General features: G+C 49.0%; 4 protein-coding genes and 1 long non-coding RNA gene across 19 annotated transcripts; 2 read left to right on the forward strand and 3 right to left on the reverse strand.

Moving 5' to 3' along the window:
- Positions 1-529: 529 nt before the first annotated feature.
- Positions 530-26,819, reverse strand: LOC116453505 (T-cell antigen CD7-like). Of its 4 annotated transcripts, none has more exons than XM_032129043.1 (15): positions 26,733-26,819; positions 25,695-25,804; positions 25,335-25,465; positions 19,998-20,158; positions 18,990-19,307; positions 17,010-17,153; positions 16,214-16,336; positions 14,653-15,028; positions 9,560-11,271; positions 9,356-9,465; positions 8,233-8,356; positions 7,101-7,439; positions 5,245-5,586; positions 3,780-3,886; positions 1,827-2,111 (listed from the first exon to the last, which is right to left on the reverse strand). In XM_032129043.1, the coding sequence occupies exons 11-15, from the start codon at positions 8,303-8,305 to the stop codon at positions 2,001-2,003; spliced, it is 972 nt and encodes a 323-aa protein (XP_031984934.1). In that variant the 5' UTR covers positions 8,306-8,356; positions 9,356-9,465; positions 9,560-11,271; positions 14,653-15,028; positions 16,214-16,336; positions 17,010-17,153; positions 18,990-19,307; positions 19,998-20,158; positions 25,335-25,465; positions 25,695-25,804; positions 26,733-26,819; the 3' UTR covers positions 1,827-2,000. The 4 variants fall into 4 exon arrangements, with proteins under 4 accessions (XP_031984930.1, XP_031984934.1, XP_031984932.1 ...); XM_032129041.1 differs by lacking the exon at positions 26,733-26,819 and having other exon boundaries at positions 9,560-9,892; positions 10,908-11,271; positions 25,695-26,498; XM_032129039.1 differs by lacking the exon at positions 26,733-26,819 and having other exon boundaries at positions 530-2,111; positions 25,695-26,498.
- LOC116453506 lies at positions 25,753-31,297 on the forward strand. 2 transcript variants are annotated; one of them, XR_004243840.1, is made up of 2 exons: positions 25,753-25,838; positions 26,751-31,297. It is a non-coding gene; the product is annotated as an uncharacterized LOC116453506 (long non-coding RNA). The 2 variants fall into 2 exon arrangements; XR_004243841.1 differs by having other exon boundaries at positions 25,756-25,838; positions 26,621-31,297.
- An 11,659-nt stretch (positions 31,298-42,956) lies between these two features.
- LOC116453613 lies at positions 42,957-57,388 on the reverse strand. Of its 7 annotated transcripts, XM_032129263.1 has the most exons (20): positions 57,071-57,388; positions 53,520-55,553; positions 53,279-53,399; positions 52,032-52,122; positions 50,095-50,174; positions 49,795-49,917; positions 49,573-49,652; positions 49,354-49,474; positions 48,515-48,619; positions 48,132-48,297; positions 47,588-47,682; positions 46,997-47,146; positions 46,651-46,805; positions 46,193-46,328; positions 45,981-46,115; positions 45,599-45,775; positions 45,218-45,373; positions 44,647-44,748; positions 44,255-44,357; positions 42,957-43,969 (listed from the first exon to the last, which is right to left on the reverse strand). In XM_032129263.1, the coding sequence occupies exons 3-20, from the start codon at positions 53,309-53,311 to the stop codon at positions 43,653-43,655; spliced, it is 2,325 nt and encodes a 774-aa protein (XP_031985154.1). In that variant the 5' UTR covers positions 53,312-53,399; positions 53,520-55,553; positions 57,071-57,388; the 3' UTR covers positions 42,957-43,652. The 7 variants fall into 7 exon arrangements, with proteins under 7 accessions (XP_031985154.1, XP_031985153.1, XP_031985152.1 ...); XM_032129262.1 differs by lacking the exon at positions 53,520-55,553; XM_032129261.1 differs by lacking the exon at positions 57,071-57,388 and having other exon boundaries at positions 53,520-56,409.
- Positions 42,957-73,522, reverse strand: LOC116453612. Of its 5 annotated transcripts, XM_032129256.1 has the most exons (23): positions 73,389-73,522; positions 73,197-73,298; positions 72,522-72,612; positions 70,585-70,664; positions 70,285-70,407; positions 70,063-70,142; positions 69,844-69,964; positions 69,464-69,553; positions 69,005-69,109; positions 68,622-68,787; positions 68,078-68,172; positions 67,487-67,636; positions 67,141-67,295; positions 66,683-66,818; positions 66,471-66,605; positions 66,089-66,265; positions 65,708-65,863; positions 65,137-65,238; positions 64,745-64,847; positions 64,400-64,459; positions 63,523-64,322; positions 58,871-58,876; positions 42,957-43,668 (listed from the first exon to the last, which is right to left on the reverse strand). In XM_032129256.1, the coding sequence occupies exons 1-21, from the start codon at positions 73,464-73,466 to the stop codon at positions 64,186-64,188; spliced, it is 2,442 nt and encodes an 813-aa protein (XP_031985147.1). In that variant the 5' UTR covers positions 73,467-73,522; the 3' UTR covers positions 42,957-43,668; positions 58,871-58,876; positions 63,523-64,185. The 5 variants fall into 5 exon arrangements, with proteins under 5 accessions (XP_031985147.1, XP_031985145.1, XP_031985146.1 ...); XM_032129254.1 differs by having other exon boundaries at positions 63,523-64,459; XM_032129255.1 differs by lacking the exon at positions 69,464-69,553 and having other exon boundaries at positions 63,523-64,459.
- Positions 73,523-98,730: 25,208 nt separating this feature from the next.
- UTS2R (urotensin 2 receptor) lies at positions 98,731-105,063 on the forward strand. The gene is made up of 2 exons (XM_032129402.1): positions 98,731-100,961; positions 103,342-105,063. Exon 2 carries the CDS (start codon positions 103,483-103,485, stop codon positions 104,629-104,631), a length of 1,149 nt encoding a protein of 382 aa, XP_031985293.1. The 5' UTR covers positions 98,731-100,961; positions 103,342-103,482; the 3' UTR covers positions 104,632-105,063.
- Positions 105,064-140,540: the final 35,477 nt, after the last annotated feature.

A 140,540-nucleotide genomic window follows, 5' to 3' on the forward strand; every position in this document is an offset into this window, starting at 1 on the left:
TTTTCTTTTTTCCTTCATTGTGGTCGTGTTTGCACAGCAGTGTTGCTTCAGAAAGCTGATCTCAAATGCCACTTTGCTCATTGTGAACCTCCCAGTGCCAGCTCTCAGGGGTTTTGCCGCTTTTTGACTAAACCTGCACCTTGTTCCAAAAATGAAAATGTGATGAAAGGTGATTGATTATGGGCACCTCAGTTTCTAGATAGGTACCTAATTTATTGGTTCTTCCCTAGCTCTTCACCCACCCCTGAGCTGGGCTTTCCCAGGGACAAAGTCAGAACTGGTCCCAGCACCAAGCCTAGCAGAGTTCAAGAAAAGTCTGGGCAATGAGACATGGAATACTCAAGGTCTGAACTGTTCTTTTCTATTTTCTGATTGGTTTTAAAAAGAAAAACCTCACTTGCAGATTATATAATTAAAGTGGAAAACAGCTATTATGTTGTCTACTGGGATGCTGTTAGGAGCAGTTTATACAGCATTTTGCAAAAAGCTTTGAATCACTATTCAGAAAAAAGCCAAACACAACAAACCATTAAAAGAAACATCCATTTATTTGCAAGATATATGAAACAGGTTTTAATATATGTATGAAAATATCAAGGAACTGTACAAAGCCCCATCACAAACACAATTTATTCAGGTCTGGCCGTGTGAGGACAGCACCTCTTTGCTCACAGGGTGAACCTGCACCAGCCACCCCCCAGTGAGGGGATTTTTCCCTCAGGTCTGGTGCACAGCATTTCATGAGGGATATTCGGAAGGAAATGGGCTATCCTGAGGGGCAGGAGTGTCCTGGCAAGCTGGGATCTTGTCAGAGCATTGTCAGAGAATTTTCCTCTGTGCCTGGCTCTGCTCCAGCTATGCACTCATCAAAGATAAACTGACCCTAATCCCTCAAAAAAATAAACAATTACATCAATAGAGAGAAACTGTCGTCAGCAGCCACAAGTCACCCCCATCAATCCTGCCCTGTATCAAGGCAATCCAGCATTCCTTTGTGGAACATTATTGACTTTCCACAGTGGCCCCAACACTACAAAACCAAAACACCCCTGGAGGAGGCCGAACCCTTCCTCAGCCCAGCTCCCACAGCCACCTGTTCTATAAACTGTTACTAAACCAAATTTAGCCTCTTCTTGCCTGATGTGAGTTTTGATAAATCCCTTTGGTAAGAAGGGGTTTTAGATCAGCCCCACCCGTGCCCAGGTTGGAATGCAGGCATTGGCTTTACCCCAGATGATTTCATCTTGTGTTGTACAGTGTGGAGTCACTGACCTGGAGAAACACATCCTGCTGAGACAGCACATCACAAACATTTTTGCTGTCCCAAGAAGCCACCAGGACTCAGTTTTAGTCATCAGTCATGCCAGTAGCTCTGACAGAGGCAGTAAATTAAAATCTACACTTGATTGTGTTTTTGTGGGACTGTCATGACCTCGGAGCAAGTGAGCCCACACGGATCCAGCACTACACTCATGATGCACCCTGCCACGTTTCTGAAGTTTCTTCAAAACAGATTTCCCTGCTGTAACTCTTGAGTAGTTTTAGCTGCCTGAGCTCTTGGGCAGGCCCCGAGGATCCATGAGAGAGCTGGAATCCAGGCCTGTGTGGATCCATTGCAAACTATTGAACAGACCTGTGTGGTCTTCCTGAGCACTTACCAAAGCTCAGAACCAGACCTCCCCATCCATCCCACTTGCCCAGAAAGGGTTATTGGTCAAAGAAACAAGCCCATATGTTTCATTTAGCCCCAAAATGCTGCTTTTTCACACTGAACTGCACACACATGTCCAGGGTACCTGCATTTCGCTACATTTTCTGTACATCACAAAAAAAAAAATCAAAAAAAGTAGAAAGAGCCTTGGAAATGAGGTTTTTCTTCGCACTGAAGAAGGTAGGTGATAGCAATTTCAGTTCAGCTACTACATCAGCTGGTGAAAGCAGCTCTCAGAGCCGCCTGTAAGGGAAAGGTCAATGTACATATGGTCCCAGCTGGCAGAAGTTTATTCACCTCTGCTGTAGGTGTTGGTTCTGACCAGTGTGCTACGTCTGGAATTGTAGGACATGTCTTCATATACCACATTGGGCTTTTTCTTCTGGAAATATTTCTTCACCTGCAAAACAAAGAAAACAGCCATTCAAAACAGAGCCTGGAAAGACCTCAACTGAGGAGTTGTTTTCCATCTCAGGAGTCCATCTACATCATCTATTGGAAGAGGAAATGTACTTTAAAATTCCTCTCACGACCCTGTGAGGTCTTAGAGGACCAAGTGGAAATTATCAGCTTATTTATTTAACTTTCTTTTAAGTCAGCATCTGCCTATCTCAACGCAGGTGCTTTTGCTCACAAGTACAAGTTGAACGCTCTACCCCCCATGCCTTCATGAAATTACAATGGGTGCTCTGATATATCATAGCTTCACAGCAGATTTTCAGCTTTAAGCATCTCCTCTTTCTTTCCCCTCAGGTTTTCAGCTCTTCACAGCACTAAAAGGGTTAATCTCACCCAGGCCTTGCAGCTGGAATGAAGCTTATCGCTGTTGCTCACATGATCTTTGCTGGACAGCAGGGCAGCTTCAGCTGAATCTTGGCTGCACTGGAGAGGGGGAGCCGAGCTGCTCCGGCTGCCCACAGCAGGGATAAGGGGGAGTTCCACGGATGGAACAGGGCCCATTGGCTCCAGGATGGCCGTGGCCCAGCCTGGCCTGGCCCGAGCAGGGCCTGGGCCGGGCCCGCTGCCCCCCACACGGGGCCTGCAGCCACCTGTCCCAGCGCCGGAAACGAGACAGAGAGGCTCTGCCTCGGGGTTTCCTATTCTTAAGTGTGGATCACAGAGGCGGTCACAACTTTAAGTGGCTTAAAGAATTGTCCATATTCAAACTGGCCAGCTGATAGGTTCTGTCAGGTCCCAGATGAAGCTGTAAGCACCCCTTAGCAAGGACATCACTTCTGGGACTATGCTTGCTAACCCATGACAGAGTCTGATGCAATTTCACTAAAAGTTCCCTCAAGAGTTGGATGGAGCTCTAGCTCTGACATAAATAAGGCTCATTCTTAGACTGGTAGCACAAGACACCAGTTCCCACTGGGCTTTGACAGAATTATGTTGCACTACTGGTTTTTAGCAGTGCTGGATCCACACGTGGAGGGATGAGACAGGAGCCTGTGAACCATACACTTCATTTTCAGTAATCTTTATGGAACAGAAGGATTTATCAGAGACAATTTCTGGGCACTTTCTGCAGTATATGAATAGAAATAATCCCAGTAAAGGAAAAAAAATGTAAGAAAGGTTTTTTTCTAGAACGGGGCAATTTTTTTTTCTCCTAGTGCTACTTTCAGACATCAGGCTATTTTACGAGTTTTTGTTGCCCTTGTGTCCCCCTCCAAGTGTTCTCTTACATCTCTTACAAGCTTGCTATGTACAGCTCCAGTCCCAATTCACATAAAAAAAATTTAAAAAGCAAGCAAAACAGAACAGCGAGGGGCTTTGTTCCAAGAGACACACACAACACATGGCTGTGTCAACCACACAGCTCACGTGAGGTTTGTTATCAAAAGATAAACAATACCTCATTGACAAAGGGTTACAGAAATACAAGATACCATGTTAGCTGCCAACAGTTTACAGCTGGAAGATATTAAACAAGGGAAAATAGGAGAGCAATAGGAAGCCACAATTGCTTAGGTTTTTCAGATATTTGCTTGACTCAGTCACTATTTAAAAATAACATCGGTTTGCTCCACCAGGCACAGTTTTGCTGTGGTGACAGTGTACTTACATCCACACGGTACAAGGTGCAGCACACCAGGGCACAGAACAGCAGTGCCACCACGGCAATAAGGGCATACAAACCCCAGGAGCTCTTCTTGCATGCCTGCTCCACTTCTGCATGTAAAATTACAGCAGTATTATTATAAATACAAAGAGGCAGAATTTTATTTTTATTCTGAAAAAAAAAATTTTACAGGTTAATCAAAATTTTGGATATCAACAGCTACAGAGCCATGTTTGTCATCCCATTAATATTCTCACTGCCATTTCCTGTGCTCTTCCAGAGGCTGGGGATGGCTGCAGGTGGCATCTGCAGCACTTTACAAAGATGTAGCTTCCCCACCACTGAGCAGAAGTGGACCACACACTCCTAATGGGAGCAGAAAATGTTTTCCTGCAGTGTCGCTGCAACCCTAAGGGCTCTGAATTATCCAAGAGCCAGGTTGGTGAGAGGTACAGACAGAAGCAGGAGGATGCTGTGGTATGAAGCACGCTGAGCAGAATAATGCTGGTGGAAAGGGTTTCAACTCTCTAAAACCTCAATTATTCCATATCTGAATAACACACTAATTAATAATCACCCCCCTGCTTTTTTGTGCTGTCATTTCCCCCACCTCACTTTACTGAGTTGTTGCCCCAGCTGTGGGTGGTGGCACAGAATGGGACCACAGTTGCCTTTGCAGACTGCAGGAAAATCCTTTGCAACTCTCTGGGGCTTTGTAAACCTTATTTTAGAAAAGCATCAGCAAAGCCCAATGCACAGGGTTAAATTGCACCAGTAACATCAAAATCAAGCACTATGTTGCTGGTTCAGACTTCAGCTTAGCAAATGGGTACAGCACCATCCTGCAGGAAAATAAAAAAACCTCTTTGGAGCACAGAAAAGTAAAACCCCATCTTTGGTGCACATAAAAATCAACTCCCCTCTTGGGAACACAAAAAAAACCCAAACCCCCTCTTTGCAGCACGTGCTCACAGAGTGCTCAGTGTGTGACAAGGGTACATGAGAACACCTCTGCTGTGGTCTGTAGTGCTTGAAGCAAGTGCCTGAGGACTTGTTTTGTGGTCCCTGATGTGATCTATTTTTAAACACAAGACTTGCTAGAGGGAATGGTTTCTAAAAGTCATTTATGTCATGTTAAGGTCAAGGAATTGTTGCTAAAAATACTTATTCATATCCTAAAACTGACAGATTTCACACAGTGAAGTGTTTGTTATCTTATTTTGGCCTTTTTTTCTTTTTCTAAGATGCAGGATTATGGCAAGGTCTGAATACCCCTCTGGTTGTACGAGGCAGGTAGAAACACAGAGTGTTTCTGTGTCCAAGCTCAACAGGGCACAAAGGAGCTTGAGCCCACTCTCCAAATTTACCCAGGTTTGCCTGTCCTGACTGAAGTTCAGAAAGCTTTCTGTCCACTTTTTGCACTACAACACAATAGTTATTTATGATTAAATAAGCAAAAGGGCCATACCTTTAACCAACACCATGGTGCCACTCGATGAGAGCAGAGGGGAATTTGTCACCTCCTCAGCACAGACATAGTTATCACTGTCATCCTCCTGCAGGTCATGTAGAGTTATCACCGTTCTATTTCCTACCTGTGAATACTCCAAGCGACTCATAAAGGCAGGAGAAACCCTTGATCTGTTGAGCTTTGACCCATGCAGAACTATGGCAGGTTGCACGTGAGTCCTGAGCAAGTAGAACCCCTCAGCTTCAGGTGAGCTTTTCAACACACAGGTGATCCTGACAGACTGGCCTTGCTCAGGGTTGGCATAAAGTGGTGACTGCTCCAGAGCCCTGCTGGATTTAGCTAAAACCAGAGAGATTAGTGGCTATCACATGCTTAACATGGTGCATTTTAACTGGGGAGCAAGGGCAGAGGTCACAGACAGAAAGAACAGAGCATAGAAGTTTAGATAAAATGAATTTTTAAACATGCTTTGAGAAGAACGATATATTTTAGTACACCCTGGCATATCTTCCTGCCTCAGGATCTGAAAGTAGGACTGACCAACAGGTTTGGCTGTTTGCAAAGGGTCTGCATCTACCTAAAAAATGACCTATACTGACCTCCTCTAAGGGAATACAGCCTGATCAGCATGTCCTTGAGCCATGCATCATTGTTTGCTTTCTCAAGTGAGATGAAGCCATAGAGGGACCTGGGGGCTACTGGTCTGGATCAAATCATACAGTGTGTGTCCCATCCATGATGAAAACGGTCTATGAGAATGGAGTGGTTATTAATGACTCACTGTCCAGCTGGAAAGACATTCCACTGAGCTCCTCTGAGGACAGGACTTGTTCCTTTTAACATTATCATTAAAGTGGATAAGGGAGTGAGGACAGAATTTATCAAGTTTGTAAAGGGAAGATTGTAAGCATTTCAGAGAAGAGGATCAGAGTCAAAAAGACATATAAAGCAATTTAGTAAAATAATTTGGAGAGACAATACACAATAAAGAAGATGTGATTCATTTGAGAAAACACAGCCAAGAAGTTCGGAAGGAGAAGCCTAAGGGAGGAGATGATAATCCTTCATGGATATAAATTACTATTGCTGATCAGCAATCAATTAGATTTCACATATCTAGGGGACAGGAAAGGAAGAAAGCCCTGTAAGCTTTGGGAAAGATGTTTCAGGTTAGAAGGTCTCATTGGAAGGACGGGTACAAAGAGGAATAAACTGCCCACTGAATAGTGTGGGCTCAACTCTCATCTAATGGGAAAAAAAAAAAAGACAAAAAAATTGTTCCCCCAAGCAGAAATATCTGCCAAAAGGAGTGCTTCTGCCCATTCATCAACTCCTCACTAACAAGAGAAAAAACCCTTTACCCACTCATGCCCAGCTTGCAGACCCTGCATAGCACCAGCTTCCCAATTATTACCAATTTGTCATTTAAGACGAATTAGTAAAAACAAAAGAGACTTGCGAAAACCACTACCAAAAAAAAAAGCCCCTCTTTGCTCTGCTGGTTGTTTATAAAGGTTTGACAGGTTGTTTTAGAAAGAGCTGTGGGACCTCACTGCTTCCAAACTGCTGCAGCAACCTATGACTCATATGAAAATCTGTAGCTGTGATTAAAAAGTCACAAATTAATGTTCTAGGGTGGTTTGGGGTTTTTTTAGTACCATACTATCTAATGTGTTTTCTTCATTGTTTCAAGAAGAAACACCCACACTTTCCTTCAAATCTGTACATGACCTGAGCAGACATGGAAAAAGTTCTGCCAGACTTGCCCTCCCATTGTGTTTTCTTCCAATCTTTGATTTAAAATATAGATCTGCATTTACTAATTCATGACATAAAAGGTGGAATTGCAATACCTTTGAGCACCACTATGGTTGTCTTCCCATATAGGTCTTTGTGACGGTCATTGATTTTAACCATCTCAGAGCATACATAGATTTTGGGATCAGATTCCTGTAACCTCTGCAGAGTTATCCTGAAATTCTCCCCTTCCTTTGAATACTCGGTGCGATTAGCAAAGGCAGGATTGACTTTTGGAGATTCGTCCTTGGGAACATATATCACATTGAGATTCTGTCTGATAGCTCTCAAGTACATTCCCACTTGATTTTGTGAATCATTCATTGGACAAGTTACGCTGATGGAGTCTCCTTCCCAAGCACTGATAACATCTGCTGACTGTTCATTTCCTCCTCCTAAAAATAAGAAATGCAATTGAAATTGTAATATCTGAGTTCCTCTTGGTCTGTTCATACCAAAGCAGGTTTCAAAATCAACACCTCCGTCCACAGAACCTCTCTGTAAGAGTGGGCCTCAGTTTCCCTGTGCTGGACATGTCATTTCTGGGCTGCCCTGGCACCTGTAGTGCCCTTCATGCCCATTGACCTGAGCAACTCAGCACCTTCCCAAGCTTCAGAGGCCTTGGCAAAAAAGGGGCTGCTGTCCCTCACTCAGAAAATGTAGTTCTCTCTTAGATTCCCAGCATGATCCTATTGGTTCTCAAAATACAAACTTCGCTAAACTCAGCCTGATACTTGGAGCTGGTTTCACATCTAACTCAGGAATTTAAAAGTAAGAGAAAGTGGCAGAAAATGGAAGAAAATACATTTTTCTCTTGTCTTTTAAAAGAAGCATTTAAATAACATCAGGGAACTGGATAATACAGAATCTCAGCAAGAGGGCTGCAGAAGGTGTAAGCCCAATCTATTCTAAGAAACAAAGATATATAAATATATAATGAGATCCTTGGAGTTCTCCATTGTCCCCAATATCCAAAGAAACTGAACAGTGAGTACTTGTGCAATGAACAGTGAGAAATAGAGAGATCAGATGGGAAACACCTAAAAGAAGCTACATCATAAACAAGGGAAGAAAAATTAAATAGAGAGCATTGCATGTCTAAGACAAACATAGCTTAGAGAAGGTTGGAAAAAAAGAAAAGAAAATACTGAAATGTAAGAAATATAAGAGCATCGATGTTGTACGTACTGTCCTGGGCAGGGAAGCACGGGAGAAGCAGAAGAAAGAGGGAGGCACTTGGGAGACACGACATCCACAGCATCTCCAAAGTTCTTTTTAGTTGTTCCCTCAGTCTGACCGATGAGTTAAAGTCCTGAGGAGAGAGTCGTAAGCCCCAGGTTGGGCTGCTGTCTTCCAGCTACATGAGCTGTCTACTGAAAAAAGTCAGCAGAGTTTTGCTTTTGCCTTTGTATCACAGTGATTGTGATAGAGGGGGAAAAGCTATGGCTCTGGGAGGTGCATCTGGGGTTCTTCACACTTAAACCACCCCTGGTTTCCTGCTTCTGAGCAACCCCCAGCCCACAGGGCTGCAGTAGAAAGTTGTCTATGGGGAGCACCTACCTCCCCTTGGAAGGCAACTGAGAAAGGGGAGGCTCAAATTTGCTCTTCACAGTGACAAAGTCATGCAGTTTTCCCCCGGTTGTGGCCTCCCTGAAATGCAGGGGCTTGGTACAATCAGTTCAGTTTGTCAGGGCTCCCATGGGCTTAGATTGGTGGGTGCAGATGCAAAAGTCTTGGCTTTGTAAGGAGCAAGATGAGAGGTGCTCCACTGCTTCAGGAAAACACTCAATTCTTACACAAGCCCTGCACACAAAGCAGCAGATTTGATCTGCATCTTGGCAATGACAATGTGATTAATTCTCAAGCAGGAGGAGCTGGAGTTCCTTCAGCAAACACCAGCCACTCACACCCAGCTTCCCCCCAGATCACACTCGACTCACAAACCAGCCCACCTGAGATCACCGGCAGGAGAAAGAGGATTTGACAGGAAATCTGTAGAGCCCTAACAAGGCCTTTTGATCCTGTTGCTAAAAGGATCTATTTGAGGAAACATCACTACCTGAAACTCTCAGGCTTTTCCTTCTCCCTTAACTTCATTGCAATGCCAAGACAATAAATAATTCCAATCTTTACCAAGACAATAAAGCCTTTTCCACCATAGCAATGTACTCTCTCAAAGTGAAAATTAAACTTGCAGCCCAGAAAGCCAACTGTATTCTACAGATCTACTTAACAAGTAGAAGGAGCAACAATTTCTAAGAGAACAGATTGTCTCTAAGACAGGAGCACTTAAAGAAGACAGAGTGAGTACCTCACACGTTGTTTGTGTCCAAGGAAGCCTTCAGGCCTCTCCCATTCCCTTCTCCAAGTGCCTGCACAGCCTTTCCCCACCCCAGCTCGTTCAGCTCCTCTTCCAGAGCCCTGAGCAAGAGATGAGAAAGTCACTTGGATCCTGGAGAAAAAGCAGGATACTGGCTCCTTCCTTCTTTAAGATGTAATTAGATGTAATTAGAACCTAATTACATGCATTTGGACTTTAAATTTAGCGTGCAGGTCAGCAATGTCACTGAATGTTGGACACCAGGCAAGTCCATGCTGCTGTGTGGCACACTGCAGTGAGAAAACATGGAAAAAACCAATCGCACTCCCAAAAACTTGCCAGGAACCTGCTCAGAAGTACCTGGGCAGTCACCCTGTCCCTCTAGGTACTCCAGCAGCCATGTGAACCGACGGGATTTGAGATCTGCTCCGCAGTCTGGCACTGCCTGGCCCTGCAAGGGCTCCCAGGCTCTGTAAGATCAGGTCCTGTCAGCACAGGGTACAGGTAAGATCTGCTGCTTTCTTCTCCCTGTTTTGGGTGGGGTGTTTTGGGGTGGCAAGGAGGCAGATCAAACTGTCCAAGTAGATTTTAACTCTCAGCAAATGCAGCACGAAGTTACAACAGGAGGGTGACCTGGAGAGCGCCTGACCCTCTCCTTTCCCCTCTTCCTACAATCCTAGATCTCTCCACAGAGCCATAAGATCTTTGCCTCCACTTGGCCACTGCCTTTGACACACAGAACAACCTTTGTTTTTTCTTTACCACCCTGGGCAAGCTGTCCCCCAGCCAGTCACAAGCAGCAGTCCCAGCCCTGGGCTGCCATAGACTGGAGATGGATCTGAGAGCAGCAATGCTTCCCCCCAGCCCACCCTTTCACCAAGCTGCTCTCTCCCCCCCCGGCTCTCAGCACAGTCTTTTTAACAAGGGCTTCACAGGGAGCTTCTGTTCCAAACAAACCTGTGCCAGTCACAGCCACTCGGGATCGCTGCACATTCACAGGGACTAAAAGCAGCCCCTGGGAGCAGACATCTCATAGGCTGCTGCTGGCTGGGCTGAGCTGCCCAGCTCACCCCGAGCTGACCCACCACCCATTGCACCCTTCCCTGCCATCTGAAACAACCTGGGATTCCTCCTGGAAAATTAACCTGCTGTTTTGAAAGAAAATCATGTCGGACTTCTGATCAATCAGTTCATAAAGAAACCAAAAGAAGCCCAGTGCATGATGTCATCTCTGAGTGCATGGCACCAGATATCCTCTGATGTGCAGATAAGGGAGCAAATATTAGTGCCACTCCCCTGCCTGGAGGCACAGAGGGCTGTGACAGTGACAGCAGTCACTCGACCCCAGCCCAAGGTACCTCAGCACACAGCATCTGCCTTAGGAGACAGCAGCCCTTTGCCCCCCGTGAATCCACACCTACCCTTTTTCTCTGGGGCATCATCTGCTGATCCTGGTTCTTCACTGCAAGTGGTCTCAAAGAACAGCCAGAAACTGGGGAAAAGGAAATGCACTGCACTCCCTGTCTGTGAGCTGAATCCTTACCTGTGCAGAACAAGCAGGCAGCCCTGTGCACGCACTGTTGCACTCCAGCACCCATCTCAGAGACCTCCTTACAGAAACTGGAAGGGCCTGTGCCGGTGCTGTCGGAGCTTTCTGCATCTCTGGCTGCTCTGAGCCCTTGGCACCCCTCAGCTGTGAGATATTCAGCAGAAACCCTTGAACTTACTAGACAAGAATCTAAGTATTTCAGGGAATGGTTATTTACTAACGCCACATCTTTGTCAAATGGACCACTGTGAGAAAGAGCTGCCCAGCAATTAAATGTTCATTTTCTGAAGCATTCATTGAGCAAGTTATGCTGATGGAGTCTCCTTCCCAAGCACTGATAACTGTTCTCTTGCTTCACCTAAAAAAAAGAAATGCATTGAAATTGTAATATCTGAGTTCCTCTTGGTCTGTTCATACCAAAGCAGGTTTCAAAATCAACACCTCCGTCCACAGAACCTCTCTGTAAGAGTGGGCCTCAGTTTCCCTGTGCTGGACATGTCATTTCTGGGCTGCCCCGGCACCTGTAGTGCCCTTCATGCCCATTGACCTGAGCAACTCAGCACCTTCCCAAGCTTCAGAGGCCTTGGCAAAAAAGGGGCTGCTGTCCCTCACTCAGAAAATGTAGTTCTCTCTTAGATTCCCAGCATGATCCTATTGGTTCCCAAAATACAAACTTCGCTAAACTCAGCCTGATACTTGGAGCTGGTTTCACATCTAACTCAGGAATTTAAAAGTAAGAGAAAGTGGCAGAAAATGGAAGAAAATATATTTTTCTCTTGTCTTTTTAAAGAAAGGAGCATTTAATAACATCAGGGAACTGTGTAACGGAGCCTCTCGGGAAAAGGTCTGCAGAAAGTGTAAGTCCAGTCTATCCTAAGAAACAAAGGTAGAGAAATGTATAAGGAGACCCTTGGAGTTCTCCAATGACCCCAACAGCCAAAAAAACTGAACAAGAAGTACTTGCGTAATGAACAGTGAGGAACAGAGGGATCAAATGGGAAATGCATGTTCAGAGCTAATGTTTGAGATTTCTTAAAATATCCCTGGCAAGGGGATCAACAAGCATCAGATTTGTTATTAAGCGACAGCACGACAAGGTTCATTGGCAAGGTTCACTCTACTATTTACAAGATGTTTAAGGCAAACAAAATCCAGTTAATCAAAACAGAAATTAACTGACTAGTCTTGTGTGCATGTGTGTTCAGGTACGTGTGACAAAAGGACAGTGAGGGCACTCACTAAAACCTTAACAGCACTCAACAGTACTGAAATTATACCTTAAATGTAACAATTTAGCAAAGGAATAACAGTTAACAGCATTTAAAACTTTATAACTTATATTAAAGTTACTGACAGGCCTAACTTACTTATCTATCTAAGGTACTTAAACATCAAAGAGAGCAGCATTTCTCCCATATTTGCCAGAGCATCTGCACACAGATATAAAGAGTCAGTGCAAGGAACCTGTCAGAAATTCCCCTCAGAGGCAGAGAAATGCTCACTCCAGATCCTTTTGCATCTCCCCAAGGGGTGACAGTTGGGCCTTGACGAGTGGCAGGATCGGCCCAGGATCCGTCGTTGTTTGGGATCCCCCGAGAGCAGCAAACGGGAGAGATCCCGGCTCAGAGAGGCCCCACTCCGAGGGAGGTTCTGGTGGAGCTGCTGCAGCCCAGCAGAGCTCCAAGGGTCTCGTTTTGCACCGCTGTTTGTAGGGCCACAAGAGATGGACTTTAGTCACAACAACCTTTCATCCGGGCCCCGCTTCAGACTGGCACAACTCCTTTGGAAGTGGGAGAAGAGGGACGTTGTGCCATTCAGGCAAGAAAAATCATTTCCAAGGCTGTTCCTAAAGAAACCAGGAGCTCCTTGGACAGCAGCAGTGCCTGGAGCAGCTAGTGTTTCTGATAAACTCCAGAGGAGCAGAGCCAGGGGCTGCTCATCAAGGCCAAGGCCTAACCAGCATCTCTCAGATCGAAGCATGGCCTGGAAAAGGAGGGGTTCACCACCACACAACGAGTAGCCAGTGCTTAAGACAGTTTTATTGTGATTATGATGACACCTCAAATGAAACAACAGCTACCAAATGATGGCTTTTGGTGAGGCAGTCCCCTTAGTATCATCTGTCATTTTTTTTTATTTTGTAAGACAAAAGAAGATGATCTTTAAGATCCCCTCCAACACAAACCATTCCATGATCCTCTGATTAAAAATATTCACCTCTATGTGTATATTCAATAGCAAAATGCACTTGCTGAGGACAGACACCGCCTGAAAGCAAGTTCTCACTGCTTTCCCTGAGATGTGGCACCTTTGGTGTGCACCAGCACAACACGGCCCCAGAGGGGCAAAGTGGAACAGTTGGTAGTGATGTCCCCAGATATCACAGTCTGCATAATCACCCGTAGGAAGAAGAGATGTGAAGGAAAGAGTGTTTGAGTGAGACATAAAGATCAGTCTGTGACTTGTGTCTCCTGACTGATCTCACTGAGGTGCCCATGTAACCTTTAATCTCAAAATATGCCCAGTTCTCTGGCCCCAACTGCTGTTACAGAGTGAAAATTAAATGTACACATCACTAAACCTGAATACCTCAAGTTAATACAATGTGATCCAAAGAAACCTTCCTCACTTCTTTTACACACCTCTTCTCTGTCAAAAGCTTCCAGCAGTTTTGTTGTGGGAAAAAAAAATGGAAGTGCAATTGTGAGAAAATACTGCATAAAGAGGAAGAGTCTTTTTCCTCCTTGGTTCATCCATAGTCTGGTCTTTTTACTTTCACTTTTGATTTATTGACTAAACATAACAGTCCTCATGATAAAACAGTTCACAACTGGATCATCAACACCACAGACTCAGTAAATACCTAGAAGCCTTGGAATACCTGGATTGTCATCCCTTCAGGAAGGTTTGATTCCATTCCACCACATTAAAATGGAAAATTTGCATCAAATCAGTTGAGAGCTGAGTAAAAACTGTGAGTTAAAAGTGTGAGTGTGAAGCCCTGAGGGGGAAAAACCCCACCAACCCGTAAGAGCATTGGTCTCCTTTGCCAAACAAAAGGTAAATTTAAGCACAGAGGCCCTTCTATCTTTTTTACGGTAATTATTAAAATTATTTAGATCTTTTACATTAAGAACTTTTCCTTTTAGATTTGACTGTAGCAGAGTTCAAGAGTGAAACATGTCCTACATCCCTTGGGATTTCCTGCTGGAAGTTTCAGCCACAGGTTTATGGGGAACTAAACCATGGAAAAATGATTCAGCAAACATTCACATTGCTTCAGGAATTTGCTTTTCTGCTTGTGCTACCACTGATTTTCACTCAACAGCCCTGATACTAAATTAGATCCAATGCAAAAGCAGAGGATTTATTCCAATCAAGTGGGAATGGGGAATCATTTCAAGATACCAACTACCCAGTGAGGATTCCTGTAGGGCCGTATTCATCACACACCGTCTAAACTTGCCTAATTTGTCAGGAAGATTGATACCAGAGTTCTGTTCAGCCTGGGGGAGGCCAAGGCCTCTGTGATCCAAGGCCATTCCTGAGGGAGCTGGACACAGCCTCCCATCCACACCTGCACAGGAACAAACACACAGAGATGTCCTCAGCCTGCAGGTAGGGGCAAAATCAAATGTCTGGTGAAAAGACCAAACCGTTCTAGTTCAATGAACCAGCCACCTGTGCAAAAGGCTTTTGTGAATCCAGAGATGACCTGAGAATTAAAAAATACACACACCTGGGTGCATTTCAGAGCAGTTCACACTTTCAGTCACAGAGAGAATTCAGCTGGTTTCAGCCTGTGCTGCTGAGTCAGCCACACACCCTGGGGTGGCTGCTGTCTGCAGCCAAGCACCAGGAGGGGATGTGAGCTCCTGGTGCTGCTTGTCCTGCTCACAAAGGCCTGGAGCTGGATAAGAGCCTCAATCCTTGGGGAAGGCGTGGATGTGGTGAAGGTGCATTTGTGAAAACAGGACTATTTGTGAATACAAGAGCAGGAGTTCACATGGAAAATCAGTCTGTTTTTCAGGTGGCTGCTGTACATGACAAGAGTGGAGGGTCCTGCTGGCAGAGTGGTATTTCTCTCTCAGGATCCTGTCTGTCTTGCCTAGAAGCTGCAGAAATGAAGGAAAAATATCTGTGAGGCCACCAAAGAAACTGTAGATTCCAGTTAGAATTATAATCCAAATACCTGTGTTTGGACTTGGAAACCTGGAGTGTGAAGTCCTCCAGGCAACCCCCCTCTCCCATCTGCTACTGGGCCACCTCTTGCTCCACAAGGGGGGCAGCTTCATGGCCATGAACGTGGGTTGAAGGCTCTGCTGAGACCCTGCCCTGGTGCTGTGACCCTTCAGCCTTAGAGGGGCTATAGGAAAGACCTGAGACATCACTGGATGTTGCACCCCAGGGTAGGGCCTCAGGGCAGTCACCAGTGGTAAATTTTTTTTACCCCTCACACCCATATATCCATTAATCTTTTGATGTAACAACAACAGGGAGACTGGTTGTGTGTTGTCTTTGCTGGGCTTTGCAAGCTTGTGCAACTCCTCCTGAAACAAATTCAGACTTGGAAAATTAATCCTTTGACTCTCAGAAAGAAACAACCAACGTCACTTCCTAGGGGATGGACTAAGTAACAGAGGAGTCTCAGCCTCGGGCACACACGGTGCCAAAAACACTGGAGCCACGTGGACACAGGATCGAGGGGGAAACCGTATGGCAGAGTCACGGGGTGTCTGTAGAAGTCTCCACAGAGCCCATCCCAGCTCTTTCCATGCATATTGGTTTGCAAAACAAACTTCCCCCTTGGATGCATTTAGGGAAGTATTCTTTCTTAAATGAAAGCTGGCTCTCCAGTGGGCAGGGCTGAGAGAGGGAACCACTTTCCTGAGGGCCCTGCCAGCCCATCCCTGGATGTCCATCAGTCTCCTGGCTGGGACACGTCTCTGCCAGGGAAGCTGCACAGCAATGCTGCAGTCTGGGACTGCTCCAAGGAACAGGATCCATGGAGGGAAGGCTGAGCCCTGCAGTCAACTTGGCCCTGCCAGCACTTCCCCCTCGTTTCAGGAGGGAGCAGTGAGGAAATTCCTTCTGTGCTTATTTTTCATAACAAAGCCACCAGATGGGCACCATCACAGCAGCCATGGGAGGGGAGCTCATTCCAGCTGCTGGCCCAGTGAAGATCCTTAAGAACTGCATGAACAACACACTGGAGAGGAGATCCAGGAGGAAAACCCTTTATGCTTTTTCCACTGCCAGGTGTGGCACCCACAGGGAACACACAATTTGCCAGACTGTACCTTGGCCGCGCCGGTGCCAAAAGTAGCAATACATGGTGCACATTCCTGTGAGAAACGCAAGGAAGGCAACTGTGAACAAGATGCCAAAGTTGTTCATTTGGCTGGTGGGACATTCAGGATTACCTGCAGAGAAGAAGAAAAGAGAGAATCCAAGTGAAGCAAGCAGGACTGCCAAGCCATGAGCTGCCTCATAAGCACCACACAAAGGAACTTTGTGCTGTGCAATGCACCCAGCAACAGCTGATACAGAGAGAAGGACCTGGTGAAGGACACAACAATGAGCCTCTGGCTTGGGATATCTTCAAGAAGGTACCTGCCACAATGCTGACTTTATCAACATTCAAAGCCAATTCTTGACACCCCACCACAACAGATACCTTTTAGCATCAATCTCATCTCAAATAACGAACAACAAGGTGCATGAGACCCATTCTTGATGAAGGGTTCAAGGGCCAATGAGGAAATCCCCTTTGACTGGTTTTTAAAGATCTGTTTGTCCATGACCTGGGGAAGACAACAGGGATTTCTACCATGAAAGAAATTTGAACATAAAAATGCCTGTATGTGACAAATGCCCTCTTAGTCTGAAGGCAAAGTCTCATTTGTCACTTACTGGTAAGGGGAATTCTTGGGAATTTGTTGCACACCCATCATGTACCCCCTTCCCTCAGCATCCCTGTGTTCAGAACATCTGCCACCCATGTAAAACTCTGTTCACGTGCAGCTCTCTGGACAAACCCCTCTCAAAGCAAAAGGCAAACCAACACGTGAAGAGATTGATCTAGAATTCCCTCACCAGGGATGTCATCTGTTGGGTTTCTGGTTTCTGCAGGTTTCATTTCAGGGTAGCACTTCAGGGCAGGGTTGTGTTTCCAGACATCTGTCTCTGCTTCACAGCAAATTTTATTCTCCTCAGTACTGATGTTACCTCTTCCATTTTCTGAGAAAGATGAAAGGTAAAAGAAGTTTTGATTATAAATATGGATCATGTAGATCTTCAATGAAAGGTTTAAAATGTTGAAGAATTCAATAGATTTAAAAAGTGAATCATGTAGCACAAAAGTTGAAGATTGCTAGGATTGCTACAAATTGGAGATGTTTCATTCCCCAACAATTCACATCAACCATTGTCATTAGATTTTCTTCTCACTAAAGTTGATGAATTGTTCTGGGAATCAAGAATGGAAATATTTGAAGATGGTAAGAAACTTTTCACATTTAATTAAGAATAATAATAAAAAAAAAATCTGTAAAAATCTTATCATCACCTTTATGCAATAAAAATATATTCAAAACATAACTATTACAAAATTTTGCAGCTTCCTTTTATCCACAGGAACCAAAGAAGAGGAACAAACAAGTCCAGTAGCTGAGTAAATCTCTAAGACCCTGGAGTGCATCTCCTACCAACCCTGCATCCCACTGGGCCATAATATAACTTACTCTTCTTCTAAGATAATCTGGAAAACTCCTTCCTATCTTCACCTACACATCTACCCCTTCCTCTCTCAAGGGATACAGGCATCCCTGTCAGCAGCAATTTCCAGATTTCACTGTGGATGTTTTAGTGTCACCCAAGTTTTACACAGTAGTGACAGCATGTAGATATTTTACAGTGGTGAGCATAAATACAGGAGAGGAATTGATTCTGGTGGCCAGAAATTAAATACATGAGGAATTCTTAGGCTGAACAAAGGCATACAAAGGCTGAGAATTAAAATTAGAAAGGATGCTCTAAGTCCAACAGCAGAGGTGACAAAAGCTGCTCTCAGAGAACCAACTACAGCCAGAAATGTCACTGACTTGGATGGAGCTCAACTAAGTTACACCTCTGCAAGTTTTGCCTCCTGGAGCCATTTGCTCCATGCACTGACAGGTGTTTGAACCTCTGATTTTGGCAGTTTTGTGGGGAAGCTGGAAAGATGCTCCTGGGTGTTTATTGATTTGGACAGAAGAGCAGCACAGAGCAGCTCTTGAGGCTGGACCTGGGTCTGGCTGTGTTCTGGCAGAAGTGGGATTCACACACTGCAAACTGGCACAGAATTTCACCTTGGGAATTGCTGTTGCAAAAAAACAACAACAACAAAAGTACCTTTATAAATCATAGAGTAACGTGCTTATCTGTATCTCTCCCAGTGTAGTTGTAAGCAGTGTGTGACCTGAGAGAACTTTTGTGAATTACTTTATGACTTCTTTTCACAGAAGTTAGCTCACTTGATGCCATGATGATTTTTTGCCTTTTCTTTTATATCCCTTTTATACCTTTCTACAACTTCTGTATTCTTAGTCCTTTTTGCCTACATTCTTGGACTTGTTTGTTAAGCTAGGAGACAAAACTCCTTAGAAGCCTCGTAGTTAGGGATGAGTGGGCCCAGACCCCAAGGTCCTCTCCAGAACACATTCTGTAAACTCAGATAGAACCATCCAGGGGAAGGTTCCTTGGGGAGGGGGGCTCATTCCAGCCTCTCACTGGGGAATCTTTGATAGATCTGCTAATTAGTAACACCTCTAATGTTATACCTGATCTTTTAGGGGTGGGCAATGCGGGGTGCATGGAGGTGCATTCGACCTGGGTGTAGCACACCTAGGGATCTTTAAAATAAATACCAAGGTAAAATCCTTTTTTCTTTCTAACCCTGTTTGACTCTTGATTTTAAGACCAGGAAAAGGCATCAACTCATAAAACTCACTGTCAGCTCAAATACAGAAGAGTTCAGTTTCCTACCCACAAAGATGTTTTCCATCAGTTAATAACCAGGCTCCCAGCAAAGCATACCTTTAGAATTCAAGATCCCACATGAGTGTCCTGCTCCCCCAGATTTTTCCCAGACGATGCCAAAAATTCCTTCAGGAAAAGACTTTGCTTGCTTAAAGCACGCAAGGATGTGTGTTTCGGTGGTCACTATCTCAATGACTCCATTTGAAAATGACATGGTTTGTGTTTCAGCGATTTTTTCAAAGTTTTCAAAACTGATTGCCCTAGCTTGGCATGTGCTGCTCTCACAGTCCTTACAGTGGTAGACTGTCACAATTGTGTTGCCAGAGGAAGAGTCCTTTGTTCCCTTGGCAGGATCATCACTGGACATGGCAATATCTAAATCAGAAAAAACAAAGAAAACAACATTTTCTACCAGTTTTCTCCCCAGAGGCTTAATGTCAGAGAACAGGATGAGTTTTGGTGGAAAAGCCCAGTCCCGGCTTAGGAGACACTGTCTGCCAATGCATACATTTTATACAGTATTGGGGCCGGTGCCCAGATAATTTCTGGGGGAGCAATACCATAGAATTCCCCCACAGCTTCCACTGTTTTTTTTAACTGGGAAGCTGGCAGCTTGGGAAGTGAGTTGAAAGACATTCTTCTTGCTGAGCTCATCTATTCTTGTTCTCTTTCCTTCCCAAGCTCCTTGGCACAATCCCCCTAGGTGTCCCTCCAACACACTGCCAGATCCCAAGACCACTGAAGTTCAGAGCTGAGCTGCCAGACTGCCCACTCTGGGTGCAGTGTCCCAGGTTTCCTCTCAGACTCTCCTGGGAAAGGGTCAGTCCTGTGGGAGAGGACTCGCCTCATCTGATATCAGACAGACCCAAACAGACACCCCTCCCAAAAGAGGTGACTGTGACAGGCCAAACACATCAGCCTTCAGCTCCTTAATTTCTCTTCTCACCTCAGAGGTTTTGTGGTCTTGGTTTTAACTGGGCACAGCTGAGCTTTCTCCTAACAGTTCAGAGGTTTTGAGCTACTGCTGTGCAGGGAAAAGCACCGAGGTCAAACACAGAGACTCACTTGGACGGGGAGCAGCAAGAGCCAGGAGCAGGAAACCCAAGTGCAGGATGTGGGGAGAATCCATGGGGATGCCTAGGGGCTCAGCTCCAGCAGGGCTGCAGCTCTCCCAGATCCTCCCAGTGCCAGGGCAGGCTCAGCAGGCTCCTCCCTCAGTCTTCTCCCTGTTGGGACATTAAAGGCACTTCTTAGCACCCTGTCTCTGTTCTCTTTGTCCAGACAAAAAGAAAACAGCTCCCAGGCCAAGTGCCAGACAGCTGCTTCCAGCCCAGGCCACCACGATGGGAGCAAGGCAGAGGAACCCTCACACTGCTCAGCTGCTACTGCACTCTGCAAGGGCCAAGCTCACACCCCTTTCCACCTCTGGCTCAACCACAGCAGTAGGAGACACAAGGTCTTTCTGCAGGGAGAGGGGAAATCCCTCCTGAGCCTGTTGGGCGGGTGCCCAGATCCTCTGGGCTCCTCAAGGCAATGGCCCTGCACATACCCCTCAGTAAGAGCAGCAAATAACAGCTTGAATTGTTGTCACTTCCAAAACACACCAAAAAATTAACTAAGGAAGATAAATTATGCTGACTGAATGTTTCACTTGGCCTAAGATGAAATATTTATTGTCAAATCAAATTATATTTTTAATTTAGGAGATCTGATGGGAACCAGCTGTTCAAGTCAAATGAACAAACAAACAATAACTTGATATTTCTTTTCAAAACATCCTCGGATTTTGTCAGAAGTTCATCATCAACCATTTAAATAAAACTGCCACGACTTTGTGATGTATGTTTTAGTAAAATACTTGCCAAATAAGAAAAAACTATAGAAAATTCATCTAACTTTCCTCACCAGACTAGCTCTGGAAAATGCAAACTGCTTTTTTCTTGGGAGCTTTTCATCAAAAGCTTTCACTAAAACTACTTTTTTGCTGTCACTACCTGAGAGGCACCTTGAGGAGATTTCCAAATTAATTGTGCACTAATTCCTAGTTATACCTTCAGCAGAAGTTAATAAATGCTTATCTGTCATGGTCTGTGCTTGTGGTGACTGGTGAACATACATTACAAGGGACAGAGGGACAGTAAGACAAGTCCCTAGTACCCCAAGAACCACTTCATGTTAGGGTGACCAGAAAGGCTTCTCCCAGGATGCTTGTTCTGTTCTGTTAGTCTATCCCAGTTTGGAGTCCCCGGTTGGCTGTCAGCCTCTACCCCTCATCACCCCCCCAGAGCTCCCCATTGGTTCCCCGTTCCCTGGTCCTGCCTTTTCCCCACCCCCGGATAAAACTGTGAGCTTCGGGATCACGTTCATGTTTGCCCCTGTAACCTTCAGCAGTGTAGCAGCAATAAATGCTCCTGCCAGAACCCATGCAAATGCCCCTCTTGACCCTTTGCTACTGACTATAATACTGAACCCACCTGTGTTTCTGTGGGTGCACGTGGGACCTCATGGAGCAAAGCAGGAAGAGTATTAGTGCTGATCTAGATCTGTTGAGAGTTCCACCCCATTTCCCAGAAATAGGTCATCTAGGAGAAACACAACCTGCAGGACACGCCCTCTCTGGCTGCCTACAAGTACAGAGCCAGTTCTTGAGACCAGCTGCAAAATTTCCCATGGAATAAAACCAGGGACACCTCAGGCTCTCGTCACCCCTATGCAAGATGCAAATCCAGGGAATGCTGGACAGAGCCGGGCTCCTGGCACTGCTACACACGCACCCTCCGAGGAGTGATCCATCCTCTTCCACCACCACGTGAGGGAACTGTTTGTGCACAGAGCTCCTGCTCACCTGGACAGTCCTGCAAGGATTTCCTCTGGCCCCACCAAGTATTAACAACAATCTCTTCTCATCCTCTTTCTGTACATTGAAAAATTGGTCCTTTTGATTTTTTTTTCGGATCATTCATATTTCATGCATTACTTTATCCCATTTCCTGATTTGCAAAGCACAGTTAACAATTCCCATCTGTCCTACCCTGCAGATGACCAGAATTCCAAGGGACTGACATCAGTTTTGGAATCACAGAACCATAAGTTTGGAAAAGACGCTCAAGACCATCGAGTCCAGCTGTTAACACAGCACTGCCAAACTCACCACTAAGTCATGTCCGTAAGTGCCACTTCCTCTTGTCTTTTAAATCCCTCCAGGGGATTTCTACCCCAGACCATGTTTGCTGCACAGAACAGCTGCAGCACATCTGGCAGGGTTATTTGACCAGAGGTTAAGATTTGGGTTTTGCCTAGTAGTTTTCAGCCTGAGGTCTGTATCTTCTATCCTCATTCATTTAGTCTTCCCTCTTGTGGTCTTCCTGCCCCTCTCCTCATTGTGCTCAAAGGACATCTCCCTTCCTCTTCTCTCTGGTGACATTCTCTGCTTCTCCCCTTCTTCTCTTCAGTTTCAAAAACCAGAACACCATCCACCAAATCTCCCTTCCCTCCCACTGATTTGTCCTAAAATCTGGAGACTCTCCAGCTATCTTGGCCACTTCCCTGCCATCAGTTTTAAATTTACTTCAATAAAGCACTCAGATCTAAGGGGAAACACATTCTTTGGACAGAAAATATTTTTCATCCAGTTTTTTCACCTGCTTCCCTTTCTTTTCAAAGTAAGGCAAAACTTCACTTTTCAGAGCTACCAGAGCTGTCTGCAGAGCTGTAACAGAACAAAGGCAGACCCTAAAAGCAGATCAGCTGCAAGAAGTAGGAGAATAAAGGAACAAGCAGGAGGAGCTGGAGTTCCTTCAGCAAACACCAGCCACTCACACCCAGCTTTCCCCCAGGGCAGACCTGACCCACCAACCAGCCCACCTGAGATCACTGGCAGGAGAAAGAGGATTTGATAGGAAAACTGTAGAGCCTTAACAAGGTCCTTTGGTTTTGTTTTCAAAAGGATCTATTTGAGGAGACATCACTACCTGAAACTTTCAGCCTCTTCCCATGGCATTGTAACAAACACAAGACAATAATTCTAGTGTTTGCCAAGACAAGAAGAAAATTCAATCTCCAATGCAATGGCATCACTTCCAGCAGCTCCAAGTGAAAAGCTAATGACCTGCAATACCCTGATACATGTTTTGTTCTACAAGTTAAGCCAGCTCACTGCCTTTCCAATGGGTATCCTTAGGCTTTCTGCCTCTGGCACAGCTTCAGTGAGCACTCTCAAAGGGACCAGAGCAGAGTTCCCCCAACACCCCCACAGGAGCCAGGAGAGCAGAGCTGCTGTCCCAGGGTTTAGACGTCCTTCTTTCTCCAACAAACCATTAAGCACAGTCACGGACACACAAAATCCAGCACTCTTCTCCAGCTGTAAACACTGAATTTCCCCACCCCTTTTCCCTCTTCCAGCCTCACACCCTGGGATCTATAGCTTTAGGAGTGTTATAAACATATATTATAATATTGGCTTCTCGCAAAGTATAAAGGTAGATACATTTCTAACATTAGTTAGAAATGCTTTTTGCTGTGTAGATGTAGTTTTCTCTCTCTTTAGCACGAATGTTAGCAAGTGTGAACAAGTAAGATAACCTCCAAGCGAGCAGAGGATGAGGCCCAAGAAGCTGCTGATCAACACTTTGTCCAGGGAACAAAAGGGCCCAAAGGCTGCTCCGCCCGGAGAACGGGCGGCCAGGAGGGTCCGAGAGCCGCTATCACCGCTCTGCCCGGGGGGCAAAGAGGCCAAAGCTGCAATCAGCCCTGACTGTCTGGAGAATTGAGAGATCCACCCTACCATCGACTCTCACCTGGCGAGCCCAACCCCAAGAATCAAAAGAAATAAAACCGCAAGGCAGAAGAACACGCATGCTCTAAAAAGGCGGACCCAAGGAGTGGCCATGCAGAACAGCTCCGGGAAAAATTTGAATATGCCTAAAGAACAGACAGTAAAAATGGTATAAAAAGGACTCACCTTGAGCGTCAGGGGTGCTCTTGGCAGAGCGCCAAGGCACCCGGCTGGTACCTCTTTGCTTTATTTTATGTGTCTCTTATTGTCTTTATATTAAATCCCTTAAATTCTCACAAGAAAGTGAACCTCGTTTTTCACAGGAGCATTTTAGTCTGTGGGTTTTATGGTAAGAACCAGCTTGGTGGAACAAAACACCACAATCTCTAAAAGATTTACCTGGTACCCTGAGGGTCCCACCAAGAAGACATAAGTTGCAGTCAGTTTGGAGAAAATACTACTACTGAAGGAAGTACAACAGCAACAGAATAAAACCCAAGGAACTTCAAAAGATCCTACAGATTTTTTTTTTTTTTCTGCTCTAAGTTCTTTCCCAGAAAAGGAGTTTATGTAAGAGATCATTTTGGTATCACTTTCATTATACTTTGCCCTCACTGGTCTGCTCTATGCCACTCTCAACAAGCCTTTGCAATAAAAACAAATAAAACAGAATCATGGAAAGGGACAAAGAGCCTCTTTCCTAAGTGAGTATACGAGTGCAGTTTGCATCCACAGCTCCAACTAGCCCCTGCAGAGAGAGCAACCAGCAGGACATTGTGGTTGAGCTGAGAAATCTCTGCAAAAAATCCCAAGTGTAAAGCACACTTTGGCTTCCCACCACCTGCTCTGAAATAAATTTTCCGCAGCAACCAATAGAAAACATTGCTAACATTTTCATTTCTCCTGCAGTACATTAAGTAGAATGAAGTTTTTCACTGGTTTAACTTCTCTGTTTTAAAACCACTGTCCGTAGGTACTAATGCTTTATGTTTGGATTCTGTTTTGTTTCATTCTGAACCCAAGGTTCCACCACGTTGGATTGTTCATGAGTCAGGTTGGACCTGGGGAAATGCACAGTCAGCTCCAGCTTGGGTGGCAGCTTCTCCTCGGAAAGGAGGAAAGCTGCAAGGATTTCTCCTGCAACCCTTCTGACAAATTCTCCCTTATTTGCAAACATGACAGGATGGCACTTGCAGAAAAGAACATACTAGCAAGACATGCTAAGGAGCTATGAGGGGGAAAAAAAAGGTTAATGGATATGGGAAAAATTAGTCAGGAAATACATAAACAGGAAAATGCTGTTAATCCATTTATTCTATTATTTCTGTGGTCACTCACACTTGAGGAAGCTGTTGTGTTTCTGCATTCACACAAACAGTGTGAGTTCACACAGAGCTCTCTGGAGGTTGCCAGGCTGGGCTACAGATGTGGTATAACTTAGTTACAAAGCACCAGTAACGCATGTTCCTCCTTACGGAGAACGCGTGCAGCACAATGATTTCCCTCCTGCCACAGACATTTCAGTGCCTGTTTCTCAAAGTCTACTTAAAAACTAGAAAGCAAGAATTTATAAGAGAACAGACTGGCTGGAAGACAGGACCCTCTACAGAAGAAGGCAGTGTGAGTACCTCAAAAGCTGTTTGTGTCCAAGGAAGCCTTCATGCCTCTTTCCTTCCCTTCTCCAAGTGTCTGCACAGCCTTTCCAAATCCCAATTTATTCAGCTCCTCTTCCAGACGGAAATGCAGAAGCCACTGGGATCTCAGAGAAAAAGACAATTTACTTGGCTCCTCCCATCCTTAAAGCACCCACATATCACACACAACTGGATTTTCTCTTTCACTTCTGGAGCGCAAGTCAGCAGTGCCACAGAACAATGCAAACAAGCCAAGTTCCTGCTGCTGTGTGGTAACTGCAGAATCTGCAGTTGGAAAACATGGAAAAACCAATCACACTCCCAAAAACTTCCCAGCAACCTGCTCAGAAGTACCTGGGCAATCACCCTGTCCCTCTAGGTACTCCAGCAGCGATGTGAACCGACGGGATTTGAGATCTGCTCCGCAGTCTGGCACTGCCTGGCCCTGCAAGGGCTCCCAGGCTCTGTAAGATCAGGTCCTGTCAGCACAGGGTACAGGTAAGATCTGCTGCTTTCTTCTCCCTGTTTTGGGTGGGGTGTTTTGGGGTGGCAAGGAGGCAGATCAAACTGTCCAAGTAGATTTTAACTCTCAGCAAATGCAGCACGAAGTTACAACAACCCTCTCCTTTCCCCTCTTCCTACAATCCCAGATCTCTCCACAGAGCCATAAGATCTTTGCCTCCACTTGGCCACTGCCTTTGACACACAGAACAACCTTTGTTTTTTCTTTACCACCCTGGGCAAGCTGTCCCCCAGCCAGTCACAAGCAGCAGTCCCAGCCCTGGGCTGCCATAGACTGGAGATGGATCTGAGAGCAGCAATGCTTCTCCCCAGGCCACAGGTCACCCTTTCACCAAGCTGGTGTTTTATTGCATTTGACCCCATTTTTTATCACATGATCCACAGCCCAGAAAGTCCAAAGAAGGAGTTCTTGCTTGCAAATTTTGCTCCAAGAGGAAATGAGTGTTCTCGGAAGGATTAACATGCTTGGTTTATGCTGATCACAGCAGCACCTGTGCCCTCCTTGTAGTGAAAGACATGGAGGCTGAGCCTTAGGGAAACACAGTTTCAGGGGTTTATTTATCAGATGTCATACAGCACTGATCAGCCTTCTGTTTAATCACTGTGCTGCACACCCGCTCTGCCCCTCCAGTGAATGAGCGGCTCGCTTTGCTCTCACAGTCCCAGCTCAGGGCAGCAGCTTCTGTGTTAGAAAAATGCTCCAAAACTGGGACATTTGTCTGCCATTACTCTCTGTCTACCAAACTCTCATGTTTCAGGCTTAGGACACTAAATTGGAGACGTGTCCAAAGAAAATAAACCCAAACCACCACAACAACAAACACAGCCAAAACCAAACAAGCCAACAACAAAACCCCTTGTTTCCCTTACCTTGAGCCCTTCCCACAGGCTGTGTCTGCCCTGGCCTGGAAGGATCACCTCCAGAACGCAAATAAGGTTTCTACATCTCTAGAGAAGTTGAATATTGACAACACTAAATCATGAGGTGGGTAATAATTTCCAGGGACAAAGCACATGTTGATGTAGCCACTCTTGCAGTAGGCTCTGGGTCTGCAGTTTTTTCCCCTACAGCCACCCACCCTGGCTCTCAGCACAGTCTGGCAGTGACTTCACAACGGGGTTATGCTCCAAACAAATGCATGTGTCAGTCACGACCAGTCCTGAATGCCACCTCCCACCAAATTCACACCCTAAAACAACCCCTGGCAGCTGAGTCTCACTGGCTACCACAGGCTGGGCTGAGCTGCTCAGCCAGGACTGGCTTAACCTGTAACACGTGATATGGATTAGCACAAGAAAACAAGCTGCAGCTATGTGATGTAGCAGCAAAAACACACATTGGGGAGTTTTGGGGCTCCTGGAAGATTGCTTGGTTTGAGGAATCGCTTACAGGACTGAACCCTTCACTCAAATCCAGCCAACCTAAATAGCAGCTGTTCTAGTGCAAGCTGGCAGCACTAAAGATACCAATATTCTGGAAATATGACTCAAAATTTTAACTTCTCTTTTGTCTTGATTCATTTATCACAGGAAGGGTTAGTCTCCAAGAAGAGGATTTGGTAATACCAAACCACACAGGAGCTGTTTCAGATTCACCTCTTCTTCAGAGACACAGCACTGAGTTCCCCTGGCCCTGTCTTGATGTGATTTTTCCATTTTCAGTGCTCCCACTGAGTGTGCCAAATTCCCCAAATGCCTGCTTTCTGCAAGCATAGAGCAGAAGTTCAGGGTTCCGCCTAACCTAGAATTACCAGGAACAGGCAAAGAACTTCAGTACCCAAAACCTACTTGGAGAAGTTTTAGTTTGTACAGAATTTGCACTGCATCATTTGACTATCTGTGTGATAAATAGAAAAAATTATTAGTAATTTAAGTCTTCAGTAAGGAGTTTCTCCTTCTCCTTAATTAAATTGTATTTGCATTGCAATAATCCCAGAAATTCTACTCCTGAACAAGGCTTCGCTTCAACTTCCGAGAGAGAACCTCCAGCATGAACTTTCTCCTACGGCCGAGGAATCTTATACTTCAATCCACCCTGACAGCACAAAATCCCTTCTAATTGAATCCAGAATTATCAGCCCAGAATATCCATGTTAACTTTAACCAGAATTTTACCCAGAAACTCAACATGATAAATGAACCAGAAGTTATGAGGTGAAAGTCAAATACTATCAACACAGGAGAAACTCGGTTTTCCTTAGCTATACACATGATTACAAGAAGTGTTTTAGGCTTCTATTCCTTTGTGTTTCAAGCCACTGTAGTATCTTACATAACTTATTTCATGGTCTGGGAAATTGAAAGTAATAAGGCAGCACAGGGACCTATCCCAAGTCTCAGCATTAACAGTCTTTGTCCCATCAGACTGTTGGTTTCTGTGTGTTTTGTCACTGGTTTTGGCTTCCAAATCTCACTTATCTACAAAACCTCCACTTTCATATTTGTGAGGAATTCTCCTACTACTGTGGTACATTAAGAAAACAAATAGAGCATGCAATAATTTATGACTGGAACATAAAAAGAGTAAGCCCAATGGTTTTTGACAATCATTGTATGGTCATAAAATGTTCTTTAATGCCAAGTCATCCACCACAGCCAGGTGCCACAGAAAAAGAAAAGCTGTTTCCTGGCAAAGTTACCCTAAAAATTTGAGCTCATACATTCAGCTTTGCTCAGAAGAGTGAGAAGAGAGGCTACTGTGAAAAACCAATTATATTTTGGCGCCGGTGAATTACTGCAAAAGGAATCAACAGCTATGTGAGATGTTGCAAGCAGAAAAAGCTTTTGTAAGGTCGTCTAAAACCACGTTGTGAATGTTGGACAGCTATGAATTTTAGTTAATCTACTGAGTCCTGAAAGCCTTTATTAAAAGACCAGAACTCCTCCCTGCCAATACCGGAGTTTGGAAAATTACTGTATGGAATGCACCCAACCATTCTCTTGCAAGAAATACATATTGGCAGCTCCAGTGTCTGTGGCAATGCTCCAAAGCCTCTGCAAAAGCTCAACATGTCTTCCTTTAAAAGGCAGACCATTTCCTGGAACACTCTCTTCCAAGAGTGCCAAACCAGAACTATATCTGCTGTTGTGAACCTGTGACCTCGAAAGGCTTTGATGTCTTTTCAGGAGAAACAGCACCCTTTTCAAAGCATTTGTGCACCCTCTGTGCATGTCCAAGGGAGCTGGTTTTGAATGCTATAGCACAGTTGGTACCCAACAGCATCCCAGAGATCGGAATACACAGGAGCAGAGACCCAAAACCTCTCTGGTTTTGCAGAGACACAACCTGAGATCAGCTGAGTTGGTCAGAGCAGGTGCTAATAATGCCAAGGTTTTGGGGTTGATCCCATACAGGCCGTTCACTTAAGAGTTGGACTTGATGATCCTTCCGGGTCCCTTCCAACTCGGAATATTTTGTGATTCTGTGAACCAACAACATTTTGGACAATGCAGTTCCATCGCAGTCTAAAACAGGATGCAAATCCTTTTGTAAAAGGAAACTCATCAGAACAAGTTGTTTACTTAGAGCGCTATACCAAAGCTAGCCATTACCACCGTACCTTTAATAAAAGAAAAAAGGATCATAAAAGAGAAAACTGTGAATTAAATCCAAGATAGGACCCTTTGATTTTCTTTGATTACTCCCCAAAAAGCCACCATGGTGACCTTAACAAAGCTTTGTTTCTCCGTTGCTAAAGAGGACATAAGGAAATTTCATTTTTCCTGAAATACCAGGTGTCTGAGACCATGAGACAAAGCACACAAGTTATGTAGGGCTTGGTTTCCAAATCTCACTTATCTGCAGAACCTCCACCTTCAAGTTTGCAAGGGACTCCCTGAGCATAGTTTCTCCTTCCCACCCAACATAAAGATGACATGAAGCTATTTATCCAAGCAAATTCTAGTTGTTCTCTTTCATACCAAAGTCTGACTCATGCCTAGGGCACAGTTTTATTAATTTTTCCATCTCCATTTCATGTAACTGGTGCTCTCTGAGGACTCACACCATTTCTTCCAACACTGACTTTAAGTCTCCTAGTGGTGTTTTTCTTCCATGAGGCACAGCCAAATGCTGGCAGGCTCCAGGCCAGTCCCTCAGAATACTCATTTATCAATGCACCACAGATATTCCTCATCACTGCTAACATTTTGCAGTTGAAGCCCTGTCAGTTGTGCAACACAGAAAAGATCTCTTTCAGAGAGAAACATGACTTCAGGCAGTACAATCCTGGCAACTCACAGCTTCATTATTCCCCAACACTGCTTATCCAGCAGGCACTGTACAAACTAAATTGGGGGACAAATGAAGCCTTTCACGTTTTCATTCCCCTTTAGAAACAGACATAGAAATACAGCACTCTTTACTGGGATTTTTCCTTCTGTTAACATGGCAGTAAATTCATTATCCAAATGTGAAGGTGCAAGCAGGAAGGGAGTTTTGTCTTAAGGGAACTGAATTGAGGAAGTGTGGACAATCAGCTCAGTGTCTGACCACCACAGCAGAGAACCCACAATCAACTCTTCAAGACAGAGATATCAGGATTATGCCAAAAGTAGCTCAGTGCTACCTGCTGTTATCGTGGAATCCTGGAGTCATTTCAGTTGGAAAAGATCTCCTGGATCATCGACTCCAACCTGTGCCAAATCCCCACCTTGTCACCCAGCCCAGATCACTGAATTCCTTGGACACCTCCAGGGATGGGACTCCATCACCTGACAATCCTTTCAGTGATGAAGTTCTTCCAGATATCCAAACTAAACATCTCCTGGGACAGCATGAGGCCATTTCCTCTTGTCCTGTCAAAGTGAAATAAAACAACAGGAAGTATTAGCAAGGAAACACAGATCAGATCAACTAAACCCATGACACAGCCACATCCCATTAGCTCAGACTCCAATAATATAAACTAGATCTGGAAAATACGCAAACATGGGCAATGGGGGAAATATGGGCTTCAGGAGCAAGGGCACAGGAGATAAAAAGATGTGCAAGAGATGGCCATGAAGATGTAAATGAGCCTGAGAAAGAAGAAATGTCACCTCCCCTGTCCTTGCAGGACAAGAAAATGGAGTTCACAAAAGCCATCATTGTGCTCTATGCTAAAACAGTCAAGAGAAGGGCCCTTTGCTGCAGGACAAGGAGCCAGCCCAGAAACTCTCGGTACATTTGGGATTAGACAGATCCATGGGAGGAAGGTGCAGCAACCAGAGCTCTTCAACACTTGGCTGTGATGTGAACTCCAACTCAGGGAGTCTCCAGCACCTGCCTGCTCAGCAAGTGCATCCCAAGGGAGCACCAGCTGCTTGCAGGTTGCTGGTCATCCTTAGAGATGGGATGTTGGGATCCAGCCCAAGCCAGCAGAGCTCGTTTGCCCTCCACAAGTGTCAGGCCAAGATGTTCTTTGCCTCTGAAATAAACACAAGTAAAGTGGTCTTGGAGTTTTAACTTGGTTCCTTTTTCTGCTCAGAAGAGCACGAGGGAAAATGGATGAAACAAGTGAGATAGCAGGCCCTGAATCCAAACAGCTCTGGGTTTTTAGAGGATTATGGATGGAACAGAATGGGATTAGCCAAGAGACACTATATTTGGATTTTTCCATCCATAAACACACAAAAATGCACACATCATTAAAAATACTTGTGAAACATCCAAATTACATGCAGAGTACATTTATTGCAACACAAAGCTGGCTCAGATCCAAGCCATTGAAACTTAAAACAAAACTGCAGCAAAACATCAGTAAGAGACATTCAAGCAGGACCTACATCAGGAACTCACACCCCACATTTCCTTTAGATTAATTCCCAGAAAGGTTATGAGTTTTTGTATCAGACCATGCTCAGTTCTCCTCAGGGTTTCTTTACACCATCCCTTCCATTGGCACAACTCTGACTTGCTGCAGACATTACCCAAACAAGCTCTGCTTTTACACAGATGCTCCAAGGAAGGAAAGATCTAGGAAATCTTTTCATAACAAGACATTCTCACCCTTCTCTATGGTAGATACTCCCCTACTCCACCCAGGAACAATGCCACTTTTTCTCACCAGTCTGTGACCTACTGCCCCTTGCAGAAGGAACCAAGCTGGTGAAGACCTGGATGGAAGCACAGTGGCAGCAAGCACTGCCCTCAGGTGATCAGGAAATCACCCATTTACAACTGCTGAGAACCAGTCCAGAGGTGAGCACCCCAAACTGGAGCACAGTTGCAAAGAGTTAAAGCTCCCAGGATGAAAAGCACTCGGTCTCAGCCACCAGCCTGGCTCTTGAGCAATTTACGTGCAGATGTAGATGGCCACAGAACTGTTTTGCAACAGCTCAAACTGGCCATTGCAACAAAGAAATATAATTGTTTACTTTTGTTGGAAGATTTCCATTTTTATTGTTGGGCTGGGGGAGGGAAAAAAAAAAAAATCGAGCAGCCAAAAAAACTCCATCAACTACAAAATGTTCAATGCCTGTTTTTAGACACGTAGCTTCACCTGGGAGAGCTCTGGTCCCTGCTGAGGAAGCTGATTGTGGTTCTAGCAATGAAATAGGAAACCCAGGGCTGTGTTTCACCGGAGCTGGGTGCTGGGTGCCAGGGGGCTCCTGGCTGGCTCATCCTGGCCCTGAGTTCACTCCAGGGAATGGATGACACAATAGATAGATGACATAACCTCAGCATCAGCCCAGCTTGTTGATGCCATTGAAGTTAAAATAGTAAAAGCAGAGAAAAATCAAACGTGTTAACATCATAAAGCGGCGAGAAAACATTTTTGATGTTATATGGTAAGATGTCTAAAACTGCGCTTTCAATTCCCTAAATCTTCAAAGGGACGCCTTCCTTTGGTTCTATTATTTCAGGAAATTAGGCTGATTTCCCATAGAAAGCCCAGATCTTTGACCCCTCCCCTGCTGGAGCTCCAGGAAGAGCAACTGGGGTGAAAGTTCCAGGGCTGGATCTGCTCTCGGTGGTCTCTCAGAGTCTGAGCCCATAGATAAGAAGAGGAATGAAAGAAAGAAGTTTATTGTGCAGCACAAAGTTCCCAGGACAGCTGAAGGAGAAGCCACTGCTGTCCAAGCAGATACAAGCTTCAGATTTCTTTCATTTCTTTCATGTTTAGGGTATTTACTTTGTCTCCTCAATCTCCAGCCATTTAACTCACACTTCTTAAACTTCCATTTCCTTCTACTGTGCTGACTCCTGAGCGGACAAAACCTCTACAGTGGATGTTTACTCTCAAATAGTCAAAAATAACCTGTAATTACCATCCTGGTGCAGAACCTATACATCATTCAAAAACCTCTGCTTCAAATACTTTGCTTATTATTTTAAAATTATGTTTATGACCAAGCACAAGCTCCTGCTCTGAGAGAAAAGCTCATTAACAGCCCTAACAGCACATGCACCAAAGCTTTTTAAGTCTGAAAGGTTGCCTTCTAAAAGCAACCCACAATCTGGGCATCTCTGCCCCAAACTTCCAGCAAGGAATTACAGGAGAGCAGGAAAACTTCAGGAGCTCAACACCCAGCAGGGTCCTGGCCTCGTAATGAGCCCACGTGTCACTGTCCCACAGTGGGAGGCTGAGCTTGAAGCTGTGACTTACAACCAACCACAGAGGGAGGGTAGTGGAGATGGGGCTGCTCCACAAAGCCCTGGAAAGAGTTCTAACAGATCCCAGCTGTACTAGTTTGAAAACAAACCAGTGGGAGGCACCAAGTCAGAATAACAATTTAATAGGGAAATTAAGGAAAAAAAGAATAAAAAGGCAGAAAACACTGGTTTAAACTGACAGAGTCAGGATACAACCTGACACCCTGTTAGTCACGGTGGTGGTAGCAGTCCCATAAGATGGTGGCTGCAGTCCTATGTGGTTCTGTTGAAGTGATGATCCTGTAGAAGGGTCTCCTCTTCCTTGGAAGGTCCAGTGGTGGCTGTGTAGCTCCTGTCCTCTGGGAATCCAGTGGAAAGGTTGTCTCTGGTGTTGGGAATCTCAGATTATATCCACGATGGGATGCTTGGTTCCTCCTTCTGGGTGGAGCATCTCACAGTGGGGTAATGAGTCATGAGGCAAGGCGTTGCTGGGCTCATTAACAGAAGATAGTCCAGAGGGAGTTATCTGTGAGTCATGTGGCATGGCTTTGATGGGCCATTAACAGCAGGTAGTCCAGAGGGAGTTATCTGTGAGTCATGTGGCATGGCTTTGATGGGCCATTAACAGCAGATAGTCCGGAGGGAGGAGGCAAGGAAACACTGCCTCATCTGGTTTCAATGGCTCATGAGGATGGTAATAGAATACACTTTGACCCAGGATACCAGCTCATCAGGCAGACAAGAGACATGATTTCTGCTTTGAAACATACTGTGGATCTTTAACTGCCCCATTGGTGGGCTGCAGAGGATCTCAGGATTGTGTCACATCTTTCACCAGCTTCCCTTTGGGAAAATGGATCAATGACTGGGACCCTTCTCCCTGTGCTCAGCAGGATGCTGCTGGGAGCTGCACACAGTCCTGCTGTGCAGCTCATGGCAGTTTCCAGTCTCATTTGGTATTTTAGGTTTCCAATTCCCTCTGTGCTCCAGCTGAGCCAGAAGACCTCTGTGAACAACATGGATCAGTGAGGCACAGGCTCCACCACCCTAAAGGACCTGGCACTGCCACCCAGTGTGCCAGGATAATTTAGGACCCTTGGGATTAAAACTGGTCTTGCCATATCTTTGTGTTTTAAAAACAGCTTCGAAGCCCAGGCACGACAGCCTGTGCCCAGGGAGGTGGTGGCAGGGGGACAAAGCTGCAGGTCTCACTGCTGGAGGTGAAGGACATGCAGTTTGCACTCAGGCATCAGTAAAGGTCGCATCACAGGTTGTCATTGCCACTGGAAAACATCCTCCTGAAGCTTTTGCAGCTGTGACGTTTCCACACTTACACAGCCGTTACTTCCTTTGCTTCTTACGTTGCAAAGTTGAAAGTGTCACCGCGTATCTTCATAAACTTTTGGCAGAGGTGACACAAATGGACTCAGGTCAGTGGTCAGTCACACGCAGCCACACCACAGTGGTCAGTCACCACCACAGACAGTAGCTGAAGTAATGGGTCTGTTTCCTGTGAGCAGAGTTTTCTAAATATATCACACTCCTGGAGAAAAATAGAATTGAACTCTGACCTTCTGTCCAGGATGAAAATGTGAAAACCCATGCCATAAAACCTCAGCCATTAGCTCTCATGTCAACATGAGATGCTGGAGAAAAGTCTAGACTACAAGTCTAGTTTATTATGAGCAAAATCATTACATGGTAAGAGGACCTGCTAACTTCCATTGAGATGTTTGGTAGACAGGTGGGGAAAAAAGGGTGCTGGAGCAACTACTCCTAGAACAACATGGTTCATGGAATCACAGAATTACTGAAGGGTTTGGGTTGGAAGGGACATTAAAGCCCATCCAGTCCCACCCCCTGCCATGGGCAGGCACACCTTCCACTATCCCACTATCCCAACCCAGCCTTGGACACTTCCAGCATGAGGCAGCCACAGCTTCCCTGGACGGCCTGTGCCAGAGCCTCACCACTCTCATAGGGAAGAATTTTTTCTTAATATCTGACCCTGCCCTCTGTCAGTGAAGCCATTCCCCCTTGTCCTGTACTCCAGGCTCTTGTAAAGAGTCTCTCTCCACCTTTCCTGTAGACTCCCTTCAGATGCTGGAAGGTTGCAATTTCCCTTGTCCAGGCTGAACATTCCCAACTCTCCCAGCCTTTCCTCACAGCAGAGCTCCAACTCTCTGATCATCCTGGTGCATCCTCTGGACTATCTCCAGCAGCTCCACATCCCTCCTGTGCTGGGCCCCAGGGCTGGGGTGGCTCTGCAGGTGGGGTCTCACCTGAGCACAGGGGCACAATCCCAATCCCTTTCCTGCTGCCCACACTGGGGGCTCAACCCAGTACACAGGGGGCTCAGGGCCAGGGCAGGTCCACCCACAGCACCCCCAAGTCCTTCTCCAGAGGCTGCTCCATCTGCTCATCCCCAGCCTGGATGGATCCCAGGGGTTGCCCTGACCCAGGTGCAGCACCAGCACTTGTCTTGTTAAATCTCATGAGATTCCCATGGGCCTCTTCTGGAGCTTGTCCAGGTCCCTCTGCATGGCCCCGTCCTCAGGGGTGTCCCTGCACCCTCAGCTTGGTGTCACCTGCAAACCTAGTAAGGGTGGACTCAATCCCCTCATCTGTCTTTAATGAAGGTGTTAAATAGCTCTGGTCCCAACACAGACCCCTGAGGGACACCACGGGTCACTGATGTCCATCAGGACTCTGAGCCATTGACCGTGGCCCTGTGGAAGTGACCATCCAACCACTTTCTTATCCATCTTACAGTCCACCCATCAGATCCATCTCTGTCTAATTTAGAGTCAATTTAGGGTCAAACACCCCTAGCAGCAGGTACACAGGAGATCCTTTGAGAACTCTGTGTTCCCATTTGCAGGTTATTTTTTTTAGTGTTTCTCTCTAACAGCTGCTTTCCTGCAAGCCTGGAGAAGCCTGAAGGGCAAAGTCTCAGGCTCCATTAGTGTGGGATTTGGTTTGGGGTTGTTTTAAAGATTAAAATATGGTCTCTTTTCTCATAGAAAACAATAAACTGGGGCACACCCAGTGCACAGCTCTGTGTCCCCTGGCATGTGTCCCCTGGCATGGCTGGGCCCTGTGTCACAGCTGGCACAGACAGGGCATGAGCTGCCCTGGGGTGGCAGAGGGAGCCACGGCAGAGCTGCTGGGCACCCCCTGCCTGCCAAATGCATGCCTGGTACTCTGCCATCTCACACATTTACTGGTCACACAACCTCGGGCAGAGGGTCAGGACATGCACACCCCCAGGGGCTGGCAAGAGAATAAACTCACATATTGCAAAATCTGTGTCAGTTAGAACCATCTGCAGCCTTACAATGCCTTCAGAGACCAAACATCACAGCCTGTGGGTTTGTGTTCCTCATCCTGGCAGGAAACAATGCTTTTTCTGAGACCAAATTAGCACCAGAAGCTAACCAGTGTGGAGCAGACACTCCTTCAGGAGCAGCAGAATGCCTGTGGCTTCTGCAGTGTTTGGGTACCCTCACCCCCAGCCAGCCCACAGGAATGAGATACTCAGCAAGTGTGAGCCCCCTGTCAGTTTTGCCCTGGGGGTTGATAGCATGAGGTGACAGCAGGAAAAGGAAAAGCAGGGCAGGTAAGTCCATCTAGCAGAGAAAAACAGGACCCACATTCCACCGTTTCTATTTTCTCATAATTTCTTTTTTTTCTAGAACAAAATTAAATAGGCAAATGTCTGTTTCCTGCAGAGTAAGATCATATAAATAATAAAAAACATCGGCTTTCATCAAGAGCCTAGGGTGTCTGTACAATTCCCAGAGAGATTGTGTGCTTCGATTGTTTTAGAGAAAGGAAAGGTAAAGCTTGTGTTTTCCTTCCCAGGGAGAAAGTGCCCTTGTTATCGTTTTGTTACAACAGAAGTTTCTTTAATGTAAACAGAAGCAGCAACACTTCCGAAGCTGAGAAATGAGTTAGCACCACCTCTGAGGCACCAGAGCTTCTGACGAGACAGCCGAGAGCCTGAGAATCATAACATGCTCATATCCCAGACCCTAATTCAGGCAGAGCTGTGGCTTTGGACTTCAGCCATCACTAGAAACTCACTTTCAAACCCTCCCACTCCTTTTTTTTCCTCACCCCAAGATATCAGGGCTGCTCCAGCAGCCCAACCACATCCAGCTCCTTCCCAAAGTCAGGCAGCATCTCCCAAGCCACGAACCATTTATTCCAGCAGCACCAGAATTGCTGTCAGAGAAACTCAGATCATCTTGCTGGAAAACTCAGAGGGTTGTGCCAGGCTCGTTCTCCAACATCTGAATAATGGATTTACACTGTCAGTGTTAAATATTTAAGCTACACGCTGTACTGAGAAACACACACAGCAGCCACTTCCACCTCAGATCCAAATCAGCTGCTCAAGAGCTTGTTCCCAGGTAGAGCTGTCCTTTCCTCTTTTTCAGCTCTCCATGACCTCTTTCTACCTCACTCCAGAAGGGCAGAAGATCACTCTCATTCTCCTTATGCTTTTTATGGATTTACACAAATCCAGGCACTGAAATTTTTCCCGCAGTTTCAGCTGTAGGAAGGTTTTGAAGCAGGGCTAGGTGAGCTGTAAGACCCTTTATAGATGAAAACACCTGGGACACAAGATGGTTTTTTACTCCTTTTCCACAATAATGCTTGCGAGGGATCAATTCCTTTTATCCTTTTTCCAAAATGTGGAAAGGATTTGGGTGAAATGGTGTTTGCATGCAGTGTCTGGGAGAAAGCTCCTACCTGGTCTGTGTGTCAAAGTAGCAATCCCAGTCCTGGCACAGGAGCACATTATACACAGAACTGTGCAAATCAGAAATTACTTTGGTCAGTCTTCTTGTTTCTGTATTTTGCAACCCTGAAATCACTACAACTCACTTGAAACAAACCAAAAGCAGTACAAAGGGACAATACCCTCTGAACCTCAAATGTGGAACCAATCCTAACAGAGCCAGAGATGCTGGACCCTGGGAAACCCACACATTTCCACAGAGAGACTGTGGCTTTTGTCGAGGTGGACATAACAGCACACACTTGTTGTAATCCAAAGTTGAGAGAGATAGAGAGATTTTTTATTTTCTCTGCTGCTGTTCTTATACCTCTTCACAACGGCTGTGGCCTATTAAGATTGGCTGCTTAGCAAACAATGACAAGGCTGTCTAACAAACAATAACCATTCAAGCAGTAAAACAATCAGCTAGACAAGCAAAGGTAGAGTTGTTACATATTATCTGCAAGTTCTTGCTTGTACACACTTAACATCCCATAACAAGAACATCCTCTCCTTGTGTCCAAAATACCCTTTCTCAGTGATTATATTCTTGGCCTTCTCTGTGGGTTTCACTGAAGCTGCAGAATTCCCACTGCAATATTCTCACGGGTAAACTCTGACCGATTTCAGGTCTGGCTCTGTGAGGCTCCCAGCCCAGCTGTCAGCCTCATCAGGATACAGGCTAAATACTCAGCAAATTAGAAGTGTCAGTGCAATAGAAACTACACAGAAGTTGTCCATTAAGGCTTTCTCTGCCTCGAATCATGCACTGCCCAGCACCACCTCATCCTTTCATTTCTGCAGCTTGGATGCTGTGCTGCATTTCCAGTAAATGAGAAAAACAGGTGTACGTGCTAATTGGAGGTATTAATTGGACTAATACCAAGCATCTCTTCAGTGGCACGTATCTGCTCCAAACCTACCTGAAGGCCCTGCCCTGAGCTCATCTCCCACCTCCCAGCCTCACCCCTGCCCCTGCAATGCTTCTGTGCCACTTCAGTGCTCGGCGTCTGACACCGAGCGCAGAGCAGACACAGCCTCAGCTTGGGCTCTCACTCCTCAGCCAGGAGGGAACAGAGAGCAGCTGTGTTCCCCAAATTGTAGCTCAAGTGGATTTCCTTCCTCCAGTGCTGGTTTGTAGCATTTCCCCCCTGCTGCTGCCCTCACTGAGATGTCTCACACAGTCCAGAGGGTCACAGCGCTCTCCAAGGAGCCTGAGCTGCAGCTTCCCTGTGTCCACGCAATCCAAACTCCATTCAGCAACTTGCCCAGGAGCTTTGTACCTTCCATCCTCTCAACCTGGGGCATAAGAAGAGTCTTCTTCTGGAGGAGATCCTCGGCTCGAAGGTGGAAACAAGGTTTGCAGGTGATGTTACTACCACGTGTAGATGGTACACACAAAGCAGGATCCCTCCCCGGGCCAGCCAGCCTCCTCCACATAGTAGCCCAGCATCTGCTCCAAAGCCACTGACACACGTGCTTATGGGCTGCTGTTGGAGGCATGATTGCCTTAGGAAAGGCCCTAAGCTTTTCCTGAAGCTTCCTTGCTCTTCTGCTTGGGGTTGGCCAGAAAAAACAGTAACACTTAAAAAAACCCATCTTGAATTGTTCTAGTGAAAATATTCAGGAGAATAAACCTGTCCAGCATGAGAGCTTTATGTAAGTTGTTCAGTTCTTGTTGCAGAGGATGGTGGACGAGGCTCAACTTTATCAAAAATGTCATTAAAATGAAAAACCCTTTTGCAGGCAAACAGAGGAGAATGACAAGGTTCACTGATCAGGCCACTGCTGTGACCCAAAGGCAAATGCAGCATGACCTCAGCCTCCTCAGCGTTAGCAGTGCCCACAGCAGTCAGCCCCCCTTCCTGAGGGGGATCCCACCCCCTCGGGATCCTCCAGCCTCCTCCTGGTTGTCCCTGGGCCTGGGAGGCATCTCTGCTCGCTGGGGCTGGCCCCAAACACAGCACCAAGGCACAGATCCCAACAGAAAGACACGGCACAGGGCACTGAAAGGAGTAAAATCAAGGCAATCTATTTTGTAAAATTATATGTATATATATATGTTTTACTTGAAATCCCTAATTAGCTTGGTCTTTGCATGTTAAGTGTTTTAATTAGTTAATTTTGAGTTAAACAATTTTTAAATGAATGTTAATGTTCACCCCTCAGTCCAGGTATAATTATCAAGTTCTGCTATTAGTGTTTTCACTTGTTCAAAGCAGTTTATCTGCACCAGTCCCAGTTAAAGTTCCCCAGTTAAAAGTGTCCCAGTTAAAAATCCCTTTCCAAACTTTAAACCATCTGTACACTGCAAGAGTTGTTTTTCTCATGTTCACTGTATACTTTTACAAATGTTTTAAGATGTATTAGATGTATTTTAACATTTAAGGATTTCTACTTTGCACCTTAGTCTCAGAACCAGCTCCAAAATCCCAGTTTCTAACAGCCAACAGCTATTTTTAGCCCCATAGCCGTTATTCTGCAGGCAAGCCCCATGGCAACCTGAATCCTAATGAGGGCATGTAACCACTCTTACTTCAGCTGCTACTACCCCCCTGACAACGACGAGCTATTGGTAGACAGAGATGATCTGTCAAAAGGGAAGCACCAATCACTTGGGACCAAAGGGGTGTGCTGTGGGCGGGCTGTGGGCGAGCTGTGGGCGGGCTGTGGGCGAGCTGGGGCGGAGCAAAGGCACTATAAAACGACGAGGCAAGCTTCAGAGTAGGCACAAATCAATGCAGGTTTTGGCTGCAGTGGCTGCTAGTGCTGGGCTCTTAAGCCTTACTTCTATTTAGGAGCCTTTAATAATTTTTCTTGACTTTTGGATTAGCTAAAAGTCAGCCCAGCACTGCAGATTTTTCCACCAAAGGTCCAGTGCTGTCTAAGCTTGAAGGTCTCTAATCCCTGCGCTCCTGGGACATATCTCCTGAGCCACTAGGATCCCAAATTTTTACGTTTTTCTGATTTTTGTAATTTTTCCATTTTTCTGTTTTTAATAAACTATTTAAATTTTTCTAAGAGTTGTCTTATTTCTCATGTGTATACAGATATGAATCAATTAGTTGAGCTGCTGGAAGTCTTTAGTAGCTCAACTCGAACAAAACCAATTTCCAGAGCAGGCAATAGCTGCTCAGGACAGGAATTGTCCTCCCTTTGCTTTACACCTGCAGCAGCAGCTTTCCTGGGCAAGCACAGGAGAGAAAAAGCAGATGAACCCTCAGCTACTGATTTGAGTTTGGCCCAGCCATTGGGTAGAAGCAGCCCTTTGCTGGCCTGCCACTCCTGCCACTCCTTGCAGAACAGGACTGGGATTTTGCACGCTCTCCTGGAGCAGTCTGGCATAAAAAACTCCTGTGCCAGTCCCAGCACCAGCCACTTGATGGCCGTCCTGCTCTGCAAGAGAGGGACACTGGGGATGGAGCAGGGACCTGCCAGGGACCCCCGAGCTCACCAGCTGGGAGCTGAGGGCTCCCCCGACACCCCCGAGCAGCTGCCCCACGGTACTGTCCCTCACCCGGGTGTTACAAACGAGAGGGTTTGAGATCACTTTAAAAATCACTGGTGAGGGTATGAGCAAAAGTCAGATTTAATATTGAGCGACAAAGCACCACAAGTTTGTTGGCAAGATTCACTCTACCGCTTACAGGACAGCAGAGGCACAGCAAGGGAAAACAATCAGCAAGAAGATAGAGAGGAGATGAAGGTCTGGAAAGCTGGAGGTTCCCCATCCAAGAAAAAGGTGATAAAAGGACAAAAGAATGTGGAGCAAAGTAGCATGAAGAGTGAGAAAACCAGTACAGGCTAGAATACTGATTAATTAAGTGAATGATGTGACTTAGAATCAATGAGCATTAATTTCTTTGTTGGCTAAAAATGTGTGAGTAAGTGGAAAAGTTCTGTATTGGCGTCAGCATGGAGGCCAGAATTTGTCAGCCACCCCTGTGGGCCAAAAATTAAGCAATGCCTTACTCTCTAACACTCAAAAGACAGTGTTAGAGGGAGTCTTGATGCCGACCGTTGTGGAGGTTTTTGGGAACAGCAGCACTGGTGAAAAGACGCCCAAAGCCGGCAGCCCGCACACGCTCTGCTTCCTCCCGCAGGTGCCCCGGCTGCCCATCCCTTCTCGCTGTACAAACCCTCTGCTGTTCTTCCCAGCGCCTGGGGATGGCATCACCTCCTCATTGCTCGCGATGTGTGGTGAGGAACTGCAGGCTTTCCCCGGCGCGTGTGCATGAGGCTTGTTTTGGTGGAAATCGGGAGATGGCCCATTTAAAACAGAGCGCTTCACTCATTTCCAGCTCCAAGCCCCTGGCACTTCCCAGGGAGCTCTGGGATCCTCTGAGGTCCCCTCAGGGCTGAATTCCCTCATGATTCCATACCTAGCGGGGCTGCCAGGGATCCTTTGGGGCCCCACAGCTGTACTCCAGCTCTCCGCGGGGCATTTTGGAATAGAGGGAATGGAATTTGGAGTCTGTCAATGACACGGTGGGGCCCTGCAGATACAATTCAAGGCCCACGGGGACATTTTGGGGTATCAGGGATGCAATCTGAGGCCCTCTGCACAAAATCTGGGGTCCTGGGCCTGCAATTTTAGGGCCAAGTGGGGCATTTTGGGATGGCAGGGATGTGAGGAGGAAGCATCCCACTGCCTGCGGGACAGACTGAGAAGGACACAGTCTGCGCAGTACACTCAGGGCACTACACATCTGAAGGATACCATGGGCTCGGATGTGGTTTTCCATCTTTATTAATTAATCTACACAAAACTACAACTCTGCTGGGCTCACCGGCACCAGCAGCAACACAAAACTACAGCTCTGCTGGGCTCACCGGCACCAGCAGCAACACAAAACTACAGCTCTGCTGGGCTCACCGGCACCAGCAGCAATAGAAAACTACAACTCTGCTGGGCTCACCGGCACCAGCAGCTACAGAAAACTACAACTCTGCTGGGCTCACCGGCACCAGCAGCTACAGAAAACTACAACTCTGCTGGGCTCACCGGCACCAGCAGCTACAGAAAACTACAACTCTGCTGGGCTCACCGGCACCAGCAGCTACAGAAAACTACAGCTCTGCTGGGCTCACCGGCACCAGCAGCAAAAGAAAACGATAACTCTGCTGGGCTCACCGGCACCAGCAGCTACAGAAAACTACAGCTCTGCTGGGCTCACCGGCACCAGCAGCAAAAGAAAACGATAACTCTGCTGGGCTCACCGGCACCAGCAGCTACAGAAAACTACAAATCTGCTGGGCTCACCGGCACCAGCAGCTACAGAAAACTACAACTCTGCTGGGCTCACCAGCACCAGCAGCAAAAGAAAACTACAGCTCTGCTGGGCTCACCGGCACCAGCAGCAACAGAAAACTACAACTCTGCTGGGCTCACCGGCACCAGCAGAAACAGAAAACTACAAATCTGGGCTCACCGGCACCAGCAGCTACAGAAAACTATAATTCTGCTGGGCTCACCGGCACCAGCAGCACAGCATTTGGAGAATGACCGATGATCTTCGCCGCACCCTTGGAGCTCGTAGGATCGAGCCAGCGTGGGCTGCCATGGAACTGATCGAGATGTCCTTGTCCGTCTCCAAGGGCTGAAGGGCTGTGACCAAAAGAAACAGAGGCAAGATGAAGCCACGTGTGTGCAGAGCCCCTGCGGGTTCCCCGCAGAGCACTCACCACTGAGGACGTCAGTCTGAGTCTCCAAATCCCGGTCCCTCATGTGTGTTGTGGCGCTCCCTGGGAAGAGAGCTCCGTCATTCCCTGCTCCTGCTGTGCTCCCAGCAGTGTGAGCCCCGGCCCTGCTGCCCTCCCATTCTGCAGGGCTGACCCAGGGGCCGCCAGCAGCCAAAGGGAGTGGGGCTGAGCAAGGCGGTCACCAAGCCCAGCTTGTGGCAAGGGGCAGAGGGAGGCTGAGGCTCGACATGGGGTGGTTGGGGTTGCCACAGGGTTGCCCCTTGCTGCCAGTGCAGTGGCAAGGAAGTGGCCAGGCTGGCCCAAAAGGGGCCAGGGGCTGTGACTCACTGATGAACCTGACGGCCGCCAGGCGCACGGAGGACTGAGAGTCCCTCAGGTAGGGCAGGCTCTGATGCATGTACTCTTCAGCCCTGCTGCTCCTCCTCAGCAGCTGCAGGGAGCACCAGCAATGTCTCCAGGATTGTCACAGAGTCCCCCAGCTGGCTGGAGCAGTCCCTCCTGCCAGCACCCCTCCCTGCTGAGCCCTCCCTCTTGCTGGGTACAGGGAAGGGAGAGGGGCCTCGACAAGAGCCTCTGGGGCTCTGTTCTCGAGGACAGGAACAAGGTCCTCCAGGTCCTGCCCAGCCCTGCGAGCAGCACTCCGTACAGGCTCTGTTCCCCTGACAGACATAGGGCAGGGACAGCCCTCACCCAGCCTGGGCCCTGTGGCTTGTCCTTACCAAGCATTCTCCAAGCTCCCACATCCGCTCTCTCTGCAGCAGGTGCTTGAGCTGCTTCCATTTGAGAAGCTCTGCAGCAGCAAAAAGGGCTTCCCTGGAGGCCTGCAGGACAGCATTATCTCAGACGTGGCACCAGGGCCTGGGCAAAGAGACCTCTTGGCTCTACTCCTGCCGTGATTTTGCCCCTAGGAAGCTGTGACTTGTCCTAGCCCAAATGTCTTGAGGTCTCTGGGGGACAGCCCTGCGTGACTGACTGAGGCTTGAAGCCCTGGCCTCTGATACTTGTAGGAAAGCTGAGAAACCTCTGGGCTTCTGGGAGCACATATGTTCGGGCCTCGGGTGCTGCCTCAGTGGCCACGGGCTGCTGCAGAGCCCTGCTGCAGCAGGCAGGGCAGGTGTTGAAAATGGCTGAGCCACCTTGTCCACCCCTGCTTGTACAGTTCTGCAGGGACCCTACCCAGGGGCTGCACTGGGGAAGCCCTGCCTGCTGCCAGCAGCCCTTGCCCCAGGCCCTGGGATCCCTGGGAGGTGGCACTCCCCCCATACCAGTGCTCAGCCTCAAAATCCAAACCTTAGCCACGCTGGGGAGATGGTCATTCAGACGGAAGAGAAGAGGGACCAGAGCACTCTGAATGTTCCTCCTCATCTTCTTCTCATCCCTACTCAACACAGCCTTCAGCAGGTCTCTGAAGAGCAACAGGGAGAGCTCTCGCAGCTGGCTGCACTCCTGGTGGGAAGGAGGAAAAGTGAGCTTTGGAACAGCAGCTCCCTGCCCGTGGCTGCGGTGAGGGCGATGCTCCAGCGTCACATTCCAGAGCAGGCAGGAGCAGCGTTTGGCTGCAAAGCCTAGAATCCATTCCAGGAGAGCTGAGCCTGCTCTGAGCACTGCTTGCAGGGCAGGGCTGCAGGGCAGGGCCCGGCTCCAGGGCTCAGCCTCCCACATCAGCCTCACCGAGTCAAAGAGCGGCAGCACCTTCCCCACCAGCATCATGGCGATGGAGCTGGCCTTTGCCTTTTTCAGCTGACCCAGGATATTTCGGAAGACCACAATGATCTTCAGCTTTTCATCTTCACTGCCAGCTTCCAGTATCTTCATCATGCTTGGCAGGAAGGCGTCAACTTTTTTTGCCTTTAGGAAGAAGAGAATTTCCATTTTCTGAAAAGGTTTTGTCTGGACACCTCCCAGGGCAGCCACCCCAGGCCCCACCACAGCAGGGAGGGTCTTTGAAGCAGTCACCCCACATCCTGACTCCCAGCCCAGGCCAAGCCACTGCCCTGCACTCAGCCCCAGGCCCTGGCTGCTGACGTGGCTGCCCCAACATCACCCTGCTCACCATCTCAGCTCTCCCTGACAGCTCAGCGAGGACTTCCAGCAACACGAAGGCCATCAGCACATCGACATGCTCCTGATCGCTCCAGACGTTGGGCTCGTCACCCAACTCCTCCACGTCAATCTGCCCCGAGGACGACTGCAGGAACAAACAGAGCCATGAGGCGCTGGCAGAGGGCTCACGGCAAGGGATCAGGGCCTTTCCTGGCAACTCACGGCTCTGCGAGAGGCGCAGGTGCCTTCTCTGCGAGGGTTGCACCACTGGTTGCGGAGCAAGGTAGCCAATTCCGTTAGGACCTTGTCCAAGATCTCGGGCATGGAGGACAGAGTGTCGCACAGTTCCTGCACAGTGCTGGAAGCCAGGGGCTGCCTCAGCCACAGCGCCGTGGCCAGGACCAGCCCCACAGAGCAGAGCCCATGCTGGGGGTCTCCAGGGGCCCTGCCAGGGAAGCCTGACAGGGTGGAGGGGGAGTTCTGGGAGCACCAAGCTGCCTCTGGACTGGCTTGGCTGGCTCTGGCTGCTGCAGGCCCAGCCAGAGAGCTGGAAAGGTTTGTGGGATGGAGAGCCTGGCTCCCTGAGAAGTCCTGCAGCATTCCTTGGATCTGGCAGACGCAAAGTCTTGGGGTCCCACTCCCCACATGGAGCAAGCCCTTCAGATTGTCAGGGCCAGTACCTGTCTCCTTGAAAAGCCATCTCACACAGGCTGATGAGCACTGCTGAGCCATACTCGTTGGTCATCAGGAGAAACAGTGACTCCACTTTCTTACAGCCTGACGCCGTGCTGATGCATGGCAGGGTTTCAAGGATGCAGCTCACTATCTTGGGCACCTGGAGAGGAAACAGGTGAGCATGGCACTGCCACTGGAGTGCAGCCATGTCCTCAGCTGCCCTTCCCGTTCCTCTCTGCCACCTTCAGGTGGCTTCAGGTGCCCAAGTCACCTGGATTTGTGAGGAAGGGATGGAGGGAGGAACAAGGCCTGACAGGGCTGAAGATGGCAGTCCAGCCCCAGGGCACTTACATCCATCAGCCAGGAGTCTGGGTCTCTCATGGCCACATCCAGCATGCTGCTGGGCACCTCCTTGTCAAGGATGCTGTCATCTCTCAACGCCCCAATGGCCTCGAGGATGACGTCTGTCCTCTCGCTAGAGCGGAGATATCTTCCAAAGGCCTACGGCAGGAAGGAAGGAAGGAAGGCATGCCACTGAGTGCCCTGGTGGTGCTGCTTGGCTGGGCAGAGGTTCCTGGCAGTGCTGGCAGCACATCCCTCAGGAAAGCTGACAGCAGTGCCTGCAGTCCCTGTGTGGGAGAGGGTGAGGACAAAGGGCCCTCCACGTCGGGGAGGAGGGCTCATGGGCATGGCGTGCTGGCCCTACAGAGAACCAGGCTCTTGCTGGCGGCCAGGAGGGCTGGAGCTCCTGCTGGGGCTGGAGCTGCTGCCAGGACACCAGAGTGCAAGCCCGTGTGTTGTCCCTGCTCAGGGATGGCAGCAACCTTCTTGCCAGGGCAGTGAGGCCCCACCGGCCCCACCGACTCTGGGTCCCTTTGCTCACACAAATGCCCTGCTGATGCCACAGACAAGAGACCCGCAAAGCAGAGGGGGGCTCTTTACCTGGGTACAGTCCTTGGTGCTCAGGGAACACAAGGAGGAGGTGGTCACACCTTCCCAAACGAGCTGGTCTGACCTGTCAATTGGCCTTGACTTGTCTAAACAGCAGGGAAAGCACAGAAAAGTCACTAAGGTCATCAAACCCCCCTGAGATCCGCTTGCAGGACAGCGGGACAGAATCAGGCAAGATTTCTGGAGGGCATCAGCAATAGCTTCCTGCTACAGGCAAGAGGGAGCAGCCATGCTGCTGGATCTGCTCTTCTCTAACGGGGAAGGCTTGGCTTTGGCACCTGGCAGTCAATTGCAGCTTTGGCTGTGGGGGCCACAAGGCAGTGGGGTTCAAGGGCCTGAAAGGAAGGGGAGGAAGGGGAGCAGTAACAAACAGATCCGGGATTTGAGGTGAGCACTCAGCTTCTGCAGCAGAGTGACAGCTGGGATGCTACAGGAAGCAGCTGGGAGGGGCAAAGCAGATCAGGCAGCAGATCTGTCAAGAGAGCTCTGTGTGCACAGGTGTGAAGGCCACAGCTGCTCTTGCTTTTTTACTTACAGAGGAATTCAGCGAGGGAAAAAAGAGCATGGAAGGCTGTATAGCTTGTTTGTTCACTGGAACATCGGAAAAGAATGAGACGTGCCAGCAGCTTTCCCACGATTGGGATTGAGATGTCTTCAGGGCAGACACGTCCAGAACTGTCTCTTCCAAAGTTGACAGAGGCCTGGATGAGGGAGGCATGAGAAGAAGGGCTAAGAGAAGGAAGTTAGTGCCGAAGACTTCTTGTACCCAAGAGTGTGCCCAGGGCTGGATTCCCGGTGAATCTGAGCTTTGCAGGGCTCTATGGCCCCATCTCTTGGAGCAACCAGCTGGGCAGCAGCCCTGGCATGGAGAGTGGCAGGGAGGGGAGATGGCCTGGCTGGAGGGCGCCTGGTCCTTACCTTCAGAATGGAATAGTTGGACATCAAATAAGTAAGGACACCGATCCTCCCCAGAGCCCTCTCCTGCACAACTTCTCTCTCAGACTTGGTGAAGTCCAGCAGCATCTGGGATGAGAGAAGCTGCTGGTGAGCACCAGAAGCGAACACAGCTCTGCTCCTGGGCCAGACTTGTATCATCCCTCGAGGCTTCCTCCGACCTCACACAAAGTCTGCAGAGGGGTGCCTATCCCTGGGGTCCCTCAGAGGCCTGGACAAAGCTCCCAGGACAACCTTTTGGCCAAGAAGGTGCCACCCTCTGCAGCCACTGTGCCTCAGAGGAGCCTGGTGCCAGCCCCTGCTTCCTCACAGGAGCTGAGCATCCTCCCCACACCACGCCCTGCCTGCTCAGCACTGGACTGGGCAACTCCTCCCCTCCAGGGTGAGGAACGCCCTGGGACCCCCACTCGGCCTGTGCCAGACCTCAAAGATGTCCTGCAGCTCCTGGCTGACATCGGAGACAGGAAAGCTGAGCACCAGTGTCCTCAGCATTGTGTCCATGGCCTTCAGCGTCTGCAAAGAGCACAGAGAGCAGTGCCTGTGATTTTGCTCTTCTTTCCCTCACGCCTAGGACACTGATCTGAACTCTCAGTGCCTGAGGAGGAAACCTGAACTACTCAGGAGAGACACAGCGATACACAAACTGCTGGGGACACAGCCACGCCCATGGGAAGGGGACAGAAGGGTGGGCAAGCAACAGCAAGACCTCACCCTGCCTCAGATCTCTGGTCATGGGGCAGCACAGGGTGACCAGGGAGCTGCCCAGAAGGACTGGACACTGCTGGAGCTCAGCCAGCACTTACCTTGATGTAGAGGGAAGCGCCTGAGCGTGGCATTTCCCTTTCTGGGGGAAGCCAGAAGACACTTGAGAAACACGCAGAGAGGAGGCTCTTGGTTTTGCCCTCCAGCACATTCTCCACCAAGCTGCAAGGACACAGGAGAGCCAGTTGGACACTGGTGCTGGGAGCAGCCCCTCGAGGCCTCGTGCACGAGGCCTCGGAGCTCTGGGGCAGGGGGCCCACCTTAATTCATCGATGGCAATCATGGCGAGATACCGGACCCGTAAGGACACATGGTCCCTTGGCTCCTTTTCCAGGATGTCCTGCAGAACACAACCAGGATGGGAGCTGGCAGCTGCCAGCACCCAGTGCCTCCAGTCCCTGCCCCACCCAAGTGCTGTCCACACAGGGTCCCAGTGCCAGGGGTGCTTGTCCCCATCCCCAGAACACCAGGTGTCCCCTCACCTTGATGTTGTCCACCACTTCGCACGTTTGGCAGAATAAATCCAGGCCCTGGGTCAAGCCACGTTTCAAGGCGGTTTTGCACAGCACGTAGACACTCTTCAGAAATGTGAACTTGTGGGTGTCCTGGCAGCCAGGGGACAGAGACACAAATGGGGAGTGTGGGAGGGTGGACACAGCCAGCAGCACCAGAGCACTGCCCTGTGGGAAAAGCAGCTCTGCCCAGGCAGCAGCCCTCCACAGCCCAGCAAAGCCCCTGCCAGCAAACGCCAGCACAGCCACTGTCCAACTGGCCCCAATTACCTTGTCAAGGCTGCTGACAAAGGCCATGATGAAATCCACAGCTTCCTCTGCTTCTTCATATACAGGCAACCAGCTGGAATCTGCCAGAGGGCAAGAGCAGGGAGGGCTGCAGAGGCTCTGGCCACAGGAGAGAGCCAAGGAGACCTACCCTCCACCCAGCCCCATGCCCACCCCCCTGGCACGGCCTTTGTCCTGTGCAGCTCGTGGCTGGAGGCAACCAGCAGAGGAGCTGCTCTGCTGGAGCTGGGAAGGCCCCAGTGCCCTGGGCTGATGGGCAGGAAAGGTCCAGAGCCCCACTGCCCCTCACTGCCCACACCCTGGAGCCCCTCTGCTGTTTTTTCTTGGCAGAGGCTGTGCTGGGGCTGGCCTCCAGCCCTGAGCTGCCCTGGCATTCAGGCGACATCGTGCCTGTCCCCCAGGACTGTTGTTGTCATCGTGCCAGGAAAACGTGATCCTGGCCCCGTGCAGGGTGTGCTGGTGGGCCCCAGCCCTGCCCAGCCCCACGGGGCCCCTCGCTCACCAATCTGCAGTGGCTGCATCGTGGTCGTGTCGTAGAAGGACAAAGGCTGGAGGTATAAAGAGCTGCTCTCCTCGGAAGAGCTGTCCTCCTCCCAGGCCTTCCTGGGGAAGGCGGGGGGTCTCTTCTCCATCCTTTAGGATACACAATATGGGGGATGCTGGGGTGGGTGTTGGGGTGGTGGTGTGGGAATCTTTGGTAAAACACTTCAGCCCCACAGTGATGCCTTAGGTTTTAACTTTTATAGTTTTCAAATCCTGCACTGCCCAGTGGGTAACTCGGAGTTTCTTGTAGCCTGTTAATTTCTGGTCGCTCATGCCAGCCAGACATAACAAGGCCTCTCCAGGCCTGCTCTTCAAGGACACTCAGACTGTCCTAGGCCCAAAATGTATAAACCAAAAGCCTCTGAGAAGGGGGCAAGCTGAGGGGAAATTACATCATCAACCTGAAGCTTTAATTGGAGAATTAACCCTGACATGCAAATGAACCAAACCTATAAAAGTGTGAAGAACTCGTGACCTGTTGTCCATCTTGGGGTCCATCTGGGCAGTGGCCTCTGGCTCCCCAGGGGTACCTTTGAAGGCCTTTCAAATAAACACCTACCTTTATTCCCTTACTCCTGTCTAGTCTCTGTTTCTAGGTGGCCTCTCAAGGCACCAACAGGGCTACCAGGGGTGATGGGGCAAGACAAGCTGCACTCAGGGGCTCCTTGTCAGCTCCAAGCTCCTGCCTGTCACCATCCACCGTGGGCAACAGGCACGCTGACCACGCATGCTGCAGTGGGCTGTCACAGAGGGCCCCACTGTGACACAGCACCTGCCTCTAGCATCGGGTTCCAGGGCTTGTTGACAGGGAACCTGTCCCCAGCAACGGGTCCCAGTGACCCACCACCCCGGCAGGGAAGGGCAGTCTGTCTCCCAGGGCACAGGCCTGGCATAGCCTTGGCCACCTGGCTGCTTTCAGGGTGCCTCCAGACCTCCCTGTGCCCTCCCATCCCCTCGGGACATCCCTGGTGCCCTCCCATGCACCCCAGAGCCCCGTGTTCAGACACTCCCATGTGCCTTCAGGACATCCCTTTCCTTCCAGGATACTGCAGAGCCTGACCTCTCTGTGGGGGTGTAGGAGTGCAGATGGGAGCGTGGCAACCTGGGAGCGTGGCAACCACCAGGATAATGCTGTGGTCCTCATCATGCTGGGAGCTCTTGTCCTCTGGTCCAGCCCAGCTGAGCAGCCTGAGCTGGTGCAGGTGCTGAGGGGACCGGGGGCAAACTGGGACCTCTAGAGCACATCAAAAGGTGCACTGGGGTGCTGAAGGGGAAACTGGCCCCACTTTAGCCCCTGGTCCCTGCAGCACTCCTCCATCAGCCTCCTTGCACCCTCAGGAGCCCTTCCTTGGCCCTGATTTTACACAAAAGCTCACCGTTTGCCCTTTCTGGGGCCTGGAGAGGCCGCTCAGGCACAGTCCGACCACGGGACTCCTCCATCTGCCCTGTAGGTGTCTTCAGATCACTCTGGGTCACAGAATCACAGAAACATTAAGTTTGGAAAAGACCCCCAAGATCATCAAGTCCAACCTTTGACCAATCACCACCTTGTCAATTAAACCAGAGCACTGAGTGCCACATCCAGTCATTTCTTGAGTGCCTCCAGGAATGGGGACTCCCTTCCAAAGCCTGAGAACTGTTTCCATTATGAAATTTTTCCTAATGATCACAGACAAACGTCTCCTGAGGCCTTCAGTGCACCCCTGCCCCCCTGCAGAAATGCCCCTGGATGGAGGGCTTGCAATGCTGGACTCTACAAAAAACACTTTATTCCCCCCAGCAATCTCCCAGAGCTGTTGGTTATGCCCCAGAGCCTTCTCAAGATCCCTCCTGTCCCCTCCTGAGGCACTCCCGGTGATGGAGGCACTCTGTCTGTCCCCAAGCGTAGCTGGGACTCCTGAAGCTGCTCTCTAACCCCTCAGTGCAGAGGCTGGTGGAGCCCTCAAACCTGTGGTGGAGCCTGGGTTGGCCATGAAGGCACCTCAGAGCTGCAGCCTGTGCTGGTGGGCAGGGATGGGGAGATGGTCTGCCTGGAGGGACCTGGTCCTTACCTCCAGACCGGAATAATTGGATGGCAAAAGGGTCAGGACACCAATCCTGCCCACAGCCCTCTCCCACACAACTCTCTCAGCTCTGGTGAAGTCCAGCAGCATCTGGGGTGAGAGAAGGTGCTGGTGAGCACTGGAGCAGACACTCTCCAGGGTGAGGAACTCCCTGGGACCCCCACTCTGCCTGTGCCAGACCTCAAAGATGTCCTGCAGCTCCTGGCTGACACTGGAGACAGGAAAGCTGAGCACCAGTGTCCTCAGCATTGTGTCCATGGCCTTCAGCGTCTGCAAAGAGCACAGAGAGCAGTGCCTGTGATTCTGCTCTTCTTTCCCCCACGCCCAGGACACTGATCTGAACTCTCAGTGCCTGAGGAGGAAACCTGAACTGCTCAGGAGAGACACAGCGATACACAAACTGCTGGGGACACAGCCACGCCCATGGGAAGGGGACAGAAGGGTGGGCAAGCAACAGCAAGACCTCACCCTGCCTCAGATCTCTGGTCATGGGGCAGCACAGGGTGACCAGGGAGCTGCCCAGAAGGACTGGACACTGCTGGAGCTCAGCCAGCACTTACCTTGATGTAGAGGGAAGCGCCTGAGCGTGGCATTTCCCTTTCTGGGGGAAGCCAGAAGACACTTGAGAAACATGCAGAGAGGAGGCTCTTGGTTTTGCCCTCCAGCACATTCTCCACCAAGCTGCAAGGACACAGGAGAGCCAGTTGGACACTGGTGCTGGGAGCAGCCCCTCGAGGCCTCGTGCAGGGGACCCACAAGGGATGAGCAGATTCCCCCCCAGAACACCGGGTGTCCCCTCACCTTGATTTTTTTTCTGGGTGGCAGAATAAATCCAGGCCCTGGCCTAAGCCACGATTCCAAGTGGTTCTGCACAGGGAGGGGACCAGGAGAGTTTTCTGGCTGCTCTGGGCTGGGGTCCCCAAGGCTGCACGAGCAGCCAAGCCAGCTCATGGGGCAGCTGGAGGGCAGAAGGAAACAGACCCCCCTTGGGCACCACAGCTGCTCGCAGCCCCCTTGGTCAGGGACAAGGACATCTGCCCCTGGAGGGACCTTTTCTCAGGCAAATGTGGTTACATATTGAAAAAAAATTGGAAGAGAAAAACACCTTTTGCTCTCAGCCCTTCTCAATCCCACTGCTTCTGGAGAGGTTTGGATATTTTTTAGTAATGACCTCAAGTGCATCATCCACTGCTGCTCCATTACAAGGCCAGATTGGGCTGTAGGGCTGATTTACTCAGGGGGACATTGGGCAGCAGAACCTTTGGTACCTCTACGTGAGAGCATTGAAACTACAGGCAGTAATTCAGGGGTCAGAAAAACCACAGCTCACTTTAGGGCCTCGACCCAGACATGGAGGGGTACATACAGGAGAAAGTTTTACTGCGACCACTCATAACAGCAGCTTTACTAAACCCCTAAAAAACAATTACTGTTGGAGTTGAAAAATAATGAAGTAGGTAAATCATTTACAGGGAGGGGGAGAGGGCCTGTTTAAAACCCTATCAACTGTGACTGCTCTGAAGCAGCCCCCAGAGCCTGCAGCAGTCTTCAGTTAGGTGCACATTATTTAATTGGTTTCAAGTGATTTCCTGGACTGCTAATCACCATGATGTAGTTAAAAACCGGGGCAGCATGTTGCTAATGCCATAGCACATTAGAGATGTTAAACTCCTGAGAGTTCCTGGAATAGGGATGGCTGCTCCCCTTGCCTGGAGTGTTGTGAAACAACCAGACAGGAGATGTCTGCAGGTGACTGAAGCAGAGGGAGGCAGGCAAGTGGCCACCAGTAGCTGCTGAGGAGTCAAGGTGAAATATTCATACACATTTTAAAAAACATCCACTGCTCATGAAAACACAGATTTTGAAAAGCCATGACTTTTGGAAGGAACACAAGTTCTCCTTCTTACAGACACAGGCTGTCTCACTAAAAAAAAGGTGAAAAAAAGGAAAAATGAAGTTTTGCTTCACAGTTGGAGTTGTTTAACTCCTCATTAAATGGTTTGTGGTCTCCATGATCCTCATGAGGTGATGAATCTTTCTCATGCTTCTCAGGACCAGCTGAGAGCAGCTGAATAAAGCCCAGCCATGCTTTCATCCTCGTGTGTACAGGGTCATGGGGGGAGAAAAGGGGACTAAAAAAAAGGGGCCAGTAACTCCGTGTGAAGAAGGGATGGAGACTGCAAGCTCTGATGGATGCTGGAGAGCACCTCTTCCCTGGAAAGGCACCATTGGATCAGCTTCGTCTGCTTAAAGACTTTCTGCAACACGATCCTGAAAGCACAACAGTTCATCTCATGGCTTTCTGCTGCACAGCTCATTTTCCACAAAGCTCCAGCTAACTGGGCTGCAGCCCATCCATGAAGGACTTTCAGGTTTTTTGGTTCGTTTAACTTTCCTTTTTACCCCGCTGTTGATACAGCTGAACCTCAGCAGCACGGCTAAGGCAGGTTTCTTGCAGAACCACAGATGTGGCAGGTGTATCTAACACTGGTGTCAGGGGCTAACACAGAGCACTCACCCAGCCAAAGCTGCTCTGCCACTTCTCACAGCCAGTGTGAGAAGATCAAGGGGCAACTCAAACATTTCCTCACCCACTGGCTACAGCAGAGGTTCACAGGAATGCAATCACTTGGCAGCATGGGAGGCAGGAGGAATATTTCCACAGGAAACAGCAATTTTAGAACAGGAGCCTACTCCCAAATCGACGGGCTCCAGGGAGGAATTGCCACCTCTGCTGATCACCAGAACCATCCCCTTGTATCTCCACGGGCTCTGTTCTCCAGCAAGGACAGTGGGGGCATCTGGCTCATGGGACTCACCTCCATCTCAGACATCCTGCAAAGAACAGGGCAAAGCTCTCCAGCTCCTTCAGAGTTTGCCTTGTGCTGCTTATTCCCCCTGTCCCCATCCAGTGCCCTGCAGAGATGCCAGTAGGACAGACCAGGACACCCTCTCTGGCTGCCTACAAGTACAGAGCCAGTTCTTGAGACCAGCTGCAAAATTTCCCATGGAATAAAACCTGGGACACGTCAGGCTCTCGTCACCCCTATGCAAGATGCAAATCCAGGGAATGCTGGACAGAGCCGGCCTCCTGGCACTGCTACACACACACCCTTCCCAGGAGTGATCCATCCTCTTCCACCACCACGTTGCAGTCAGTTTGGAGAAAATACTACTACTGAAGGAAGTACAACAGCAACAGAATAAAACCCAAGGAACTTCAAAAGATCCACCAGATTTTTTTTTTTTTTTTTTCTGCTCTAAGTTCTTTCTCAGAAAAGAAGAAGAGTTTATGTAAGAGATCATTTTGGTATCACTTTCATTATACTTTGCCCTCACTGGTCTGCTCTATGCCACTCTCAACAAGCCTTTGCAATAAAAACAAATAAAAAAGAATCATGGAAAGGGACAAAGAGCCTCTTTCCTAAGTGAGCATATGAGTGCAGTTTGCATCCACAGCTCCAACTAGCCCCTGCAGAGAGAGCAACCAGCAGGACATTGTGGTTGAGCTGAGAAATCTCTGCAAAAAATCCCAAGTCTAAAGCACACTTTGGCTTCCCACCACCTGCTCTGAAATAAATTTTCCACAGCAACCAATAGAAAACATTGCTAACATTTTCATTTCTCCTGCAGTACATTAAGTAGAATGAAGTTTTTCACTGGTTTAACTTCTCTGTTTTAAAACCACTGTCCGTAGGTACTAATGCGTTATGTTAGGATTCTGTTTTGTTTCATTCTGAACCCAAGGTTCCACCACGTTGGATTGTTCATGGGTCAGGTTGGACCTGGGGAAATGCACAGTCAGCTCCAGCTTGGGTGGCAGCTTCTCCTCGGAAAGGAGGAAAGCTGCAAGGATTTCTCCTGCAACCCTTCTGACAAATTCTCCCTTATTTGCAAACATGACAGGGTGGCACTTGCAGAAAAGAACGTATTAGCAAGACATGCTAAGGAGCTATGAGGGGGAAAAAAAAAAAAGATTAATGGATACGGGAAAAATTAGTCAGGAAATACATAAACAGGAGAATGCTGTTAATCCATTTATTCTATTATTTCTGTGGTCACTCACACTTGAGGAAGCTGTTGTGTTTCTGCATTCACACAGTGTGAGTTCACACAGAGCTCTCTGGAGGTTGCCAGGCTGGGCTACAGATGTGGTATAACTTAGTTACAAAGCACCAGTAACGCACGTTCCTCCTTACGGAGAACGCGTGCAGCACAATGATTTCCCTCCTGCCACAGACATTTCAGTGCCTGTTTCTCAAAGTCTACTTAAAAACTAGAAAGCAAGAATTTATAAGAGAACAGACTGGCTGGAAGACAGGACCCTCTACAGAAGAAGGCAGTGTGAGTACCTCAAAAGCTGTTTGTGTCCAAGGAAGCCTTCATGCCTCTTTCCTTCCCTTCTCCAAGTGTCTGCACAGCCTTTCCAAATCCCAATTTATTCAGCTCCTCTTCCAGACAGAAATGCAGAAGCCACTGGGATCTCAGAGAAAAAGACAATTTACTTGGCTCCTCCCATCCTTAAAGCACCCACATATCACACACAACTGGATGTTCACTTTCTCTTCTGGAGCGCAAGTCAGCAGTGCCACAGAACAATGCAAACAAGCCAAGTTCCTGCACATGGAAAAACCAAACACACTCCCAAAAATGTGAGGAACGAGACAACTCTCAGAAAAATTAAAATAATTGATTAAAAACAGAAAATTTGGGATCCTAGTGGCTCAGGAGGTATGTCCCAGGAGCGCAGGGATTAGAGATCTTCAGGCTTAGACAGCACTGGACCTTTGGGGGAAGAATTTGCAGAGCTGGGCTGACTTTTAGCTAATCCAAAAGCCAAGGAAAAATTATTAAAAGCTCCTTAATAGGAGTAAGGCTTTAACATCCAGCACCAGCAACCACCACAACTAAATCTGCAATTCTGCCGGCTCTCTGGAGCTTGCCTCGTTGTTTTATAGTGCCTTTGCTCCGCCCACAGCCCGCCCACAGCACACCCCTTTGGTCCCAAGTGACGGGTGCTTCCCTTTTGACAGATCATCTCTGCCTAGCAATAGCTCGTCGTTGTCAGGGCGTAGTAGCAGCTGAAGCAAGGGTGCTAACGTGCCCTCATTGAGATTCAGGTTGCCACGGGGCTTGCCTGCAGAATAACGGCTATGGGGCTAAAAATAGCTGTTGGCTGTTAGAAACTGGGGTTTGGGAGTTGGTCCTGAGATCCAAAGTGCAAAGTAAAACCCTTAAAAAAAATATTAAAATACATCTCATACATCTTAAAACATTTGTAAAAGTAGACAATGAACATGGGAAAAATAACTCTTTATAGTGTACAAGTGGCTTAAAGTTTGAAAAGGGGTTTTAACTGGGAAACTTTTAACTGGGGGATTTTTTTAACTGGGAATGGTGCAAATAAACTGCTTTGCACCATTTAGAACACTAATAACAGAACTTGATTTCTGTACCTGGGCTGATGGGTTAATTTTAACATTCAATTAAAACATATTTAACTCAACATTAACTAATTAAAGCACTTAACATGCAAAGACCAAGCTAATTAGGGATTTCATGTATGACAGACACAAGATGGTTTTTTACTCCTTTTCCACAATAATGCTTGCGAGGGATCAATTCCTTTTATCCTTTTTCCAAAATGTGGAAAGGATTTGGGTGAAATGGTGTTTGCATGCAGTGTCTGGGAGAAAGCTCCTACCTGGTCTGTGTGTCAAAGTAGCAATCCCAGTCCTGGCACAGGAGCACATTATACACAGAACTGTGCAAATCAGAAATTACTTTGGTCAGTCTTCTTGTTTCTGTATTTTGCAACCCTGAAATCACTACAACTCACTTGAAACAAACCAAAAGCAGTACAAAGGGACAATACCCTCTGAACCTCAAATGTGGAACCAATCCTAACAGAGCCAGAGATGCTGGACCCTGGGAAACCCACACATTTCCACAGAGAGACTGTGGCTTTTGTCGAGGTGGACATAACAGCACACACTTGTTGTAATCCAAAGTTGAGAGAGATAGAGAGATCTTTTATTTTCTCTGCTGCTGTTCTTATACCTCTTCCCAATGGCTGTGGCCTATTAAGATTGGCTGCTTAGCAAACAATGACAAGGCTGTCTAACAAACAATAACCATTCAAGCAGTAAAACAATCAGCTAGACAAGCAAAGGTAGAGTTGTTACATATTATCTGCAAGTTCTTGCTTGTACACACTTAACATCCCATAACAAGAACATCCTCTCCTTGTGTCCAAAATACCCTTTCTCAGTGATTATATTCTTGGCCTTCTCTGTGGGTTTCACTGAAGCTGCAGAATTCCCACTGCAATATTCTCACGGGTAAACTCTGACCGATTTCAGGTCTGGCTCTGTGAGGCTCCCAGCCCAGCTGTCAGCCTCATCAGGATACAGGCTAAATACTCAGCAAATTAGAAGTGTCAGTGCAATAGAAACTACACAGAAGTTGTCCATTAAGGCTTTCTCTGCCTCGAATCATGCACTGCCCAGCACCACCTCATCCTTTCATTTCTGCAGCTTGGATGCTGTGCTGCATTTCCAGTAAATGAGAAAAACAGGTGTACGTGCTAATTGGAGGTATTAATTGGACTAATACCAAGCATCTCTTCAGTGGCACGTATCTGCTTCAAACCTACCTGAAGGCCCTGCCCTGAGCTCATCTCCCACCTCCCAGCCTCACCCCTGCCCCTGCAATGCTTCTGTGCCACTTCAGTGCTCGGCGTCTGACACCGAGCGCAGAGCAGACACAGCCTCAGCTTGGGCTCTCACTCCTCAGCCAGGAGGGAACAGAGAGCAGTTGTGTTCCCCAAATTGTAGCTCAAGTGGATTTCCTTCCTCCAGTGCTGGTTTGTAGCATTTCCCCCCTGCTGCTGCCCTCACTGAGATGTCTCACACAGTCCAGAGGGTCACAGCGCTCTCCAAGGAGCCTGAGCTGCAGCTTCCCTGTGTTCACGCAATCCAAACTCCATTCAGCAACTTGCCCAGGAGCTTTGTACCTTCCATCCTCTCAACCTGGGGCATAAGAAGAGTCTTCTTCTGGAGGAGATCCTCGGCTCGAAGGTGGAAACAAGGTTTGCAGGTGATGTTACTACCACATGTAGATGGTGCACACAAAGCAGGATCCTTCCCCGGGCCAGCCAGCCTGCTCCACATAGTAGCCCAGCATCTGCTCCAAAGCCACTGACACACGTGCTTATGGGCTGCTGTTGGAGGCATGATTGCCTTAGGAAGGGCCCTAAGCTTTTCCTGAAGCTTCCTTGCTCTTCTGCTTGGGGTTGGCCAGAAAAAACAGGAACATTTTGTAGTGGTTTGGTCCAAAATACTCATTACTGTTTATCTGCTGTGAGATAAGAATTAGGAGAAATGCAAAGCAGGCACCAAACTTGAAAGAATATAAAGAAGTTTATTAACAGACCTAAAAGAAGGGAGAAAAGAAAAAAAAAAATTATACCACCTTCAGAACTCTCCTCCTCCCCCCACCTGCCTCCCTTCTCCCACTGACAATGTAAAAAGACAACCCTTAAGATGTTCAGTCTGTTTACCACTGCCATAATAACCTTGTTCAGTCCATTTAGAAAGAGAAGTCTCTTCTTGCTCATGCTATGAATGAAAACAGTATCACAACGAGACAGCCGCCCACTTCCAAATATTGTTCAGTCCATTTAGGAAGAGGAGTCTCTCTGCCTGCGTGTGAGTCCCTTCCCCCGACTTGCAGCTTTTCCCGCAACTGCTTTCGAGGGTCCACTCTTGAAGTTTTGTGGGGTACAATTTTAAGGTTCAGCCGTTCAGAAACAAAAACAGAGGCCCTTCTCCTTCCCTGGGAGCAAAGGGTCTTCATCATCTTCATCGTTAGGACTATCTCTGGGAGCATCTCTAGGAACTGAGGTTTTCTCCTTTCCCGTTTGGAGCAAAAGTCCTCATCTGGTTCATCTCTCCCTGTCCAAACTTCTCATGCAATTACGGCTGCGTCAGCATCTGCCTATCTCAGCGCAGGTGCTTTTGCTCACGAGTTGAACACTCCACCCCCCGTATCTTCATGAAATTACAACAGGATACTCTGATATATCATAGCTTCACAACAGAATTTCAGCTTTAAGCATCTCCTCTCTCTCTTCCCTCAGGTTTTCAGCTCTTCACAGCAATAAAAGCGTTAATCTCACTTCGGCCTTGCAGCTTTGCAGCTGGAATGTTGAATTTTTCTTATCGCAGTGGAGAGGGGGGAGAGCCGAGCCGCTCCGGCTGCCCACGGCAAGGCAGTGGGGGGGGTTCCACAGGTGGAACAGGTCCATCGGCCCAGGATGGCCGTGGCCCGGCCTGGCCTGGCCCAAGCAGGGCCTGGGCCGGGCCCGCTGCCCCCCACACGGGGCCTGCAGCCACCTGTCCCAGCGCCGGAAACGAGAGAGAGCTTGGGGGGGAGTTTGCCTATTCTTAAATGTGGATCACAGAGGTGGTCACAACTTTAAGTGGCTTAGAGAATTGTCCATATTCAAACTGGCCAGCTGATAGGTTCTATCAGTTCCCAGAGGAAACTGTAAGCACCCCTTAGCAAGGACGTCCCTTCCGGGACTATGCTTGCTAACCTATGACACACTTAAAAAAACCCATCTTGAATTGTTCTAGTGAAAATATTCAGGAAAATAAACCTGTCCAGCATGAGAGCTTTATGTAAGTTGTTCAGTTCTTGTTGCAGAGGATGGTGGACGAGGCTCAACTTTATCAAAAATGTCATTAAAATGAAAAACCCTTTTGCAGGCAAACAGAGGAGAATGACAAAGTTCACTGATCAGGCCACTGCTGTGACCCAAAGGCAAATGCAGCATGACCTCAGCCTCCTCAGCGTTAGCAGTGCCCACAGCAGTCAGCCCCCCTTCCTGAGGGGGATCCCACCCCCTCGAGATCCTCCAGCCTCCTCCTGGTTGTCCCTGGGCCTGGGAGGCATCTCTGCTCGCTGGGGCTGGCCCCAAACACAGCACCAAGGCACAGATCCCAACAGAAAGACACGGCACAGGGCACTGAAAGGAGTAAAATCAAGGCAATCTATTCTTTAAAATGATATGTATATATATACAGATATGAATCAATTCTTTGAGCTGGTGGACGTCCTTAGCAGCTCAACTCGAACAAAACCAATTTCCAGAGCAGGCAATAGCTGCTCAGGACAGGGATTGTCCTCCCTTTGCTTTACACCTGCAGCAGCAGCTTTCCTGGGCAAGCACAGGAGAGAAAAAGCAGATGAACCCTCAGCTACTGATTTGAGTTTGGCCCAGCCATTGGGTAGAAGCAGCCCTTTGCTGGCCTGCCACTCCCGCCACTCCTTGCAGAACAGGACTGGGATTTTGCATGCTCTCCTGGAGCAGTCTGGCATAAAAAACTCCTGTGCCAGTCCCAGCACCAGCCACTTGATGGCCGTCCTGCTCTGCAAGAGAGGGACACTGGGGACGGAGCAGGGACCTGCCAGGGACCCCCGAGCTCACCAGCTGGGAGCTGAGGGCTCCCCCGACACCCCCAAGCAGCTGCCCCACGGTGCTGTCCCTCACCCGGGTGTTACAAACGAGAGGGTTTGAGATCACTTTAAAAATCACTGGTGAGGGTATGAGCAAAAGTCAGATTTAATATTGAGCGACAAAGCACCACAAGTTCGTTGGCAAGATTCACTCTACCACTTACAGGACAGCTGAGGCACAGCAAGGGAAAACAATCAGCAAGAAGATAGAGAGGAGATGAAGGTCTGGAAAGCTGGAGGTTCCCCATCCAAGAAAAAGGTGATAAAAGGACAAAAGAATGTGGAGCAAAGTAGCATGAAGAGTGAGAAAACCAGTACAGGCTAGAATACTGATTAATTAAGTGAATGATGTGACTTAGAATCAATGAGCATTAATTTCTTTGTTGGCTAAAAATGTGTGAGTAAGTGGAAAAGTTCTGTATTGGCGTCAGCATGGAGGCCAGAATTTGTCAGCCACCCCTGTGGGCCAAAAATTAAGCAATGCCTTACTCTCTAACACTCAAAAGACAGTGTTAGAGGGAGTCTTGATGCCGACCGTTGTGGAGGTTTTTGGGAACAGCAGCACTGGTGAAAAGACGCCCAAAGCCGGCAGCCCGCACACGCTCTGCTTCCTCCCGCAGGTGCCCCGGCTGCCCATCCCTTCTCGCTGTACAAACCCTCTGCTGTTCTTCCCAGCGCCTGGGGATGGCATCACCTCCTCATTGCTCGCGATGTGTGGTGAGGAACTGCAGGCTTTCCCCGGCGCGTGTGCATGAGGCTTGTTTTGGTGGAAATCGGGAGATGGCCCATTTAAAACAGAGCGCTTCACTCATTTCCAGCTCCAAGCCCCTGGCACTTCCCAGGGAGCTCTGGGATCCTCTGAGGTCCCCTCAGGGCTGAATTCCCTCATGATTCCATACCTAGCGGGGCTGCCAGGGATCCTTTGGGGCCCCACAGCTGTACTCCAGCTCTCCGCGGGGCATTTTGGAATAGAGGGAATGGAATTTGGAGTCTGTCAATGACACGGTGGGGCCCTGCAGATACAATTCAAGGCCCACGGGGACATTTTGGGGTATCAGGGATGCAATCTGAGGCCCTCTGCACAAAATCTGGGGTCCTGGGCCTGCAATTTTAGGGCCAAGTGGGGCATTTTGGGATGGCAGGGATGTGAGGAGGAAGCATCCCACTGCCTGCGGGACAGACTGAGAAGGACACAGTCTGCGCAGTACACTCAGGGCACTACACATCTGAAGGATACCATGGGCTCGGATGTGGTTTTCCATCTTTATTAATTAATCTACACAAAACTACAACTCTGCTGGGCTCACCGGCACCAGCAGCAACACAAAACTACAGCTCTGCTGGGCTCACCGGCACCAGCAGCAACACAAAACTACAGCTCTGCTGGGCTCACCGGCACCAGCAGCAAAAGAAAACGATAACTCTGCTGGGCTCACCGGCACCAGCAGCAACAGAAAACTACAACTCTGCTGGGCTCACCGGCACCAGCAGCTACAGAAAACTACAACTCTGCTGGGCTCACCGGCACCAGCAGCTACAGAAAACTACAGCTCTGCTGGGCTCACCGGCACCAGCAGCAACAGAAAACTACAGCTCTGCTGGGCTCACCGGCACCAGCAGCTACAGAAAACTACAACTCTGCTGGGCTCACCGGCACCAGCAGCTACAGAAAACTACAGCTCTGCTGGGCTCACCGGCACCAGCAGCTACAGAAAACTACAACTCTGCTGGGCTCACCGGCACCAGCAGCTACAGAAAACTACAACTCTGCTGGGCTCACCGGCACCAGCAGCAACAGAAAACTACAGCTCTGCTGGGCTCACCGGCACCAGCAGCTACAGAAAACTACAGCTCTGCTGGGCTCACCGGCACCAGCAGCAACAGAAAACTACAAATCTGGGCTCACCGGCACCAGCAGCTACAGAAAACTATAATTCTGCTGGGCTCACCGGCACCAGCAGCACAGCATTTGGAGAATGACCGATGATCTTCGCCGCACCCTTGGAGCTCGTAGGATCGAGCCAGCGTGGGCTGCCATGGAACTGATCGAGATGTCCTTGTCCGTCTCCAAGGGCTGAAGGGCTGTGACCAAAAGAAACAGAGGCAAGATGAAGCCACGTGTGTGCAGAGCCCCTGCGGGTTCCCCGCAGAGCACTCACCACTGAGGACGTCAGTCTGAGTCTCCAAATCCCGGTCCCTCATGTGTGTTGTGGCGCTCCCTGGGAAGAGAGCTCCGTCATTCCCTGCTCCTGCTGTGCTCCCAGCAGTGTGAGCCCCGGCCCTGCTGCCCTCCCATTCTGCAGGGCTGACCCAGGGGCCGCCAGCAGCCAAAGGGAGTGGGGCTGAGCAAGGCGGTCACCAAGCCCAGCTTGTGGCAAGGGGCAGAGGGAGGCTGAGGCTCGACATGGGGTGGTTGGGGTTGCCACAGGGTTGCCCCTTGCTGCCAGTGCAGTGGCAAGGAAGTGGCCAGGCTGGCCCAAAAGGGGCCAGGGGCTGTGACTCACTGATGAACCTGACGGCCGCCAGGCGCACGGAGGACTGAGAGTCCCTCAGGTAGGGCAGGCTCTGATGCATGTACTCTTCAGCCCTGCTGCTCCTCCTCAGCAGCTGCAGGGAGCACCAGCAATGTCTCCAGGATTGTCACAGAGTCCCCCAGCTGGCTGGAGCAGTCCCTCCTGCCAGCACCCCTCCCTGCTGAGCCCTCCCTCTTGCTGGGTACAGGGAAGGGAGAGGGGCCTCGACAAGAGCCTCTGGGGCTCTGTTCTCGAGGACAGGAACAAGGTCCTCCAGGTCCTGCCCAGCCCTGCGAGCAGCACTCCGTACAGGCTCTGTTCCCCTGACAGACATAGGGCAGGGACAGCCCTCACCCAGCCTGGGCCCTGTGGCTTGTCCTTACCAAGCATTCTCCAAGCTCCCACATCCGCTCTCTCTGCAGCAGGTGCTTGAGCTGCTTCCATTTGAGAAGCTCTGCAGCAGCAAAAAGGGCTTCCCTGGAGGCCTGCAGGACAGCATTATCTCAGACGTGGCACCAGGGCCTGGGCAAAGAGACCTCTTGGCTCTACTCCTGCCGTGATTTTGCCCCTAGGAAGCTGTGACTTGTCCTAGCCTAAATGTCTTGAGGTCTCTGGGGGACAGCCCTGCGTGACTGACTGAGGCTTGAAGCCCTGGCCTCTGATACTTGTAGGAAAGCTGAGAAACCTCTGGGCTTCTGGGAGCACATATGTTCGGGCCTCGGGTGCTGCCTCAGTGGCCACGGGCTGCTGCAGAGCCCTGCTGCAGCAGGCAGGGCAGGTGTTGAAAATGGCTGAGCCACCTTGTCCACCCCTGCTTGTACAGTTCTGCAGGGACCCTACCCAGGGGCTGCACCGGGGAAGCCCTGCCTGCTGCCAGCAGCCCTTGCCCCAGGCCCTGGGATCCCTGGGAGGTGGCACTCCCCCCATACCAGTGCTCAGCCTCAAAATCCAAACCTTAGCCACGCTGGGGAGATGGTCATTCAGACGGAAGAGAAGAGGGACCAGAGCACTCTGAATGTTCCTCCTCATCTTCTTCTCATCCCTACTCAACACAGCCTTCAGCAGGTCTCTGAAGAGCAACAGGGAGAGCTCTCGCAGCTGGCTGCACTCCTGGTGGGAAGGAGGAAAAGTGAGCTTTGGAACAGCAGCTCCCTGCCCGTGGCTGCGGTGAGGGCGATGCTCCAGCGTCACATTCCAGAGCAGGCAGGAGCAGCGTTTGGCTGCAAAGCCCAGAATCCATTCCAGGAGAGCTGAGCCTGCTCTGAGCACTGCTTGCAGGGCAGGGCTGCAGGGCAGGGCCCGGCTCCAGGGCTCAGCCTCCCACATCAGCCTCACCGAGTCAAAGAGCGGCAGCACCTTCCCCACCAGCATCATGGCGATGGAGCTGGCCTTTGCCTTTTTCAGCTGACCCAGGATATTTCGGAAGACCACAATGATCTTCAGCTTTTCATCTTCACTGCCAGCTTCCAGTATCTTCATCATGCTTGGCAGGAAGGCGTCAACTTTTTTTGCCTTTAGGAAGAAGAGAATTTCCATTTTCTGAAAAGGTTTTGTCTGGACACCTCCCAAGGCAGCCACCCCAGGCCCCACCACAGCAGGGAGGGTCTTTGAAGCAGTCACCCCACATCCTGACTCCCAGCCCAGGCCAAGCCACTGCCCTGCACTCAGCCCCAGGCCCTGGCTGCTGACGTGGCTGCCCCAACATCACCCTGCTCACCATCTCAGCTCTCCCTGACAGCTCAGCGAGGACTTCCAGCAACACGAAGGCCATCAGCACATCGACATGCTCCTGATCGCTCCAGACGTTGGGCTCGTCACCCAACTCCTCCACGTCAATCTGCCCCGAGGACGACTGCAGGAACAAACAGAGCCATGAGGCGCTGGCAGAGGGCTCACGGCAAGGGATCAGGGCCTTTCCTGGCAACTCACGGCTCTGCGAGAGGCGCAGGTGCCTTCTCTGCGAGGGTTGCACCACTGGTTGCGGAGCAAGGTAGCCAATTCCGTTAGGACCTTGTCCAAGATCTCGGGCATGGAGGACAGAGTGTCGCACAGTTCCTGCACAGTGCTGGAAGCCAGGGGCTGCCTCAGCCACAGCGCCGTGGCCAGGACCAGCCCCACAGAGCAGAGCCCATGCTGGGGGTCTCCAGGGGCCCTGCCAGGGAAGCCTGACAGGGTGGAGGGGGAGTTCTGGGAGCACCAAGCTGCCTCTGGACTGGCTTGGCTGGCTTTGGCTGCTGCAGGCCCAGCCAGAGAGCTGGAAAGGTTTGTGGGATGGAGAGCCTGGCTCCCTGAGAAGTCCTGCAGCATTCCTTGGATCTGGCAGACGCAAAGTCTTGGGGTCCCACTCCCCACATGGAGCAAGCCCTTCAGATTGTCAGGGCCAGTACCTGTCTCCTTGAAAAGCCATCTCACACAGGCTGATGAGCACTGCTGAGCCATACTCGTTGGTCATCAGGAGAAACAGTGACTCCACTTTCTTACAGCCTGACGCCGTGCTGATGCATGGCAGGGTTTCAAGGATGCAGCTCACTATCTTGGGCACCTGGAGAGGAAACAGGTGAGCATGGCACTGCCACTGGAGTGCAGCCATGTCCTCAGCTGCCCTTCCCGTTCCTCTCTGCCACCTTCAGGTGGCTTCAGGTGCCCAAGTCACCTGGATTTGTGAGGAAGGGATGGAGGGAGGAACAAGGCCTGACAGGGCTGAAGATGGCAGTCCAGCCCCAGGGCACTTACATCCATCAGCCAGGAGTCTGGGTCTCTCATGGCCACATCCAGCATGCTGCTGGGCACCTCCTTGTCAAGGATGCTGTCATCTCTCAACGCCCCAATGGCCTCGAGGATGACGTCTGTCCTCTCGCTAGAGCGGAGATATCTTCCAAAGGCCTACGGCAGGAAGGAAGGAAGGAAGGCATGCCACTGAGTGCCCTGGTGGTGCTGCTTGGCTGGGCAGAGGTTCCTGGCAGTGCTGGCAGCACATCCCTCAGGAAAGCTGACAGCAGTGCCTGCAGTCCCTGTGTGGGAGAGGGTGAGGACAAAGGGCCCTCCACGTCGGGGAGGAGGGCTCATGGGCATGGCGTGCTGGCCCTACAGAGAACCAGGCTCTTGCTGGCGGCCAGGAGGGCTGGAGCTCCTGCTGGGGCTGGAGCTGCTGCCAGGACACCAGAGTGCAAGCCCGTGTGTTGTCCCTGCTCAGGGATGGCAGCAACCTTCTTGCCAGGGCAGTGAGGCCCCACCGGCCCCACCGACTCTGGGTCCCTTTGCTCACACAAATGCCCTGCTGATGCCACAGACAAGAGACCCGCAAAGCAGAGGGGGGCTCTTTACCTGGGTACAGTCCTTGGTGCTCAGGGAACACAAGGAGGAGGTGGTCACACCTTCCCAAACGAGCTGGTCTGACCTGTCAATTGGCCTTGACTTGTCTAAACAGCAGGGAAAGCACAGAAAAGTCACTAAGGTCATCAAACCCCCCTGAGATCCGCTTGCAGGACAGCGGGACAGAATCAGGCAAGATTTCTGGAGGGCATCAGCAATAGCTTCCTGCTACAGGCAAGAGGGAGCAGCCATGCTGCTGGATCTGCTCTTCTCTAACGGGGAAGGCTTGGCTTTGGCACCTGGCAGTCAATTGCAGCTTTGGCTGTGGGAGCCACGAGGCAGTGGGGTTCAAGGGCCTGAAAGGAAGGGGAGGAAGGGGAGCAGTAACAAACAGATCCGGGATTTGAGGTGAGCACTCAGCTTCTGCAGCAGAGTGACAGCTGGGATGCTACAGGAAGCAGCTGGGAGGGGCAAAGCAGATCAGGCAGCAGATCTGTCAAGAGAGCTCTGTGTGCACAGGTGTGAAGGCCACAGCTGCTCTTGCTTTTTTACTTACAGAGGAATTCAGCGAGGGAAAAAAGAGCATGGAAGGCTGTATAGCTTGTTTGTTCACTGGAACATCGGAAAAGAATGAGACGTGCCAGCAGCTTTCCCACGATTGGGATTGAGATGTCTTCAGGGCAGACACGTCCAGAACTGTCTCTTCCAAAGTTGACAGAGGCCTGGATGAGGGAGGCATGAGAAGAAGGGCTAAGAGAAGGAAGTTAGTGCCGAAGACTTCTTGTACCCAAGAGTGTGCCCAGGGCTGGATTCCCGGTGAATCTGAGCTTTGCAGGGCTCTATGGCCCCATCTCTTGGAGCAACCAGCTGGGCAGCAGCCCTGGCATGGAGAGTGGCAGGGAGGGGAGATGGCCTGGCTGGAGGGCGCCTGGTCCTTACCTTCAGAATGGAATAGTTGGACATCAAATAAGTAAGGACACCGATCCTCCCCAGAGCCCTCTCCTGCACAACTTCTCTCTCAGACTTGGTGAAGTCCAGCAGCATCTGGGATGAGAGAAGCTGCTGGTGAGCACCAGAAGCGAACACAGCTCTGCTCCTGGGCCAGACTTGTATCATCCCTCGAGGCTTCCTCCGACCTCACACAAAGTCTGCAGAGGGGTGCCTATCCCTGGGGTCCCTCAGAGGCCTGGACAAAGCTCCCAGGACAACCTTTTGGCCAAGAAGGTGCCACCCTCTGCAGCCACTGTGCCTCAGAGGAGCCTGGTGCCAGCCCCTGCTTCCTCACAGGAGCTGAGCAGCCTCCCCACACCACGCCCTGCCTGCTCAGCACTGGACTGGGCAACTCCTCCCCTCCAGGGTGAGGAACGCCCTGGGACCCCCACTCGGCCTGTGCCAGACCTCAAAGATGTCCTGCAGCTCCTGGCTGACACTGGAGACAGGAAAGCTGAGCACCAATGTCCTCAGCATTGTGTCCATGGCCTTCAGCGTCTGCAAAGAGCACAGAGAGCAGTGCCTGTGATTTTGCTCTTCTTTCCCTCACGCCCAGGACACTGATCTGAACTCTCAGTGCCTGAGGAGGAAACCTGAACTGCTCAGGAGAGACACAGCGATACACAAACTGCTGGGGACACAGCCACGCCCATGGGAAGGGGACAGAAGGGTGGGCAAGCAACAGCAAGACCTCACCCTGCCTCAGATCTCTGGTCATGGGGCAGCACAGGGTGACCAGGGAGCTGCCCAGAAGGACTGGACACTGCTGGAGCTCAGCCAGCACTTACCTTGATGTAGAGGGAAGCGCCTGAGCGTGGCATTTCCCTTTCTGGGGGAAGCCAGAAGACACTTGAGAAACACGCAGAGAGGAGGCTCTTGGTTTTGCCCTCCAGCACATTCTCCACCAAGCTGCAAGGACACAGGAGAGCCAGTTGGACACTGGTGCTGGGAGCAGCCCCTCGAGGCCTCGTGCACGAGGCCTCGGAGCTCTGGGGCAGGGGGCCCACCTTAATTCATCGATGGCAATCATGGCGAGATACCGGACCCGTAAGGACACATGGTCCCTTGGCTCCTTTTCCAGGATGTCCTGCAGAACACAACCAGGATGGGACCTGGCAGCTGCCAGCACCCAGTGCCTCCAGTCCCTGCCCCACCCAAGTGCTGTCCACACAGGGTCCCAGTGCCAGGGGTGCTTGTCCCCATCCCCAGAACACCAGGTGTCCCCTCACCTTGATGTTGTCCACCACTTCGCACGTTTGGCAGAATAAATCCAGGCCCTGGGTCAAGCCACGTTTCAAGGCGGTTTTGCACAGCACGTAGACACTCTTCAGAAATGTGAACTTGTGGGTGTCCTGGCAGCCAGGGGACAGAGACACAAATGGGGAGTGTGGGAGGGTGGACACAGCCAGCAGCACCAGAGCACTGCCCTGTGGGAAAAGCAGCTCTGCCCAGGCAGCAGCCCTCCACAGCCCAGCAAAGCCCCTGCCAGCAAACGCCAGCACAGCCACTGTCCAACTGGCCCCAATTACCTTGTCAAGGCTGCTGACAAAGGCCATGATGAAATCCACAGCTTCCTCTGCTTCTTCATATACAGGCAACCAGCTGGAATCTGCCAGAGGGCAAGAGCAGGGAGGGCTGCAGAGGCTCTGGCCACAGGAGAGAGCCAAGGAGACCTACCCTCCACCCAGCCCCATGCCCACCCCCCTGGCACGGCCTTTGTCCTGTGCAGCTCGTGGCTGGAGGCAACCAGCAGAGGAGCTGCTCTGCTGGAGCTGGGAAGGCCCCAGTGCCCTGGGCTGATGGGCAGGAAAGGTCCAGAGCCCCACTGCCCCTCACTGCCCACACCCTGGAGCCCCTCTGCTGTTTTTTCTTGGCAGAGGCTGTGCTGGGGCTGGCCTCCAGCCCTGAGCTGCCCTGGCATTCAGGCGACATCGTGCCTGTCCCCCAGGACTGTTGTTGTCATCGTGCCAGGAAAACGTGATCCTGGCCCCGTGCAGGGTGTGCTGGTGGGCCCCAGCCCTGCCCAGCCCCACGGGGCCCCTCGCTCACCAATCTGCAGTGGCTGCATCGTGGTCGTGTCGTAGAAGGACAAAGGCTGGAGGTATAAAGAGCTGCTCTCCTCGGAAGAGCTGTCCTCCTCCCAGGCCTTCCTGGGGAAGGCGGGGGGTCTCTTCTCCATCCTTTAGGATACACAATATGGGGGATGCTGGGGTGGGTGTTGGGGTGGTGGTGTGGGAATCTTTGGTAAAACACTTCAGCCCCACAGTGATGCCTTAGGTTTTAACTTTTATAGTTTTCAAATCCTGCACTGCCCAGTGGGTAACTCGGAGTTTCTTGTAGCCTGTTAATTTCTGGTCGCTCATGCCAGCCAGACATAACAAGGCCTCTCCAGGCCTGCTCTTCAAGGACACTCAGACCGTCCTAGGCCCAAAAAGTATAAACCAAAAGCCTCTGAGAGGGGGGCAAGCTGAGGGGAAATTACATCATCAACCTGAAGCTTTAATTGGAGAATTAACCCTGACATGCAAATGAACCAAACCTATAAAAGTGTGAAGAACTCGTGACCTGTTGTCCATCTTGGGGTCCATCTGGGCAGTGGCCTCTGGCTCCCCAGGGGTACCTTTGAAGGCCTTTCAAATAAACACCTACCTTTATTCCCTTACTCCTGTCTAGTCTCTGTTTCTAGGTGGCCTCTCAAGGCACCAACAGGGCTACCAGGGGTGATGGGGCAAGACAAGCTGCACTCAGGGGCTCCTTGTCAGCTCCAAGCTCCTGCCTGTCACCATCCACCGTGGGCAACAGGCACGCTGACCACGCATGCTGCAGTGGGCTGTCACAGAGGGCCCCACTGTGACACAGCACCTGCCTCTAGCATCGGGTTCCAGGGCTTGTTGACAGGGAACCTGTCCCCAGCAACGGGTCCCAGTGACCCACCACCCCGGCAGGGAAGGGCAGTCTGTCCCCCAGGGCACAGGCCTGGCATAGCCTTGGCCACCTGGCTGCTTTCAGGGTGCCTCCAGACCTCCCTGTGCCCTCCCATCCCCTCGGGACATCCCTGGTGCCCTCCCATGCACCCCAGAGCCCCGTGTTCAGACACTCCCATGTGCCTTCAGGACATCCCTTTCCTTCCAGGATACTGCAGAGCCTGACCTCTCTGTGGGGGTGTAGGAGTGCAGATGGGAGCGTGGCAACCTGGGAGCGTGGCAACCACCAGGATAATGCTGTGGTCCTCATCATGCTGGGAGCTCTTGTCCTCTGGTCCAGCCCAGCTGAGCAGCCTGAGCTGGTGCAGGTGCTGAGGGGACCGGGGGCAAACTGGGACCTCTAGAGCACATCAAAAGGTGCACTGGGGTGCTGAAGGGGAAACTGGCCCCACTTTAGCCCCTGGTCCCTGCAGCACTCCTCCATCAGCCTCCTTGCACCCTTAGGAGCCCTTCCTTGGCCCTGATTTTACACAAAAGCTCACCGTTTGCCCTTTCTGGGGCCTGGAGAGGCCGCTCAGGCACAGTCCGACCACGGGACTCCTCCATCTGCCCTGTAGGTGTCTTCAGATCACTCTGGGTCACAGAATCACAGAAACATTAAGTTTGGAAAAGACCCCCAAGATCATCAAGTCCAACCTTTGACCAATCACCACCTTGTCAATTAAACCAGAGCACTGAGTGCCACATCCAGTCGTTTCTTGAGTGCCTCCAGGAATGGGGACTCCCTTCCAAAGCCTGAGAACTGTTTCCATTATGAAATTTTTCCTAATGACCACAGACAAACGTCTCCTGAGGCCTTCAGTGCACCCCTGCCCCCCTGCAGAAATGCCCCTGGATGGAGGGCTTGCAATGCTGGACTCTACAAAAAACACTTTATTCCCCCCAGCAATCTCCCAGAGCTGTTGGTTATGTCCCAGAGCCTTCTCAAGATCCCTCCTGTCCCCTCCTGAGGCACTCCCGGTGATGGAGGCACTCTGTCTGTCCCCAAGCGTAGCTGGGACTCCTGAAGCTGCTCTCTAACCCCTCAGTGCAGAGGCTGGTGGAGCCCTCAAACCTGTGGTGGAGCCTGGGTTGGCCATGAAGGCACCTCAGAGCTGCAGCCTGTGCTGGTGGGCAGGGATGGGGAGATGGTCTGCCTGGAGGGACCTGGTCCTTACCTCCAGAGTGGAATAATTGGATGGCAAAAGGGTCAGGACACCAATCCTGCCCACAGCCCTCTCCCACACAACTCTCTCAGCTCTGGTGAAGTCCAGCAGCATCTGGGGTGAGAGAAGGTGCTGGTGAGCACTGGAGCAGACACTCTCCAGGGTGAGGAACTCCCTGGGACCCCCACTCTGCCTGTGCCAGACCTCAAAGATGTCCTGCAGCTCCTGGCTGACACTGGAGACAGGAAAGCTGAGCACCAGTGTCCTCAGCATTGTGTCCATGGCCTTCAGCGTCTGCAAAGAGCACAGAGAGCAGTGCCTGTGATTCTGCTCTTCTTTCCCTCACGCCCAGGACACTGATCTGAACTCTCAGTGCCTGAGGAGGAAACCTGAACTGCTCAGGAGAGACACAGCGATACACAAACTGCTGGGGACACAGCCACGCCCATGGGAAGGGGACAGAAGGGTGGGCAAGCAACAGCAAGACCTCACCCTGCCTCAGATCTCTGGTCATGGGGCAGCACAGGGTGACCAGGGAGCTGCCCAGAAGGACTGGACACTGCTGGAGCTCAGCCAGCACTTATCTTGATGTAGAGGGAAGCGCCTGAGCGTGGCATTTCCCTTTCTGGGGGAAGCCAGAAGACACTTGAGAAACATGCAGAGAGGAGGCTCTTGGTTTTGCACTCCAGCACATTCTCCACCAAGCTGCAAGGACACAGGAGAGCCAGTTGGACACTGGTGCTGGGAGCAGCCCCTCGAGGCCTCGTGCAGGGGACCCACAAGGGATGAGCAGATTCCCCCCCAGAACACCGGGTGTCCCCTCACCTTGATTTTTTTTCTGGGTGGCAGAATAAATCCAGGCCCGGGCATAAGCCACGATTCCAAGTGGTTCTGCACAGGGAGGGGACCAGGAGAGTTTTCTGGCTGCTCTGGGCTGGGGTCCCCAAGGCTGCAGGAGCAGCCAAGCCAGCTCATGGGGCAGCTGGAGGGCAGAAGGAAACAGACCCCCCTTGGGCACCACAGCTGCTCGCAGCCCCCTTGGTCAGGGACAAGGACATCTGCCCCTGGAGGGACCTTTTCTCAGGCAAATGTGGTTACATATTGAAAAAAAATTGGAAGAGAAAAACACCTTTTGCTCTCAGCCCTTCTCAATCCCACTGCTTCTGGAGAGGTTTGGATATTTTTTAGTAATGACCTCAAGTGCATCATCCACTGCTGCTCCATTACAAGGCCAGATTGGGCTGTAGGGCTGATTTACTCAGGGGGACATTGGGCAGCAGAACCTTTGGTACCTCTACGTGAGAGCATTGAAACTACAGGCAGTAATTCAGGGGTCAGAAAAACCACAGCTCACTTTAGGGCCTCGACCCAGACATGGAGGAGTACATACAGGAGAAAGTTTTACTGCGACCACTCATAACAGCAGCTTTACTAAACCCCTAAAAAACAATTACTGTTGGAGTTGAAAAATAATGAAGTAGGTAAATCATTTACAGGGAGGGGGAGAGGGCCTGTTTAAAACCCTATCAACTGTGACTGCTCTGAAGCAGCCCCCAGAGCCTGCAGCAGTCTTCAGTTAGGTGCACATTATTTAATTGGTTTCAAGTGATTTCCTGGACTGCTAATCACCATGATGTAGTTAAAAACCGGGGCAGCATGTTGCTAATGCCATAGCACATTAGAGATGTTAAACTCCTGAGAGTTCCTGGAATAGGGATGGCTGCTCCCCTTGCCTGGAGTGTTGTGAAACAACCAGACAGGAGATGTCTGCAGGTGACTGAAGCAGAGGGAGGCAGGCAAGTGGCCACCAGTAGCTGCTGAGGAGTCAAGGTGAAATATTCATACACATTTTAAAAAACATCCACTGCTCATGAAAACACAGATTTTGAAAAGCCATGACTTTTGGAAGGAACACAAGTTCTCCTTCTTACAGACACAGGCTGTCTCACTAAAAAAAAGGTGAAAAAAAGGAAAAATGAAGTTTTGCTTCACAGTTGGAGTTGTTTAACTCCTCATTAAATGGTTTGTGGTCTCCATGATCCTCATGAGGTGATGAATCTTTCTCATGCTTCTCAGGACCAGCTGAGAGCAGCTGAATAAAGCCCAGCCATGCTTTCACCCTCATGTGTACAGGGTAGTGGGGGGAGAAAAGGGGACTAAAAAAAAAGGGCCAGTAACTCCGTGTGAAGAAGGGATGGAGACTGCAAGCTCTGATGGATGCTGGAGAGCACCTCTTCCCTGGAAAGGCACCATTGGATCAGCTTCGTCTGCTTAAAGACTTTCTGCAACACGATCCTGAAAGCACAACAGTTCATCTCATGGCTTTCTGCTGCACAGCTCATTTTCCACAAAGCTCCAGCTAACTGGGCTGCAGCCCATCCATGAAGGACTTTCAGGTTTTTTGGTTCGTTTAACTTTCCTTTTTACCCCGCTGTTGATACAGCTGAACCTCAGCAGCACGGCTAAGGCAGGTTTCTTGCAGAACCACAGATGTGGCAGGTGTATCTAACACTGGTGTCAGGGGCTAACACAGAGCACTCACCCAGCCAAAGCTGCTCTGCCACTTCTCACAGCCAGTGTGAGAAGATCAAGGGGCAACTCAAACATTTCCTCACCCACTGGCTACAGCAGAGGTTCACAGGAATGCAATCACTTGGCAGCATGGGAGGCAGGAGGAATATTTCCACAGGAAACAGCAATTTTAGAACAGGAGCCTACTCCCAAATCGACGGGCTCCAGGGAGGAATTGCCACCTCTGCTGATCACCAGAACCATCCCCTTGTATCTCCACGGGCTCTGTTCTCCAGCAAGGACAGTGGGGGCATCTGGCTCATGGGACTCACCTCCATCTCAGACATCCTGCAAAGAACAGGGCAAAGCTCTCCAGCTCCTTCAGAGTTTGCCTTGTGCTGCTTATTCCCCCTGTCCCCATCCAGTGCCCTGCAGAGATGCCAGTAGGACGGGCCAGGTAGGTGAGAGAGGCTGGAACTTCAACCATAGAGAAAACTCCAGAACCACTTCCAGACACCATGGTCCTGCAACACAGGGAGCGTGCCTGCTGTGAGAGTTTTGAAGGATTGTCTTTAAACCAGCAGGCTTTTAGTTCAGGAGGAGCACATCCACAAGCACATCAACACCTGTGAAACCACAGCCCATGACAGTTTGTGCACTGGGGTGATATGGACTGAAATCAAACACCCTTCCAGCTCCACCCTTCCTGGTCTGACAACTGAACCAAAAATTTTGCTAAAGCACATCCAGCCCCACATGCTTCAGTCCCCAACTGTGATGGTGAAGCATCTCCCACCATGCAACAGCGCTGCTTCCACATGCAAACATCATAGAAAACTGAAAAATGAAAATGTTTTAGCATACCCCCAAACCTATTATGTCCAAAAGAAGCAGGACTCTCCTTGCTTTCCAGGGAAAACAGGAGGTGAAATTAGAAGCCGCTGTTAGAGGAAACATGAGTCATGCTGTTCTAACAAGCTTTGGCTTTATCTGCACTTGCCCAGCCTGAGGAGTCACTGAAATGAGAATTCCCTTTTTAATGATTAGATTATTGCTTGGAAGAGAACAGTTTGTGTTTGTGCATTTGTTTTGTTGCCTTCTTGTGCTTTCTAAAGGCTTTCCAAGTAAACACTTCCCAGCAGAGCTGAACAGGATTCAGTATGTGCTGCTTTGGGCTTTGGAAACTTGGGAAATTTCCCTCACTTCCTCTGTTCCCCTCAACATTTTGGCAGTGACAGGTAGAAAACCCCCACTCTGAGCAGGGATGTAACGTAAAAGGAATGCTTGTCTCCACAGAGCAGCTGTCTGGCTCAGCCACTGGAACATGCCACTCATTTCTGTGGCAGTGCTGCTGGCAGCTGGGACAGCAGAGCCTTTCCAAAGCTCATGGGGAGCATCTCCAGCTTGCACGAGCTGGGCTCAACTGGGAGGATCCTTGCTGGGGGATTCAGAGAGGTTTCTTGGCCTTAGCAGCCTCCCCCATCATTTATTGCAGCCTCTGCTCCCTTTCATGAGCACAATCCAGGATAATGTGTCTGTTGACAATTGCAGCTCCTGACCTCATTATGAGAGCAGTGTGTGTTAAATCCTTCAGTGAGGCTCCTGGAGGCCACACTGCAGGCCACAGCACTGCCTGGCTCCTGGAGGGGCAGGACAACCTCTGTGCACTAAAGACATTTCATCAGCAATTGTCAGCTCAGCACAAAGACCATCAGCCTCAAAGACTTCTCCCTCAAAAGGTGTCCCTGCCCACAGCAGGGGGTGAAACTGGATGGTCTTTAAGATCCCTTCCAACCCAAGCCTTTCTAATATGAACCATAGCATTACCCTGAAATGCAGAGGAACCACCTGTGTTTGCAATCCTTTATAGCAGGGCATCACCATGCCTGCACTGAGTCATGTATGAGGGGAAAAAAAAAAAATTCAGCACGTTAGTCACAAGAGATCAAAATCACTTCCTTGCATTATGAATCTGTAAGCACTAATCTGCAACTCTTCTGCCAGAAATGAGGTAATTATTATCTCAAAGAAAAAAAATACTCTTTATCAGATAACTTTCAAAAGCACAGTAATAAAAGAATCACAACTTCAGTCCTTAGCAAGTAAACAGGAGCAAAGATCTCGACAACAAACACAGGCAATGTAGGCAGAACAATAACTTCACTTCCCAGAACCTGCTCCCATTTTCTGCTAGGTTTTAGTTCAATCATGTCCAATCACACGGGAAAGACTCTTCCAGCAGAATTCCCCCTGGTTGGCCCTTCCCAACAAGATCACCTCTCCATGGTCATGTATCCTTTTAGTGCCACATCCGAGCACAAACCTGTCCCTAAGCTTTCATAGTTGTACCCACAGAAAGAGCCATGGACCAGCTCAATCAGCACTCCAGCAGGGACACAAATAAAGTGAGGGACCTCAGTACGGGTGACAGCTGTCCCAGAGCCCCACAAATCAAAATCACAGCCAGTGAAGGGGTGACAGCAGCTGAGACCTGCTCAGCCCACGCCTGGAGTGCCAGAGGCTGTTGTTTATCAGCAGAATGTGTCCTCTGGAGCAAAGCTGAGGCTTTACAAGAACAGGTGAATCTGTGGAGAGCAACTCATTTTCTTAACCACATAATATTTGAAAGACTTGTTTCATCCCAAATTCAGAGGTTGAGGAAGAAAAGAGATTAAAGATGGGACAGCAAATTATCAAAAGCATAAATGGCACAATGCAACACCCCTATGAGGAGCAGGAATACAAAACAAATCTTTAAAGGAGATTAAAGTGAATAAGAAGGACATTCAACTGGAAAAAATGGGGTGACATGCTCTGAGGATAATGAGTCCAAAAGGATAACCAGGATAACACATCCTCTCAGGATGGAGCGCTTTCTCACTGATGACCTCATTTCATCTGGCCACCACCACCAGCGTTTCTGTAAAAGGTACAAATGCATCTGATCTCTCTTCAAAACTTAAGCAGGTGCTCAGGTTGATGACTCAAACGTGAGTCACCAAAGGATTTTGCTCACATACCAACTCAGAGCTGCACAAGCCTTTGGAGAAATACTTGTAATGGAGGAGTGGCATTTCAAGCACCCTAAATCTTGAGTGCTCCTCAAAAATGTTTCAACAATTGCAGTTGATGTATATTGAACATGGACACTTTTCTCCAGCCAAGTGCAGTGTTCCCTCCATGATAAATGCAATTTATTTTTACATTAAAACTATTTTAATAACTTGCACTCGTAATCATTACAATCACAGATCAGAGTTGCTGTACTTCACAGTAGAAGATCCAAATGCCTTGCAATTAATTTTGTATTTTTATTCTCCATCAGGCTTTTCCTTCAGGCCTACAGAAATACTTCAGTAGTCCCCAGAATGAGAAAATGATGTTTCACCACTCTGCTAATGAGAGCACTTCCTTTACAATATCACTGCTGAGTAACTTTCACCTGGCTCTGGCACACGCTCCTACCCATGTGCTAATTCACTCTGGAATATTAATGACGTGACTCAGTGGGATGTTGAGTCACCAGTGATGAAATACCTGTCCCCACACAGCCCAGCTCATCATAACAGCAGCAGGAGCAAACAAACTCATCCAGAGCTGCCGTACAAGGAGCAGGGACAGATGTGGCTCTTTAGGGACATCCCTCCCAGGCAAGCCCCTGTGCTCTGGCAGTGCCACAGAAACCAAAGGGAGACAGGACCTGGGGCCCTGTGCAGGGGAAGGTCTGGCTGCTCTGCAGAGGGTGAGGAAAAGACAGATTTATTTGTAGCCTTAATAGTGCCTAAGGGAATTTCCCCATTTCCTGTTATCCCCATTACTGCCTCCACACTGCAGGAGGTGCCTTCTCCTCCTTTCTGCTCCCTGCCTTCCATCAGGGCCACAGGGCAGATGTGGTGGATAAGAATCTAATGACTCCTGCCTGGACAGGATTCCAGGTGTCTCCATCTCACTGGGAAGTCACCCACATGCAGAGTGCAGCCCAGAGGGAACATCACCACAGCTGAGAGAAGGAGATGACTCAAACCCTGGCACAGACCTAGTTCCTTCCTTCAGGAACCAGCAGATACAGGAAGAGCCTCAGACAGCCTCATCACACAATCTGGACCTTCCTTCCCTTTCCCTTTGGCAGCTCTTGGGAAGACTGACAGCCTGTTTGGCTCACTGCAGCCTCAGCCTTTGTCTCTAAGTTCTTGTCCTTTATTCCAGTGAGAGTTGCAGAGAGGGCATCCGAGCCTGCTCCTCCTTCCCTCTTGGGATGAGCAGTGCTGCTCTGGGGATTCCCCTCAGCTGGGGGAAACTCCAAGTCCCCAAAAGGCTCCTGCATAACCCCACTGAACAGCCAAGGAGTTTGCCAGGGAGGAGGAATCTAAGCAGCCCTCACCTTTCTGGGAAAGGGAAATGCGAACCTGTGAAGTTTATTCACCGAGCAGGTTGGATTTCTTCTTGCTGGGAAGGTCACCACGCCGTTTTTCACGAGATTTTATTCGTTGCTGCAACTTTCCTACTGAATCTCACAATTTAAACTCCTTTTTAAGCACCCACCCAGTTCGCCAGTGACTCTACCCCAGCTCAGCTGCCAGACAAAGCAGCCACCCCTCAAGCAATGCCCCAAAATAGAAATCATCACCATATGCGTCTGTCAGAGCTTTTGGGGGGCTGCAGATGTGGGAACAGCTATGTCAGGACTAAGGCACGAATCACCACCCCGGAGTGACCCTTTTCTCAGGGAGATGCAAGTCCCACCACTCCTCACAGAATGCTTGGCTGCCTCCCAGCCACGGACTTGCAGCCTGAGGCTTCTAAAATGCACAACTCCCTACTTTCCCCAGTTAGGTGTTAAACTCTTCTCTCAGCTCACGGATAAAGCCTGAAGGCTCCAACTCGACCTGGAGCTTTTGCAAAGGCAATTTAAAGGAGCTGAATCCTTTACAATAAGGCTTACAGAAGGATTAAAGGAGCTGGAAGCTGAACACAGACCTCACACAGACCTCCCCAGTCTCAACTCGATGCCTCATTCACAATGGCAGCCTCTTGCATTCTCTGCAATCAGAAAAATCTTCATAAAAAAGGAAAAGTAAAAATAGTAATACGAAGAGTGCCCACATCCAGAATGCAGAACTAATCCACTAGGATTTAGTTATGGATTACTTAGCCACTGTCACCTCACTGTCTAACAACGGTTAAGAAATTTTTGTCAGTCAAACCTATTTTAGCAGATAGAAACATTAGCGATGTTGCATGGGAAACACTGAATTTGAGGCTTTATTTCACCACTGCACAGAGCCACATAAATTGCCCTCCACTGCTGTCACTGTTATCCCCAGAGAGACGGTGAAAATCACGATGCAAGTCCAGGTCAGATGATGTGGCTGAAGCAGCCTCGTTTAATCACCCATACCTTTTATAGCATGGTTCCTAAAAGAGAAATTACAGCCTACTGACCCACCACCTCTCAAGGTGATAGGTTGAGCAGTAAGGCACCCATTTCCAAATATTATTCTTCAAGAAGGAAAATAATTTTCACAGTCCTCATAACAACCTGCAGGTGTAAAAATGGTTTACATTCTCTCAAACTGTTGTCCATCCAGTTCTCATGAAGACAAAAGCTTTCACAGAGAAACTGTGAGAAGCTGGATTTCTCTAACTGTCCTCTCGTGAGAAAGAAAAGTTTCACAGGAAAATTCCTCTGCCAGCACTTCCTAGTGTCCACACACTGCAAGAGAAAAAACAGTCCCTCCTGAACAAGTGTTTCCTATGTTAAAAAAAAACACAATTCAGTTTTAAAATTTCCCCTCCCTCCCGGATGCTGGGTTAATTAATAGAAGACACTGCAAGAGAGGAAGGGTTAGAATAACAGAGCACCACTGAGACCAGGAGCACTGAAACTGAGCTGGAGCAGGGTTGGGCTGCTGGATGGAGTAAACCAAAACCAGCAGAGGCATTAATCCAATCTGTCATCTTCTTCTCTGTTTAGGAATAGCATAGAATCACAGAAGGGTTTGGATTAGAAGGGACCTTAAAGCTCATCCAGTCCCACCCCTGCCATGGGCAGGGACACCTTCCACTGTCCCAGGTTGCTCTAAGCCCCATCCAACCTGGCCTTGGACACTTCCAGGGATGGGGCAACCACAGCTTCTCTGGGCACCCTGTGCCAGGGCCTCACCACCCTCACAGGGAAGAATTTTTTCCTAATATCCCATCTACAGATAAAGATTGTTGCTACAGCATCCAGAGTTGCTGTTGAGGTAAATTCCAATCACCCAAGAGTTGTCTACCTGTGACTGAACCTGTATTCACACAGAAACTCGGTGAAAGATTTCAGAGCACCAGGTTCAGATCCCGGCTGCTTTGAGCTGGGAGCTGTGATCCAACAAAAACTGTGGCACCCAGACCTCCTGCCTGATGCCCATCCCATCCCCCAGCAGATGGATGTGCAGGAAACAGGGACAGCCCTCAAATCCCCCACCTTAGAACCAGCTGCCCCTGCAGGGTCCCACCAAGCTCAGTGGGCAGCAGCCACGGCAAAGCACTAAAAAACATCAAAATAAAGTAAATAATCCAAAACCTAGGGGAGCAGTTTCTATCCCTCCTTACAATCCTTCGCTAGTCAAAGTCACAGAGCCTTGGCCCACAGTGCAGCATCCCAAGGGTGGCTGTAACACAAACAGCCCCATGGGGTCTTTTCCTTTATCCCATAAACATTTGCCCAGGTGAGATGAAGTACCACAGCCTGTTCCCTGGGGGTGCAAGGCTAGGGGATGGTTCTAGGCTGGCTGCACAGCATCTTTGCCTCTTGATTCTCACAAGCATCAAAAAAAGCAGCCTGGTTTGCATTTCTTGAGGTTGCTGAAAACCAATTCATAACTGCACAGAAATAGGGAAATTAATATCTTGGTGCCTTCAGTCTGCTGCTTCAAATTCAGCACTTTCCAAAGTGAAACTGGCTCAAGGCTTCTTAAAGCAGAAACAGATCTACCAAAGAGAGGGGGGAAAAAAGAAAAAAAATCAGTATAAATCCTGACCTTGGAAGAGGTGGCAGAGATAAATAAAGAATTGATTATACCATAATCCTGACTAACAGGTCCACCAATATAAAGGATGGTTTTTTCACTGCTGCTGCCTCTCATACTTCAGAGGAAACATCTAATGGCAGCATTGAGATGCTGGGCAGGTTTACACCGGAAGGAATGAGGAAATTATAGCTGCTCAAGCAAGTACCACTGCTGGGCATGTGCTGATAACACAGAAAAGCCTGGGGGGAAAAAACCAAGCAAAAACTCCAGCCCACCAAACAAACCCCAAAGCCCCCCACCCCCACATTCCTCTCCCTACCACACTCCTCTGCCCTGCTGGATTAAGGTTTTCCAGTTTAGGAAGGGAATTACTCAGCCAAACATGCCAAGATTTAGAGCCAAAGATGAGCTCCACATGAGGGGAGATCTCCAAAGTCCTTTGGAGCTGTGAGAAGGGAGCAATCACAGCCTTTCTCCATGGATGCTACACCCAGTGCCAGGACTGGGTCTGGCTCTGGGCACCGCTGATCCTCTTGGGATGGCAGTTCCAGGGCAGGGAAGTGATCTGGGATGTGATACAAGGCAGACGGTACCGACCCCAGGGCTGCTCCCATTTGCAGGAGAGCAAACCCTGTGGTTCCTCCCAGCCAGGAGCACGCCCTGATCCAAAACACTCCCGTGATCTGCAGTAAGAAAATGCAGCAACTTCTCCAAAAGTTACTCACAGAGTGAAGGATCACAGCCCAGCTGCTGCCTGCAGAGATGAGATATCACAGCCGCTGCTCAGCCCAGTGCTGGCCCTTGGAAGCTGCTGGTGAGCCAGGACACAGCACCTGACACACCTGCAAGGACCTGGCAGACACCTCTGGCCAAGACAGAGCCCCCTTGGTGGGCACAGAGCCCATCCCCACCCAGCAGGGCTGTTGGGGCACTGCTGCAGAGGGAACACCAAAACCCATCAGCCTCAGTCATTGGCACAACTCCCACTCAGACCCTACAGCCTCCTCTGGGCAGTGCTCTGGGAGGCAGGAACGTCCCAGGGACCCTTAAACTGTCACCTACTCATACACTGAGCAACTACCACAGTCCATCTGTTCAGATTTTTCTGTACCTTGCCTTGACCTGCAATGTGTATCAGCACTCCCAGCCCTCCTTCCAGTCTCTCCTCCGCAGTCAGGATAAACCCAGGAAAGCTTCCCTAATCCCCTCAAGGGAGATAGCCACGCTTCACCCTCCCTCCACCTGCTCAGACTGCAGATTCTCACTCTAAATAATCAACTCTTATTCCCAAAATTATTTAAGACACAGCTGCAGCTAAATCCCCAGCGTAATATTCAAAAATCTTTCTTTTTTCCAAGTAAAAGAGACATCCCCTCTTCAAGAGATTTCTCAGAAGAGGAAGAACAGGGAATACCTCCAGGTCCTTCACCCAGAGAAGGTTTCAGTGAACCCCTTCAGGGTTCAGAGATTTCCATTTCCATTCTGATTCTGCAGTCAGGAGAGACGAGGGCTGGCTTTGCAGTAATCCTTCTCTCCTGTCTGTGCATCCAAATGGACTGTGGAATTGGAAAGGAGGGAGTCTGAGCATCCTCACCTGTGCCTGGCTCCTGAGCCAGCCTTGCAGCCACCTCAGCAGCAGTAACAGCTGCCCCACATGATGCTCAGTCTCTCCTCAGCTACTCCTTGCTCTGCCAGCCCAAGTGTCATGAGAAAGTGGGGGGGGAAAAACAGAAAAAAAATAAATTAAAGCAAAACCCATCCTCCTCTTCTCCTTCCCTGGTCATTCCCATTAGAACAATAAACTCAAATCCCAGCAGCTGGTACCAAAGCTGACAGGTCTGCAAGGGACCTGTGAGGAAAGAGCTGTCCCTTGCAACACAATGTGGCCTTTTTGGAGAGGCCAAATGTGCCCCACGAGAAACCCCATGAGGTGCTGCTGTGGGACTGCTGCAAGTTAGCAATGGCTCTGTTTTGAAAGGCTGTTGAGAGAAATGATAAAAATTGACTTCTGGACTTCTTGCTGTGAGGCAAAGAGGGTACACAACACTCAGTGGCATTCACTGACTGCCCTTTGATATTGTCACCTGCACTGACACCTGGGAAAAGCCTTTGGGAAGCTCCCAGGGCACTGCCAGCAGCTGGCCCAGCCTGCAGGATCACAGCCCCTCAGATTTGCTTTCCCAGCTCCTGGGCAAGCAGGGCAGCACCTCCAGAAGGAAAAGACAAACTGCTTCACCCTCAGAGTGAGAGCACAGATAAAAGTCTTGGCTGTCCAAAGCAGTTGCAGTTTTCAAAACATGGACACAGAGGATCTGGAGGAGTTGAGCAACCCAGAAGCTTAAAACTTCTGTCAGACAACAATTCTTCGTAAATTGCTGTGAGCAACAGCAAGGTCCAACAGCTGTTAATTCCCTAAAGCAGAAAATTATAGTGGGAGAACTTCTAGGTTCCATTTTTTTCATTCTTTCTCTGCTAATGGGAGCCTGGAGAGCACAAACTTTTGTCATCTCTCCACATTCCCTTGGACATGGGTCAGTGCAGAGATGTTTTCCCTATAGGAGCCAGACAAAACCTCACTTGGTCATGGTTTCATCTCTGCTTCAAAGGGAAAAGCAGCTGGACAGAGCCCAGCCCAACACAGCAGAGTGAGCAGAGAGCCCATCCAGCTGCCAGGAAAAAACCACCCAACAGATACACAGAGCAAACCAGCAACTCGGAGCACCTGGAGTTGGGGAGCTGTTCCCAGAAGTGAGGTCCCCACGGTTCCAGTTTGCTTCACTGGGCAGGTGATGCCTCCAGGAATTGAATGCTGTACACGCGGAGAACTGGGAAGAGAGGATTCCTGATGGGAACAGGGAGCATTCCCGCAGACCTGAATTCAATACCAAGGACTGGATTGCTGTCAGTGCTGCACCAGACAGGCTCTGACTGCAGACCACAGCGATTTTCCAGCATTTCAGGTACCATTGATCAGCCAGGCTGATTCCAGGTGCAGGGGAAGAGGAAAGCTGTGTTGGACAGCATTTGTATTTGTCTCTCTGCAGATAAAAATATGATATATAAAAATATGATTAAGGCTATTAAATAAACCAATTTGTTTTTATGGGATCATTTCCCTGGTTAGAGCTAATGCTGAGAAAACCACTGGCCTCGCCAACAGAATTCCCACTGGGAAGCACAAGGCCGGTGCCGGGTGAAATTAAAGCTGCACAGGATAAAAGGAATTAATTTTCTTGTAGATACTGATTTTCTTTAGATCAGAGCAGTGCTTGCACACACTCATCAGTTAAAACCAAGCAGAAAAGAGAGGAGAAAACTTTTATGAGGAAAACCATCAGTTAGCCCCAAAAAGGAATCTAAACCAGGAGCTTAGACATTTGAAATTACTTTCAATTCCAAACAAAAATGGAAAGCTGGAATGCTGAGGTCTCTCGTGAACTGGAAAATGAGATATTAGGGAGCCCTGGATGAGAAAGATTGAAATGAAGTATTTATTTTCAATAGAATCACAGCATTTTGCTAAATACTAGCACTCATAGGCTTCAGGTGAAGCAACAGGAAAAAAAGCTTTAAAAAGTTCTTGTCTCAATTAATATTTACCATGGAAAATATCAGTGGAGGAGCATTTTTAAATTACAGATGTCCCTTTTCTCTAACATTCCTCATCTGTGACTCTCAGAGGCTTTGGAGAAGGCTGGGGTTTTGGGGGAGGTGCATGAATTACTGATTAACGCCGCAGGAGAGCTCCGAGCTGCAAAATCTCAGGGCTGGAAAGCAGCATTTCAACAGGGCACTTGTGTCATCTTTACATCATCTGTAGGTAGGAATTGCAGCAAGAAGACAAGCTGAGATGCGTGGACTGCTCTGCTGAAGGGATTTCTGTGTAGCCACAGGGAGGATTTCAGGCTGAGGGAACATCGACAGCACAGGTAGCTGTGAGCTGCTCAGTCAATATCAGTGGGACAAGGGCTTATCTTTCTGAAATCAAAGTCTGATTAACTACATTTTTAGCTCATCTTTCTTTGGCTTTTTTTTTTTTTTTTTAGCCAACTTTACTGGAAAGAGGAGGTGGAAAAAAGAGATACCTGAGTACAGACTGCTGCCAAACAGAAGTTGTGTGACAATGCTGACAGCCAAGTGTCCATATGTTTCCCTCCTGGACAGTGTGCTACTCCTCATCTATAAATAATGCAAGACAACTGTCTGCAAAGAATTAGCCTGTGGTTATTCTGTTATTCAGCGCACATGGGGCTGAGTCCGGAGTTCATTAACCTGAGCAACGGGAGCAGGGGGTGTGAGATGTCAGCAGAGCTGTCACTGCCACGGTGTGGCCAAAGGAGAAGTTGGCAGGAGGACTTGGGCAAATTACGCTTCCCACAGCTGGGAGCTTGGGCTGGTAACACCAGAGAGGAGCAACACCGAGCTGTGGGCTGAAGGGACCGGCCAGCTCCTCATTTACGGTGCACAAGCTGTTATTGCCAAAGTATCACATTGTCCAGCCTGCCTGGTTTTCCCTCCATGGGAAGCCGGCCCATCCCAGCAGCACAGCACCGCGTTCTGAGCAGCTCCGGGGCAGGGCTGGGACGCGTCTGCTTCAATGCTCTTTCATCGCAGAGCATCAAACCCAACCACTCCTCACCCCAAGGGACTGCTCCAAGGGGTGCTTTCCTTTCCATCTCCCCCTTCCTGCAGCTCCCCTCTCATTTCTGTCCACAAAGCCCCCAGACTCCTCCCTGCTCAGCCTCTGCAGCCCCACGGAATCGCTGCGATGCCGCGCTGGGCACACGAGCCAGCCTGGCGAGCAGAAGCACCATAATCACATCAGCACAGGCCTGCACCCCAATTACGCTGCTGTAGGGAGCTGCAGGGCTAATTGGCACCACACAGCACTGGTGTGTGCCTGGGCTGGAGCCTGGCACAGTCAGACACAGCAGTTTGCTCAGAGCTCCCTGCTGCTGCTCATCGCGCCCTGGAGCCACGCCGAGGGCAGAAGTGCAGCCACTGGCGCTTCTGTAAGAAACAGCACAGGATTTCCCTCCCTTCCACCCCGCTTCAGGAACAGCCCAGCACAGACACCGACAGCTGGTTCAGACGAGGGTCTCTTCTCCACCCCTTGGCCCTTCAGCTGGAAGCACAAGGTGGGTCCGGGTAACCCCAGCAGCAGGCTGCAGGGTGCTCATGCACTACACCTGTCTGTGTCCAGCTTATCCTCAGCTGTGTGAGCAGAACATCTCAAGGTTTCACCAAGGTCTAGGTGGGCTTTAGTGACCTTCAAAGATGCAAATAAACATTTGAGCAACTTTAGTAACCTTTAAGGAAGCCAGTAGACATTTGAGCAGCTTTCTGAACTGGAGCAACCCAAAGAAGAGCCCACCAGATTTTCTCCTTCCCCTATCATTCCTCACTCCATAACTTCATGGTTCCTCTTCATTCCCATCTTTTTCCATGCTCTCCCACAAGCCATTCAGTTCTACTTCCCATCTACCAAGGTACCAGATTTTTGCTGCTACCTGAGATGTCCCAGACATGGGGACCAATAGATCAGCACAGGGTTGGGGACAGCAGTTCTTGGCAAGGTTACGTCTCAAAGCAATCCACAAACCCACAGAAAACTGCCCAAAGATGCACACAAAGGGTGGCCTGGGAGGCTCAGACACTGTGTGTGCTGCACAGTCACTGAATACCCACCCACATGAGTACATTTGGGGTTTGCTCACCAGGAGCACAGGGATACAGGCAGAAAAGGAGGAGTGACAGAGATGGAGAAGTTTGGCGCAAGGCAAGGGCTGTGCAAGACAAGATAAACAGGTGAGGTGGGAATCTGGCACAGGGGAGAGGAAAGAGTGATCAAGATGAGACAGTTTGAGAGACACTGTCTGCCTGGTGCTGGCACACACCAGCAGAAACCACATCAAAACTCACCAAGTGTCCTGACAAGAAGCTTTGTCAAGGAGTTCTGACCAGTGAGAGCTGGGATATTTCTGTACAACATGCTGCCCGTTTGGAGAGAGAAGGCAGGAGCTCTTGTCAGAATGGGAGAAAACCTCTTTCCTTACACTTCTCCCACCATATATTTTAAAGTCTTGAAAAATCATCCTGATGCAAAAGGTCTGTGTTGTTCAGCAGTGAGTTAGAGCTCCAGGGAACATCCAGTGCAACTCTCAGGAAAGGCTCCAAGAGTGAAGTTTACTTGTTCCTTTGGCAAACTGTTCACATAGGATGCTCTTGTGGGAAAGAGACACAAATCTGTGCACATCTCTTGTTCCAGCCTCATCTGGCTGGGAAGGAGGGGAGAGCATCAGCTCCAGTTTGGGAGGGTACGGGTTTTCACCAGGTTCTTTCACTCACTCCACTCAGCAGGAGTCACAAGTCTCTTCTCAGCATCTTCCCCATCTCAGCATGTCCCGGACATGGCGGAAGCTGAGCCAGCAGAGACACAGCAGGTTTGCTCTCAGATCAAGGGCATGAACAGCCTGCCAGCTTTAAATCCCAAATCCAGGCATCCCTGACATAACCAGCATCCCCTGCATTTTGATCTGCTTTGTCACAGTCTGAGCAGGACATGGAGGGCTGCACTTTTACATGAGATGGATCAGAAGAAAAACCATGGGGTCAACTTTATCTTACCCTGAAAGAAGAGAATGAGAAAATACTGATGAGCAGAAATGACAAATGCAGAAAGCCTGAAGCAGAAAGATGACTCAGAAGGGAGAGGCTGAAGCACTTTAGCATTCAGAAGGCTGCACATACCAGATAATCACCTGGAAACAGGTAGAGACTGCACAGGAAAAAGAGGATTGCTTCTTTGTGCAAAACAACTTCCCTGCAGGGACACAAAGAAGAAGGGATTTCTCAGCACAGGGACCCGCTGAAGGACCAGGCTGGAGCTGTCTTCCCTCCAGCTGGACGCTGCTAAACAGGAAAGAAGGGGAAGGTTGGCCACCCTGGTGGGATACTGGATGCTCTTAGGCCTGAGCAAACAGCTCCCCAAGCTCCCTCAGCTTAAACACACCAACTTGCATTGACATTCCCCATGGTGACTTATTTTCCAGACTCATGTGTGCAAAATTGACAGAAAATGCCTCTAGGGATGTGTAAAAACACTGAAACACTCAGATTCATGACAAGATCTATGATCAGAGGGAGCTGTGAAGGCAGTCTGGAACAGCAAGAGCCAGGGCACAACCAGCCCTTGCACGGAAGAATTTGTTCTGTACCACAGAAAGATTATTTTTATTATCATTTTTCTTCCTGTTCATTGTTCCTTTTCTTTCTAAATCCTTCCAGGAAACACCAGGGGTTATGTATTAAGACCTGCAGATGTCACAAAATGCTCTCTGGTGCATTTAACAGCTCCTTTATCCCTTCTGAAAGGACCTGGGGTCAGCAGTCCAGACTTGATACCTTCAAATGGTTTTTTAAAAGCAACATTTCCAGTCCAAGTATTCTTAACTCAGTGTAAGCACCACATGCCTTAAAACATAGATTTCTTTTTACACCGTGAGTTAAAGGCCAGAAAATCAATTAAATAAAATAAATACACCTGACTGTGAGCTCTCCTGCTGTCTGAGCTTATTTCAAGGATGCCAGAACTGCATTCACCCAAAAGCTATGAAGAAACCCAGAGATGAAACAGCTTCAGCTTTAACTGTGGGGTGTTGCTTCTTGCTTCAAGTTCTGTGTAGTGAGTAACTAGAAAGTGGTGAATGTGATGCCAGTTTTCCAAAGAAGGTTTCAGTGATGAGTAGAGGGACTATGGAGCAGTAGGGATGGTGATTTAGGAGAAGCTGCAGTAAAGAGAGTGAACAGGCACTTGAATAAACAGAGTGGGGAAAAGGAAACTCAGATGCTTAAAAGAAAAGCTCTGCCTCAGGAATAGACTGGAGCTCTCTCAAGGAGCCCATGAGGGTGTAGAAATATAATCCCAGCAGTTTGTTTGGATTGTTGACAGTCAGCAAGGTCCTCCATCTTCCACAAGCCAAGAGCAGAGGTCATCAGACAAATAACTGGTTAAAAGTTAAGAAACAAAGTGTGGGGGTAAATGGCCAATTTTCAGACGACATGATCACCTGTGGTGTCCATCCAGCACCTTCCTAAGTGAGCAGGCCAAAAAAAGGAATGAAGGCAAAAGTGGCAAAGTTTGCTGATGATGCAGAGAGATTCTGGAGGGGGAAGATAAAGTCCAACTGAAACATCAAACTTGTTTGCTTCTTGATCCTGATAATGCCTGAGTCTCCCAGCTAGGGCTGCACTCCCAGCAGGGCTCCAGCAGCAAAGGCTCCTCTGTGCTCACACAGACCATGAGAGCCCCTTGCAGTGTAATCAATGCGAGGCCATGGAAGGGCCAGGTGGGTGCCTGCACCGTGCCCCGGGCATGGCTGTGGGGCTGCCGAGGCACAGCCATGGCAGGGCCAGCTCGTGGGAGGGTCTGGCAATGACAATTTGAAGGAGAAATGCTTCAAACCGCTGGGCAGATGTGGCACAGGTAGCAAAACTCTGCCCTTCCCTTCTGCCCCAGTGAAGGGCTGTCAGCTCCCGTTGCTTTCTGTGCACAGCCGAGGGATTTCTTGTTGCTGTGCTGCGAGGAGGAGGCACAGCCAGATGTTGCACTGGCACAGAGTCCTAGACCATCACTTGGATAATGTCCCAAGGGGACAGGAACTCAGCCAAGGTCAGCACAGGTCACCCAGAGCCTCTTTGCAAAAAGTTGTGGGATATCTAATTGCAGTCATTGCCAAATTGAGTCACGCACTGCTAATGCAGGCTGGCAAAAGGAGCTTCAAGCCACTCAAATCCTTGAATGTTTTGCTTGCACTTCACGCTGGAGGTGTTTAAAGGCTCACAACAACCATCCTCTCGTGCAGCAGGTGCCCAGCCTCTCTCATTTGTGTTGGACACAGCCGAATTGCAAGTGGGAAGTGCTTCAAGGCACCCTGCCAGCCCCTGAGCCTGGCTTGTGTTTCTCACCTTCGCTGCCCCAGCCTGGAGAACCATCTTATTCCAAACAGCCTGCTGAAGACAGTGCTGGCTTTTTAGCCCTGCTAAAAATAGTGCTGCCAACACGGGAATAGACAGGGTGTGGGCTAGCAAGGAATTGTGGTGGCAGGGATGAGACAGGCTCCCCTCTGCCAGGGGCTCAGGAGGGGATCAGACCAGCCTGAAGCGCTCTGAGCCCAAAAGAAGTGTGGGAAGGCTCCCTGCAGCTCCGAGCACGCACTTCAGAGGCAACATTCCCTCCCTGCTCACACATGGAGCAGCCTTCACAGTGGAGTCAGGGTGGCTTTGAGCACAGCCATGGTGTGTAAGCACGTGAAATGATGCACTGAGTTCACTTGAATCTCTTCATCTGCACAGCCCTGGGATGCTGCAGCGTGAGACAGGATGCAAAACAGGAGGATTAAACAGCAGAAAGCCAGTACAGCTGGAACAGCCACTTCCAGAGACAACAGCTCAGTCGTGGGGTCAAAAGCTGCATCCCACAGCACCCTGAAGGGAATCCAGAGGTGACGTGCTCAGGGTCTGGAGACACAGAACAGAATTTCAATCTACTGCTGATTTCTGCACTGAGTGGGGTTTTTTTATCCTTTGGGGTGTTTTTTCATTGATACAGGTGTTTGTACATTTTGACCAATATGGAAAATGAGGGATGCTGCTCCCTTTGGCTCACCAACAAAACAGCTTTGACACCCCTTCCAAAACCCAAACCCCTCCCTATCTTCCACCCTGTGCAGCACCCAAAGGCCATGGCACACTGCAAAGGCAGATCCCAGCCCACTGGGAACAATCTGTTTCAAATTTTAACATTTTACAAGACCTCCAAGTGTGCAGCACTGGTACAATAAATATTTTCTGAAACCACCAGGGTATTTTATTCTGCAGCGTCATGGTGACTTTCATGCAACATCTTCGTGGTGATTTTTTGTGGCTGCTGCCGCAGGTTTTTCTGTGCCATGGCTGGGAAATCAGCAGAGAGAATAAAATATTTGCAGTGAGTCCAAGTGGGGCAAGGTGCTGTGTCCACTTGCAGAGCGAGGTGAGAGGAGCTTTGAATGGTACCAAGTGCTTGAGGAATAAGAGGGAAATGATCTCATGGTGCCAGAGGGCACTGTCAGAGCAGCTCAGCATGGATGAGAGCAGGAAGGGAGGCAGGGTGGGAGCAGCACAGCTGGGGCAGGTCGGGCGTTTCCCTCGGTGTGGCCTCGGCCACCACAGTGGTGCAAACTGAAGACAAACTGAGTTACCCCAGACCAGGCAGTCTGACAGGGGCAGAGGGGCATTGCTTGGGCTGCAAATGGGCAGTTTCACAGGCTTGTCTGCACCCCCTTCTCACACCAGTGCTGGGGTGAGCAACCCCAAGCCCACCCTCGGTCCCCCCATCTGCTGCGAGCAGCCCCTTCCCATTCAGTGGGGCAGCACCTGGAAACAAAAAAGCCTCCAATAAGCAAAGTGTTACTTTGGACCAAACCAAGGCAAAAAGAAAAGCATTTTGAGACAACCAAACCTGCTTTCCAGCTGTGGAACCAGGCACCTGCTCAGTCTTCCCACGGCTTTGGACCGGGGAATTAAGCCACTTATTCTACATTAGAGCCATTTCCAGGGTAATTTCCCTCTGACACAGAATGCCAGCGGCCACATCCCTCCAGGGAGGGTTTTCAAAATGCAGGAGCAAACAATGGTGGGAAGGGACAGTGGGCAGGGGAGTGCTGCACCCTGGGAGAAGGGAAATGAAAGAAACCCCAAGGGAGTGTGGCACAGGTGAAGTGCCGCATCCACTGCTCGCTTCTGCCAACATCCTGCAGCCTGTTCCTACATCCAAAGCGCCAACAGAGGAACAAACACTGCCCAGCTACCTGCCCTGTGCCCTGCAGGGTCCTTTGCTGCTGCCCAGACCTTGTGCTGGTGACACAGATGTCCCTGCAGATAGGGACTGTCTGACTGGCACAGATGAGGCATCTGCTCCCTGTTCTTCATCCCAGGAAGCAACCCATGGAGGGCAAAATACTTCATTTAAAAACTGGCACATACTTTTGAGTCTTTTAAGTAGCACCTGTCATTTTTGGCTATGCTTTTAGCTCAAAAGCTTTCTTTTTCAAGGCCTCTACAGAGAGCTGTTCCCACCTGCCTTGGCAGGGAGCTCGCAGCAGTGCACGGGGTACAGGAGGTTCATGAGCAAATCCCTGAGGAGAGAGACTCAGCTGCTGGATTTTGAGGAGAAGCAAGGATTTATCTGACCCGAATCACCCATCCAGCAGGTGACCCAGCCTGTCCTGCAGCCCTCTCTAACCACAGATTGGTACCCAGTGCCACCACCCTCATGGGATGGCAGGAACACCTCCATCAACTCAGCCTCAAGAAGAGAAGACCGAGGGGACCTGGGGACCTCATCTCTGTCTGTCAGTGTCTGCAGGGAGGGCTCAGAGCAGGGACCAGGCTCTGCTCTGTGGGCTCCAGCAATGGGACAAGAGGAACAGGCAGAAACCTCACTTGGACTTGAGGAAGAAATTCCCAGTGCAGTGACCGAGCACTGGATTGCCCAGAGAGGCTGTGGAGTCTCCCTCACTAGAGAAATTCCAGAACCTGGACACAGTCCTGTGCCCTGTGCTCTGGGATGGCCTTGCTGGAGCAGAGGTGGCACCAGATGAGCCACGGTGGCCCCTTCCAGCCTGACCCTTCCTGTGTGACTGTGATGGCCGCACACGCCACAGACTGAGCCACGGGGCACAAATCCTGGCCAGGGCACAGACAGCTGGATCAGCTGGGGCTGCTCATGGCCTGGGACATCCATTTTGTACAGCTTATGGAGGGGGGCACAGCCCTGCCCCTGCTTGGTGACCCCCAAACTGTCCCTGGCACCACATGCTGGCAGGGGCTGGATGCTTCGGATGCCCTAAAAGAGTCGAGGGGACACTGTGAGGAGCAGAAAGGGGCTGCAGCCCCAGAGAGGCTGACACGGCATCAGGAGGACTCTGGCTCAGTTTGGTGACGCTGCCACAAGGGGGGAAAAAAGCACTTTACTGTCTCCTTTACTGTCTCCTTAGCGAAGTGAAGACAGGCACTAGAAGTCAGCACTGAGCCATCACCACTGGGAATGGAAATTACCCATCAGAGTAAGCAAGGACACGTATTCTGTGGGAGTGCAATTTACTGTAGAAAAGCAGCTTTTTAAAGGAGCATTTGAATTATCACCTGCTGCTCCAGAGGGGTGACCCACACCAGCACCAGCTGTCACCATCCCCAGCTCCTCCCAGCTCTACCCCACGGTGTGCAGGATGGCAAATGCCACCACTGGGTCCACAGTGGCATCAACTCAGTGCGGTGACATTTGCTGCTCTTTATGCACTGCCAGACAACTTTTCACACTTCATCTCTTGCCTCTTGTCTCCTGTGAGAGGGTTTTGAGAGCTCCAGCAGAAACCTTTGCTGCCGGGATGAGGATGTGTGCTGCCCTCCACGCTGAGAAAACACCTGGGATCAGCAGCAGGAGCTTTAGCTGGAAATTATGGGAGCCTGGTTTTTTTCCCCTATAAGTCTTCTGGCCCCAGAGCACTTTCCTAAATCTTCTAATTCCCAGCTATGAGGAACCAGAGTGAGAAATACAGAACAGTGTCCCAGGAGAGAACAGGGCACTGGAGATGAGGAGAGGCTGAGGACAGGGAACCAAACTGCCAAGGAATGGTGTGGCCAGCACCGGGCTGATCAGAGCATGGAGCTGCTCAGGATATTTGGGATAGAAAATAACGGCAAAGAGGCTTTTGTTTCTAGTGTAGCATCAGCTTCTGGCCCATGGAAGGTGTGTCTCAGTTTGTCTGTACTCCCCATGGCTTTCCTGATGATTTGAAGGATTTCCAGGAGACTTCTGCTGCGATTTTTTTTTGTTGTTGTTGTTGGTCTCAAATTCTTTGTGATAAAGAAAATTCAGTAACATTTGTCTGTGACCCTTATCCCAGCACTCACAAACTATTGCCAAAGACATGATCAGGTTTGAACTGACAGAGAGGAAAATGTGACATATTACCCAGGCCAAATCCTGTTCCTGAGGAGGTTCCCCAACAGACATTTGTGAGAGGGAAGCTTTTCTCAGCAGATGGAGGGAAGCAATGACCTCTTCTGCCTCCCACAACCTGCCTGCCTTCCCCCAGATGATTACATTCACTGCAGGTCTTCCAGGAACTGAGGAGAAGGTGGGGAGGTCAAAGGATGAAGAAGACCAAACAGCACATCTCAGACCTTGCAAATAAAAGAGTGAATGGAGCTGTGCAGACTGAGAGGGCAACTGTCCCAGCAAAATCGTGGAGTACCTGGCAGCATGGCTTGATTTGAAGTTTAATGAGGCAGCTGTGCCACGCTGGCCACACTGTAGGATGCAAAAGGCTGCCAGAAAGCCACCAGCAAACGTGAATTAGCAGCACCCAGCTATAAAAGAGCTTTAGCCCTGCTCAAACCTCTCCTAAAACCACCTGAGGCTAAGCCAGGCTTATGACAGCACAGCCATCACAGGCAGGACCCACTCTGCCACCACAGACAGCAGCACCTGGCTGGGGATGTGTTTGACTGTGACAAATCCATAAGCAGACATGTTAATCACTGCTGGGAGATATAAAACCACTCACTGCTAGTCATGGCTCTCTATACTTGTGCAAGGCACAGGCTCATTAGCAAAGATTTCAGCATCCTTGTCTCTGGCCTCTGCCAAAAACCCCAAAGAACAGCCCTACAGCAGTGGAGAAGAAGTGAGGGAAACTTCTCAGCAGCTCCTGGATGCTTGGTCTTTTCCTGACATCTCAGATCCAGGACTGGAGCAGTTGTGTGAGAATTTTTAGTGGTGGTGGAAGACCTGAGAGATTGGTCAGGAGGGGAAAAAAAAAAAGAGCAGAATAAAGGAGTTTTAAAGTTTGCACATCAGTGTAATCCATTTGGGGGAAAGTTTCTGAAAACACAAACTCCTGGGGTCCCTGGCACAGCCCTGCAAGTGCTCCTGGCCCCAAGGCTGGCACCAGAAGATCTGCAGAGACTCAGACCTCTCTGCAAATGCTGAGGCTGCACAAACAGGGGCCAAGTGAGCCCACTCATGCATGTCACACAGGAAAACAAATGCCATCCTGCCTGCTGTGCAGAGCTCGGGGCTGGAGTCAGATCAGCTGCAGAGGTGGAATCACATCCAGTCCTAACAGGGTTTGTCTGCCAAGAGTATCCACCCTAACCCCAGCCTGGAGTCCTCTGGGTGGGATGGGACAACTGGGGCAGAGGAGAACACCCACAACAGAAGTTCCCTGAGCTGCCCCTGTACCTGCCCTCCCCAGGAATGAGCTGTGGTCCCTCCCCACTCCCAGCTGTGCAGGGCCTTGGGGAGCACTGAGGCAGCTCAGCCTTGCTGCTCCCTGTCCCACCATCGCCTCACAAAGTGCCTCCTCTCACCCCAACTCACCCCATCCCTGATGGGCATGGAATGAGCCCCCTCACACAGCTCCCTGGGAAAGCAGGGACCTCAACCTCAAAGGGGGACCAGCCCTTGACCACACCAGTCTGGGGGTGCAGTTTGGCCCCCTGTGCCCCACCACGCTCTCATATGGACCCCAGAGCACCTCCCAGCACCCTACAGCAAGATTTGGATCTCATAGGAGTCCAGAAACTGTAACTTGTGCAAGAGCAGAGGTGATCTGTGGGATTCTGCAGAGCATCCCTGCTACAGTGAAGTGGGAATATCTGGGTTGCATCCCCTGCCCTGGACAGTGACACTCCTTGGGCCAGGAAAGCCACAGACATGGTGACCAACAACCTGGGACTGACCCTCTCCATCCCCTTTCAGCACCACACCTTGAACTGTCCATGGAATTCCCACTGTGCAGGGGGAAAGCAGAGCAGCTGTAAATCCCAGATCTGTGTAAGGGATCCTGGAGGAGGGAAAGCAAACTGGAGATTTCAGCCCCCAGAGTTTCACTTCCAGACAAAGCAGCCAAGTGCGAAACCATACCAACTCCAGAAGGACAACTGGAGTCTCATATTGCAAAAAAAAACAGGAAGAAAGAAGACCAACATGCAAAAAAACCCTCAGGGAAGTCTCCAAATGCGTTGGCTGAGTTTGGGTGGCTCCTTCACCAGTGGGGACAGACAGTGGGAAGAGTGGAGAAAGCAACTGGGGGCCAGCTGGGAATTTAAATATCACATTTGCATGTGTCCAAGACCATGAGTGTTGGAACAGAGGGATTGAAATGCAACTTTCCTAGGAACAAGAGGCGATCAGGGGCTGCCAGGTCTCACCAATGCTCTTCCTCAGGAGCTGCTGCCATTCCTGTGTGTTCCTGGCCACCAGCACAGCTTCAGGAGGACTTGAGCTCAGCACGATGCTGCAAATCCTTGTTCTCCTCTGGGCTGATCCCAAAGTCAGGGCAGCTTCTCAGGAGCTAATTGGAATTTCTGTGTGACCACGGGAACATTGGCAGTGGAGACTCCAGAGACGGAAGTTGTGCTGTGACTGCTTTGTGGGTGTTACAGCGCCTGGAGATGAGTAAACCAAGTCAGGCAAACAGGAATCACATCTTATCCTGAGCCTGCACGTTTCTAGACCTGACCCAGACCAAGAATGCAGACACATTCATGAGATTCTTCTCTTTTATCAATTCTGGCTGCATCTGTACACATTTTTCTGTAGAAGGAGGGAGCAGCACTTAGTAGATTTTTAAAATGTGGTACCTAGACAAACTTATATGTCCAGCTTGGGGCAGAAGGAAGCCCTTGGCTGCTGGCAAATGTGGACACAAAACTGCCCCAGTAAAAGTGGAATATGCCAAAGGGCCCTGCAGAGACCTGGGAAGGCAGCAGGCAGCTGATGGGGGCACAGCTGGTGGGGCACAGCTCAGTTTGACACACCAGGAATTTTACTGTTTCCATGAGGTTTGAATGAGTAACGAAACACAATTAAATTCCCATAGCACTGGCATAAGTCCTCACATCAAAGGAGAGAAAGAGTCTCTTTTGCCCTGTATTTAATAGAATAATTATGGTTATTGCCTGTGCAGTAACTTCAGAAGGCTCCTGCGCAGAACTCCAGCCCTGTAGCAGTGGATGTTGTCTGAATTATTAAGCAGACCTGTTTCACATTTTAGAGGACTCCTATCTTCACCCAGCACTGACTGTGCAGCTCCTACTCCTGTTACACAAGATCACTGGGGCTGCCACCCCTGTCTCTGTAGCTCTGACAGCATCAGACAAATGTTAAAACCCCTGAAACTCAGAGCACTGAGAGACGAGTGAGTACAGAGATCCCTGCTTTAAAGATGAGGAAATAAGAGGAACAGAAGCAGCAGAACTACGACCACCAGCAGCCCTCTGAGCCAGGGCTGTGAACCTGACACTGTCCACACTGCCCCTGGCCAGACACCTCCTCTAATGGCTGCAGCAGGACACAGACAGATGGGAGCCCAGCTTCCCCTAATGGCAGCCCCGTGGGCACCGAGATTTCCTGATAAATGAAATCACCACTTTCACGTTTTTCGAAAGGTTTAAGTGCCACCAAAGGAAGTATCAAGTTGGAATCCACAGACCCAGAAAACTGATGGATTACCCAGATGGATTACCCTTCCTCCATCCCACTACTCCTTCCTTTTCCTGGGATGGGTCAACACCAACCCGAGTTGCCCTTTGGGGACAGAGGAGTGACAGGAGTGTGGCAGCTCCAGTGTAAATGCCTGGAGACAGACCTGCACACACCTGCCACATGCTGGAGGTGTTGAGCAGAGGTACCCACGTCAGCATCCCTGCAAGCCCCAGCCCTTTGGGCCACATGCAGGCAGTAGGAAAGGGATTCAAGCCAGCAGCAGGTTGTCCCTGCTCTGCCTGGGAGGAGGACACTGCCACATCCATGACCTTCTCACTCCCCGTGGGGGCAAATAAAGCACTTTGCCAATGGCTTCACTCTCAGTGCTCACCCAGAAACTGTTCTGCTCTCCGGGGTCACACAGGCAATGGGAAGTTGGATCTTCCTCAGGAGACAGCCTGAGAAGCAGCTCCCATGCCACGCTTTCCCAAAGATTTCTAGGGGCCAAACACAAGATGCAGTGTTAGAGCAAAACGTGTACATTTGAGAGTGCTCAGGCTGGGGTTTCTCAGCCAGCCCTTGCTAACATAAGATCTATTTTTACTGTAAAATCCAGCTTCCACATGGATTTGCTCTTAAGCAAAGCCCTCACCCCACTCAAAAGCCTGTCCCTGAGCAGGGCCCTGCTTTTCCCACCAGCTGCCTCACTGTGGGGACAGGCACAGCCAGAGCTCACCGAGGTGTCCTGGTGCTACCACAGCCACCCTGGGCAGCTGGAGCCAAACTGGGGTCCCACTGCAGGAGCACAAGACCTTAGACACAAGATGCACCTCAAGGCACCCAGAATGAGGAGTGTGGAAGGTTGAGAACATGGAAGCAGTGATACAAATATCCAGAGAAAGAGGCAGAGGAGGGAGCAGCACTCAGTAACAGCAATGCAGGATGGATCCAAACCCCAAACAACTCAGGTAATATTTCGTTACCGCCAGCCTGCACTGTCTCAGATGCTGTGGTGTGTGATACCACCACACAGATTCATATCTTCATACGCCATCCAATCCAAATAAACTTCAGCTTCACTTTGGAATTGATCTCCAAATCAAGGAGCTCTGCTGTTTCCCTGGGCAGCCCACCCTCCTGCAGGAATTTGACCCTCCCGCAGGATTTTAACCCTCCCTGGCCCACTCTCCTTCCCCAGCTGTGCTGGTTTTGCTCAGGCAGTGTTAGGAATTTAGGAAATTTGCCCTCTCCCGTGCAGTGTACGGAGGGTACTTTGCCTTTCACCAGTCCTGGGATGAAACAACCTGAACCTCTCTCACCCCCATCCAGGCAGGGGGGGGCAGCTGAACAAGCCATGGTTATCAAACCCTGCTTCTTTAAACAGCTCTTCACTGGCTGCAGTCAAAGCCACGCTATGCCTAACGTCACCGGGGAGCAAAAATAGCCGGCACGAGTGGAGGGAGGGGAATGTGAGTATTAAGAGCGCCCAGATTTCAAACATACTTGGCTTGGCAGCACGCTCCCTTCCTGCCCCTGCCACTCCAGATGCGACAGAGCACCGGGATCTCTCACTCTCTGCCCATGAAGAAGGATTCTCTCCTTTCTTTTTTTCCTCTTTTTCTGTTTTTCTTTCTTTAAGTTTCAGCTTTGATGCTAGTAGATCGATTTTTAAAATTTTCTTTCTCATAGGAAACTTCATCTGCCGGATTTAAAAGCAAGGTTTGAGCAGGAGAAATTAATTTCTGTTTACGGCTGTGAATACGCGTGGTACTCCTGTGGGATGATATCATAGAGGGAAAGGCAAGATTGGCTGGGGAAATCGCCTGGACCGTGAGGTGCTTGAATGGCTGCTTGGAATAACAAGCTCTCTATTGTGTGTGCATGTGGGTGAGTGTGTGTTTGTGTACGAGTGCAGCAGTGATGGGAACTTTAAAATGATGCAAGGGTTCCCTATTTGGCTTAATTTTTCTCCTCTAGCTCTGTCTGGAGATGGGTGAAGTGTCTGAACGGAATCGGTGCTGTAGGAATTTTATGAATGGAGCAAAAGGCAGGTTCAGCAGAAGAGGAGCAGAGCAGGGAGATGCAGTGGGCTCCGCTCTCTCCAGCAGGAGCTGTCACTCCAGGGAACTGCACAGACAGGCACCAGCACAGCACAAATCTGCTAGAAGTCCCTGGGACACCAAGTGAGGCAGGTGCAAGGAGGCAGCACCTGAGCCATGGAAATACGCTCCTGAAAATGAACTATCACTGACACTGAGCCAACAGCTGCGTGTGGGACCAGCTCCGGGCTCAGCTGGAGCATCCCATGCAGAGCTGATCATTTCTGACCGGGGGTGCTGCTGATTGTGAGGCAGAGGAGCTGCCACAACTCCGGGAGCAGCTGCGTCTCCTTCGTGAGAGACACCTTCACTACCAGCACAGCTCAGACACCAACATCGATAAAGGGGACAGCAAGGGAGCAGGACAGACTGGCTACACCTGCCCTACAGCAGGAGGGCACTGCACAGCACAGCAGGAGCAGGACGAGGAAGATTTGGGGTTGCAAGGTCCAGGAAGTGGATCTTGATGCTGGTGAAGCTGCTGGGAACCAGCCCAGAGCAGCACTGTCCTGAAGGAGCACTGACCACTCCTCATCTCTCCCACTTGGATGCCTGTACTCAAGGGACTGGGGTGGGAGACGGGCTCTGTGTGTTTCTCTTTGTTTTGTGCTTCTATCCCAACTGCTAAGTGAGGGGAAATCTCCCTCTGTACTGGATTGTCCTCTCTTATACAGAGTTTTTTATGAGATCTCTGTAGCACCCGTCATCCTCAGCAGGTGGGAATGGGAAGAAGGTGAGGGCAAGTCACGGAGAGGATGAAAATTGTCCATCCTCAAGTGCCACAGAGGTCACTGTCAGGGTGACACAAGGGCAGCAGGAGAGGGCCTGGGACTGTAATCCTCCTGCCAAGAAGATAGTGGGAGGAAAGAGGCAAAGAAGTCAGAGCTGGTGAGGAGACAAAGGGACACCTAACTCACTGGGAAAAGCTGCAAATTCCCAGGATAAAACAAATCCAACCTGCCCAGTGGAACAAGGCAGAGGGGAATCTTTGCCAGCACCCCTCCCCCTCAGCATTTCCCAAAGAAAAAGAGACAGTCTGAGTGCTGTGAAACACACAGTGCAAATGCACTTCTGTATGCAGTGACCTTTAGGATGGCACGGGCTTTTGGTATGCCTTAAAATCTGGGCATTTTAGCTACTTCTTCAGCATTTCCCTGAGGTAGGTTTGCTCTCCTTTTCCCTATGCCTAGAATGAACTCAAAGCAACAGAGCCCTGATCTGTGCACCGCTGAGTCTGAGCTAAGCAGAGGCTCTCACAACCAGAGCTGCCTCGCACGTTGCAGAGCAACCTCACACCTCAAGGCTGTTCAGGCAGGGTCACATCCAGCTCTGGCTGAAATAGATCTGGTTTACAGGCACACGGAAATCTCTGGTGTCACACTGGACAGAGAGCATGAAAAGCCCTGTGCTTACAGACACAGAAATCCCACAGGGAAACCTTTGCTGTATAAAGCACCTTTTCCTCCATCACTCAAATACTGCTTGAAACTGCAGGACAGAGGAGGAGCTTCTCATTCAAAGGAAGCTGCTCTGTGAAAACACTGCAGGAATGCTGGACAGGACTTGGAGTGCACCACTAACACAGAACAGACAATTTGGCTGCAAATGATAAATCTAAAGTTTGTTTTCCCTTTTTAGGGGTCTTCCGCTCCTTCAGAGTGAAGAATGTAGCAAAGAGGCCTAAGCAATCATGCTGATAGCTCTGTAAATCATTGTTATTAATTTAGGAAGGATGGTTTTTTACTCCAACCCCAAATTAAGGACTGCAGTAAGTGGTTCCAGTGATCCACATAACCTTTTTTGTCTCTTTTCCATGGACACACCTCACAGCTGGGCTCTTGTAATGAGAGCACAAGCCGTACATGAGTGGCCTCAGTGCCAAAGACCTTTGGTACATTCAGACAGTGCAGATGCATGCTCAGAGACAGGTAACTTCTACATGATCTTTTGTGTTGCTCTGGCATATTTCTAATATGTTGGTTTTGATGTCTTTTCTCTAGTGGAGAATGCAGATGGTCCTTGGATGAGACCCTGCTAAGAAATGGTTCAACATCTCCCAGCAGCCACACTTCTCAGAGCAGAAAGAAGCCCCTCGGACCCCTGTGACATGAGCAAAGCCTCTGGCATTTAAGCCCAGGAGGATGTCCCTAACTGACGAGCTGGAGAGCCACTTCTCTGCCACCCCCTACATGGTGACAGACACAAGTGAGGACAACCTGTTCAGAATCAGGCCCAACACCTCCGCCAATGCCACCGGGGACGGCGCGTGGGCCGCCGGTTCCACGGAGGACATGATTGCCATCTGCACCATCGGGACCATCCTCTCCCTCATGTGCGTGGTCGGGGTGACAGGCAACGTCTACACCCTGCTGGTGATGTGCCACTACCTGCGCTCCTCTGCCTCCATGTACATCTACATCATCAACCTGGCGCTGGCCGACCTGCTCTACCTCCTCACCATCCCCTTCATCGTCGGCACCTACTTCATTCAGAAGTGGTACTTTGGGGACGTTGGCTGTCGTGTCCTGTTCAGCCTGGACTTCCTCACCATGCACGCCAGCATCTTCACCCTCACAGTCATGAGCACGGAGCGCTACTTTGCTGTGCTGAAGCCCCTGGACACGGTGAAGAGGTCCAAGAGCTACCGCAAGGCCATTGCTGTGGTGATCTGGCTGGTGTCACTGCTGCTCACCCTCCCCATGCTCATCATGATCCAGCTGGTGCAAAGGGACAACAAAAGCATCTGCCTGCCCACCTGGAGCAAGCTGTCCTACAAAGTCTATCTCACCATCCTTTTTGGCACCAGCATCGTGGGCCCGGGGGTGATCATTGGCTACCTTTATATCCGCCTGGCTAAGATTTACTGGGTGTCACAGACTGCGTCCTTCAAGCAGACCAAGCGGCTGCCCAACCAGAAGGTGCTCTATTTAATCTTCACCATAGTGCTGGTCTTCTGGGCTTGCTTCTTGCCTTTCTGGATATGGCAGCTCCTCTTCCAGTATTACGAATCCTTCCCTTTATCTCCCAAGGTGATGAAGAACATTAATTACTTGACAACCTGCCTGACCTACAGCAACAGCTGCATCAACCCCTTCCTCTACACCCTGCTCACCAAAAACTACCGGGAGTACCTGAAGAACAGGCAGAGGTCCCTCAGCAGCAGCAGCGGGTACTTCCAGAGGAGGAATCGTTTCCAGAGAATTTCAGGGAGATCCCTGTCCACGAGCAGCCAGCACTGCACAGAGACTTACGTCCTTGCTCACGCTCCTTTGGGAAACAGCAGTGCCTGAAGGTAAAATATATCTCCAAGAACAATCAATATTGACTTCAGTGTTGCTTTGATTTAAAGTGTACGTTGTACAGGCGAAGCCTTGGCAGACCCAGAATGTGCACACATTTAGTCCAGAGGCTGTGCCGTGTGTCTGTTCTCATTTCTCCAGTGCCACTGATTTGATGCTAGAGGCACTCAGCTGAACATCTATCTAAATAGCCTTTCACTTTTTATCTTTATATTTTATAGTGTATGTCTCCTCAAGTAGCCATCAATAATGAAAGCCTATAACAGGGCCATGATTTTTAATAGTATCAGCTGTCTCACAACATTTAAAATTATGTTACCCCATGAATGGCTGTAGTTTGCTCTTTTTTTTTCTTCAGCAGTAGTGCTAAATTTGTAGTTGTACGAGGACTGAAAACAGTGAAATAAAGAAAAAAGCAGCTGATGTTTGTGACACACCATGCAGTTTGCATTTGGGGTAGGACTGGACAATGTGGATGAGGCATATCCAGGGTTGCTTTTCCCTGTTTGGGTCATACTCACATTTATTCTGCACTCCTGTGTGTGTGCACTGGGCTGGACTCTCCAGTCACACAGGTGTGTGCAGTGGAGTTACACCACGGTCTGTGTCAGCAGCACACGCTTCCCATGACAGTGCCACAGGCAGGGAACACTCAGCATCCCCTACTGCACTGACCCCAAACACCCATGTGGAGCAGCATCATCTGTCCTGGACAAGCATATCCACCCTCTGCCCTCCTCCAAGGAGGAATTGGGAACCTCTGATGTTGCTGTCCTCAGGGCATCCACTGGATAACAGCAACATCCAGCCTGAAGCACCAGACCTCCACTACCGAGTCCAGGAGGAGAGGACAGAGGGAGAGGAGGGGGTTGAGGAGATGTGATTTTCCCCGGGCAAAGCAATGTTCTCTGAAGTACTTAATACTCCCAATTATAAAAGAGCTGGTTCTCAGTTAGGGAGACAACTTGTTCCCTTCACTGGAGGTGACTTGGCCTTTCTGCTACAAACTGAGTCCTGCCTACACCAAGAACTCGCTGCCTGTCCTGGCTCTCACCAATGATGAGGCATCATTAGTGCAAATATATAATCCCTGATGTCTGGCACTTCCCCAGTGAGTCTAAAAGTACCTTCCCTGGGGTGCTGCCAACATCCATACAGGAGTCCTCTGCTTGCATCAGTCCTGCTACCTCATTAGCAGGGATATGAGGATGCAATGCCAACACAACCCTAACCAAGGTACAGAATTAGAACCAAATGAATGCTGAGCAGTGAACTCAGAACTGCAGTGTGAAATCCGTTTGGCAGTGAGCTCTGTTTGCTTAGACCGAGCCTGAATTCAGGATTTAACCATCTATTCCCCTTCAAGGTGTTTAAACAGTCATTGCTCATGGGGACAGGGCAAGATCTGCATGCAGCAGAGCCCATGGATGGGGGTGAGAAGCTTTGTTATGGAATCATAAAGGTTGGAAGAGACCTTCAAGACTGAGTCCAACCATTACCCAGCATCACCTCATTCACCACATGTCCCCCAGGTGCCACAAACACACACATTTTGAACACTTCAGGGATGGTGATCCCACACTTCCTTGGGCAGCCTGTTCAAATGCCTGACCACCCCTTCATGGAAGAATTTTTCCTAATATCCAATCTAAATTCCTGAACCCATTTTCCACTTATAGAGTCAGGTGTTTATCATGAGTCAGAATATAAAGTTTAGCCTCCTTTTTCTCCTTTCAAATGGCAATTTTAGCTTCTCCTTGCTCAGGAAGAACCAGACAAGCTCAGGATGAGCAGTTCCCATGGTTATGAAGGAAAGCTACTGCAGCCTGAGCCTTTAGAAAGCACAGTCCATCTTGCCTAAAATCACACGGTCAGAATGAAAGGGAGGTTGCAAATCTCAACTCATCCAGGCGTCACACACCAATGCGGACAGTGCAGAAGCTTCTGAGAGATATTGGAGCACATCTGCCTTCAATTATTCAGTCTGACCCCTTGAATCTTGGCAGCTCTGCTCTGATTCTCTTCTCCAAACCCTCCCCAAGCACTCCATCTCACAGAAAAGAGTTGCAAAACACCTTTCATGGCTCTGTCAGTGCAGGGAGCACCCTGAAAGCAGCGTGAGCAGTGTGTTGAGGGCACGAGGCCATGCCAGATGTCCAGGGAAAGGAGCTGGGATTCTCTGTTTTCCTGGAAGGACACACAGCCTCAGGCCTGGGCTGCACAGTCTCCTTTCCCATTTGAAGCTTGTGCTGTCTCAGCAGGGGCTTCTGATGCATTTGTCAAATCAGCACAACAAAGCCAAGGGAAAAGGCACCCCAAAGTCAGGGACTGGCTGTGGGTGATGCTTCTGTCAGTGCTGGGTCATCTCTGAACAATGAGGTGTCTCGTTCAAGCTTTTCCCTTCCCACCCCAGGCTGGAGCTGGTTTTTGCTCCTTCAAACACTCACATCCTTCAGCACTCAGCTCAGGCAACAATAAGGGAATATTATTCCAAGCCTGCAGGTACAAGCAAGGCTCTGAGCACTTCCCAAGCAGCATCAGTCCCAGCCCTGCATCCCAAACTGACTTTACAGGGCATCAGCCACACTCAGATACAAAACATCAAGGAGCTGTTCTCTGACTGAAACCAAACAGCAACTCAGCCCTGAGAGGCTGCTGAGTATTAACAGGGGAGCAGGAGCAGCCAGTGAGAGCCAAAGAAGGAGCTGCCTCCTCTGAGACATAGATTAATTGTGTGTTTAATGATAGCTGTAAAATTATGGTGCCCTATTTATTCCTCCTTGCACAAACCCATCATCAGTCAAAGACCCAAGAGCAGACCTTTGCATAAATAAAATCTGGAATTGGTGTGAAAGGGAAGTGTGTATACATGTGGCTGTGTGCTTGCATAGCTCAGACCTGACTCTATTTGTTAGTTTTCTCCTGTGGGGTAAGGCCAGGAGCTTTTTATGATCCTGAGTCCTTAAGTCCCCCCATCTCTGAGGTATTTGGTGCCCCACAGACTGGAATCACCAGCTGAACTCCAGATAGTGGAAGTCAAAACACCAATTTTTTTGCCCATTTAAGCCAGGAAGCATTAACAATATCTCAAAACTCATAGAAAGTACAGCTGTAAAGACACCAGGGTTTTCCAAAAGGGCCAGGACAAGGATCTGTGCTCCTACAGCTGGGAAAGGCCAGGTACCCACTCTGGTGGCTGAAGCAGGCAGCAAAGTACAGCTGGGGCCAGGCAGTGTTCTCAGCTGGATATGGTCTTTGCCAGAAAAGGATGACGTCTATGTTTACCCAAACTATTCGCAAATCCACCCAGAAATTTAAGAACCCTTCTGGAAATTCTTTTATTTCTTCTTTTTCCAAATTCTGAATTGTCTCGTTTCAGCCTTTAGGAGGCAAAACAGCACAATTTCTCACTCCAGGATGAAGCTTTACCCATCAGTTTGCTTACACTTAATTTTAAAAAGCCTTCTTCCATTTTGTTCAAACCATAGGACTCTTACAAAAGTCCTGTGGTCCAAGTAGGAAAGCAGAGAGCAGCTGTGCATCCCTCTGTCCAAACCCTGCCTGGACAGGGTGGTACCCACCAAACTGCCACCCCCTGCCCAATTCCCACGTGCCACAGCAATCACAGCACAAACCTCCCTCCTCACCTGCTGATGGAGCCTGATTTAAGTTCATCAACAACCCCACACTCAGTTTGAGTCCTCTCCTTGTTCCTGCAGCCCAGTGACTGAGGCTCTCTCCTCCTGTGACTGTCCCACCTCACCTGCTGGGACACAGTCAGTCCAGGAGCTCTTTGGCTTCCAAGCACCCAGAAAAACCTCAGCACAAGCTCCCAGAGAGGATCTTGGCAATGTTATGCACATTTTGCTTCACTTACAGCTCAAGATGGGCCAGGCTGGCTGGGTAAGGAGGTGGGATTTAAGGAGCACTTTGGCTCTTGGTCACCAGCTCAGTGATTACTTACAGGGCCAGGGGGTGAGAGGTGGCATGGGTGACAATTTCCAGATTGTCAGGTGATCTTTCATTTCTCTGAGGTGTTTGCTCAGGAACTTCTCAATTCAGTGTTTGCTTCAGGGCATTAAGAGGAGAGGCCAAAGGCTGAGCAGAGCTTGGAGAGCAAATCCACACCTTGGCAGAGCTGCCTAGAAAAAACATTCCTGTTACCAGTGCTGCCCCACTGGCATCTGCTATGGCTGCCACAACAGGATGTCTCCACGGAAATGATCTGCCCCAGCACACTCAGACTGACTGCTCTGGGGTTTTTCTTTCCCAAAATGCACAATGCACAATTAAATGCACAATTAAATCCTGAGACCTCCACACAGCCACTACTCCTTCTCCAGATCAAACTCCAGCTGTCTCCAGTGCAACAATGAAGAATTCATTGAAAGAAAAGTATCAGACCCTGTCTTGTGCTTGGCAGCTTTGCTTTAAAGTGACACCTGGGCACACTGAATATTGTCCTGTGCACCCCTGGATCCAGCCCACCTCTGCATGGGGGGAACTATTCCATCTATTTACTGCACAAGCTGCCATATCCTGGAAAACAGTGTCAGTTCTAAATGATTCTAACCACTTTTACACCTCCAAAATCAGTATCTTATCTGCAAGGCCTGCTTAGACCTGAGTTTTAGCTGAGGATGCTGATCCAGGCACATCAGAAGTGTGGTGGAATCAAGGTAATCAAGGAGACAGTGCAGCAGCAGAGAGTAAATTGCTGCCAGAATGTAGAGGAGTATTTGAAAATGGGCTGGACATGATGAGGCAGAGCAAAAGCAGGTGATTTGTTGCTGACTCCCAGTTTTTCAGTGCAGTAAAAATGAAAACTCACGACAAACACTGCAGAAAGAAAAAAGAATCCCACATCTGTGAGTGAAAGCTGAGCAGCAGATAAATCCATTGCTGGTAGTGACAAGGAAGCTCACTTTTATTCTGTTTTCCCAGGAACAAACACCCCACTAATGTACTCAAAGATCAGGGAATCCACCTGTCAAAAAGTCAGAGTTTTCTATGCACACTGAAGGCTTGTGGCTCAATCCACTCTTCCCAAACATTCATCACCTGTGAAGCCATCTGTCTGCGAGGAAAGCGCATGTTTTTGCCAAAAGAGAAAGTGCAAATATCACAATTTGTGTTTCAAAGACCAAACCACTCAAGCATACATAATTTCAACTGTTATTAGCTTTAATTACATGTCAAGTAGCTGCTGTTTCTAGTTTAAAGCTGTCTAGGAAGAGGATAAAATAGCACAATAAGAGCAAATATATGACAAAAATCAGTGAAATGACCTGCCTTAGTGATAGAGTGGAACATCCACAGGCACAGGAGCAGACAGGACAGGATTTGCCACGCCAGCTCTGACTGTTTCTACCATCCCTGGCCAATTCTGTCATCTCCCTTTCACAGACATCCTGCAACTCCCATAACAGAGTTAATTCATTGGCATCAACTGCAGTTCCAGCCACAAAACATCCAAGACCTACTTTTTTTTCAGATGTGCTGAAGGCAGCACAAGGGGTGCACCCACAGATGGACAGATCCTCAAAATAAATTAATCATTACGGGAAAGAAAGGCAATGCCAGGAGTGAGGTGTGAGCATCAGTAAGGAAATTCTTTGAGCCCCATGAACATGAGAATCAAATATTATGACAAAGATTTCTAATTCTTAATCACTCTTTCACAAAGGGGAAAAAAAATCTTAAAAGGAAGGAGGTTTCATCCATACCCCAGTGGCAACAGGTACCCACATGCTTTGGGAATTAATGGCAACACTCTTTCCAAGGTTTTCCTTCCCATGTTGAATTTGGTGCCCAAATCTGAGCATTCTGGGCAGCAGAAGTGCACTTTGGCTTTTTCTGTGTTTGTGTTTATTTGAAACACAACAGGAAACACAGGCAGCAAAGCCTCCTGCTGATTGCTTAGTTTAGTTTATGGCTTGCTGCTCACAGGAGAGTGTAACATAATTAATTCATTAACTGCAAACGTTCCACAAACAGAATTGCTCCATGTTTATGTGAACTGCAAAATGTTTATGTGAATCCATGAGTCACTGGTCCTCTCTGGTATCCTCAGAGGAGAATTTCCTTCAGAGTCCAGAACAGGGGCTGTAGAGAGCTCAGTTCTGAGCATAAGGCACAGGGTACCACCAGCCCCAGCAGCCTCTGACCCAGCTGCCCTCCCAGGACCCCCTCCCTGGGGGTCAGAGGTTCACCACTCCAGCCACTCCACCTGGGAGATGCTGGATCCCACCCCCTGAGAGCAGCATCTCCACTGAAGTCTAGTGAGGAAAAAATACTCAGGTAGTTTGGCAACACTTGGCAAAACCTGGAGAGGAGCAAGGCAGGAGCAGAGCAGCAGGTGGGGCCCACCTGGCATTGGCTGGAATGTGCAGGTAGCCCAAGGAAAAGAAAGCCTGAATGTGAGGAATATGGGCCAAACCAAGCAGGGAGCCCAGGACTGACACGTTCAGGCTGAGATTTCTGGAAGAAATACATGTTTAATTTTGCACAGAGCCTGCTTATCTTATGTTTTCAACTGAGGCTATTAAGTTCTTATTTCATGCAAATTAAGCTTTCCAAGGAAAAGCCACAAGTCTCTAAGCAATAAAAGTAGGTTTGTTTCCACTGGAGTCAATGCAGTTGTATCAGTTGACAGGAAAGAAAAAAAACAACCCAAACTCAAAATCAGGAACACCCCAGACATTTTTGACCCTCTGACTCCAGGAAACCTGCATTTCAGCTGCCCAACTGTTACATTAGTAACAGTCAAGATATCAAATGATCCCATGAATGACAAGGTGCTCCATTTACTAGGACTTAGAGTATTCAAAAGTGAGACCTATCCCACCACACCAGAAGCTGAGTAAAACCATGTGATCTAAGGTGGAATTTCCAAAGTTTCCCAGTCCTTGGAATATCAGAGAATGGTAAATTTCCTCTCTTTAAGGGCAGCCTGTGCTGTTCCAGCCTCCTCCTCCTCCATGGCTGGGTTTCAGTACAGCAGCTTTGGCCATCTGGCTTCATTAGACCATCATCCCCAGCTTCTTTGTGATGGACCAAAAATAGAAAAAGCAGTTTCCCTTCAGGCATTTATCAAGCTAACTGGTGGGTTGATTAAGATTTAGTTTAGCTAATTAAGGAAGAAAACATCCTTGTAAGCTGCTGGGGCTTGATTTGCTTTCTGCTGCCTAAAACTTCTTCCTTGCTTTGAAACCTGTGTCTGGAAAGATCTGCTGTTGGGCCAACCTGCACCAGAACAAACCCTGAGGCAAACACCCAACGCTGCCACACTCCTGCACTGCAGCAAGGAATGAGCTTTAATTTCTGCTATCCCTGATCAGTGGGTGGAGCTGAAACGTAATTACCTCCAAGAGAAAACAACCAGCACCAGCAGGATTTTGGACACTCATGCAGACCCCAATGAAGTTGTTCTTCATGGTTGTCTTGCCCAGGGAGGTTGGGCACATCCATGCCAAGCTGGGAGAGGGCTCCATCCCACCCATGGAGCTCCCAGCCTCAGATTCCCTGTCCAGCTTAAAGAGAAAAATGACTACAGTGCATGGAGCAGCTGTGCTCAGCCAGCAGAGAGCTAAAAGCTCTTTCTCCCATTCTACAGGAACGCCAGAATATTAAAATCCTTCACCAAAAAGAGAAACCCAAAGGCTCTTAAACCCAGGTGTGCATTGGTTGAGGATGATCTTGCATAGTTTAAGGATCACAAATACCTGCTTTAAACATTTCCTTGGAGGAAAAAAACCTTCTTAAATGTGATGAAAAGCAAAAGCCCAGCCTATATCCCAACGCCTGAAGAACAAAACACCCTTCCCAGGAGCAGGAATTGGTTATTGTACCCTTCCCACATGAGGAAATTCATGTCCCCATGGCATGGAGGGGAGCAATGGAGATGTGCTGAAGACACTTGGCTGGAACTGAAGAAATTTTGGTGAAACTGGCTCCAACACACACTTCCATGTGAACCCAGGCCAGTCAATTAATTCTTCTGTGTTTGAGATTCTCACCACTAACCTGCCTTTTCCTTCCTCCAGTTTTGTCCCTCTCCTCCATTTAGGATACAAACTCCCCAGGACATCGAGTACCTCTTTCAAAGCCTGTGCAGATGCTCAGTACAGTGGGGCCACAAATGTAACCAGTGACTTCAAAAGCAGCGTGACACAAACAGCAAATTTCAGCTGCTAATGGTAAAAAAGCAAAGGTATTTACTAGAGAGAAGCTTTAATCCTGTGCAAAGCTGGTGCTGTGCTAGGTGTCCACACCTAGACAGCATCCATCATCCATGTTCCTGAGCAAGGAAGGAACAGGACATGTCTCTGCAGCAGAACCTCACCCTGTGCCTGTTACCACCTCTGTGAGATGGCTCTGCCCTTCCTGAGCCCAGTTATGCAGCTGCATCCAGAGTCATTGCAGCAAAAAATCTTCCCTTTTTTTTTTTTTTCCTTTTTGCCATTGAGTAATAGAGCAGCCTTTCTGCCCCACTGTGAAAAGAATGGATACCTCTGGATATGTGCTTATGGAAGAGCTGCACTGGCATATTTAGAGCTTCTCTGACTGGTCAGGTAAATCCATCAGTGACATGAAAAAATGCTGCCCAAAGGGATCAGCTATCAGTTTGCAGGAAAGGCATAAGTCAGGAAAGCAAGCTTCTGTCAGATGACCCCAGGATTAGTTAAGTGCAGTTGTTTCTCCTTAGAGAAGCTGCTGAATTTGCAGCTTTGGGAGCTTGAGTTATGCACAGCACTGCTCAGATCCGCACTGACACCCACTGCAGCTGCCCACAGCCCAGCCAGCAAACTGCACCTGAAAACTGGCTTTGAAGAATTTAGAAACCATGGAAATTGGCTTCCTGGGGCTTCTCCACACAAGCCTGTGAGCTCCTGGGTGTGCTGTGCTGACGGTCAGCAAATGGCAGAATACCTGGGAACCTCAGAGAGACCAAATCTCCCCACACAGCTGAGAAACAGAGCAACAAGTTGGTGTGCACAGAGGGAAGGAGTTTCGGGGTAAGAGTCTGCCAGACCAGGATGGAGAAGGGCTGTGGATGTGTCTCCTGGGGGTTGGCAAACTCCTCCAGAATGTCCAACTGCTTAGCTCCAAACAGGAGGAGCTCTGTGGCAGGGTGTCCCCTCTGCCTCTCCTGAGGGAAGGTGAGCTCCATCCCCAGGTCTGGACCTTGAACCAGTACTGCCACATCCCTATCGACAAAGAAAAGCTCACAACGTTTGTTTCCCTTCCTGGAGTCCTTTGAGATCAATGCATGAAACAACAGTATGCCCTATACCTCTTGCATCTTCTCTTTGGGATAAACTAACACACAGCTCTGTGTTTTCCTTATTTCCAAGAAGAGAAAGGATCTGCCAGGTTGGTTGGGAAAGGGAGAAAGAAATATTTGGGTGCAAGCAGGGAGACCTGAGACCTCTGCCTGAGGCCACATGAGCTGAAATCACCCACCTGGCAAAGTGCATGACAGCTTCAGCCCCCAGAGATTTGCCTTCTCCTGGCTGTGGGGCCTGGGAGAGGCTAAGGAAAAGCCTGTCCTGAGCTGAAATGGGAACGCTGCTGAAATGGGAATGCTGCTGAAATGGGAACGCTGCTGAAATGGGAACGCTGCTGAAATGGGAACGCTGCTGAAGTGGGAACTCTGCTGAAGTGGGAACGCTGCTGAAATGGGAACGCTGCTGAAATGGGAACGCTGCTGAAATGGGAACGCTGCTGAAATGGGAATGCTGCTGAAATGGGAACGCTGCTGAAATGGGAACGCTGCTGAAGTGGGAACTCTGCTGAAGTGGGAACGCTGCTGAAATGGGAACGCTGCTGAAATGGGAACGCTGCTGAAATGGGAACGCTGCTGAAGTGGGAACGCTGCTGAAATGGGAATGCTGCTGAAGTGGGAACGCTGCTGAAGTGGGAACGCTGCTGAAATGGGAACGCTGCTGAAATGGGAACGCTGCTGAAATGGGAATGCTGCTGAAATGGGAATGCTGCTGAAGTGGGAACGCTGCTGAAGTGGGAACGCTGCTGAAGTGGGAACTCTGCTGAAATGGGAACGCTGCTGAAGTGGGAACTCTGCTGAAATGGGAACGCTGCTGAAATGGGAACGCTGCTCAGCCCTCCGCCGCTCCCGACAGCGCTGAGTTATCCTTGGCACGACTCTCCTGAGCTGAAGTGATGTTTATAAGGGTGCTCTTTTAAATGGAAGAAAAATATACCCGTGCTGAATCAAATGGCAGACATTTCTTTAGAGCGAAGTTTGGCCGGGGATGCGGAACAGGATTGTTCTGGCACCATCCAAGGCAGCTCCACTCCTGTGGAGGTTTCTCTGTCTCCTTTCTATTTATTTATTTACTCCTTGTGAATGTGGAGTTCTCATTCAGGGCTTGGCACGTGTAGGGTGAAAGGGCTCACAATGCCCGCTGAGGGGGAACCCAAAACTGTCTGTGGACAGCAGAGTAACCATGTGGGAGAGCAGATGCAGAGCTGTGGGCATATGAATGTGGTCATGTCAGCATGGAAGTGTTTGGAAGAGCAACTGGACAGTCTTTTTGTGCTTGACAGAGGCAGGTGAATGGGGTGTTCATGGCTGTGCACATGAGCAAAAGCACCATATTCCTCCTAACCCACTGTGTTAACATTCCTGGTGGATCAGCCACAGAGATAACAGAGCTGTCTTACAAGCCTGGAAAGAATAAGTGTATTCTTTGGGTAAAGGGTCACTGGAGACAATCAAAACCCACTAGCACTGATTTTCATCCAAGGAATTTTCCAAGACGTTCCCAGAGGTCTATATCACATCTGCTTAGCATCACCTCCACAGCCTCTAAGCACCTCCTGTGCCAAACCAGCTCAGCCAAGCCAGGGGAGCACAAGAGCCTGGTAATAACAGCACTTAAAACCCCCACAGGGAGGAACAATTTGCCCTTCATCACTCCTGAAACAGAAAGATGTATTGGGTTACAGCGAATTTCTATTTTCTCTGCACCCAGTTCATTGGAAAAACCTCAACAGCAGCAGCTTGTCAGGAGCACATTGCAGCCAGCAAACCCAGCTCGAGCAAGATGGGAACAAGGGCTGGGTTCAGCACACACCAAGGGGGAAAAGCAGCACCTGCAAGCAGTTTATTACACCTATAATGCACAAATGGATGTAAAGACTGCCCCAGTGACAGATCCAGCATGGCCCAGAAGCTCAGTCTCTCAACAGCCAGAGACCTCATCCCAGCTTCAAGCAGGTGATGTCAGTGTCCATCTCCTCCTACAGCCTCCACATGCCTCTCCATCCTGGGGGGATTTCCCTCTCAGTAGGGGCTAGACCTAATGGGAATCCCCACACAGAGCTCTGGGACAGAGCTGCATCACACTGGAGTCAGAGATCAACACATCTGATCCTTCCATTTGGTTCATAATTTTGTGGATGGCACAGGGGGCACAGAAGATGTGGCTGGCTCTGCAGACCAGCACGGCAGGAGCTCCCACACCCTCTGTAGCTGGTGGGGCCTGAAGGCTGTTAGTCACTGTGTGACAGCAGCAGAAAATCTGTGTAATTGGCATTGTAAGGCCTGTGGTTATCCTGCAGAAAATTGTACCTTGCTGGACCAAACCACAATCAAAGAGCTTTGTATGACTCTGCAGTTGAGTGCTCTGAGGCCCTACAGCAAACCACTGTTATTTGAAGTGCTATAAACATGGCAGCAGTTCAAAGGCTGCTGCAGATGGGCACGAGCACCCTGCTGACTTCTGCTGCCCTGTGGGACTGAGCACTGCTGCCTCCAGCCCTTGCCCACATGGATGCATCCCTCAGAGCCCCAGTTCCACTGGGGGTGAAATGAATGCTGCCTGTTCTGGCAGAGATACAGGCAGGGAAAGCAGGAGACAGCACACAGGAGGGAGGAGATCTTTCTTTTTCCTTTTTCTTTTCCCCTGTCCTGACTGCTAGTGTTTTCTGTTAGAATCCCCACAGCATTCAGTACATAAGAAATTAAAGAAGCAACTATAGGGAGAAACAGGAGGTGTTCCCATGGGTGGGAGAGCTTTCAAATAAGCACTTTAAAATCACTTATTAGATAACAATGTTGTATCTGAAGCCACTTAGATAGTGGCACGTTAAGAGCTGGCAGGACTGACAGAGTCTTTTCTGCTCACACAAGCACAACAGAAATCTGTGCTTTATCTCTTAGCCATGCTGGGTGCAAAACACATTTCTCTGAAGATTTTCACTCTCCCCCAAAGCACTTTGAAAACACTGTTTGTCCCATTATACACACAGCTCCTCCCTCCTCCTCAGCACTGCAGTTTGAGCAAAAATTCTGGGTACATCACCACAAGTGTGCTTCTTTATTTGCGGTCTCACACACATTCACTGATGTACCTAATTCCCAAATTTTTGCTCTTCTCATCAAACCAAGGTGTTTGCCTCCACAAGTTTGCTTCAAAGGATAGCAGAAAGAGCTACCTCATGCTCAAGATATGGAAGCACATCCCAAGTCTGAGAAGTCAACCTCTAATTTTACAAACTGCAAAATCACTCCAACTTTTTTCCAGCATTGCCCGAAGGAAAAGGGAGGGAATTGGTTCCCACTTCCTTGGGCAGCTGCATTTACATGAAGAGTGACATTAAAGATTATCACAAATCAGTCAAATTCCTATAATAACTTTGAGAAAAGCCTTCCTGCAAAACTGGGACTGTGACAGCAGGCTCAGATACCCACCAGCAGCACTGGACTAGACATAGGAGGAATTAAGTCCTCCCTGCTGCCAGCAGGACCAGCTGGCTCCAGGACACTGGGATGAGGAAAGCATCCAGGTCCTGCCTTTTTTGAGGCCTGAGGAACAAATTACCATTTCAAGGCACGGTGTCAAGGGATGGATAGCAAATGCTTTGGCTGTTGGTGCTACTACAGCAATGACAACAAATTAAGTAGACAGATGTTTAGAAACCAAGACCATACACAGCAGGCAAGAAAGGAATCTGTATCCTTCCCGAGAGGAATGGATGTTATCATCACTGATTTTTTAGCTAGGAGTCATCCTGCAGTGCCACATTTCACAGAAACATTACCTTGGCATCCAACATGGGGCCTTTTCAGAAGGGCTTGGTAGTGTAAACTCTCACAAGTGGACATTTTTCCACCTTATGAAGTCACCAGGGTTTTTAATCTCTCTCTCTATCCAAGACAGAGCACAGAATGAAATCCCTGCAGAGTGTGAGGAGGAGGGCTTGGCCCAGCACTGAGACTGGGAGAAACCCATACTCACACAGCGCCTCCCGTGGAGAAGGCTCTTGGTTTCATCTCCCACAAGCACTGAAATTTATTCCAGGCTTTCGTTTTCTTTCTCTTTTTTCTTTTTCTCCTCTAAGTAATCCTAAGTCTCCAATGGGACTCTGCATTTTGTTTATTCCAATCAGCAGCAACTCTAGTGGCTTTTGGACTGCAAAAAGCAGAGTGAAAAAGCAGACAGTGGTGGGAGAGAGAACACACAGACATCTTAGAGCCAGCACTGATGTCATGCTGAATGGACATTCGAAAGAATTCAGTGTCTCGGTATCATTTGCTCCCAGAAGCAGCAGCTATCCAAAGCACTCCAGCACGATTTGCATCCAGGAATTCTGATCTCTACGTGCCCAACAAGAAGAACAAACTCTGGTTTGCAGCTCACGTTGCAGGGTCAGGATGGTTAAAGCCCCTCTGGTGTCCAGCTCTTTTATGGCAATTTAAAAATCATCTTTACCAGCTCGAATACGGCAGTCCCCCTCCCCAGGAGGTGACCTGAATCGAGGGGCAGGACTTCATGGGGGTGACACTGAACAGGACCCCTGTGTCTCTGCAGAGGTTTGGGCTCACTCAGGTTCCCTCCACCCTCAGGGGCATGGTCTGCTGGCACTGAGGTGCTGGCAAGTAAAGAGCAGGGACGTGCTACAGACCCAGCAGAAAACAAGAATATCAAAAGGCAGCAGTAAGGGGCACCAAGAGATGCTGTCCCTACCTCACCTTCATCAGTCAGACCCCATCCCAGCAGAATTAGGTGTATGCTGCAGAGAGCAGGGATGGAGCCAGGCGTCCCTTGGGCAGCAGGGACCTGATTACATCTGTCCTGAGCCCCCTCCAGTGCCGTTCCCTGCCCCCAGCACCTGCAGTGCCCGGTGCAGCTGGACAGGAGCAATCTCAGCACAGAGAGCCCCGATGCTCCCGCTGTGGGAAGGGAAGGTTTCCAGCAGCAGGATCCTCAGCACGGCCAGGAGCTGTGGTCTGGAGTGCTGCTCAAACCACGTGGGCACGTGGGTACCACGCTGCCCTTGCACAAGCCACTGCCAGCATTGCTGGTGCCAGCAGGATGGCACACTGCAGAACCTGGCTTTGCTTTTCCCCACCACGAGGGCCGGTTTTAACTGATGGAGTGGGACCGCTGACAGGGCTGGGAATGCTGGGAGAAGGTATCCTGCAGGATAAGAGCACTCCTACTCCTGCTATTCCACAGCTTTACCAGTGCATAGGCCTTGTTACTCTCAGCAGGTAAAACTCAGCCTGTGCTGACAGCAGGCAAAAGGCATCTGAATCACATCCTGCAAATGTAGCAAATTAAACCTGGAACAAAGGGCTCTAACACCACTATGCCTGTGACCTGTCCTGGGATATTCAACAGGCACACACCTCATGCCAGGTTTCCTAAAAGCATGTGCCACTGGTCTCTCGGTCTAGTGCCACAGGCTGGGAATAGGTAAATTGTTAAAGTCATAACCTGAAGAGGGAGTGGAAAAATCCTGTGGCCAAAACCAAAATCATGGATTAGAAAGTACTGGAGAAACCTTTGGTAGGAAGACAGGGATCTGTATTCTGTGTCTGCGCCAGCCAAACCCAGGTATTTGGTCATTCCAAAATAATTCCCTCCATGTACGGGAAGGACTTGAAAGCACACACACTGTCCCCCAAGCTGCAGTACATAAATACAACCAGAGGCATCTATATTCTTTTATCCAGTATTTATTTGTTAATATTTATTATCCAGTTATTTATTTATTAAAGATCAGCTTTTCCTCTGCTGGTCCCAGTTGAAACAGATCAAACAGTTTCACAGGAATGAGTATGAGTTTTGCATCAACTCTGGAGACATTCAAAACATCAAGAGAAACCAGCAGCTGTATTTCTCACCATAATCTGAGCTGCCTGGCTGTAGGATTTACTTCCCTTGGATAGATGAAAGGAGCTGTGCTTTATGCTGAAGCACTAAAGCCACAGGCACACTTTTCCCTCCCCTGGCCTTCCCTCAATCAGTTGTTCTGCACTATGAAACAGAAGTCAAAAACTCATTAAACTACCAGCATACTGTATTTGCCCCACAACACTTTTTGCCCCTCAGTTAATGAGTATGGGGAAGAAAAAAAGGGCAAATATGGGAACAGTTTGCAGGCACCACTATGGATACAGAAATCACCTTCATGCTCTGGACAACTGATGTATTAACAGTGTATTAGAAGTGACAAGTTCCAAGGATTCATGCAGTGGAGATGGTCCTCATTTGCCATAATGAAACAAACCATGGAAAGTACTGTCTTGATGCTATTTAACTGGTTCCTGAGGCCTGACTGTGCTTCTTTGCATCCAGAGAGATACTTTACACCCCTCTTTGATGCCCACATAACTAATCAGCATCTGCAAGGTGGCCAGAGCCATGTCTCACAGTGAAGCAAAGATAATAATTTCTTCTATTTTCCTTTTTCTCCTCTCGTGATTTAAAAAGACCCCATAATCATTTACTCAACTGGATTCATTTCCAGCAGGTCTTTCTTCAGAGAATGATAATTTTTTTGGTCTCTCAGTTTGGACTGGACACCAGTGTCAGATGAGATTTCAACCAGATGAAACAGACTTACAAACCTGGATTTCTGATGAAAATTTTCACACTTGCAAATTGACACATTTCCTTCCTGCAGATGATTCATGGTAACTTTTCCCAAAGGCATTCCTGACAGCAAACACATTAGCTCAGGTATTTGGGGATTTCACCACAAACAAGGGTACAAAAACCAGCAGAAGCAAACGCAGCATTTAATTTGACAAATATTTACCAAAAAAAACAGCACCCAGCCCCTGTGGCAGCCATCCCACAGAAATTATACTCCTTGCATGCCTGTCTAATTTAGAAAGCCTGAATGAAAGGAAATCATCAGTATTCTTTGGGGGAAACTAAAATTACCTTAAGTAAAATCTAGCTTATGCACAACCAGCCACCAAAGCCCTGCCAAACTCCAGGCAGGCCTTAAGGATGAATTTTGCCTGCTGCAGGCTACAGAAGTCTGTGTTTAATAAATGTTGACCCATCAGTAAGTCCCTGGCAGCAGCCTGAAGGGAGAGCATGGCAGGTTTTGAAAGGCACCAGGCTGAGGGAGCTCACAGATTTACTTGTCACGGATGACAGTGAGAAACCTCTCAAAGGCTAGTCTGAGAAAATTGGTTTATGTAATTACAGAGATTTATGTCTGTTACAGTTCCAGAAGTTTCACTGTATCCTGGGGATCTTGGCCCACAGGAGTCAAAAAAAGAGAAAAGTAACATCATCTTTGGATGGAGATTGCAGGATCGACACCCACAGGGTAAATGAAGTGTTTGGTTTGGATGCAACAAAGCAATCTCTCCCTTGGAAGAGGCAGAGGTGGCAGAAGAGCCTCACTGCTCCTGGTGAGCAGGAAAAGCCATTGGAGCTGGGAACCAGCAGCCACATTTTGATTTATTTGCATGGGGCAGAGAGAAGCAGCTCATTATTGAAGGCACTGAGTCTGCCAAGACTTCTCGTTAGCAGTGCACAGTTGTGTGGCCAGCCTGCCACGATTTTCAGGGCTGGAATGTACTAAAGGCAGGGTGCTGAGGTCTCATTTAAGGGTAGGGTGTCTAGAGTAAACATCTAGAACTCTAAACCACAAGAGTCCTTGCCACAGCCCTGAATTTCCCCAGTGTTGTATAACAGTAAATTCATCACTTAAATAGCACCCCGACTGAGATTTCAATGAACCAAATATATGAAAAATAAATGTCTGAGTCTATCTATGTTTTCCAGTGTACACACAAGGCAGAAATAATGACTCCACAGAGATGGAAATCAAGGATTTTTAAAATCAGATTTGTCACTGCCCTATCAAGCTTAAAACAGGACATTGTGCCTCCAGCTCCCACGTTTTTGTATCATATCTCGGATGTAAAGTGATTTTATTTAAACATTCTGGTTCCTGAAATCCCTGGACTGTTGGAAAACATCGCCTTACTTTAAAAAATATATATATACAGTTAGTTTCTAGCCCTCAGATTAGCTCACAGGTGTGACAAAGAAGACCAAGAGAAACCCAGGTCCATTTTTTTATGCTATCCTGTGCTACTTAAGACAGTCCCAGCCAGAATTCTGGCTCAGCTCAAGGCTAAGGCTCCTGCTACCCCAGCACCATGGATCACTGCTGTGACCTGGCACATATATCCCAGGAAAATCTCGTGCCAAGACAAGGGCAGGATAAAGATAGTGAAGAAGAACAAATTGAAAAAGCCTTTTGGGTCTTCTGATGCAGCATTTCCTCAGTCAGACAGGAATTTCTGGAGAAAGGACCACCATAAAGAGCCCAAATCAAAACCTTGTGATGGGAGGCTCGCAGGCTGCAAGGAATCTGGAAGGCTGGCTTTGACTGCACTTATATGTTGATGACAAGGTATTGGTAGATAACTTTGAATGAATAACTCTTTGAATTTAATTGCCTGAGCTCTGGGCCAGGGCAGCAGCCCCTTCCCAGGACAGGAAGGCTTGCTCTGGCCACAGACCCTGCCACTGAGGCAGAGGATGGGAAAGGCTTCACATCAGCACAGTGCTGAGGTTTTCTGTGACTGGAAACGTTCCTTCTGTTATTCTGAACAGTCTGTCCACACTTCACAGCATAAACTGCTTTAGAAATTACAGCCTGGAATGTAAACCCAGGCCGGGCTGGCTGCGGGCCCTGGCTGCTCCTCCAGGCCTCTCTGCCAAAGGGTATCTGGTGTCAGCAAGAGAAAGAGGGACAGAAACATAAAAAAGCAAACACCTGGCTCCAGCAGCCATCCACCCTACTACCCAGCACTGTCTGCTTTGTGCCACAAGACAGGGCAGAGTAGAACCCATGTTTTGGCCAAAGCAGCACAGGGACAAAACATCTCCTCCAGCAATTATACTCCCCTCAGGTTTCCATCCACATCTGGATTTTGCCCCAATACCATAGAACTAAGCCTCTTGAAATGGCTTCTTGATCCACCAGCATTACTGTGGAAAGCAAGCAAAGCTGGTTTGGGTGAGAAACGCTCAGAACTGCCACTCTGAGTGGTTTGGGGAAGGTTCCCCAGGAGCTGAGAGCAGGGCAGTGCATGGACCATGAGTGTGCCTGCCCTGGCTCAGCAGCACAAACAAGCAGGATACGTGTCAATCCATCCCAAACACAGCCAGTGCACAGAAATGCAGCCAAGGGAAGCAGTCTGGTCTAAGGCCTGCTCTGCAGATGTTGCCAGATAAGATAAACAGCTTTGCACCGCAGCAATCAGACTTTTCCTCCCCTCTGTTAACTCCCAACTTCTCAAGGGTTAAGAGGGTTAAAGTTCACACACAGTAATGGGGTTGAGGCACAGTGATCCATCTCATATTAAGGCAAAAAACCCCAAAGCAAAGCACAACTAAATCATGCTAAAGGGTTGCATTCCTCAGCCCCTGAGATGGCCCCCATTTTATCAATATAGCAGCCAGGAAAGGGTTTCTGGCCCCAGATGATATGCAATAATTATGTATTAACAGCAGTACTTGAAGGACACATCTTCTCTCTTACTCCCTGCGTTTTTAATGCTAAACTCTCTACCACCATATTTAAGACCAAAGAGGGTTCACAAGGCAAAAGCCAAATATGTTAAGAAGGTCTCATCACATCAAATTGCATCTTAGGCACCAAAGAGAACAAATGAGAAACTGGGTGAAGGCAGAAGCCACAGTGATGAAGCTAATGCTGGAACTCTTTATCTCACAGAAAATGAGGGTAGCTGCTCATTCGATGTGCAGCAATTAAAGACTAATTTACACAGTACCACTTAGTGACAAGTATAATTATGTCCTACTCAGGGTACATATCAGATAATAATTGCCTCCAGCTGAGCTGGAGGTTGTAACCCACTAAAAGGGACTTTAATGATGTGACCAAAGATGGATTTGAGCTGGAATGTTTATGACTGACCAGAAGAGCACAGGAATTGCTCACAGCTTTTTTAGGAAAGCTGCAATAGAAGCTTGATCTCCTCTATATAAATAATCACACTGATATATGCGTAGATATATAACAAAGATAAGAATGTACAAACCAATTTAGATTTGTAGGACAGATCATACAGGAATTGGTTCAGCTCGCAGGGTTCTGGTGCCAAAAGCATTAAAAAAAGTACTCTGCAGTGTCTTACCTGGCTGTGGTCATTCCAAAAGACATCAACAACCACTCCCAGGATGCTGCTGGAATTAACTTTTAATATCCCTCATTGAAACAAAGCCCCAAAGCACAGAAACAAGCCTGACCTGTAACACTTGCACAAAAAATGAAATCTCATGTTAAGCTGTGGACAGACTCGAGCTCTTCCATAGAGCAGAAGTGCTCGGCTGCACACTGTGGAAGAGACCTTCAGAGTGGCTGTAGTTCTGAATGTGTCCCCAAACCTCCTCAAGGAGAAGGAGGAGTTACAAAATGCAATGGTGCTTTTGAGCATGTACTCAGTGTTTCTCTCCTCAGATTCCATTGCTCTTCCCAGCCCCCAGCTGAGGACGGCGAAGGGAGAGGGGCAAGGATGAGGGTGTGGGAGCAGAGAAGTGATTGTAGCAGCATCAGCAGCAAAAGCCAAGCTGGTTTCAGAAGGCTTTAGGATGCTGTGGCTCCAGATCAAGAATCCAGCTATACTTGTCATAAGCATATTGATGTTAAATTCCTGTGATTTGGGGTGTACATCAGTTGGCAGCTGTGTTGCACAGAGCAGCAAGGAGCAGGAAAATAAAGCAGGGCAACAGCACAGGTCATAAAAACTGAGCTCGGTAATAATTTGTGCTGTAAACTAAGCAGCCTTAGGGCTTCTCGTGGATTTTGTCACCCTGCTCAGCATTAGTAATAGAGGTAGTTTTGACTAACTGCCATAAAATGACTCAAATGTGCAAGTGTAGAAATGCATCAGGGTGGGATGTCAGCTCAATGGAACAATCAAAGTAACTTTAAATGAAAGCTCAAGGCATTTTCTCACACGTATTTGTCTTTCTCCTCCTCTGATGTGACGAGAGATATGAGTTAAATTTTACCTCTACTGCTAGTTCTGGTTTCTAACTGGAAAAGGATTCTCAAACAAATTCATTAAACAGGTGAGGTGGCTCAACAGTTTACCCTGAATAGTTACACCCACTCTCACTCTCCTCATGATTCCTCACCATGAACCACCCCTCAGAGGAGACACAGCATGACCTGGGGCTGTAACTCTTCATCACTGCCCCCTGAGCAGGGTCCCTGTCCAGGACAGCCTGGGACTCCCCCATTTCTCACCCTGCTGGGTGATAGCTCCTGGCAGAAAGTCAGTCTTGCCCTGCAGGCAGGGCCTGGCTAAGCCAGAGCAGTCAGAAGCTCTGTGCCAGCCCCTGGTCCTCCACAGCACCCAGATGTCACAGCAGGCCTTGGGAAACTCCCTCAGGGTGCAGTGGGTACCAAGACTTGACTTCACCTGGCACTTAAACTTCACTTGTCCTTGGAAGTAAAGGTCTGCTAAGGTTAGCCTGGGGTAAGGGATTCCTCTGTGATGATCACCATGGTTTTGGGAGGAGGCCAATGACTGCTATCATTAGACCAAGACTGGCTTAACAAAGCTGGATATAATGTCCTGTGACCCTTTGTGCACTGTTCCCACTGTAAAAATAACTTCACGTGGAATCATACTTCCAGGCAGGAGCACAGTAACACACACAGCTCAGCCAGGCCTGTCCCCAAGCTCAGCAGGGATGAACACCCTGTTCCTGCTGTTCACATCGTATCTGCTATCCCACCAGATTCTCTCTGAGCTCTTGGGAGATAATCAGGCTTCCAAGGCCATCTCTGGCCAGTCTCCCCTGACACAGCCACAACAGCCATCCCTCAGCCCTCGTGTTTCCAGCCAAGCCCTTCAGCACACATCATCTCAGATTTTATGCCAATTTTTGCCTGATTAGGGAGTTAGCAGCACACAAGGTCCCAGCATAGGCTCTGGGATGGGTGTGTTTGCTCATACAGACACATCCACATAAAGCACCTTGTTAATTGTGTTGGTAATGGACCAAAAGGTGTCCCAGGCTCTCTCCACAGAGCTTTGGTGATTAATGCCTTGCACTTCCCAGGTTTCACAAAAAGCATTTATAATGAACCTCTTCTTCTTTCCTGCCATATGGTACCAAAAACAACTGTTACTCTATCAAGAGCTCAGGAATATCTATTAAGCCATCTCAGTCAAATCAGGGCAGAAGCAATTTAAAAGACAATTACAGGCAGGAGATGTGAACTCCATTCTCAACTCCAGACACGACACTGAAGAATAAAATGCCTCCGCTCCCAGGCTCTGTGCCAAGGGTAAGCAGCATGTGAAAACCTCTTCAGCCCACAGCACAAATCAGAAGGCCTTGAATTGGAGAAGATGGAGCAAAATAACTAAAAACCCCAATTAGCTAGGACTGATTGTTCTTATAATTGCTTGTTTATGAGTTTACAGCAAAAGCATCAAGTTCTTCACGCTTTAATCTCGGTAACTAAAGTCTGAACTTGTTCTCCTGTGAACCTCATCTCACATTTAGGAACACCTAATGAGTCGAGGCAGAATTACTGAACATCATCTCAGGACAATGGGAGGCACAAGGATAATGGGAAGTGCTGCTGGAGGGCAGCACTCTGGCTACAGCAGGGTCTGCAGCTGGGGCTGGAAAAACACTAGAGCCAGCCTGAGAAAGTTCTGCCCATCTATAAAGCTTATGGTACCCACCACAAGCTCTGGGAAGGATGGTGTGACCTGCAGGACACACACAAATCGCTTCTCTTGGAGGGATGTGGCAGTGAAGCCATTCCCACATCCAGCACTGACTCCTGAGCTATATCACAGGAGGATAAGGCAGAGCAGAGATCTGCAGTAGGCAAGAAAACACGCTGTACCTGCAGATAAATCACAAGATAAGGACATACAGCAGCAGTGTGAGCAGCAGTGTCAATACTGGCTGAAAGTCATGTAGAGGAACCCCCTGAGCAAGCCAATGCACTCAATCAGTAAAAGCACTAACTTTTGAGATCCAAAATTACCAGCATGCTCAGCAAACATCACATCACCAGCTACAGGGATTGTATCTCAACCCTTGTTCTAATTGTACCCAAAAAAGTGGATATTTTTTAGTAATTCTACTTCTTCTAATTCCTTAAAAATTGCACATTTGTTTTCAAAGCTGCCAGGCCAACACCCCACCACAGACAAGGTAAAGTGTGATACTGCTCCAGACACTGCTGAGCTCTCTGCTGGCACTTGCTGATGCTGTCCTTGCTTCCTTGATGCTTGTTTCTGGAGTATGAAAAGGTCCAGGAGCTCCTTGAGTCATACATACTCTTTTCTTTTATGTCTTACAAAAGGGGGATGTTTTATTTAGAAGCAACTGAGGCATTGAAGAAAATATTGCTCTGGTATTGAAGCTGTTAATCACACAGGACATAGTGAAAGGTGCACTGAAGGAAACCCCGGAAACAATCAGGAAAAGTGAGGCTGCCTTGCTGTCTCAGGATGGGCTTTGTCATCCTGCACCACAAGTTTTCTTGGCTGTCTTTGACTTGATGCCCATTCCTCAGAGCCCTCCTCCTGCTCTGAAATCAGGCCCTGCTTTGCATATTCCAGTCTACCAGAGGAAGAAAACAAATCCAAACACCGGAAAACAAAAGTGGCGGCAAAAAGAACAATGAAACCACCAGAAATATTTTCCCAAATGAAGCTGCAGTAGCTCCTAGCACTGAGGACATCTCCAAAGCCAGAGCACCTGGGAATAACCACGTTGCTGAGGTCCTTGCATGTGCTCCCAGAGCAAACCTTTGTTGTGTTTTTCCACTGCCAAAGCAATCCCCCACAGGCAGTGGCACAGACATGGGAAGGGGAAGCAACCTCTCCATACTCACTCAACAGGGCAGTGGCAAAGCTAAAACGTGTCCAAATCCTAAATCCCTGAGTCCTGGAGCAACTCTCCAGGTTACAAAGCCACATGTTCATCCAGGTGCCAGATGGCAGCAGGAACAGCCAGCACAGGACATGCCCTCGCTGGGAGGGGAAGAGCATCGAGTGGCAAAAGGGTTTAATATTTCATTACCCCCGCCACTTCTAATGTTAAATTAATCCCTGTCCAGATCAGCTAAACTCATCCTCTAGATAAATTAGGTCAGCAACAGCCTGAATTGAAAAAGAAAAAAAAGAAAATCTGAGTGAATGTTGAAAGTTTCTTCCGTGGCTGATTTCTCCATGAATTATTCATTCCAGCAGCAGCTCTACATTGCTCAACAGAAACATTCCTACAGTCAAGAAAGCACTTGACCAGCAGAGCAGGGCAAAAATAAGCCAAATTCTCCCAAAATACAGTGGCAGAGCACACCCTGTCCCGCTGTAAATCAGCCTTCACAGAGCTGCATCCCTGCCCACCACCTTTGCCTTCCTTGTTCAGCAAGCACAAAAGCATTTGCCTTTGAAGATTTGGCCTCAGGGTCAAAAACAGCCAAGAAATTCCACTGGGCATTATTTTTTTTCACCCTGCCAAGAGCAGATTGCTGCAACAGTCATTGATAAAGTGACTCAGAGCCTCTGTGAGCTACTGAAGAAAAATGGAACAGCAAAACCTTGGCTCTTCTAAAGCTGTTGCAAAAACCTGTGTCAAATCATTTATTGGCTGTACCTACATGCACTTTAGTTGGTCCTACAAGATTTTAAATGCCTCCTAATATAGTGATGGCCCAGATTATCTTCTTACTTTATATAAATGAATTTTAAACTATTTAAGATGGATAGACAATTCCCTGCTTGCAAATGAATGTGCTTCTATCACAGAGAAACCTGAAAATGTGCTCTAATATTAAAAATCATCTCTTCTGAATAAGACAGACCTGGTGGATTTAGAGCAATGCAGCTTTTACTTTAAGTATTAAACTATGCTCCAGGGCTTAAACCCCACAAGTTTTAAGACAAAAGATTCTCTCAAAGATATATTTAATCATTATTAGATGGAAGAATTTAAGATATTGGATGGGAGATAAGCCCTGTACAGAGACAGAAGCTGTTTTCTAGTTCTAGAAGACAGTAAATCAGGCTATTGGTCTGTCTCTGGCCTTGGCTGGTAATAGATCACAGACATTTTCATACCCAAGTTCAAAAAACACACAGAAAACCAGCCACAAAATAGTCACATTGCCAAAACACATCTTAAATAACACACGAAAGAAATGGCCACAAACCAGTCAGGGTGCCAAAATGCATCAAATGTTAAGCAGCCTGTGGTCTTCAGGATGTCAGGGTGAGACAGGCTGGTTGCTGATGGCTTTTCAAGAGAAACTTTGGGGGCTTGCAGGCCATTCCTGACAAAGTCACGGCGCCGCAAAAGGAAAACGGCACTCGGTTATTAGAGACCATGGTTTGTGGGGCCATTTTATGAAACTCCCTCTGAGATGGCTGTCTCAGAAAGGGTGGCAGTGGTGTCAAACATTTGGAGTTGTTAACATCTCAAAGGCAAAGAGTGCAAACCAAAGGCTGCATGCAGCAGCAGCTGGCTGCAGCTGGCTGCAGCTGCTGCCCAGACGTCTCCTCACAGGGACAAGGGACATCAGGAGGAACCACGGTAAAAAGGCAGAGAGAGGAAATGGTGAAAATCAGCATGTTAGGATTAAAAGCTCAGCGTTTCTGGGCTGAGAGCCAGCTCCTCAGGCAAGGAAGGCAGAGAAGGGAGGTGGTGTCATGGTCAGGACTCAGGGACACGTGGCTGTGAGGAGCACAGTGGGGACCTCATCACTCTTTGAGATAAACACCAGAGTGACCTTGGGCTGGTCCTCAGGGCACCCCTCACACCAAAGCAAACCCTTCACCCTTGGGAGTGCAAAACTGCAGCACACCTGGGGTGGCACCCAACAGGAAAGTCACCACCCGAGTGTGACACAGGGTACACAGGCCGTGCACCCAGCAGCGTCACCCCACCAGGGCACAGCGTGCAACACACTTGGTCATTCTGTAACCACAGAGGGGAAGGGAGCATGAGGAAGTTCTTGTCTGGAAGATAATTCAAAGGAAAGCAGCAGGATCCAGCTTCAAGAACACCAGTGAGTCAACCTGCCAGGAAGCTTCACCCCCTGAGCCATCAGTGGTGATTGCAGCCGAGAGAAAGGGAACTGGGCTGGCATCACTGTGCTGACCTTTGGGAAAATTGTGGTGCAGACAGAGCTGAGGGAACAGTTCGTGCCTTCACCCACTAATTCCAGCCCTTCCACAGCTCCAGAGCAGGAACTTGGTTCCCAGCCCACGGGCACATAAGAGGGCTCTGCTGGCAGTCGGAAGGACTCATGTTACTGTAATTCTTCTGTGTTGAGAAGAGACGGAAAATAAAACTCCATTTTTCTGAAATGATCCTCACTCTCTATACTTGCTTGGTATCCGTGGCATGTGGGCACCACACCAAGCTCCAGCAGCATCAGGGATACAGACACTGACTTTGGGAGCACTTTCCCTCCTCCTGGTAAATCAATCCCAGCTTGAACCTGCTAGGAAGCAGCCAGCAGGCACCAGCACGCTGAGCACTGAGGGGTGGGGGTTAGGGCAGACAGGAGATCAGACACAGACAGCTTCCCACAGCCCGGATGCACCAGCAGCCACCGGATGCTGTCCCATCACTTTGGATTTTTACTTCTGTCGTACCTGGAATTTCTCAACAAAGCAGGAAGGAGGGAAGCAGCAGTCCAGGGATCCCTCTGCTGGCCTCTGCTGCCTTAGACCCACCATGGTGTGCTCCTCTGCACATCCCTCCTGCTCTAATGAGCACACCCTTTGGAAATTCAGGCTTCATTAAAAGCAGCAGGTGGTCTGCAATCATTTATCCTGCTTTAACATGGATGCTCAGTAACAAATGTGCTGTATTCCTCAGCTCTGTTTTCAATCCCCATCTCCAGGTTTAATACTCTCTGGAATTAGTAAAGCCTGAAAAGTATCACTCCATATAGGTTCTGACTGAGGACTGGGAGTAGGATTAGCTGACTTCTCTCAGAAGGTGCCAAGCACCATGGAATTGATGTTACAAATAGCAGGAGAAACAGAGAGGCTGAGACAGAGCTACAGCACCAGCATGACAGTGAGCTGAGGGAGAGAAAGAGCAAGATTCAAATGGAGAAAACATGAGACAGAGGCCAAGGAAAATATAAAGAAGACAATGCACTCAAAAGTGACCAGAAAATAAGGGTCCCTTACCCTGTGACCAACACTCAGAGGCAGCTGCAGCCCTGCCATGAAGGGATACAGCAGGAATAGAGTTGGTCCTGTACACTTACAGATGCTTTTTACTTCATATTTCCAGCTGTTTTTCTAATTCCACTAGTCCCACGGGGACTCTAAAGATCACAGCTATGCTGTATATTGAGCTTCTGCTGCTGAGATCTCCACAGACACAACTCTCAACTGCCAGTCTGAGCTGAGAGCAGTCTCTGGGACATACTGATACTCAGAATAACAAAAACAAGAAAAAAATATCCCAAAAAAATAACTAAAACATCAAGGTTAATCCCATCCTTTACTGGCTGCTTTGTGATTCATTCAGGTTATGGCTCAACACTTGCAAAGAGAAATGAATTGACAAAATTAAACTCTCAGCTTATCACTGTGGCAAGAGTTGCATCTAACCCAGGTCATGGATTCAGTCGGCTGCAAGAGGGACCAGCTGAACAGGCTGCCTGGTTGGCATGTGGATGAAGATACTTGAATTTAAGTGCCTCTGCACCCTCCTATGGGAGGGTTGAGAAGAGGCCTTCTTTATCCTCTAAAGAAAGAAACAAGACCTTCCTGAAATAGTCACTTCTATGTTTAATTCTCTCCAATAAAAAGCTTAAGCAAAATCATTCAAAATTTGCTTCACTGCCACCATAGGCCCCAGCTTGAAGGGAAGCTCCTCACCTGCCTCCCTTCACACTAAAAGGAGATCCTGCCCTTTTCCCCCTCAGTCTCCAGAGCTGCTGCAAAAGCACAGCTCCCCCGAGTCACGGGCTGGTTTTATGACATGCCACACAATTGAAAAACCTTCACCTCAGACCTTGGTGCTCTCCCCATGGAAGAGCAGCTGCTCACAAGGACCCACCCCAGGTAACACTGCAGTGACAGTGAGACCTGTGACACCTTGGTGACTCTCAGTCAGTAAATGAACAGTCCAAATCTTCTCATACCACCAGGAATCCTGCTCTGAGCTACACCTGAGGGTTCAGACTAAGCTCAGTTTCTGAGATCTTCTCCACCCAAGCATTGGCCTTGCTGCTGGCTGTGCTGACACAGGGCTTGTGCTGGCCTCTCGTGCACTATTTCTTAGCTAGCAGCCACTCCTTTTCTAGCTCAGGCTGTCCAAGGTAGCAAGGTTTCATATTTATTCATAAAAGCAAATAATATTTTCCTGTGTGGAGCAGGTGTTCCCATGGAAACAATTCAGACACGTTTATATGAATGAGCAATTTTACCAAACTTGCACAAAAACCCTTGACATCATCAGACCTGAGGGCAGACTCAGGGTCTAAATAAAGTTCTTAAACCTCAGCAGCAGCTGTGTGGAGATAAATAGCCATGCAGCAGTGGCAGGCAGGTTCAACAGAGCTGGAATCTCCACTAATGCAGACTTTGAGCAGTGGGATACAGCAGGCAAGAGTCACATAAGCAGAGGGTGCCAGAATATTCTTTACCAATAGTTTCTTCTAGAGCTGATACACGGTTTTGGACTTGTATAAATCTTAGTGAAATCTCCCTCAAGACACACCTACACTCCCCAGGAAAAAAGGTTCTCCATCACCATGAACACTTGCACCAGGGAACAGGGGACTGGTTTTTATTATGAGAGCTGCAGAACCCTCACAAGGAACCAAGCAGGAGAGTAAACCACAGGCCAGCAAAGGTCTCACTGTGCCCAGGTCTGCTGCAACAGAACCACTGCTGTGCTCAGGGAAGCCTTTGGCCTTCACCTGGGCTAGGTCCAAAAACAAACACGGGGGCTTAAGCTTTTGCCTGCTCTGTAAAGAAATTGAGATGGAAAGGAGCCAGTACATGTTCATCAGCACACATCGCTTGGTCACTCTAAGAGGACAGCAGGGAACAGGGGACAGTGGCCCTCAGTGCTGGCTGGTGGCTCCCATGAGCATTAGCTCTGAGGCAACGGCCACATTTGTAAAATATTATGTCTCGTAATTTTACAGCCACTTTAAATTGAAGTGCAGTCTTCAGTGGTCCCCCGGCCCTGGGTTAGTCACCCAAACCCTGGGGTCAGATACACAGAGAAAGGAGGCAGCCTCTCCTCACAGGCTCATCTGTCCCACTGACTGCCCAATCTGGTTTTACAGTGCTGGGTTAGGTGGGGTGAATCTCCCCTCAGCTCTCAGAAGAGCAGACACTGCTGATACCCTGTGGCTGGAAGGACAAGAGAGCCACAAGCAAGTCCAGACACAATTGCTCAGAGACACCCACAGCACGACACCCGTCCTGCTTTCCTCTGCCCCGGGCTCTCAAAAGGACCCAGCGCTGCAGAAGAGGCAGTAAAAGCCATTCTTAGCTGAGGTGCTGAAAAAAACAGACTTTGGTCTGGTCCCAGAGCTCCAGCTGTAAAGCACTGCAGTTTTTGTGGCCACCACCATCACACGTGCAGCCCTGCCAGATGGGACACAGTTGCCATGAAGCGTTCATCAGGCACATCCAAAGATCGTGTTCCCTAGTTCCCACTAACCCCATTCAAAATCCCTCCTACTTTGGAAAGCTACTTTGCAAGCCAGGAGGACAGGCTGAAGTAATCAGGCTTCATCTCAATCTGCCAGCTGTTGTCCTTCTCTCACTGATGAGACTGTTACTTCCTTCAGCTGGATTATCAACAGCAACTCTGCAAATGCCATCTTACAAAAACAGAGACTCTCAAAGCAACACACTGCCAAGGTTATCAGATCTGGGAAGTACTTGCCAAGTAACACAAGCAGGGCTTGGAGATGAGATTGTTCTAACTGGCAAAACAAATTTCAATTCCTCAATAGGAAGGAAAGTCTTTTCTGTGAGAGATAATTTCTTTATTTGCATATCAACTAATGATCTTCTGACATTCACTTTAAAGCCTCTCTAGAAAACTTTCTGCTGTAAAAAGTTTGAACTGGTCACAGTCCAAACTGCACAAAGAGCAGGCTGTGTCTGCAATTGCCAGCTCTAATCAGCAGGGGACCCAAGCTCAGCTTTTCCATATGTGGTCCTGCACTAGTTTGCTCCAATTTATAAACCAGAAGTTATTTTGTGAACTCCTTTAAATTATATGCAAGTGTCAGAACTACTTTAAATTATGTATGTGTTGTCATCAAACTTTAAACTGCTCATGGATAATTCACTGCAATGGGAGAAAACTCATCATGTAAATTTTTTAGCAAAAGTAATTGCTCCATGGCTTTGCAAACATACCATAAGTCAAGAAATTTACCAAATATGGGGCAAATTTGCACTCTGGATTAGTTCCAGCCTCACCCCTAGTATTGGTTGTGGCTACAGCAGTGGGAACCTCTTATATAAACATGGAGGGCAATGAATTCCCAAATACTTCTGGCCAGAGAACTACCCTAGAAGTTGTCACAGATCAAGCACCAGGCAGGTCTGCAGCCCTCTTTCCACAGTGTCCAAAACACTTGGGGTCAACAGTTTGGAAACCACTTGTTTGTATCAGAAAAGCTTTTTCCTCCTTGAAAATGAGGGCAAGATGAGCTGTTGGTATCGTGCAGTGGCTGATGGTGAGGTTTGGTGCAGTCACAGTGCACACAGAGGGGAGGAATGCAGAGATTAAAAGCTTTCCCCTGAAGACAGCACTTAGAACAGGGGTGGTTTCCTTCCAAATTGGGTCACTAGTCCCATTTTTCAGACTACTACTTTGGGTCTATTCCACCTGATAGACCAATTCTTCCACTCAGTTGCATCCTCAGGGAAGTCATAGCCTTCTGTCTGCACTTTCCCTGTTTGCTTCCCTGGGAACAATATCAGCTACAAACCCAGATTTACGACTTGGCTGAGAGAGGAGAGCTGAGGAAAGCAGAGAAGGAACAGCTCAGTCAAACAAGATGTGGCTGTGATCAGTAGCAGAAGTGCCATGGGAAACACCGGAGGAGGGGGGCAAAGTCTGAACGGGCTCTGCTCAAAGACATGCAAATGTGCAACGCTTTGGGAGCACTGGAGAAACAAAGACACATCCAGTGACCTTCCACTGCTCCAGCCCAGTGACCCCAAAGGCCAGGAGGAAACGTGACAGTTTAGAGCGTGTGACCCACATCCAGTCTGCAGCACAAAGCAGTGCTTCAGGCTTGGGAAGTTTAATTGCTTTTGGGGTTTTGACCATTCTGGCTGGTCATCCCTTGGTGGGGCTTCCTGCATTACAGTCTCCTCTTTCCTTGCTATCCCAAAAAGCAGTGTTGGGAAAACCAGTCTTCCTCTGCACTGAAGAAACACACCAAAGTCTCTGCAGCTATTGCTCAGTAGAACTTGTCTAAAAAAAATATAAATAAAAATAAAAATTAAACAAATTAAACAAATTATGTATATTTCAGGGAACAGTTTTCTCCCATGAGCTCTGTAGCTGAGTCAGGAAATTGCATTTGTATTTGTTTCCCACTGACATCTTTTTCCCTCGCCTCTCTGTAAAAGCTGACAGCATTCCCTACCAGCTCTATTCCTCTGACACTTCTCTGCAACATCACCAAGGAAAGTGATTCATTCTCCGTGTCCCACAGCCAGGCCCCCACAACTGCACAGGTGCTGGTGGTGTTTTGCCACAAAGGCACCACTTCAGGCAGAGACAGAACTGCCCACTTTCAAAACCCAGCTTGCCAAAGAGCCTACAGAGCATCTGCAATTTCCTCTAATTGGATGCACGATATGAGACAATGATACCTAACATTTTAAAAATCCACATATACTTTTTCATTTCCTCCAATATTTTTCCTCTTGAGTTTCTGTCTAAAGGGAAAGGGACATGATATCTCAGGCTGAAGCTCCAGTTCTAGATCAGTTAAAACCCACTTTTTTGGCTAACACACCTCAGCTCTGGTTTCTGCCAGATCTGCATTCACCCTGCCCAACTCTGAGATCCAAGCTGCAGCACTGAGCTTTGGATCACAGTCACTGGGACTCACCTCAAGAAACTCAGGGCTGATCAGGGATAAATCAAACCTTAGGGTGATGTATCCTCTGGAAGTGCTTGTCTCTCCTTTCCTTGAGCAGACACCAAGAGTTTCGGAAGCCGAAACTACATGGAGTAAGTCCAGGCTGCTGTGGGCATTTGGACCCCAGGTAAAATGGATCCAGCACCTTCTGGTCAGTGACTTTGGCTGCCACATTTCATAAAGTTAAGGCAAAAAAGCCCCAACTTTTCAACATTTTCACACAGGAATGGTGGAGGAGGCCACAGGCACATTTCATCTTGTTTAGCAGCATGATTCAAGCCTCCTCTCTGGCTCATGCAAAATGGCTGGAAACTCTTCCTGACCCCAGCTGACTTCTCTTGATTAACAGCCTCTGTCACTTTTATTTTGGTTAGTCTGAACACAGTTGCTATTCTGTGCCCTGATGTAACATCACCAAGATCCAAGGACTCAAACCAGCCTGGGAAGTGGTGTTAAAGAAAAAAAAAACAAAACTAAACCAAACCATTTAAGACTAGCCAGATGAAAAATAGAAAAGGCTGAAAAAGAGTTTGGTGGCACTTTGAAGAGTGGGGATGAACAGTGCCATAACTCATGACATAACCAAAAACACCAGACAGACTAGAATTAGCTCCCTGCAAGCTCAAATTAAACCTCCTCTCTAACAAACCCTGATGTGACACAGGCTGGCAGTGCCAGGGAAGCAGCAGCCTGTGCACACCAGCCCCTCAGCACTGCACAGTCCCAGGCTGGCAGCCACAGCCTCTTCTGTCTCAAAATAGCTCCCAGAGGGAGCATTCCCAGAAAACAAGGAGATAGAGTGCAAAGATAAAATGTGACATTGGACTGGATCCCAGGTATCTTGCCAGCTCTGTGATTACAGTGTAAACCCCATAGAATATTTACCACACTGGGAATGAATCACATCTGAAATTAATAATGGGTTTTCCCCAGGGAATAAAAGCCTTGTCCCTTTTGTGTACCACACGAGCATTCAAAAACAGGACAGAGCCAGAGCTCTCCTTCTCAGACTGTTGCTTTGTAGACACTTTGCGTGGATGTGGAGTTACAGGGCTAAACCCATGGAAATAGTTCAGCCACTACCCAAAATTGCAGAGGGAAATGGTGCTGGAGGAGCCTGGGCAGATGCAGAGCTTCCCCCACTGTGGGACAGCACTGCCACAGCAGCAGGACACGGGCACAGCAGGTTTAGGTGACACGTGCCACTCCAGGCTGAGATGGACGCAGCAGCATGGGCATCAACCAGGCAGCAGGGCTGCAGAGTAGTGCAGGAAATGAAATAGAAAACAGAGTGGGATGCATTAACCCAGAACATTTCAGGTGGAGAGGGGAGCTCGAGCCAAGCCAAACCATATTTGCATTCCTGAACAACAACTTAGGTACAGGGTGTTGAGATCAAAGACAACCAATAAAAGATAATTATTCTGGAGACTGGCTAAAATATAATCACCCGTGCCCAAGCTCTGATTGAGCACAGCCTTCCAAACTAATCTCCAATGGAGTGCTAGTGGTTTGGGCTCAGACTCAGCCTCTTCTGGCCAAGGTCTGATGAATCAGAGTCAACTCACAGCCAATTCCCAAAAACCCTTCTGACATCTTACCAGTGAAGGAGGGGAGCAGGCCGAATGTAGCAATGGAGTTTGGGGATTTCATGTGAATCTTTTTCCAATTGTTTAATTACAAGAGGAACTGGCGGGGAGGGAATTTCATTTTCAAAGCAGCAGTTTCAGTGAGGAAGCCAAGTGAAGATCCCTTATAGGGATAGAGCCTGACACGGAACATTTATTGGGCATTTTGCTTCAATCTTCTACCTACCTGTTGCTTTCTACCTTTTCTGCTTTCTACTTCTAACCTTGTTCTTCCTTTGTCAAGTGACTCATCAGGAGCTTCTTTGGCTCCAATTTGTAGCTCAGATTTAATGAGGCTGCTCCTGCTCTGCAGTAGCTTCCTGCAGCACTGCCCTCAGTCAATGCCACGCTGACTGAACAGCCCTGACCCAGAGATGCTGCTATTAAATTCTCCTTACCGTGAAAGCTGAGAGCTTGTGCCCATTCCCCACCTACCCTGGAGACATCTTTCATCTTTGTACACTTCTGGCCTCTAAAACCATGTCACAGAGGGGTGGTCTCAGAGCAGCACAACCTCTCAAGGCTCATCCACCTTGGAGCTGCATTTGGCCTGCACAGCCCGCATGATGGACCACAGCCTGTCCACAACAGCTACTCCACACCCACAGACCCTCTCCTCCTTCCCTTTCCTGGTCAGGATTCGACTCCTTCTTTGCAACAACACAATCAGCACTTCCACCCCTCCCAAGGAAACCAGTGAGGGCTTTGGCAGGAGCCCTGCACTTTCCTCATGCCTCTCCCCACAGGCAGCTGGCAGGCACAGCCCAGCCTCAGCCTTTCCCTCAGCTCGTTTGCTTTGGAGCCCAGGCTTATTTTTGCAAAGTCCTTGCCCCAGGAAGTGTTTCTAGCAGACCATTTAAGAGCCTGGCATTTTCCCTGCCCAGATGACCTGCTGCCTGTTGGTTCACCTCCCAAGGCCCAGCTTGGGACCCCTCTTCACACATTCTGTTCTGTTTAGCAGTTTACTTAGTAAATGTTTTTGATCAGCACCTTGACCTGACCCATCACAGCTCACAGCACTTTATCACTCCTTCCTGCACAAGTGGCATGAGCCAGCTATGCAGGAGAGTGTTTAACCAAGTAACTGGAGCCATGTCCTCAGCAGGGACAGCCTGGCAAAGAAAAGAGTATTTTCCTTGGTAGCAAACACCTGGCAGGAAAATCAACTCCATCTTACAGCTCCATCTGGCCTCCCTTATTGTCAGAAGCATCTGCCTTGTGCAAAATCATCAGAACACGACCCTGTGCATTTCCCATTCCCGACCTTTTGGTCTCATTTACATCAAAATGACTCATGGTATGTGAGATTTATACTTTTTGCACTATTTGATGTTGACAGCTCATCCTTTGCATCAATAGCAGGCTGCACCATCTCAAGTACATAATCACTTTCGTAGCTCATTTCTTGGTAAACACTGCAAATAAAGTACTGAGCAGATTTTTTCAGTCTATTCCTGTCTGGTGCTTTTTGCCCATAGATGCCAAGCACTTCCGAAGCCAGCAATACATAGCAGCCAGCAGCAGGCTCTTATGGTTGGGGCCAATAAAACAAGAACAGGAGCAAAGAGGCTTGGAGATTTTCAGGGCCTGAGAAGCCCTGTGCTCTGAGGCTGCGTGAAAAGGATCGTTATTAAATGCCACATTAAATAGACTATCAAGCAAAGCACTGCAATCTGCCACCACAGGAACACAGCTGGAGTCCCCTTCTGTCCTCACCTCCGTGCAGGGGTCCTCCCCTGGTGACTCCCCAGTGTCCTGGCTCTAGAGATCCCCAGTAACTCCATAGATTATACGGCTCAGATCCCATGCAATTCCCAAATTTAGGTAGATAATGAACACTGTAACACCACAGCAGCATTCAAAATTTATCCTGACCCTCTTCTTCATGTTTTGTGTCTTCCCCAAAACCTCCTCAGCCAAAGCCCATGTGACCATCTCCTCTTGATTTGTTGGACCTGACCTGCTTTGGAGCAAATTTCAGCCTCCTGCATTCATGAACCAGCTGCTTACATCCCCCTCCAGAGCCTTCCATTATTAATGCCTTGGCTTTTTTTGGGGGTCTGCAAGTTTCTCTATTCCCCATTGATTTTGGGGTTTTTCCATTTCACTTCCCTGGAAGTTGATTGGTTGCTCCCACTCCTCCTTGAAGGTCCTGTTGCAATTCACAGGGCTAGTGATTGAAAGAGTCAAAACACACCTTTTTTTTTTTTTTTCAGTACTATGGATGATTCCCAGTATTTGTGAGCATTTTTTCCTTCAAGGAGGTGCACAAATACAGAAAAGCTAAACACACTGAGCTCTGCAAGGGAGGAAATCCATCACAGCTCAGAAAATGTGCAAGTCCATTTCTCCACAGAACAGCTATCCATGTTCCTAATTGGACTTAATGTTTATAATCATTCAGTTCTTGTTGAAGAGCCCTGTTAGCTCACCAGAGAATAATTATGCCAAGTCACCTTCATATTTCTCATTTAACATATTCCAAGAGATAACCAAAGAAATTAGAGAAAAGACAATTACAAAGGGTAATAAGTAAGCTGGAGACAGACAACTGAGTTGGCAGCAGGCAGGGACTGCAGAGGCAGGTCCAGAGCTGCCAGATATTCTCCTGCTTTGGGAGGGTGGGAAAAGGTCTGGGAGCAGGGCTGAAGCATCACCTCCCACTGCCAAGGAGGACAGGAGAGTTGTGTTCATTCAGACTGGGATACACACCCTGTTCTGCCTGGGGACATCTCCACAGAGTGCTTATGCAGATGTGAGGTGATGCCAGCCTGGTCAAACTGGCCCAATTCTCTGCACACAGCATTTTATGCCAGC

This window comes from Corvus moneduloides, chromosome 19, assembly GCF_009650955.1.
Source record: "Corvus moneduloides isolate bCorMon1 chromosome 19, bCorMon1.pri, whole genome shotgun sequence".
Taxonomy (NCBI): Eukaryota; Metazoa; Chordata; class Aves; order Passeriformes; family Corvidae; genus Corvus; species Corvus moneduloides.

What these genes read in the sequence shown, in the direction of transcription:
- LOC116453505 (XM_032129039.1), bottom strand. Translation starts at nt 8,305, where the DNA reads ATGCTGTGGATGTCGTGTCTCCCAAGTGCCTCCCTCTTTCTTCTGCTT. An exon ending in GTGCTTCCCTGCCCAGGACA is followed by an intron (nt 7,440 to 8,232) that starts GTACGTACAACA and finishes TCTTATTTTTAG; the next exon opens with GAGGAGGAAATGAACAGTCA. An exon ending in GCACCTTGTACCGTGTGGAT is followed by an intron (nt 2,112 to 3,779) that starts GTAAGTACACTG and finishes TTTGTTTTGCAG; the next exon opens with GTGAAGAAATATTTCCAGAA.
- LOC116453613 (XM_032129259.1), bottom strand. Translation starts at nt 50,744, where the DNA reads ATGGAGAAGAGACCCCCCGCCTTCCCCAGGAAGGCCTGGGAGGAGGAC. An exon ending in AAGTGGTGGACAACATCAAG is followed by an intron (nt 49,653 to 49,794) that starts GTGAGGGGACAC and finishes TGTGTTCTGCAG; the next exon opens with GACATCCTGGAAAAGGAGCC. An exon ending in TGTCAGGGAGAGCTGAGATG is followed by an intron (nt 45,776 to 45,980) that starts GTGAGCAGGGTG and finishes TTCTTCCTAAAG; the next exon opens with GCAAAAAAAGTTGACGCCTT.
- LOC116453612 (XM_032129254.1), bottom strand. Translation starts at nt 73,466, where the DNA reads ATGGACACAATGCTGAGGACACTGGTGCTCAGCTTTCCTGTCTCCAGT. An exon ending in GCACCAAGGACTGTACCCAG is followed by an intron (nt 67,637 to 68,077) that starts GTAAAGAGCCCC and finishes TTCCTGCCGTAG; the next exon opens with GCCTTTGGAAGATATCTCCG. An exon ending in TGTCAGGGAGAGCTGAGATG is followed by an intron (nt 66,266 to 66,470) that starts GTGAGCAGGGTG and finishes TTCTTCCTAAAG; the next exon opens with GCAAAAAAAGTTGACGCCTT.
- UTS2R (XM_032129402.1), top strand. Translation starts at nt 103,483, where the DNA reads ATGTCCCTAACTGACGAGCTGGAGAGCCACTTCTCTGCCACCCCCTAC.